Source organism: Rhynchophorus ferrugineus, unplaced genomic scaffold, assembly GCF_030347505.1.
Source record: "Rhynchophorus ferrugineus isolate W39M unplaced genomic scaffold, kcgeb_rfMv2 rfM12, whole genome shotgun sequence".
Lineage (NCBI taxonomy): Eukaryota > Metazoa > Arthropoda > Insecta > Coleoptera > Curculionidae > Rhynchophorus > Rhynchophorus ferrugineus.
Window position 1 is genome coordinate 570,317 of NW_027472591.1, and position 141,633 is coordinate 711,949.

At 43.1% G+C, this 141,633-nt stretch overlaps 21 protein-coding genes and 23 pseudogenes across 21 annotated transcripts; 20 read left to right on the forward strand and 24 right to left on the reverse strand.

The window, feature by feature from the left end:
* Positions 1-13,469: 13,469 nt before the first annotated feature.
* On the reverse strand, positions 13,470-13,847 carry LOC143205424 (histone H2A-like; annotated as a pseudogene).
* Positions 13,848-14,099: 252 nt separating this feature from the next.
* On the forward strand, positions 14,100-14,471 carry LOC143205608 (histone H2B-like; annotated as a pseudogene).
* A 425-nt stretch (positions 14,472-14,896) lies between these two features.
* LOC143205607 (histone H3-like) lies at positions 14,897-15,303 on the reverse strand (annotated as a pseudogene).
* A 272-nt stretch (positions 15,304-15,575) lies between these two features.
* LOC143205609 (histone H4-like) lies at positions 15,576-15,818 on the forward strand. Its single transcript, XM_076418739.1, has one exon. It carries the CDS (start codon positions 15,576-15,578, stop codon positions 15,816-15,818), a length of 243 nt encoding a protein of 80 aa, XP_076274854.1.
* Positions 15,819-16,841: 1,023 nt separating this feature from the next.
* LOC143205536 (histone H2B-like) lies at positions 16,842-17,245 on the reverse strand. The gene has a single exon (XM_076418696.1). It carries the CDS (start codon positions 17,243-17,245, stop codon positions 16,874-16,876), a length of 372 nt encoding a protein of 123 aa, XP_076274811.1. The 3' UTR covers positions 16,842-16,873.
* Positions 17,246-17,458: 213 nt separating this feature from the next.
* Positions 17,459-17,875, forward strand: LOC143205561 (histone H2A-like; the record flags this gene model as incomplete). Its single annotated transcript, XM_076418713.1, has 1 exon — positions 17,459-17,875. A coding segment is annotated over one exon (417 nt), but the record flags the coding sequence as incomplete, so codon positions are not given.
* Positions 17,876-18,510: 635 nt separating this feature from the next.
* On the reverse strand, positions 18,511-18,822 carry LOC143205532 (histone H4-like). The gene has a single exon (XM_076418692.1). It carries the CDS (start codon positions 18,820-18,822, stop codon positions 18,511-18,513), a length of 312 nt encoding a protein of 103 aa, XP_076274807.1.
* A 272-nt stretch (positions 18,823-19,094) lies between these two features.
* Positions 19,095-19,493, forward strand: LOC143205617 (histone H3-like; annotated as a pseudogene).
* A 189-nt stretch (positions 19,494-19,682) lies between these two features.
* LOC143205562 (histone H2B-like) lies at positions 19,683-19,949 on the reverse strand. The gene has a single exon (XM_076418714.1). The coding sequence runs from the start codon at positions 19,947-19,949 to the stop codon at positions 19,683-19,685; it is 267 nt and encodes an 88-aa protein (XP_076274829.1).
* A 253-nt stretch (positions 19,950-20,202) lies between these two features.
* Positions 20,203-20,580, forward strand: LOC143205419 (histone H2A-like; annotated as a pseudogene).
* Positions 20,581-25,790: 5,210 nt separating this feature from the next.
* LOC143205563 (uncharacterized) lies at positions 25,791-26,326 on the reverse strand. Its single transcript, XM_076418716.1, has 3 exons — positions 26,239-26,326; positions 26,157-26,194; positions 25,791-26,114 (listed from the first exon to the last, which is right to left on the reverse strand). The coding sequence occupies exons 1-3, from the start codon at positions 26,324-26,326 to the stop codon at positions 25,791-25,793; spliced, it is 450 nt and encodes a 149-aa protein (XP_076274831.1).
* Positions 26,327-27,398: 1,072 nt separating this feature from the next.
* LOC143205612 (histone H2B-like) lies at positions 27,399-27,804 on the reverse strand (annotated as a pseudogene).
* Positions 27,805-28,056: 252 nt separating this feature from the next.
* LOC143205475 (histone H2A-like) lies at positions 28,057-28,460 on the forward strand. The gene has a single exon (XM_076418653.1). The coding sequence runs from the start codon at positions 28,057-28,059 to the stop codon at positions 28,432-28,434; it is 378 nt and encodes a 125-aa protein (XP_076274768.1). The 3' UTR covers positions 28,435-28,460.
* A 2,573-nt stretch (positions 28,461-31,033) lies between these two features.
* LOC143205466 (histone H4-like) lies at positions 31,034-31,345 on the reverse strand (annotated as a pseudogene).
* Positions 31,346-31,624: 279 nt separating this feature from the next.
* LOC143205602 (histone H3-like) lies at positions 31,625-32,047 on the forward strand (annotated as a pseudogene).
* A 419-nt stretch (positions 32,048-32,466) lies between these two features.
* On the reverse strand, positions 32,467-32,915 carry LOC143205564 (histone H2B-like). Its single transcript, XM_076418717.1, has one exon. The coding sequence runs from the start codon at positions 32,887-32,889 to the stop codon at positions 32,467-32,469; it is 423 nt and encodes a 140-aa protein (XP_076274832.1). The 5' UTR covers positions 32,890-32,915.
* Positions 32,916-35,539: 2,624 nt separating this feature from the next.
* On the reverse strand, positions 35,540-35,911 carry LOC143205467 (histone H2B-like). The gene has a single exon (XM_076418647.1). It carries the CDS (start codon positions 35,909-35,911, stop codon positions 35,540-35,542), a length of 372 nt encoding a protein of 123 aa, XP_076274762.1.
* Positions 35,912-36,164: 253 nt separating this feature from the next.
* Positions 36,165-36,740, forward strand: LOC143205565 (histone H2A-like). Its single transcript, XM_076418718.1, has one exon. It carries the CDS (start codon positions 36,165-36,167, stop codon positions 36,738-36,740), a length of 576 nt encoding a protein of 191 aa, XP_076274833.1.
* Positions 36,741-67,859: 31,119 nt separating this feature from the next.
* On the forward strand, positions 67,860-68,231 carry LOC143205464 (histone H2B-like). Its single transcript, XM_076418645.1, has one exon. It carries the CDS (start codon positions 67,860-67,862, stop codon positions 68,229-68,231), a length of 372 nt encoding a protein of 123 aa, XP_076274760.1.
* Positions 68,232-68,634: 403 nt separating this feature from the next.
* LOC143205567 (histone H3-like) lies at positions 68,635-69,063 on the reverse strand (annotated as a pseudogene).
* Positions 69,064-69,304: 241 nt separating this feature from the next.
* Positions 69,305-69,647, forward strand: LOC143205502 (histone H4-like). Its single transcript, XM_076418669.1, has one exon. The coding sequence runs from the start codon at positions 69,336-69,338 to the stop codon at positions 69,645-69,647; it is 312 nt and encodes a 103-aa protein (XP_076274784.1). The 5' UTR covers positions 69,305-69,335.
* A 643-nt stretch (positions 69,648-70,290) lies between these two features.
* On the reverse strand, positions 70,291-70,703 carry LOC143205568 (histone H2A-like; annotated as a pseudogene).
* A 212-nt stretch (positions 70,704-70,915) lies between these two features.
* On the forward strand, positions 70,916-71,341 carry LOC143205569 (histone H2B-like; annotated as a pseudogene).
* A 420-nt stretch (positions 71,342-71,761) lies between these two features.
* Positions 71,762-72,161, reverse strand: LOC143205541 (histone H3-like; annotated as a pseudogene).
* A 280-nt stretch (positions 72,162-72,441) lies between these two features.
* On the forward strand, positions 72,442-72,782 carry LOC143205495 (histone H4-like; annotated as a pseudogene).
* A 2,462-nt stretch (positions 72,783-75,244) lies between these two features.
* On the forward strand, positions 75,245-75,650 carry LOC143205627 (histone H2B-like; annotated as a pseudogene).
* Positions 75,651-87,091: 11,441 nt separating this feature from the next.
* LOC143205472 (histone H3-like) lies at positions 87,092-87,405 on the reverse strand (annotated as a pseudogene).
* Positions 87,406-89,421: 2,016 nt separating this feature from the next.
* LOC143205625 (histone H2B-like) lies at positions 89,422-89,827 on the forward strand (annotated as a pseudogene).
* A 7,802-nt stretch (positions 89,828-97,629) lies between these two features.
* LOC143205480 (histone H2B-like) lies at positions 97,630-98,001 on the forward strand. The gene has a single exon (XM_076418656.1). It carries the CDS (start codon positions 97,630-97,632, stop codon positions 97,999-98,001), a length of 372 nt encoding a protein of 123 aa, XP_076274771.1.
* A 433-nt stretch (positions 98,002-98,434) lies between these two features.
* On the reverse strand, positions 98,435-98,833 carry LOC143205486 (histone H3-like; annotated as a pseudogene).
* Positions 98,834-99,081: 248 nt separating this feature from the next.
* Positions 99,082-99,360, forward strand: LOC143205497 (histone H4-like). The gene has a single exon (XM_076418666.1). It carries the CDS (start codon positions 99,103-99,105, stop codon positions 99,358-99,360), a length of 258 nt encoding a protein of 85 aa, XP_076274781.1. The 5' UTR covers positions 99,082-99,102.
* Positions 99,361-110,149: 10,789 nt separating this feature from the next.
* On the reverse strand, positions 110,150-110,461 carry LOC143205479 (histone H4-like). Its single transcript, XM_076418655.1, has one exon. The coding sequence runs from the start codon at positions 110,459-110,461 to the stop codon at positions 110,150-110,152; it is 312 nt and encodes a 103-aa protein (XP_076274770.1).
* A 280-nt stretch (positions 110,462-110,741) lies between these two features.
* Positions 110,742-111,154, forward strand: LOC143205619 (histone H3-like; annotated as a pseudogene).
* A 117-nt stretch (positions 111,155-111,271) lies between these two features.
* LOC143205571 (histone H2B-like) lies at positions 111,272-111,697 on the reverse strand. The gene has a single exon (XM_076418719.1). It carries the CDS (start codon positions 111,695-111,697, stop codon positions 111,272-111,274), a length of 426 nt encoding a protein of 141 aa, XP_076274834.1.
* Positions 111,698-112,928: 1,231 nt separating this feature from the next.
* On the reverse strand, positions 112,929-113,272 carry LOC143205488 (histone H4-like). The gene has a single exon (XM_076418660.1). The coding sequence runs from the start codon at positions 113,270-113,272 to the stop codon at positions 112,961-112,963; it is 312 nt and encodes a 103-aa protein (XP_076274775.1). The 3' UTR covers positions 112,929-112,960.
* Positions 113,273-114,371: 1,099 nt separating this feature from the next.
* On the reverse strand, positions 114,372-114,756 carry LOC143205481 (histone H2B-like; annotated as a pseudogene).
* Positions 114,757-115,009: 253 nt separating this feature from the next.
* LOC143205572 (histone H2A-like) lies at positions 115,010-115,387 on the forward strand (annotated as a pseudogene).
* Positions 115,388-120,046: 4,659 nt separating this feature from the next.
* On the reverse strand, positions 120,047-120,999 carry LOC143205573 (uncharacterized). Its single transcript, XM_076418720.1, has 2 exons — positions 120,512-120,999; positions 120,047-120,470 (listed from the first exon to the last, which is right to left on the reverse strand). Exons 1-2 carry the CDS (start codon positions 120,997-120,999, stop codon positions 120,047-120,049), a joined length of 912 nt encoding a protein of 303 aa, XP_076274835.1.
* Positions 121,000-121,118: 119 nt separating this feature from the next.
* On the reverse strand, positions 121,119-121,494 carry LOC143205477 (histone H2B-like; annotated as a pseudogene).
* Positions 121,495-123,145: 1,651 nt separating this feature from the next.
* On the reverse strand, positions 123,146-123,457 carry LOC143205528 (histone H4-like). Its single transcript, XM_076418690.1, has one exon. The coding sequence runs from the start codon at positions 123,455-123,457 to the stop codon at positions 123,146-123,148; it is 312 nt and encodes a 103-aa protein (XP_076274805.1).
* Positions 123,458-123,700: 243 nt separating this feature from the next.
* LOC143205538 (histone H3-like) lies at positions 123,701-124,151 on the forward strand. Its single transcript, XM_076418697.1, has one exon. The coding sequence runs from the start codon at positions 123,738-123,740 to the stop codon at positions 124,149-124,151; it is 414 nt and encodes a 137-aa protein (XP_076274812.1). The 5' UTR covers positions 123,701-123,737.
* A 1,758-nt stretch (positions 124,152-125,909) lies between these two features.
* LOC143205516 (histone H4-like) lies at positions 125,910-126,312 on the reverse strand (annotated as a pseudogene).
* Positions 126,313-126,526: 214 nt separating this feature from the next.
* Positions 126,527-126,962, forward strand: LOC143205574 (histone H3-like; annotated as a pseudogene).
* Positions 126,963-127,365: 403 nt separating this feature from the next.
* On the reverse strand, positions 127,366-129,164 carry LOC143205575 (histone H2B-like). The gene is made up of 4 exons (XM_076418722.1): positions 129,071-129,164; positions 128,978-128,991; positions 128,695-128,875; positions 127,366-127,784 (listed from the first exon to the last, which is right to left on the reverse strand). Exons 1-4 carry the CDS (start codon positions 129,162-129,164, stop codon positions 127,366-127,368), a joined length of 708 nt encoding a protein of 235 aa, XP_076274837.1.
* Positions 129,165-141,633: the final 12,469 nt, after the last annotated feature.

Consider the following 141,633-nt stretch of genomic DNA (forward strand, 5'->3'; position numbering starts at 1 on the left):
AGGTAAAATAGTTAAATGTGCGAACCACTTTATCCCCGAAGAATCGTCCTCTGTTATATAACAAGACGAACAGTTAAACGTGGTACGTATTCGTGGTACGCCCTCTGCACTTGAAAGGTCGTAATCCGGTATTCAATAGGGCGAACAGTTAAATGGGGTATGTATTTGTGTCACGTCCTCGATTCCCGAAGTGTCGTCATTCCGTATACAATAGGCAGAACTTTTAAACGTGGGGCGTATTTGCGTCACGTCCTCGGTCCCCGAAGTGTCATCATCAACAATAGGCATAACGTTTAAAAGTGGGGCGTAATTGCGGCTTGTACTCTATCACCAATGGGTCGTCATCCGATATACAATATGCAGAACTTTTAAAAGTGGGGCGTAATTGCGACACCCCCTCTATAATCGAAGTGTCGCCATCCGGTATACAATAATCAGAATCGTTAAACATGGGGCGTATTTGCGGCACGCACTCTATCACCGAACGGTCGTTTTCCGGTATACAATATGGAGAACCGTTAAACGTGGGGCGTATTTACGGCACGTCCTCTATCCCTGAAGGGTCGCCATCAGGTATACAATAGGCCGAATCGTTAAATTTGGGGCGTATTTGTGACACGTCCTCGGTCCCCGAAGTGTCGTCATCCGGTATACAATAGGCAGAAATTTTAAACATGGGGCGCAATTGTGGCACGCAATTGTGTCCTCCGGTATACAATATTTAGAACTTTTAAACATGGGGCGTATTTGCATCCCGTCCTCGGGCCCGGAAATGTCGTCATCCGGTTTACAGTAAGCAGAACTTTTAAACATGGGGCATAATTGCGGCACGTCCTCTCTCTCCGATGTGCTGTCATCCGGATTACATTAGGCTAAACAATTAAACGTGGGGCTTGTTTGCGACACGCACTCTATACCCGGAGGGTCGTCATCTGGTATACAATAGGCCGAACCCATAAACGTGGTGCGTATTTGCGTCACGTACTCGATCCCTGAAATGCCGTCATTCGATATAAAATAGGCAGACATTTTATACGAGTGGCGTAATCTCAGCACGTCCTCTATCACCCACGGGTGGTCATACGGTATTCAATAGGCAGAACGTTTAAACCTGGGGTGTATTGACAGCACCCATTGTAACCCCGAAGGGTCGTCATCCGATATACAATAGGCCGAACTGTTAAACGTGGGGCGCGTTTGCGACACGCGCTCTATCCCCGAAGGGTCGTCGTCTGGTATACAATAGGCAGAACCTTTAAACGTGGGGCGTATTTGCGGCAGTTCTTCTATCACCGAAGGGACGTAAGCCGGTATAAAAGAGACCGAATAATTAAACGTTAGGCGTACTTGCCCCACGCCCTCTCTCACCGATGTGTCGTCATCCGGGATACAATAGGCCGAACCGTTTAACGCGGGGCCTATTTGCGTCACTAAATCTATACCCGAAGGGTCGTCATCCGGTATACAATAAGGCGAACAGTTAAGCCTGGGGCGCACTGGCGACACACTAACTGACTCTATCCCCAAAGGGTCGTCATCCGGTGTACATTAGGCCAAACATTTAAACGTGGGGCATATTTGCGTCACGTCCTCGATCCGCGAAGTGTCGTCATCCGTTATACAATAGGAGGAACCGTTAAACGTTGGGGGCATTTGCGACACACGCTCAATCCCCGAAATGTCGTTATCTGGTATACAATAGACAGAATCTTTACATGTGGCGCGTATTTGGGGCACGTCCTCTACCACCGAACGGTCGTTATCCGGTATTCAATAGGCCTAACCGTTAAATGAGAGGCGTATTTCTGTCACGCACTCTATCCCCGAATGGCCGTCATCCGGTGTAAAATAGGCAGAACCGTTATACGTTGGGCTTATTTGTTGCATGCTTTCAATCTCTGAACGGTCGTTTTCCGGCATACAATAGGCCGAAACGTTAAACGTGGGGCGTATTTGCGCCACTAACTCTGAACCCGAAATGTCGTCATCGGGTATACAATAGGCCAAACAGTTAAACGTAGGGGCATATTTGCGACAAGCAATCTATTCCTGAAGGGTCGTCATCCGTTATACAATAGGCCGAACAGTTAAACCTGGGGCGTATTTGGGTCACGCACTCTATCCCCGTAGGGTCGTCATCCGGTGTTCAATGTGCCGAATCGTTAAACGTGGGAAATATTTACGTCACATCCTCGATCCCCGAACTGCCGTAATCCGGTATAAAATAGCCATAACCTTTAAACGTGGGGCGTAACTGCGGCACGTCCTCTATCCCTGAAGGGTCGTCATCCGGTATACAATGGGCCAAATCGTTAAGTTTGGGGCGTATTTGCGACACGCACTCTATCCCTGAAGAATCGTCATATGGTTTAAAGTAGGTAAAATAGTTAAACGTGGAGTATATTTGCGACACGCACTCTATCCTCGAAGAATCGTCATCTGGTATACAATAGAGCAAACAGTAAAACTTGGGGCGTATTTGCTGCACGTCCTTTATCCCTGGAGTGTCGTCATCAGGTATACAATAGGCATAATTTTTAAACGTTGGGCGTAATTATGGCACGTCCTCTATCAAATATAGGGCGTCATTCGTTATACAATAGGCCGAATCGTTAATTTTGGGGCGTATTTGCGACATGAACTCTCTCCCCGAAGAGTCGTCATCTAGTTTACATAGGTAAAATTGTTAAACGTGTGGCATATTTGGGACCCGCACTCTAACTCCGAAGAGTCGTCATCTGGTATACAATAGGGGTAACACGTGAGGTTTATTTGCATCACGTTCTCGATTCCCGAAGTGTCGTCATCCGGGATGCTATAGGTAGAACTTTTGAACGAGGGGTGTAATTGCGGCACGTCCTATAAAACCGATGGGTTTTCATCCGGTATACAATAGGCAGAACGTTTAAGCGTAGGGCGTATTTGTGTTACGTCCTCGGTCCCCGAAGTGCAGTCATCCGGTATAAAATAGGCAGAACTTATAAACATGGGGGTAATTGAGGCACGTCCTCTCTCCCCGATGTACCGTCATCCGGATAACATTAGGCCAAACAGTTAAACGTGGTTCATGTTTGCGATACGCACTCTATACCCGGAGGGTCGTCATCTGGTATACAATAAGCCGAACCCATAAACGTGGGACATATTTGCGTTCCGTCCTCGATCCACGAAATGCAGTCATTCGATATACAAAAGGCAGAAATTTTATACGTGGGGCGTAATTGCGGCACGTCCTCTATCACTCATGGGTCGTCATACGGTATACAATAGGCAGAACGTCTAAATGTGGGGCGTATTGACAGCACTCATTCTAACCCCAAAGTGTTGTCATCTGGTATACAATAGACCGAACGTTTAAACGTGGCGCGTATTTGCGGCATGTCCTCTATCCCCGAACGGTCATTATCCGGTATACAATAGGCCGAACGTTTAAACGTAGCGCGTATTTGTGACACGTCCTCTATCCCCGAAAGGTCGTCATCTGATATAAAATAGGCAGAAAATTTAAACGTGGGGGGTATTTTTGTCACGTCCTCTATCCCCGAAGGGTCGCCATCCGGTATACAATAGGCCAACCAGTTAAACGTAGGGGCATATTTGCGACACGCATTCCAACCCTAAGAATCGTCATCTGCTATACAATAGGCCGAACCGTTAAACCTGGGGCGTATTTGGGTCCGCACTCGATCCCCGTAGGTTCGTCATCCGGTATTCAATAGCCCGAATCGTTAAAGGTGCGTCGTATTTGTGGCACGTCCTCACTCCCCGATGTGCCGTCATCCGGTATACTAAATGCATAACCTTTAAACGTGCGGCATATTTGTGGCACGTCCTATCGCCGATGGGTCGTCTTCCGGTATAAAATAGGCAGAACTTTTAAGTGTGGGGCGTATTTGCGATACGTCCTCTATCACCAAAGTGTCGTATTCCCTTATACAATAGGACGAAACCCTAAACAGGGGCCATATATGCGGCACGCCATCTATCACGGAATGGTTGTCATCTGGTATACAATAGGCAGAACCTTTAAATGTGTGGCGTATTTGCGGCACGTCCTCTACCCTCGAAAGATCGTCCTCTGGTATACAAATATTTAAAGGTAGTGCGTAATTGCGGCACGTCCTCTACCCCTGATGTGTCGTCATCCGGTAGACAATAGGCAGAACATTTAAACGTGGGGCGTAATTGCGGCACGTCCTCTGTCATCGATGGGTCGTCATCAGGTTTAAAATAGGAAGAACCTTTAAACGTGGGGCCTATTTGCGGTACGTCCTCAATCGATGTTGGGTCGTCATCCGGTAAACAATAGGCAGAACTTTAAACGTGGGGCGTTTTTGCGGCTCGTCCTCTATCCCCGATGGGTCGTCATCCGGTAGACAATAGGTAAAATAGTTAAACGTGGGGCATATTTGCGACACGCACGTCATCCTCGAACAGTCGTCATCTGGTATACAATAGGACAAACAGTTAAACGTGGGGCGTAATTGCGTCACGCACTCTATCCCAGAAGGATCATCATGCGGTATACAATAGGCCGAACCGTTATACATTTGGCGTATTTGCGCCACGCACTCTATCCCCGAAGTGTCGTCATTCGGTATACAATAATCAGAACTGTTAAACATGGGGCGTATTTGCGGAAGGGTCGTCATCAGGTATACAACAAGCCGAATTGTTAATTTTGGGGCGTATTTGAGACACGCACTCTATACCCGAAGAGTCGTCAGCTGGTATACAGTACGTAAAATAGTTAAAGGTGGGGCATATTTTCGACACGCAATTTATCCCCGAACGGTCGTCATCTGGTATAAAATAGGACAAACAGTTAATCGTGGGGCGTATTTCCGCCACGTCATCTATTCCCGAAGTTTGCTCATGCGGTATACCAAAGTCAGAACATTCAAACGTGGGGCGTATTTGCGTCCCGTCCTCGGTGCACGAAGTGTCGTAATCCGGTATACAATAGGCAGAACATTTAAACGTGGGGCGTAATTGCGGCTCGTCCTCTATCACCGTTGAGTCGTCATCAGGTATACAATAGGCAGAACCTTTAAACGTGGGGCGTGTTTGCATCACGTCCTCGGTCCCCGAAGTGTCGTCATCCGCCATAAAATATGCAGAACTTTTAAATGTTTGGTTTAATTGCGGCACGCCCTCTATCACGGAATGGTCGTCATTTGATATAAAATATGCAGAAACTTTAAACGTGGGGCGTAATTGCGACTCTTCCTCCATCATCGATCGGTCGTCATCCGGTATATAATAGGCAGAACATTTAAACATGGGGCGTATTTTCAGCACGCATCCTATTCCCGAAGTGTCGCCATCCGGTATAAAATAGGTCGATCCGTTAAAGGTAGGGCGTATTTGCGGGACATCCTCTATCCCTGAAGGGTCGTCATCCTGTATACAATAGGTGGAGCCTTTAAACTTGGGAGCATTTGCGGCACGCACTGTATCATCGAAAGGTCGTCATCCGGTATAGAATAGGCAGAACCGTTAAAGGGGCGTTTTTGCGGCACGCACTCTATCCCCGAAGTATCGTCATCCGGTATACAGTAGGCCGAACATTAAACGTGGGGCTTATTTGCGGCACGTAATCTCTTATCGAAAGGTCGTCATCCGGTATACAATGGGTAGTACCGCTAAACGTGTGGCATATTTGCGACATGCATTCTATCCCCGAAGGGTATACAATCCATCCGGTATACAATAGGCCGAACCGTTGAACGTGTTTCGTATTTGCGGCACACATTCTATCACGGAAGGATCGTCTTCAGGTATACAATAGGGAGAATCTTCAAACGTGGGACGTATTTGTGGTACGACTTTTATCCCCGATGTGTCGTCATCCGGTATTCTATAGGCAGAACTTTTGAACATGGGGTTTAATTGCGACACGTCCTCTATAATCGATGGGTCGTCATCCAGTTTATATTAGGCCAAACAGTTAAACGTGGGGCATATTTGCGACACGCCCTCTATATCCGGAGGGTCGTCATCTGGTATACAATAGGCCGAAACGTTAAACGTGAGGAGTATTTGCGTTACATCCTCTATACAAGAATTTTCGTCATCCGGTATAAAATTTTCAGAACCTTTAAACGTGGGGCGCATTTGCGACACACGCTCTATACCCGAAGGGTCTTCGTCTGGTATACAATAGGCAGAACCTTTAAACGTGGGGCGTATTTGCGGCAGTTCTTCTGCCACCGAAACGTCGTAAGCCGGTATAAAAGAGACCGAATAATTAAACATTAGGCGTACTTGCCCCACGCCCTCTCTAACCGATGTGTCGTCATCCGGGATACAATAGGCCGAACCGTTTAACGTGGGGCATATTTGCGTCACGCACTCAATCCCCGAAGTGTCGTCATCCGGTATAAATTAGGCTGAACCGTTGAACGCGGGGCCTATTTGCGTCACTAAATCTAAACCCGAAGGGTCGTCATCCGGTATACAATAAGGCGAACAGTTAAGACTGGGGCGCACTGGTGACACACTAACTGACTCTATCCCCAAAGGTTCGTCATCCGGTATACATTAGGCCAAACAATTAAACGTAGGGGCATATTGGCGACACGCATTCTATCCCCTAAGGGTCGTCATCTGCTATACAATAGGCTAAACCGTTAAACGTGGGGCATATTGGCATATTTGCGTCACGTCCTCGATCCGCGAAGTGTCGTCATCCGTTATACAATAGGAAGAACCATTAAACGTGGGGCGCATTTGCGACACTCGCTCTATCCCCAAAATGTCATTATCTGGTATACAATAGACAGAATATTTACACGTGGCGCGTATTTGCGGCACGTCCTCTATAACCGAACGGTCGTTATCCGGTATTCAAGAAACCTAACCGTTAAATGTGAGGCGAATTTGTGTCACGCACTCTATCCCCGAATGGTCGTCATCCGGTGTAAAATAGGCAGAACCGTTATACATGGGGCTTATTTGTTGCATGCCTTCAATCTCTGAACAGTCGTTATCCGGCATACAATAGGCCGAACCGTTAAAGGTGGGGCGTATTTGCGTCACTAACTCTGAACCCGAATTGTCGTCATCGGGTATACAATAGGCCAAACATTTAAACGTAATGGCATATTTGCGACAAGCAATCTATTCCTGAAGGGTCGTCATCCGTTATACAACAGTTAAACCTGGGGCGTATTTGGGTCACGCAGTCTATCCCCGTAGGGTAGTCATCCGGTATTCAATGGGCCGAATCGTTAAACGTGGGGAATATTTACGTCACATCCTCGATCCCCGAACTGCCGTAATCCGGTATAAAATAGGCATAACCTTTAAACGTGGGGCGTAACTGCGGCACGTCCTCTAATACCCATGGGTCGTCATCCGTTATACAATAGGAAGAACCATTAAACGTGGGGCGCATTTGCGACACTCGCTCTATACCCAAAATGTCATTATCTGGTATACAATAGACAGAATATTTACACGTGGAGCGTATTTGCGGCACGTCCTCTATAACCGAACGGTCGTTATCCGGTATTCAAGAAACCTAACCGTTAAATGTGAGGCGAATTTGTGTCACGCACTCTATCCCCGAATGGTCGTCATCCGGTGTAAAATAGGCAGAACCGTTATACATGGGGCTTATTTGTTGCATGCCTTCAATCTCTGAACAGTCGTTATCCGGCATACAATAGGCCGAACCGTTAAAGGTGGGGCGTATTTGCGTCACTAACTCTGAACCCGAATTGTCGTCATCGGGTATACAATAGGCCAAACATTTAAACGTAATGGCATATTTGCGACAAGCAATCTATTCCTGAAGGGTCGTCATCCGTTATACAACAGTTAAACCTGGGGCGTATTTGGGTCACGCAGTCTATCCCCGTAGGGTAGTCATCCGGTATTCAATGGGCCGAATCGTTAAACGTGGGGAATATTTACGTCACATCCTCGATCCCCGAACTGCCGTAATCCGGTATAAAATAGGCATAACCTTTAAACGTGGGGCGTAACTGCGGCACGTCCTCTAATACCCATGGGTCGTCATCCGGTATACAATGGGCCAAATCGTTAATTTTGGGGCGTATTTGCGACATGAATTCTCTCCCCGAAGAGTCGTCATCTAGTTTACATAGGTAAAATAATTAAACGTGGGGTATATTTGCGACACACACCCTATCCTCGAAGAATCATCATCTGGTATACAATAGAGTAAACAGTAAAACTTGGGGCATATTTGCTGCACGTCCTCTATCCCTGGAGTGTCGTCATCAGGTATACAATAGGCATAACTTTTAAACGTGGGGCGTAATTGTGGCTCGTCCTCTATCAAAGATAGGGCGTCATTCGGTATACAATAGGCCGAATCGTTAATTTTGGGGCATATTTGCGACATGAATTCTCTCCCCGAAGAGTCGTCATCTGGTATACAATAGGGGTAACACGTGAGGTGTACTTGCATCGCGTCCTCGATTCCCGAAGTGTCGTCATCCGGGATGCAATAGGCAGAACATTTGAACGAGTGGTGTAATTGCCGCACGTCCTCTATAACCGATGGGTTTTCATCCGGTATACAATAGGCAGAACGTTTAAGCGTGGGTCGTATTTGCGACATTCATTCTATCCCCGAAGGGTATACAATCCATCCGGTATACAATAGGCCGAACCGTTAAACGTGTTTCGTATTTGCGGCACACCCTCTATCACGGAAGGATAGTCTTCAGGTATACAATAGGGAGAATCTTCAAACGTGGGACGTATTTGCGGTACGACCTCTATCCCCGATGTGTCGTCATCCGGTATTCTATAGGCAGAACTTTTGAACATGGGGTTTAATTGCGGCACGTCCTCTATAATCGATGGGTTGTCATCCGGTTTATATTATGCCAAACAGTTAAGCGTGGGGCATATTTGCGACACCCCCTCTATACCCGGAGGGTCGTCATCTGGTATACAAAAGGCCGAAACGTTAAACGTGAGGCGTATTTGCGTTACATCCTCTATACAAGAATTTTCGTCATCCGGTATAAAATTTTCAGAACCTTTAAACGTGGGGCGTATTTGCGTCACGTCCTCGGTCAACGAAGTGTCGTCATCCCGTATACTATAGACAGAGCATTTAAACGTCGGGCGTAATTGCGGCTCTTCCTCTATCATCGATGAGTCGTCATCCATTATACAATAATCAGAACCTTTAAACGTGGCGCGTATTTGCGTCACGTCCTCGGCCCCGAAGTGCCTTCATCCGTCATAAAATAAGTAGAACTTTTAAACGTGGGGCGTAATTGCGGCACGCCTTCTATCACGGAATGGTTTTCATCTGATATAAAATAGAGAGAAAGTTTAAGCGTGGGGCATATTTGCGGCACGTCCTCTATCCCCGAAGGATGGTCGTCTTGTATACAATAGGCAGGACCTTTAAACGTGGGGCATATTTGCGGCACGTCCTCTATCACCGATGGGTCGTCATCCGGTATACAATAGGCAGAACATTTAAACGTGGGGCGTAATTGCGGCTCTTCCTCTATCATCGATGAGTCGTCATCAGGTATAAAATAGGCAGAACCTATAAACGTGAGGCGTATTTGCGTCACGTCCTCGTTCCCCGAAGTGTCGTCATCCGTCATAAAATAAGTAGAACTTTTAAACGTGGGGAGTAATTGCGGCACGCCCTCTATCATCGATGGGTCGCCATCCGGTATAAAACAGGCCGAATCGTTAAACTTGGGGCGTATTTGCGGCTCGCCCTCTATCCCCGAGGTGTCGTCATCCGGTAGACAATAGGTAAAACAGTTAAACGTGGGGCATATTTGCGACCCGCACTCTATCCCCGAAGAGTCGTCATCTGGTATACAATAGAGCGAACAATTAAACGCGTGGTGTATTTGCGTCATGACCTCTACACCCGAAGTTTCGTCATCCGGTATTCAATAGGCAGAACTTTTAAACGTGGGCGTATAGACAGCACACATTCGAACCCAGAAGGGTCGTAATCCGGTATACAATAGGCTGAAACGTTAAACTTGGGGCGTGTTTGCGTCACGTCCTCTACACCCGAAGTTTCATTATCCGGTATAAAATAGGCAGAACTTTTAAACGTGGAGCGTATTGAAAGCACACATTCTAACCCCGAAGGGTCGTCATCCGTTATACAAAAGGACGAACCGTCAAACGTGGGGCGTATTTGCTGCACGTCCTCTACCCCTGAAGGGTCGTCATCTCGTATAAAATAGGCCGAACCGTTAAACGTATGGCGTATTTGTGGCACGTCCTCTATTCCTAAAGGGTCGTCTTCCGTTATATAATAGGGCGAACACTTCCCGAAGTGTCATCATTAGGCATGCAATAGGCAGAACTTTTGAACGTGGGGTTTAATTGCGGCTCGTCCTCTATAACCGGTGGATCGTCATCCGGTATACAGTAGGCAGGTCGCTTATACGTGGGTCATAAATGCGGCACGTCCTCTATCCCCGATGTGTTGTCATCCGGTTTTCATTAGGCCAAACAGTTAAACGTGGGGTATATTTGCGACACGCACTCTATCCTCGGAGGGTCTTCATCTGGTATAAAGTAGGTCGAACCGTTTAACGTGAGGCGCATTTTCGACACGTACTCTATCCCCGAAGGGTCGTCATCCGGTATACAATAGACCGAACTGTTAAACGTGGGGTGTATTTGCGTCACGTCCTCGTTTCCCGAAGTTTGGTCATACGGTATACAACAAGCAGAACTTTTAAACGTGGGGCGTGACTACGGCACGTATTCTATCACCGGTGTTTCGTCATCCGGTATACAATAGGCCGAACCCTTAAACGTAGGGCGTATTTGCGGCTCGTCCTCTATCCCTGAGGGGCCGTCATCCGGTATACAATAGGTCGAGCAGTTAAACGTGGGGCGCATTTGCGACACGCACTCCAACCCGAAGTGTCGTTATCCGGTATACAATAAGCCGAACTATTAAACGTGGGGCGTATTTGCGGCATGCACTCTATCATCGAAAGGTCGTTATCCGGTATACAATGTATAGAACCGCTAAACGTGGGGCATATTTGCGACATGCACTCTATTCCTGAAAGGTATACAATCCATCCGGTATACAATAGGCCGAACCGTTAAACGTAGGCCTTATTTGCTTCACACCCTCTATCACGGAAGGGTTGTTTTCTGGTATACAATAGGCAGAATCGTTAAACATGGGGCGTATTTGTGGCACGTCCTCTGTCCCTGAAATGTCGTCATCCGGTATACAATAGGCAGAACTTTTAAACGTGGGGCTTAATTACGGCACATCCTCTATCACCCATGGGTCGTCATACGTTACACAATAAACAGAGCTTTTAAGCAGAGCATTATATCCCTGAAGGGTCGTCATCTTGTTTTCATTAGGTTAAACTATAAAACGTGGGGCATATTTGCGACACGCACTCTATCCCCTAATATTCGTCATCCGGTATAAAATAGGCCGAAACGTTAAACGTGGGCCATATTTGTGGCACACACTCTATCACGGAAGGGTCGTCATCCGGTACACAATAGGCAGAACTTTTAAATGTGGGGCGTAATTGGGGCACGTCCTCTATCACCGATGGGTCGTCATCCCTTATACAGTAAGCCGCACCGTTAAACGTGCGGCGTATTTGCGACAGGCGCTCTATCCCCGGAGGGTCGTCTTCCGGTTTACAATAGGCTGGACCGTTATATGTGGGGTGTATTTGCGGCACACCCTCTATTCCGGAAATGTCGCCGTCCGGTATACAATAGGCCGAATCGTTAAACGTGGGGTGTTTTTATTACCCATTGTAGTATCAATAGTATAAGTCGTTAATGAAGTTTACCAAAATGACTGAGACGGATTTCGATATTAGGGAATTTCTCGTCTGCCATTGTAAAGTGGAAGACGTTACCGTTCTAAGCTCATCTTCTTCTGTAGACTCTCACGACTAGGACAAACAAACAGCAACGTTACATTTTTCAAAGCACCAGCTACAATTATTATTTTGGTCGAATATATTCCTACACAGTAGAATAAAACATAATTAACACAAGTTGTTACTAAAGCAAATTAAATTAATACATTAAGGAACTAAATTATTGCTTCAAATTAAAACATTATTATTGATATAAAGAGGCGGAGCTAAAGTGCGGTACGAATACACCTGCTTTGTAGCCCTTATAACATATATAGACCTGCATTCTAAAGGTTTACATTTAATACCCATTGTAGTGTCGATAGTAGAAGTCGTTAGTGAAGTTTGCCGTTCTAAGCTCATCTGATTCTGTCGATTCTCATGACCAGGGCAAACGAAAGAGAGGGATACATTTTACGAAGCACCAACTGCAATATTTAGAAGAGTTCAAAATGATCTCTAAATAGGGAATACTAAAAAGGCAAATTTAGCACGACGTTTAAGTGTGTCTGTACTGCGTATCAAGGTCTTGTTTCATAACAGGCGCAGGAAGCGGAAGAAGCTTCAAATCGCCGTCATTTGGGCCTTTCACCAACAGACTCCAGACAGAACTGCTGAGCGATCAACAAAATTCAAGTGTACCTGTGTCTAAAGGTGTTGTCTGCAATCCTGAAAATTCGTCACCAAATGATGAGTTGGCGCAATAGCACAGTAATATGTAAGCAGGGGAGGCACGACATATTATATCATGGTTTTAGCATTAGTGACACTAGTCGGAGGAAATACAAATATGTAGAGCGTGCTACATTCCTGCGGTAGTGTTATCGCAAGTATATTACGCAGGTTTTTCCTTAAATTGTCACTAGGCCGCCAGAAACCGAAAGGTAAAAGGGCACATTTATAGACCACCCTCATCTCTGTCCCTATTTAAATTAGTATGCAAGTGCTCTTGCTTTCTAACACGATTTGTTCGGAAAGTATCCTAACTTTTGGACCACAATGATCTTTAACGTAACCAAATACCGTGCGCGGGTAAGCCGCGGGTCTAACTACGACTGCCTTAATAACCGCAGCGTATGCCCGAACGAGATTCCCACTGTCCCTACTTAAATTGCTGTGCAACGGCTCTTCCTACTTTTTTACGATTTATGTTATGCACTGACTCTGTCGGCGAAGAGCGGAATAACGAGATAGTACGGGTATCAGGCCTAAACACCTCGTACCCATGAAGGGGATCAGCACCGAAATCTCGACGTACATTAAAGGGAACAGTTATTTAGGAAAGCGTTTCTTCCTACTAATTACTCCCATATATTTTATATATATTTTGCTCCGATCCTGTGATTTCGAAGAACAAGACCTTTTAGCAAAGGGCCGATATTTTCACATGGATCCCTGCCAAACCCTAAAACGAAAAATAAAAGTGTAACATTCCTTCTCTCCTGATTCCGACAGAAGTGTTCGATTAAGTGTAGCCTCTATTTTAAATAAAAGGTAAATAAGAATAATATTCTCTTTTTCAACTGCTGTTTTGGTGGTCTTGAAAAGGACCGATATTTGATGATAAAATAGGTTACATTCGTTTTATTTAGTTTTGCTATCTGTCTTTTTAGGTAACAATACAGCTGGGATATTTGGCAGAACACCGCCCTGGGCTATACTAACACCGGATAGGAGTTTGTTCAGTTCTTCGTAATTTATGATGGGCATTTGCTAATGCCTAGGGACAATCCTGGTTTTCTTGTTATCTCTAGCGGGGTTACCTGCTAATTCGAGAACCTCGGCTGCCAGATATTCCATTACGACAGGTAAGTAGATGACAGCACCGGCCCCTGCGCGTTCGGCATAATTTCCTTTCCTTAAAAGTCTGTGAATACGATCGACAGGGAATAATAATCCCGCTCGGTTAGAACGAGGCTTCGCCTTTCCCTTCACTTTTCCGCCTTTACCACGTCCGGACATTTGACTATCGATAGCTTCTAGAACTCGCTCTCCTTAGAGTTAAAATCTGTACTAAAACCGCCAATATACTAGCAACGAATTTTATTCGTAAGCCGATAGCATGATCTCGTACGCGATCAATGAGAGGCTAACTCAGATAATAGGCGGGCTTAGGAGTGTATTTAAGGAGCTTATAAATTCTAGGGTTTCCTGAAATTTATTTTAGTCTATTACTTTTCGTGGTTCATTTAATATCGTAATATTTATTTCCAAATGCCTCCGAAAACAAGCGCTAAGGCGGCCAAAAAGGCCGGTAAGGCTCAGAAAAATATCTCCAAAAGTGATAAGAAAAAGAAACACAAGAGGAACGAAAGCTACGCGATCTACATTTACAAAATTTTAAAGCGAGTTCATCCCGATACGGGTATCTCCAACAAGGAAATGTCGATCATGATTTATTTCGTGAAAGATATATTCGAAAAGATAGCCGCGGAAACGTCCCGTCTTGCTCATTAGAATAAAAGATCTACTATCACAAGCAGAGAAATCCAAACTGCCGTCCGATTATTGCTGCCCGGTGAATTGGCTAAGCACGCCGTTAGTGAAGGTACCAAAGCCGTCACTAAATATACCAGTTCTAAGTAAACCATAAGCCTTGAATATCATAAAGGAGAAAACGGTTCTTTTCAGAGCCACAATTTAGATAAATAAAAAAACAAATAATCTTTAAAAAAATCCAGTATATTGTAATATCCAATATTGAAATACAAATGTTGTTATCAGCGGTATATTGTTATTCTTTGGTTATTAGTCATTACATTATTTTTTCTTTAGTTTTTAAAAACAAAGCGTATAACTACACCGACTTATTAATTACTAACATGTAGTCGAATATAATTCTGAAATAAAAATCTGTAACTTTTAGTGAAGTGTTTATTTAAATATAGATAAAAGAATATTAATTGAAATATCTTCTTTTTCTTTAATTAAATTTAGGTGGTTATGAAAAAAACCGTTTTTTTTTTTTGTTGAAATATACGAATACAATTAGTGTATTATAAATGATAGAAAATAAAGTTTAGGCACGTTCGCCTCTGATACGTCTGGCTAGCTGAATATCCTTGGGCTTGATGGTTACTCGCTTTGCATGTATCGCAGATTAATTAGTATCCTCAAAAAGACCGACTAAATAAGCTTCGCTGGCCTCTTGTAAAGCCATCACCGAAGAATTTTGAAAAGGTAAATCGGCCTTGAAGTCTTGAGCGATTTCGGGAACCAATCGTTGGAAAGGTAATTTCCTAATCAATAATTCGGTGCTCTTTTGATAACGACGAATCTCCCGCAAAGCGACCGTCACGGGTCGGTAGCGATGTGGTTTTTTAACGCCACCGGTAGCTGGAGCGCTTTTCCTGGCCGCTTGTTTCCTAGGAGCTTTACCTCCTGTTGATCTTCGCGCAGTTTGCTTGGTACGAGCCATATTTTTAAATTAGAGATAATGAGAATAATTATCAAACGCAATCGACGGCGACCCCTTTCGAACTGATTTGATCATAAAATCAGAGAGTCCTTTTTATAACGTGTTATCTAATCTGATTGGTCCGTTTTGTGCTAGTGGGCGGAACTCAATACCAAGTCTACAAAACCGGGCTGATTGAAAACAATCGACAACAGTTGTCCGTAGCACTCGTATTGTTGGCGCGCTACTTATTCGAAATCATTTAATTTTTTTTGTATTAGGTTCGATAAAATATGACCGGCGGAGGCAAAGGCGGTAAAGGTTTGGGAAAAGGAGGAGCCAAGCGGCATCCTAAAGTGCTTTGTTATAATATCCAAGGTATTACGAAGCCCGCCATCAGAAGATTGGCTAGACGATTCGGCGTAAAACGTATATCTGGTTTGATTTACGTCATCAGAGATGCCGTTACATATACCGAACACGCCAAAAGGAAAACCGTTATCGCAATGGATGTAGTATACGCCCTCAAACGCTAAGGACGAACTCTATACGGATTTTGAGGTTAAACAAAGTATTATATAAGCTGACCAATTAAAACAGAACAACGTATCTATTCAACTAAAGGAAACAAAGGTTCTTTTCAGAGCCACAATTTTACTACCATTAAAAAAAGAAATTTATTATTCGAATATGGACTAAGATGATGCTAAATTTTATAAAATATTTGCTCCATTATTCTAAGATTTACTTGCAAAGTAACAAATATACTGCATTATAATAGACGATCGTAATATAAAAAGATAGGTAAAGTTTAAGATAAGATTTCATATTAAATGTAAATGATAGTGAACAATCGAATACCGAATCTTCTTTCATTCCGAATAATCTTCAGAAGCTCGTTTGGTATGCGGTCTTCCCCTTCTGCCTTTCGGTTTCTCAAGTTCTCTATAACCGATTCGATTTCTCTTTCGGTTATTTCTTCCTCGCCAGTCTCCCTGCCCGGCCATTCCTCGCTCATGACCGCGCTTATGACTTCGCGAGTTTGCTCTGTTTACTCCAGGTCCATTGCTGGGTGGTTTTTCTTCACTCTTCTTCTTCTTCTTCCACGTTTATTCCCCTACTCCACGTGAGGTCCATGTGCCCTGTGCCCCTATTACAATCGAAGCTGGGCACCGTGTAGTCTCCTTCTGCGAGCTCTAGGCCGTGGCTGATTGCCCAGTCTAGAAGTTCCTCACATCTTGGTGAGCTTCTGGAGCTTCCCCGGCGACTATCCATTTGCCTCGGTATCTGTTTATTCCGGCGGTGAGTTCGTCTAAACTTTTCAGTGCCCTCTCGGCTGGTTCCTCGTAGACGTTTGTGATCAAGACGTTGTCTATTGCGATTGTTGTCACATTTTTTTTAGTTGACAACTCCTCTATCAGTAGGAACTGGATTTCTTCTCTGGTCCAGATTTGGGTTTTTCTTCCCGTCATCTTTCTCATGAGTTTCCAACCTTTCCATGCCTGTGTCCTCGGCGTTGGTCCCTGGATTAGTACTACCTCCAATCCATCTCTAGTAGTATATTGAAATACACATAGGTATGTGAATTAATTTACTTAGAACTGGTATATTTGGTGACTGCTTTGGTACCTTCGCTAACGGCATGCTTAGCCAATTCACCGGGTAACAATAACCTAACGGCGGTTTGGATTTCTCTGCTCGTGATGGTCGATTTTTTATTGTAATGGGCGAGGCGCGACGTTTCGGCGGCTATCCTTTTGAATATATCGTGCACGAAAGAATTCATAATCGACATGGCCTTGCTGGAAATAGCCGTATCGGGATGAACCTGCTTTAAAACTTTGTATATGTAAATCGCATAGCTTTCCTTCCTCATGCGCTTCTTTTTTTTGTCGCTCTTAGAGATATTTTTCTGAACTTTTCCGGCTATCTTGGCCGCCTTACCGCTTTTCTTTGGTGGCATTTCGAAATAAAAATCACAACGTCTCACGTACCTCAAAGAATACTTAACTAAAAAAATGCCTTTTATTCTAGAAATTATAACATTCCAAGGAACACTTCTAAGCCCCGCCCACATCCCGAGATAAAGTCTGGTTGGTCGCGTATAATATATCGAGTTTCGCTCGCGAACAAAATTCGAGGCTGATCTGTAAGAAATTTCCTGTACCGTTTTTGATCTAAAGGTGAGCAGTACCTAACAACAATCGAGATTAACATATCCGGACGTGGTAAAGGTGGAAAAGTGAAGGGAAAGGCGAAGTCTCGCTCCAATCGCGCAGGATTACAATTTCCTGTCGGTCGTATTCACCGACTTCTAAGGAAAGGAAATTACCCCGAATGCGAAGGGGCCGGTGCTCCCGTCTACTTAGCTGCCGTAATTGAATATTTGGCGGCCGAAGTTCTCGAGTTGGCAGGTAACGCCGCTAGAGACAACAAGAAAACAAGGATAATCCCTAGACATTTACTATTGGCCATCAGAAATGACGAAGAGCTGAACAAACTCCTCTCCGGTGTTACCATAGCCCAGGGCGGCGTTCTACCAAATATCCAGGCCGTATTGTTACCGAAAAAAGCAGATAGTAAAACCAAATAAGTTACATGAGCCTTAGGGCTTTTGTGTCGTACAGAAACCTTTTAACTATCGGTAATTTTCAGGGCCACCAAGATAACAAAACAAAAAAAGAAATTTAATATTAAAACTCATATTATAACTTGCTTTTACTAATTATTTTAAGTACCCCAATAAACAGTTTAAGTATTTTAAAGATTGTTTTTTTGTGTGTGAAAGATTTTTCTAGCGGTTCTCCTTTAGTAAAATCAACCATATTATGACATCGCGCCTTGTATATAATCTATGTAATTAAAGATGAATTAGTGGGACGGTCGATTAACTAAGCATAGAGTTTTGGAATCCAAACCCTCAAATAATTAGGGCCAAACGGCCATCATCGATATCTCTTCTGTTAATCTCTCGATATTACCCGTTTTATATTTGCCACGTTTACGATACGGAATTACAGCATTAATGCTGTGAATTGTACTTAAATTTTTATTTTAGATAAAACTATGATGATTGTGATGATTATAACATTATATTTAAATCCTAATAGAGCTTCAATTTTTTAAATATTGACAAATTTTTGGTTCTGAAAAGAACAGTTGTTTAATTTTTGTAAAATTAATTTTGAGTGTCACGTTTCACGTTAGTTCGCGAATAAACTATGTGGCTTAACCTCCAAACCCGTATAATGTACGTCCTTGGCGTTTCAAGGTGTATACCACAACCATTGCGGTAACGGTTTTCCTTTTGGCGTGTTCGGTATATGTAACGGCATCTCTGATGACGTTTTCCAAAGACACTTTTATAACACCCCTGGTCTCTTCATAAATCAGACCAGATATACGTTTTACGCCGCCTCGTCTAGCCAATCTTCTGATGGCGGGCTTCGTAATACCTTGGATATTATAACGAAGCACCTTAGGATGCCGCTTGGCTCCTCCTTTTCCCAAACCTTTACCGCCTTTGCCTCCGCCGGTCATATTTTATCGAACCTAATACAAAAAAAATTAAATGATTTCGAATAAGTAGTGCGCCCACAATACGAGTGCTACGGACAACTGTTGTCGATTGTTTTCAATCAGCCCGGTTTTGTAGACTTGGTATTGAGTTCCGCCCACTAGCACAAAACGGACCAATTAGATTAGATAACACGTTATAAAAAGGACTCTCTGATTTTATGATCAAATCAGTTCGAAAGGGGTCGCCGTCGATTGCGTTTGATAATTATTCTCATTATCTCTAATTTAAAAATATGGCTCGTACCAAGCAAACTGCGCGAAGATCAACAGGAGGTAAAGCTCCTAGGAAACAAGCGGCCAGGAAAAGCGCTCCAGCTACCGGTGGCGTTAAAAAACCACATCGCTACCGACCCGTGACGGTCGCTTTGCGGGAGATTCGTCGTTATCAAAAGAGCACCGAATTATTGATTAGGAAATTACCTTTCCAACGATTGGTTCCCGAAATCGCTCAAGACTTCAAGGCCGATTTACCTTTTCAAAATTCTTCGGTGATGGCTTTACAAGAGGCCAGCGAAGCTTATTTAGTCGGTCTTTTTGAGGATACTAATTAATCTGCGATACATGCAAAGCGAGTAACCATCAAGCCCAAGGATATTCAGCTAGCCAGACGTATCAGAGGCGAACGTGCCTAAACTATTTTCTATCATTTATAATACACTAATTATATTCGTATTTTGCAACAGAAAAAAAACGGTTCTTTTCAGAACCTCCTAAATGTAATTAAAGAAAAAGAAGATATTTCAATTAATATTCTTTTATTCATATTTAAATAAACACTTCACTAAAAGCGTTACAGATTTTTATCTCAGAATTATATTCGACTACATGTTACGACTACTTTTATTGTAATGAGCGAGACGGGACGCTTCGGCGGCTATCCTTTCGAATATATCGTTCACGAAATAATTCATGATCGACATGGCCTTGTTGGAGATACCCGTATCGGGATGAACTTGCTTTAAAATTTTGTAAATGTAGATCGCGTAGCTTTCCTTCCTCTTGCGTTTCTTTTTCTTATCACTTTTGGAGATATTTTTCCGAGCCTTACCGGCCTTTTTGGCCGCTTTACCGCTTGTTTTCGGAGGCATTTGGAAGTAAATATTACGGTATTAAATGATCCACGAAAAGTAATAGACTAAAATAAATTTCAAGAAACCCTAGGATTTATAAGCTCCTTAAAAACACTCCTAAGCCCCGCCAATTATCTGAGTTAGCCCCTCATTGATCGCGTACGATATCATCCGTTCGGCTTATGAATAAAATTCGTTGCTAGTATGTTGGCGGTTTTAATACCCATTTTAACTCTAAGGGGAGCGAGTTCTAGAAGCCATCGATAGTGAAATGTCCGGACGTGGTAAAGGCGGAAAAGTGAAGGGAAAGGCGAAGTCTCGTTCTAACCGAGCGGGATTAGTATTCCCTGTCGGTCGTATTCTCAGACTTTTAAGGAAAGGAAATTATGCCGAACGCGCAGGGGCCGGTGCTGTCATCTACTTACCTGTCGTAATGGAATATCTGGCAGCCGAGGTTCTCGAATTAGCAGGTAACCCCGCTAGAGATAACAAGAAAACCAGGATTGTCCCTAGGCATTAGCAAATGCCCATCATAAATTACGAAGAACTGAACAAACTCCTATCCGGTGTTAGTATAGCCCAGGGCGGTGTTCTGCCAAATATCCCAGCTGTATTGTTACCTAAAAAGACAGATAGCAAAACTAAATAAAACGAATGTAACCTATTTTATCATCAAATATCGGTCCTTTTCAAGACCACCAAAACAGTGCTGATATGTATACTAATGCTGAATTGGTGGGGTCGCCAAAATGCTGATATTGGCGATTTGAAGCTTCTTCCGCTTCCTGTGCCTGTTCTGAAACAAGACCTTGATACGCAGTACAGACACATTTAAACGTCGTCCTAAATTTGCCTTTTTATTATTCCCTATTTAGAGATCATTTTGAACTCTTCTAAATATTGTAGTTGGTGCTTGGTAAAATGTATCCCTCTCTTTCGTTTGTCCTGGCCATGAGAATCGACAGAATCAGATGAGCTTAGAACGGCAAACTTCACTAACGACTCCTACTATCGACACTACAATGGGTACTAAATGTAAACCTTTAGAATACAGGTCTATATATGTTATAAGGGCTACAAAGCATATTTTATCCAGCATGGTACCGAACCAATCAGGTGTATTCGTACCGCACTTTAGCTCCGCCTCTTTATATCAATAATAATGTTTTAATTTGAAGCAATAATTTAGTTCATTAATGTATTAATTAAATTCGCTTTAGTAACAAATTGTATTAATTATGTTTTATTTAACTGTGTAGGAATATATTCGACCAAAATAATAATTGTAGCTGGTGCTTCGAAAAATGTAAGGTTGCTGTTTCGTTTGTCCTAGTCATTAGAGTCTACAGAAGCAGATGGGCTTGGAACGGTAACGTCTTCCACTTTACAATGGAAGACGAGAAATTCCCTAATATCGAAAACCGTCTCAGTCATTTTGGTAAACTTCATTAACGACTTATACTATTGATACTACAATGGGTAATAAAAACACCCCACGTTTAACGATTCGGCCTATTGTATACCGGACGGCGACATTTCCGGAATAGAGGGTGTGCCGCAAATACACCCCACATATAACGGTCCAGCCTATTGTATAATGGATGACGACCCATCGGTGATAGAGGACGTGCCGCAATAACGCCCCACGTTTAAATGTCCTGCCTATTGTATAACGTATGACGAAACTTCGAAAATCGAGTACGTGACGCAAATATGCCCCACGATTAACTCTTTTATTTATTGTCTACCGGATGACAACACATCGGGGATAAAGGGCGTGATGCAAATACGCCCCACGTTTAAAGTTTCGTCCTATTGTATAATGGATGACGACCCTTCAGGGATAGAGGACGTGCCACAAATACGCCCACGTTTAAAAGTTCTGCCTATTGTATATCGAATGACGGCATACGACCCACGTTTAAGGGTTCGGCCTATTGTAAAGCAGATGACGACACTTAGGGGATAGAATGCGCGTCTCAAATATGCCCATACGTTTAACTGTTTGGCCTAGTGTATACCGGATGACGACCCTTCGGGTATAGAGTTATTGACGCAAATAGGCCCTACGTTTAACGGCTCTGCCTATTGTATAACGGATGACGACACATCTGTGATAGAGGTCGTGGGGCAAGTATGCCCCACGTTTAATTATTCGGCCTATTTTATACCGGATGACGACCCTTCGGGGATAGAGTTCGTAGCCCAAATACGCTCCATGTTTATCGGTTCTGATTATAGTACACCGGATGACGACCCTTCTGTGATAGAGGGTGAGCCGCAAATACGATACACGATTAACGGTTCGGCCTATTGTATAGCAGATGATGAACCTTCTGGGATAGAGTGCGTGACGCAAATAAGCAAAAGTTTAACTGTTTGTCCTATTGTATACCAGATGACGACAGTTCCAGGATAAAGTGCGTGTCGCAAATATGCCCATGTATAACTATTTTACCTATAGTATACCAGATGACGACTTTTCGCGGATAGAGTGTGTGTCGCAAATAAGCCCCACGTTAAAGTGTTTTAATTATTGTATACCTGATGACGACCCTTCAGGGTTAGAGGACGTGCAGCAAATACGCCCCACGTTTAACGCTTCGGCCTATTGTATACCGGATGACGACCTTTCGATCTTAGAGTTCGTGCCGCAAATACGCCTTGCTTTTAATAGTCCCGCCCATTTTATACCGGATAACGACACTTCAGCTTGCAGTGCTTGTGCAAATGCCCCCCACGTTTAACCCATCAGGGATAAAGGACGTGTCGCAAATACGCCCTACGTTTAACGGTTCGGCGTATACCGGATGACGACTCTTCGGGTATAGAATGTGTGCTGCCAATACGACCCACGTTTAAAAGTTCTGCCTATTGTATCCCGGGTGACGACACTATGGGGACATAGGACGTGACGGAAATACGCACCACGTTTGAAGGTTCTGCCTTTTGTATACCGGATGAGCAAACTTCGGGAATCGAGGACGTACGCAAATACGCCCCAACTTTAACGGTTCGGTCTATTGTAGAACAGATGACGATTCTTAGGGGATAGAATGTGTGTTGCAAATATGCCCCTACGTTTAACTGTTTGGCCGAGTGTATACCGGATGACGACCCTTTGGGTATAGAGTTATTGACGCAAATAGGCCCCACGTTTAACGGCTCTGCCTATTGTATAACGGATGACGACACATCTGTGATAGAGGTCGTGGGGCAAGTATGCCCCACGTTTAATTATTCGGCCTATTTTATACCGGATGACGACCCTTCGGGTATAGAAGACGTGCCGCAAATACGACCCACGTTTAAAAGTTCGGTCTATTGTATAGAGATGTCGACACTTCGGGGATAGAGCGGGTGTCGCAAAAGCGACCCACGTTTAACGTTTCGGCCTTTTGTATACCGAATGATGACACAGGGGTGATGGAAGACGTGACGCAAATACGCCCCACGTTTAACCCTTTTGCCTATTGTATATAGAGGGATAGAGGGCTTGCCCCAAATACGCCCCAGGTTTAACGTTATTAATTATATTTCCTATAATCCTAAACGCGATGGCCATATTTATCTTCGACAAGAGGCTGCTATTGCCCATAAGAAAAATAAATTAATTTGCATATAGCCATAAACGTAATAAAAATTAATACACATATTTTCGAAGTCACTCTTGGAATACTTTACCTTATTTTTAAATAACAATCTCGGGCTGTACCATATTTTACCAAACTTATTCCATATTATTAGTAAAATGATTATTTTAACGATACTTACAGATATAGTTACGATATAATAGATTATAATGATATAATATAATTCAATACAATTAATAACTACAATATATATTTCTCAAAATTCTGTTGTTATAAAATGTCAGCTACTGTTTAACATTTAATTTTTTTAAATTTATATTAAATTGTGGTTCTGAAAAGAACCGATTTTGCAGGTAAGTAGTATATTTTGAAATGTAGACCATTTGTCTATGGCTCTGGTGCTTGTTAAAGCTCTGAGCTGGTCTTTCCCTCGTAAGTCTCGGGAACGGTTCACGGACGGTTCTCCGTGCGGCTGTTCAGTACCGTCGCGACGTTATTGCGTATTTTGATCGCTAATTCATTATCGTGTCTTCTCCCTGATCTCTAACTGACCGCTTTATCCTGGGTATAACTTCCCTCATAGTCAATTACCGTATCGGACCACGCGTTGATCTCTGTGATGGTTTCCTTGTTTACTATTCCCTCTGCGTTCCTTAACTGGTAGTTTCCGTCGGCTGTCCGATGCCTGTTTTGGGCCTCTACCCTTTTCCCAATTTCGCATGTCTCCAATATATGCGTCGTGTCTTCTGGACCTGTGCGAAACTCGCAGTCTCCTTTAATCGGTCTCCTTTAATTTAAATCTGTGCAGGTAGGCTTGCATATTTCCGTGTCCTGTCATCAGTTGCACAGCCTTCCTGCTCAGTCCTATATTTTCTCTCCCCACTTGTTGGCAGTATTTGTAGAGGGTTCTCCCTTTAATGGATTGTTCCCAATGCATTTGCCATCTTCATTTTACTTCTCCTTCCTTGATTCTGTTGATGGTTCTGGTGCTGATCCATCCGTGGTTTTTCAGTCCTATTTCTTCGTTTGCAGTGGCTTCTCTCGCGAGTCTGTCTGCGGTTATCATTTCCTTCGTTGTCATTCTCCGGCACCATTTTAGCGATTTTTCACTACCGCTTTTCTGCAAATCTAGCAAGGTTGCTTTGATTTGCATTATGTCCTTATTTCGTGTGTATGCGTGCTCGGCCCACCATATGGACATTCTACTGTCCGTTCGAATGGTGATTGGTCCCGGTAGGCTTCTGTCCCGTACCAGAATTCTGCCTCTCTGGATCTCGATTCGTCTTTTATCCTTAGACTTATCTCTCCTGTCCGAATCACTATTCCTATGCCTGCTTTTCCTTCCTTGGTACTAGCGTCTGTCCATATCTTGGTGTTTCCGACGCTATTTGTACGATTTTCCCACAGTTCCTCCCATGGCCATGGCAATTTCTTTGGTTCTAATACTTTTGGCCCATTGGGGTATCCGTATTTTTCAGCAGCTCACCCCTGGATCTCCGCTTCCAGGTATAGGGTTGGTGTTTCAGCTATTACCTGCAGAGCATCATTCTATGTGGTTCGATAGGCGCCTGTGATTGCTAACAGTGCCGTTATTTGTGCTGCTTGTAGCGCTGTCCTAGCCCTTCCCATCGAGGCCCTTTATCCCCATATTTCTGCGCCGTATAATACTGCGGGTTTTATAACCCTGTCGTATATTTGACTCATGACCTCTGGTGCCCTAGGGTTGCTTCTTCTGCGCAGTGTTCCCCAGAGCCGGCACATCACTGTTTTCTGTTTTTTTTTTCCTCAACAGCTGTATGTGTTGTATATACTGCTGTTTCCTGTCAATTGTCACACCCAGATACTTTATTGTATCTTTGACCTGGATGATATCTTCGCCAAGTTTGACCGTCGGTGGTCTGCTGTTTTTCTTGCTTCAGAAACAGCAAGCATTAGTCTTTTCCTTGTTCTATTCTGCTCCTGCCCCGTAGGCCCATTTTTTGGCAATTTTCCCAACAGTTGTTCCAGGCAAGGTCCAGCCTGTTTCTGATGTATTTTTTGCTAAGGGCAATCACCTGGTCGTCCGCGAATGCCTGAATTCTCATTCCGCAGTCCCCTACTACTGATTCAATGACTTTGCGGAACCAGCTGTTCATGCCCAGCAGCCATAGCGTTGGCCCTAAGCTTGACACTTGCGGACATCCCTTGTCAATTTCCATTGCCACCTGGTTGCTGATGATTTTCCTTCCCGTCAAGAAGCTGGCTATTGTTCTTGCCATTTTCTTATTTATTCCGCTTCTTCGCAGTTCTTCAATATTTCTACCTGGGTTGCTCTGTGGAAAGCGTTTCGGAGGTCCAGCGTCACCATTAGAACCTGTTTCCCTTGTTCTTTTTCGGTGTTGATCCATTTCAGTAGATCACTCACGGCTTGTACGGTTGACCTGTTCTGTCTGAAGCAGTACTGCCTTGAGACATGTAGCTCCATTTTCTCCGCCATTGCCTGTAGTCTCTGATTAAGTACTTTTTCTAGTACTTTTCCTAGCGTTGGTAGAAGGCTGATGGGTCGTTCGCCTCCGTCGCTTTTCTTTAACCAGCACAGTTTGGCCGTTTTCTATATCTTAGGAAAGTATCCCGCGTTGTACAATTCCTGTACAGCGTCAGGAACTCGGGTATTTTCGAGATCCAGACATTCTTGAGGAGCTAGTTTGGTATGCGGTTTTCCCCTTCTGCCTTACGGTTTCTCATGTTCTCTATAACCGATTCCATTTCTCCTTCGGTTATTTCTTCCTCGCCAGTCTCCGTACCCGGCCATTCCTCGCTCATGTCTTCGCGAGTTCGCTTTGTTTCCTCCAGGTCCATTTTTTTTCGGCTGCTTCTCTTGACTCCAGTGTTGCATCCTCAGGCGTTGCTACCACTTCGCCTCTTCTCATGCCCATTCTTCTGATGGCTTCCCAAATACAGTCCCACGAGTTTGTTTCTATCAGGTTGTTAATCGCCTGACTGTCGTGCTCGGTTTTCTTTTCTCGTACCATTTTCCGATACTCTCTCTTCCGTTCGTTGTACTCATTCACTATTTGTTGATTGTCCGTGCTTCTTCTTATTCTCCTCTTCAGTGCAGTTAGTGCTCGTTTATGTTCCGCACACTGCCCGTCCCACCATTCATTGCCATTTTTTACCATGATGGAAGACAGGCCGCTTGCTCCTCAATCACTTCGTGTGTTACTGTTTGTCCGATATTGGTCTCTATTTCTTCCCGTTTCACCCTGACCAGATCCCAATCGGTGCTGGCGAAATCCCATCTTGCCCATTTTCTTGGGTTGGTTTTCCCATTTACGCTCGCCACTCGATTTTCGATATATCTGTATGATCTTTCGTCGCTTAGTGTTTCCTCGTCACCTTTGATTTTCCATTCTTCAACATTTATTCCCCTACTCCACGTGAGGTCCATGTGCCCTGTGCCCCTATTACAATCGAAGCTGGGCACCGTGTAGTCTCCTTCTGCGAGCTATAGACCGTGGCTGATTGTCCAGTCTAGAAGTTCCTCACCTCTGGGTGAGCATCTGGAGTTTCCCCACAACGTGTGTTTTGCGTTGAAGTCCCCGGCGACTATCCATTTGCCTCGGTATCCCTTCATTCCGGCGGTGAGTTCGTCTAAACTTTTCAGTGCCCTCTCGCCTGGTTCCTCATAGACGTTTGTGATCAAGACGTCGTCTATTGGGATTGTTGTCACATTTTTTGTTGACAACTCCTCTATCAGTAGGGTCTGGATTTCTTCTCTGGTCCAGATTTGGGTTTGGCTTCCCTTCATCTTTCTCATGAGTTTCCAACCTTCCCATGCCTGTGTCCTCGGCGTTGGTTCCTGGATTAGTACTATCTCCAATCCATCTCTAGTAGTATATTGAAATACACATAGGTATGTGAATTAATTTACTTAGAACTGGTATATTTGGTGACTGCTTTGGTACCTTCGCTAACGGCGTGCTTAGCCAACTCACCGGGTAACAATAACCTAACGGCGGTTTGGATTTCTCTGCTCGTGATCTGGTCGATCTTTTATTGTAATGGGCGAGGCGCGACACTTCGGCGGCTATCCTTTCGAATATATCGTCTACGAAAGAATTTATGATCGACATGGCCTTGGTGGAGATACCCGTATTGGGATGAACCTGCTTTAAAACTTTGTATATGTAAATCACATAGCTTTCCTTCCTCACGCGCCTCTTTTTCTTATCGCTCTTAGAGATATTTTTCTGGGCTTTTCCAGCTTTCTTGGTCGCCTTACCGTTTGTCTTTGGTGGCATTTCGAAATTAAAATCCGGACGTCTCACGCACCTCAAAGATTACTTAACTAAAAATATGCCTTTAATTCTAGAAATTATAACATTCGAAGGAACACTTCTAAGCCCCGCCCACAGCCCTTGTTAGAGTCCGATTGGTCGCGTATGATATATCGAGTTTGACTGGCGAAAAAAATTCCAGGCCTATCTGTAAGAAATTTCGAGTAACGTTTTTTATTTAAAGGTGAGTTGTATCTAACAACGATCGAGATTAACATGTCCGGACGTGGTAAACGCGGAAAAGTGAAGGGAAATGCGAAATCTCGTTCCAATCGTGCGGGATTACAACTTCCTGTCCGTCGTATTCACCGACTTCTAAGGAAAGGAAATTACGCCGAACGCGTAAGGGCCGGTGCTCCCGTTTACTTAGCTGCCGTAATGGAATATCTGGAGGCCGAAGTTCTCGAGTTGGCGGATAACGCCGCTAGCGACAACAAGAAAACAAGGATTATCCCTAGGCATTTACAATTGGCCATCAGAAACGACGAGGAATTGAATAAACTCTTATCTGGCGTTACTATTGCCCAGGGCGGCGTCTTGCCTAACATTCAAGCAGTATTATTGCCTAAAAAGACAGACTGCAAAACCAAATAGATAACGCAAACCGTTTAAAGTTTTGCATACGCTCTTTAATATCGGTCCTTTTCAGGGCCAACAAAATCGTATAAAAAAGAAGTTAGAATACGCGTTCTTATTAAAGAATAAATATTAACTAGAAAATTTATAAATAATCTGATCTATACTGAATATTCCTTTATTACTGTTTTAAAGTATCGATCGATCGATCGGTTCCCTAATTAGTTACGGCTCTATCTAGAAAATAATCATTTAAGTAATAATAAGATAATAAATAAATTATATAAATATTCTTTCTTTTATACAGTTATATTGTGGTTCCGTTTCTTTTCTATTAAAAAAATACGGTCTTGGATGAATGTATTTTTTAGGGAAGTCTTAGCACGTCCAGGATTTTCGGGATATTTGTAATTTTTAACTCCGTCTCTTCTTGATCTGACGATGAAAAGTGTCGCCTATTTAATATATCGATATACATAGTACTAATAGTTTTATTTCTTTTTCTTTGGTGATACTGGGTTTTTAGTTTTTGCACCTTCGCCAGCGGCAACACGAACAGTTGAGGTAGTCGTCTTAGCACTTTTCGGTTTAGGCGCGTTGGGCTTTTTCGTAGGTCCGGCTTTATTAGATTTTTTCGCTTTGGAAAGCGATTTCGGGAATATTGCGGCTGTGTTGCTTTTTGCTGCATTCGAAGATGAACTATTAGCGGCGGCATTAGAAGCGGACGTTGATTCTTTTCCTGTTTTCTTTTCGACGGCTTTTTTTGGCAGAAGCTTTTTTCTCGGCCGGAGTTGCAGATTCACCTTTCTTACTTTTAGCTTTCTTAGTTGAGACGGCTGCGGTCGTCTTTTTTTCCGTTTTCTCTGAGGTTTTTTTGGCAGACGCTTTTTACCACCGGCTGTCGTATGTCCTGCTTTACGTGCCGAAGCCGCTAATTTAAATGATCCGGAAGGAAGTTCCGCTTTTATCTTTCAATCCTTTAATTGCATTCGTTACCATATCATCGATCGGAGGATGACTAGCTTTCCATTTAGAATTCTTCGCCTTGCTCGGAATGGATTTTTCTTTTTTCCCCCCTGCAGACGAACCTACGCTACTGGCTGTAGCTGATGCGGCTCCCTTAGCGAATACCGAAGATGAATTCGACCCGGCCTGTGTGCCTGTTGACGATGCGTTAACAACGACGGCGGAATTTCCCCCACTCCCTTGATTCGACGAAGGAGAAACCGCTTGTCTGCTAATATCGACGTCCAACATTCTGATATAATTTCTTAATTTTTTTATAAGAACGTTCTAATCACGATTCGTTTGACAAGGTTACGTACGTGCGTATGTTTCACTTTCGCGTATTTTAACTGTCTCACGGCCGCTCTCATTTAATGCATACCCTATATGATATGAGTCGAACGCAGGACTGAACGGTCGAGCGCGAACGACGTTCCATATTTCGGCTTCGTCGAAAAGTTCATCGAGCTTGGAACCGTTTACTGATTTCTCATATTAAATACATAAATCCTTTAGAATATCGTATGATTTATTTTCGAGGCGTTAAAAGATAAAACGTGGTTGAAGTAGCAACCTTTGCCAATAAATTCTACGTTGACTATCGTCTTAAAAGGAAGCACAAAATCAAGCGTTGCTCCCGATTCCGTCGAAACTACCAATTTTCATTCGAGTTATAGACTTTCGGGTATAACTATGAAAATATATCTTTTCAAATCTACGTCTATCGATATATCGTCTTTTGATATAAATGCAATTCCCTACAGATTTAATCATATTATTGGAGAAACGGGACATATTATTTCTAATTGATGCGGTACAGATTGTTCGTTGTCCAAAACGAATCAATATCGAAACGTACCGTTGTCGAATTAACTCGAAGGAAACAATAACATGAAAATTAACCGATCCTATACTAATATACTTTTTATTTACCGGTTTCATAATACCATCCGAACTCTGGGTTACAATCGAACGTATCGAGTGAGCAACGATATCGAGACTTCTATGAAAATATCGTGTCAAACCCTTCTCTATCGGTACAATGCTCATATATATTATAGTATACTCTGCTTCTTTAGTTAAAATCTGTTTTCATAAATAGTTATCTCTTTAAAACTATCAATTTTTATTACATCAATAAATACATAGAACGCGTAGGTAATACGTAGTCAGAGCGTTCATCTCCATACATACATGCGTAAAACTACCGTTCCTTCTTTGAAATCTTAAGGATTCTCAAAGCTCTTCGACGCAAAGTTTATCTCGCAGTATTTTCTCTCTAAAGGAAAATTATATTAAAACTTCAACGAAGATTCGGTATTCAATTGTTCACTATCATTTACATTTAATATTAAATCTTATCTTAAACTTTACCTATCTTTTCATATTACGATCGTCTATTATAATGCAGTATATTTGTTACTTTGCAAGTAAATCTTAGAATAATGGAGCAAATATTTTATAAAATTTAACATCATCTTAGTCCATATTCGAATAATAAATTTAATTTTTTAATTGTAGTAAAATTTTGGCTCTGAAAAGAACCGTTGTTTTCTATAGTTGAATAGATACATTGTTCTCTTTCAATTGGTCAGTATATATAATACTTTATTTAACCGCAAAATCCATATAGAGTTCGTCCTTGGCGTTTGAGGGCGTATACTACATCCATTGCGATAACGGTTTTCCTTTTGGCGTGTTCGGTATATGTAACGGCATCTCTGATGACGTTTTCCAAAAACACTTTTAAAACACCTCTGGTCTCTTCGTAAATCAGACCAGATATACGTTTTACGCCGCCTCGTCTAGCCAATTTTCTGATGGCGGGTTTCGTAATACCTTAGATATTATCAGGAAGCACTTTACGATGCCGCCTAGCGCCTCCTTTTCCCAAACCTTTACCACCTTTACCTCTGCCCGTCATGATTTATTCAATTTAGTATTAAAAAAATCAAATTTATAATCGAATTTTACGGCGTACACCTGGAATACTAAAGATAACTATTTAATTTTCAAACCTTACCATGGGCCTTGTTGAGTTCGAATCGGGTCCCGCCCACAGATGGTAGCCGGACCAATCAGAATATCTTCACACATTATAAAAAGGGAGATTTCTTTAACACCTTCGATCAGTTTCATAAAGTCCGTTGGCGGTTGCTGTTTTAATTCTTCCTACACGTTTAAATTCAGACCCGTTTAGACGATGGCTCGTACCAAGCAAACTGCTCGAAAATCAACATGGGACCTCCCTTGTTCTCCTCCGGAAGGCTCCCGGAAAACAATTGGCTGCTAAAGCAGCCAGGAAAAGCGCTCCCGGTACCGGTGATGTTAAAAAATCGCATCGTTACAGACCCGGTACGGTCGCTCTAAGAGAAATCCGACGCTATCAGAAGAGTAACGAATTATCGATTAGGAAATTGCCTTTCCAACGATTGGTTCGCGAAATCGCTCAGGATTTCAAGACCGATTTGCGGTTCCAAAGTTCGGTAGTGATGGCTTTGCAAGAAGCTATTTGGTTGGTCTCTTTGAAGACACCAATTTGTGTGCGATCCATGCTAAACGAGTAACTTATATCATGCCTAAGAACATTCAATTAGCCAGACGTATTAGAGGCGAACGTGCATAAATGCTATGGCTGTCATATGTTAAAGTCGTTTTCTGTATTTATATAAAAAACGATTCTTTTAAGAACCACCAACTTCTGTTAGAAAACGGAGATTAATATTTTTTCTGTGTATATAACGCTTTAGTTATGATATTTGTGAATTGAATTTAGTACATTATTCTCACAAATATATTGTGAATATTGAGAAATCCTTAGTAAATAAGGTGTAAACACCTGCTGGATTGACTTGAAGTTTATATCACGATAAGAAAGAAGTATGACATATACTGTTATTATACTACCGTAAAGGATTGAATATATAAAATAAATGATTTTTTCTGGGTATTTTAACATTTTTATGAACGATTTCTATATTTTAATTTACTTGACTTCGTATATATCCTTTCTTCTTAACAGTAGTTTATTTCTATTTTTCTTCTTTATACATTTTGAGGCTCTGAAAAGAGTCGTTTTCCACCCTTCATATTATCATGATCATCAGAACTGGTATATTTAGTGACAGCTTTGGTACCTTCACTAACGTGCTTTGCCAATTCACCGGGTAGCAATAACCTAACGGCGGTTTGGATTTCTCTGCTCGTGATGGTCAATTTTTTATTGTAATGCGCGAGGCGCAACGTTTCGGCGGCTATCCTTTTGAATATATCGTGCACGAAAGAATTCATAATCGACATGGCCTTGCTGGAAGTAGCCGTATCGGGATGAAACTGCTTTAAAAGTTTGTATATGTAAATCGCATAGCTTTCCTTCCTCATGCGCGTCTTTTTCTTGTCGCTCTTAGAGATATTTTTCTGGACTTTTCCGGCTTTCTTGGCCGCCTTACCGCTTGTCTTTGGTGGCATTTCGAAATAAAAATCACGACGTCTCACGTACCTCAAAGAATACTTAACTAAAAAAATGCCTTTTATTCTAAAAATTATAACATTCCAAGGAACACTTCTAAGCCCCGCCCACATCCCGAGTTAGAGTCTGGTTGGTCGCGTATAATATATGGAGTTTCGCTCGCGAACAAAATTCGGGGCTGATCTGTAAGAAATTTCCTGTACCGTTTTTGATTTAAAGGTGAGCAGTACCTAACAACGATCGAAATTAACATATCCGGACGTGGTAAAGGTGGAAAAGTGAAGGGAAAGGCGAAGTCTCGTTCCAATCGCGCAAAATTACAATTTCCTGTCGGTCGTATTCACCGACTTCTAAGGAAAGGAAATTACCCCGAACGCGAAGGGGCCGGTGCTCCCGTCTACTTAGCTGCCGTAATGGAATATTTGGCGGCCGAAGTTCTCGAGTTGGCAGGTAACGCAGCTAGAGACAACAAGAAAACAAGGATTATCTCTAAACATTTACAATTGGCAATCAGAAATGACGAAGAGCTGAACAAACTCCTCTCCGGTATTACCATAGCCCAGGGCGGCGTTCTACCAAACAACCAGGCCGTATTGTTATCGGAAAAAGCAGATAGTAAAACCAAATAAGTTACATGAGCCTTAGGGCTTTTGTGTCGTACAAAATCCTTTTATCTATCGGTCATTTTCCGGACCACCAAGATAACAAAACAAAAAAAAAATTTAATATTAAAACTCATATTATAACTTGTTTTTACTAATTATTTTAAGTACCATAATAAACAGTTTAAGTATTTTAAAGATTGTTTTTTTGGGTGTGAAAGATTTTTCTAGCGGTTCTCCTTTAGTAAAATCAACCGTATTATGACATCGCGCCGTGTATATAATATATGTAATTAAAGATGAATTAGTGGGTCGGTCGATTAAGTAAGTATAGAGTTTTGGAATCCAAACCCTCAAATAATTAGGGCCAAAAGGCCATCATCGATATCTCTTCTGTTGATCTCTCGATATTACCCGTTTTATATTTGCCACGTTTACGATACGGAATTACTGCATTAATGCTGTGAATTGTACTTAAATTTATATTATAGATAAAATTATGATGATTGTAATGATTATAAGGTTATACTTAAATCCTAATAGAGCTTAAATTTTTTAAATATTGACAAATTTGAGGTTCTGAAAAGAACCGTTGTTTAATTTTTGTAAAATTAATTTTGAGTGTCACGTTTCACGTTAGTTCGCGAATAAACTATGCGGCTTAACCTCCAAACCCGTATAATGTACGTCCTTGGCGTTTCAAGGTGTATACTACAACCATTGCGGTTACGGTTTTCCTTTTGGCGTGTTCGGTATATGTAACGGTATCTCTGATGACGTCTTCCAAAGACACTTTTATAACACCCCTGGCCTCTTCGTAAATCAGACCAGATATACGTTTTACGCCGCCTCGTCTAGCCAATCTTCTGATGGCAGGCTTCGTAATACCTTGGATATTATAACGAAGCACTTTACCACCTTTACCTCCGCCGGTCATATTTTATCGAACCTAATACAAAAAAAAAATTAAATGATCTCGAATAAGTAGCGCGCCCACAACCCGAGTGCTACGGACAACTGTTGTCGATTTCTTTCAATCAGCCCGGTTTTGTAGACTTGGGATTGAGTTCCGCCCACTAGCACAAAACGGACCAATCAGATTAGATAACACTTTATAAAAAGGACTCTCTGAGTTTATGACCAAATCAGTTACAAAGAGGTCGCCGTCGTTTGCGTTTGATACTTATTCTCATTATCTCTAATTTAAAAATATGGCTCGTACCAAGCAAACTGCGCGAAGATCAACAGGAGATAAAGCTCCTAGGAAACAAGCGGCCTGGAAAAGCGCTCCAACTACCGGTGCCGTTAAAAAACCACATCGCTACCGACCCGTGACGGTCGCTTTGTGGGAGATTCGTCGTAATCAAAAGAGCACCGAATTATTGATTAGGAAATTACCTTTCCAACGATTGGTTCCCGAAATCGCTCAAGACTTTAAGACCGATTTACGTTTTCGTAACAAAATTCGGCGGTGATGGCTTTACAAGAGGCCAGCGAAGCTTATTTAGTCGGTCTTTTTGAGGATACTAATTAATCTGCGATACATGCAAAGCGAGTAACCATCATGTCCAAGGATATTCAGCTAGCCAGACGTATAGAGGCGAACGTGCCTAAACTTTATTTTCTATCATTTATAATACACTAATTATATTCGTATTTTGTAACAAAAAAAAACGGTCCTTTTCAGACCACCTAAATTTAATTAAAGAAAAAGAAGAGATTTCAATTAGTATTCTTTTATCCATATTTAAATAAACACTTCGCTAAAAGTGGTACAGATTTTTATCTCAGAATTATATTCGACTACATGTTAGTAATTAATAACAGTCGGTGTAGTTATACGCATTGTTTTTAAAAACTAAAGAAAAAATAATCTAATGACTAATAACCAAAGAATAACAATATACTGCTGATAACAAAATTTGTATTTCAATATTGGATACTACAATATACTGGAATTTTTTAAAGATTATTTCTTTTTTTATTTATCTAAATTGTGGCTCTGAAAAGAACCGTTTTCTCCTTAACGATATTCAAGGCTTATGGTTTACTTAGAACTGGTATATTTAGCGACGGCTTTGGTACCTTCACTAACGGCGTGCTTAGCCAATTCACCGGGCAGCAATAATGGGCCGGCAGTTTGGATTTCTCTGCTTGTGATTGTAGATCCTTTATTGTAATGAGCGAGACGGGACGCTTCGGCGGCTATCCTTTCGAATATATCGTTCACGAAATAATTCATGATCGACATGGCCTTGTTGGAGATACTCTTATCGGGATGAACTTGCTTTAAAATTTTGTAAATGTAGATCGCGTAGCTTTCCTTCCTCTTGCGTTTCTTTTTCTTATCACTTTTGGAGATATTTTTCTGAGCCTTACCGGCCTTTTTGGCCGCTTTACCGCTTGTTTTCGGAGGCATTTGGAAATAAATATTACGATATTAAATGATCCACGAAAAGTAATAGACTAAAATAAATTTCAAAAAACCCTAGGATTTATAAGCTCCTTAAAAACACTCCTAAGCCCCGCCTAATATCTGAGTTGGCCCCTCATTGATCGCGTACGATATCATCCGTTCGGCTTATGAATAAAATTCGTTGCCAATATGTTGGCGGTTTTAATACCCATTTTAACTCTAAGGGGAGCGAGTTCTAGAAGCCATCGATAGTGAAATGTCCGGACGTGGTAAAGGCGGAAAAGTGAAGGGAAAGGCGAAGCCTCGTTCTAACCGAGCGGGATTATTATTCCCTGTCGATCGTATTCACAGACTTTTAAGGAAAGGAAATTATGCCGAACGCGCAGGGGCCGGTGCTCTCGTTTACTTAGCTGCCGTAGTGGAATATCTGGCAGCCGAGGTTCTCGCATTAGCAGGTAACCCCGCTAGAGATAACAAGAAAACCAGGATTATCCGTAGGCATTTGCAAATGGCCATCAGAAACGACGAAGAACTGAACAAACTCCTATTCGGTGTTAGTATAGCCCAGGGTGGTGTTCTACCAAATATTCAAGCTGTATTGTTACCTAAAAAGACAGATAGCAAAACTAAATTAAACGAATGTAACTTATTTTATCATCAAATATCGGTCCTTTTCAAGACCACCAAAGCGGTTGAAAAAGAGAATATTATTCTTATTTATCTTTTATTTAAAATAGAGGCTACACTTAATCGAACACTTCTGTCGGAATCAGGAGAGAAGGAAAGTTACACTTTTATTTTTCGTTTTAGGGGTTGGCAGGGATCCATTTGAGAATATTAGCCCTTTGTTAAAATGTCTTGTTCTTCGAAATCACAGGATCGGAGCAAAATATCTCCACAATAGGCCAACACAGTCTCTCCTGGGAGTAATTAGCAGGAAGAAACGCTTTCCTAAATAACTGTTCCCTTTAATGTACGTCGAGATTTCGGTGGTGATCCCCTTCCTGGGTACGAGGCGTTTAGGCCTGATAACCGTTCTATCTCCTTATTCCGCTTTTCGTCGACAGAGTCAGTGCATAACCTAAATCCGCCCAGGGGCAGGGCGCGCAAGTGAGGTTGAATTTTGACTCCCGCTTTGTAAAGGTAAAATGTATCCCTCTCTTTCGTTTGTCCTGGCCATGAGAATCGACAGAATCAGATGAGCTTAAAACGGCAAACTTCACTAACGACTTCTACTATCGACACTACAATGGGTACTAAATGTAAACCTTTAGAAAACAGGTCTATATATGTTATAAGGGCAACAAAGCATATTTTATGTAGTATGGTACCGAACCAATCAGGTTTATTCGTAACGCACTTTAGCTCCGCCTCTTTATATCAATAATAATGTTTTAATTTGATTTGATTTTAATATATTAATTAAATTTGCTTTAGTAACAACTTGTGTTAATTATGTTTTATTCTACTGTGTAGGAATATATTCGACCAAAATAATGATTGTAGCTGGTGCTTCGAAAAATGTAACTTTGCTGTTTCGTTTGTCCTAGTCATGAGAGTCTACAGAAGCAGATGAGCTTGGAACGGTAACGTCTTCCACATTACAATGGAAGACGAGAAAATCACTAATATCGAAATCCGTCTCAGTCATTTTGGTAAACTTCATTAACGACTTATACTATTGACACTACAATGGGTAATAAATACACCCCACGTTTAACGATTCGGCCTATTGTATACTGGACGGCGACATTTCTGGAATAGAGGGTGTGCCGCAAATAGACCCCACATATAACGGTCCAGCCTATTGTAAACCGGAAGACGACCCTCCGGGGATAGAACGCCTGTCGCAAATATGCCGCACGTTTAACGGTGCGGCCTATTGTATAAGAGATGACGACCAATTGGTGATAGAGGACGTGCCGCAATAACGCCCCACGATAAATGTTCTGCCTATTGTATAACGGATGACGAAACTTCGAAAATCGAGTACGTGACGCAAATATGCCCCACGGTTAACTATTTTACCTATTGTCTACGGGATGACGACACATCGACGATAGAGGACATGCCGCAAATACGCCGCACGTTTAACAGTGGGGCCTATTGTATAAGGGATGACAACACCTCGGGGATCGAAGACGTGACTCAAATACGCCCCACGTTTAACCCTTTTGCCTATTGTATATAGAGGGATAGAGGGCTTGCCCCAAATACGCCCCGTTTAACTTTATTAAATATATTTCCTGTAATCCTAAACGCGATGACCATATTTAACTTCGACAAGATTCTGCTATTGCTGCAAATTAATACACATATTTTCGAAGTCACTCTTGGAATACTTTACCTTATTTTTAAATAACAATCTCGGGCTGTACCATATTTTACTAAACTTATTCCATATTATTAGTAAAATAATTATTTTAACGATACTTACAGATATAGTTACGATATAACAGATTATAATGATATAATATAATTCTATACAATTAATAACTACAATATATATTTCTCAAAATTCTGTTGTTATAAAATGTCAGCTACTGTTTAACATTTAATTTTTTAAAATTTATATTAAACTAGCTGGCCCGACAGACTTCGTCCTGTCAAAAAGATTTGTAATGTGGCAGTTTTTGTGCCTACGTATTTTAAAAAATTCTCCTGAACAGAACCATCACCCTGGTGATAGGGCGTTGTGAATAAAAAATAATTAAATAAAACATATATAAGGATTGAAAAGTAAGTAATGGCTTTATTGTTAATCATATGAATCATAATTATTATTATTATTATCATTGTAGTGCTTTGTGGTATACGATATTTTTTGTTTGATTACCTGGTGCATAGATAAACAAATCTGATGGTTTTCCAACACGGGAACAGGCAACATACAATTGACCATGTGAGAAACATGGGTTTTCTAGATTAATACCACAAACACTTAATGATTGCCCCTGGGACTTGTTTATAGTCATAGCAAAAGCAAGCCGCACTGGAAACTGTAGTCGTTTAAACTCAAATGGCACATCAGTCGGAATCATTGGGATGCGCGGTATGAGAACATCTTCTCCTTTATACTTTCCTTTGAGTATAGTTGCTTCTATCACATTATTTAGTAATTTTTTTATCGCTAACCGTGTACCGTTGCAAAGACGCGGTTGGTTGATATTTCGCAACATTATAACCACCGATCCAACCTTTAACTGAAGATTGTGAGGTGGCAATCCTGGCAAATCCAGCGAGTTTAAAAATTCCGGTGGATAGTTGACTACAACATCTTGATTAGTAGCCGAATCAACTGATTTATATATCCTCAATTCGCCTGTAATTTGTTCTTGAATTTTGAAATTTAATTCATTTACATCTATGTTTTTTGCAGCCAGTATAGCTCGTTCGCTCAACCAATCATGGTTTCTGTAATTTTGAGAAACATCTGGAAACACCTTCTGAATAAGTTCATCTTTTGATCGAGTTAACTGACAAAAACTTTGAGGAAAGTTAATGCAGCCAGTCAACATGTCTATAGGAAATTTGCCATTACCAATGTCAATGAGTTGTTTAGAGAATATGTTTCCAGATTGGTAATTTTGCAACTCGACACGCATATTCTTGCTTAAATGAAGTACTTTGACATGTTTCCATAAATTGGAGGACTTTAGACATGCATTGAGTTCATCAGCTGGCGTTGATCGTGGAATCACTGGCAATGTTTGACGAAAATCTCCTGCTAATAAAATCATTGCACCACCAAATCGGTTATTATTGCTACGTAGATCTTTTAAGGTTCTATCTAAAGCCTCCAAAGATTTTTTATGTGCCATCGTGCATTCATCCCTAACAATCAATTTACATTGCTGCAAAACCTTTGCCATTGCAGAGTTCTTCGAAACGTTGCAGGTTGGAGTTTCATTGCTTTGCATATTTAATGGCAATTTTAGTGCTGAATGGGCTGTTCGACCACCTTCAAGCAAAGTTGCTGCGATTCCCGACGAAGCGAGTGCAAGTGCAATTTTATTTTGTGAGCGAATTGTTGCTAATATTAATGAAATCAAAAAAGTTTTTCCTGTACCACCAGGTGCATCTAAGACGTAAATCCCCCCTGTTTCATCATTTGTTACTTTCATAAGAGTTTCAAATACATACTTCTGTTGTTCATTTAACAGTGGAAGATTTGTTTGAATTAATTCTTTCAAAGCGTTGAGATCATACAGTCTTTCTCGATGCAACTCTTGGTTAAAAGCGTCATGCATTGGACGATTGGGCGCGGTCAGGCCTAATTGAATTAATAGTTTGTTTGACATTATCAAGCACATGTCCTCAATTGAAATCAATGCTTCATTGTAAATTTCTTCACTGATTTGTATATTTGGATTTCCCATTCTATTCCGTATTTGATACAAAATATCATCACACATATAATCTTTGTACTTGATCCACAAATCTATTGGGTTTGATGGGAAGCATGTAGATATGATTATAGAAAACAATGTTCGTATTTGATGAGCGTGTGATGATATTACAGCATTATTGAGAGTTTGATCCCAATGAGCGTCATTTTCAAGCATTTGCAAACGTTGACAGGCTTCTCTGTAGGATCCACACAATTCACCATCAACAGTTCGTAACTGTTGGAATGATGTTGGGCCACGTACATTGACTAATAGCAGTCGTAAATAAAAACATTCATCATTGCTTGGATGTACTGTATAAATCCGGCCAATCGCATCGGTGGAATATACATCTGTATATCCTGGAACTGGTTTTCCTTGTTTCCGTCGTATAAATCTCCTTGAGGATTGATTCCAGGTATAATATTTTGGCATTTCAGAATATAGCAATGTTTGTGCGAAATCATCGTTTTGGCATGTCTCAAAAAAACTGGTTAATGTAGTAGATGGTGGCTGAGCAGCTCTTTGTACTGCGTTCTGTGCTGTAAAATACACTCTTTGTCCATTTTCTAAATGCACAGCTAAGTGAACAACAGAAGGGTGTCTCTCATGCATAGGAAAAGAAAATATTCGCCAAACTGCTTCATTACTACTGACATAGCGGCCCATTTGGTATTGGGTAACTTCATCATTAGAATTCTCTGCCCAATTCCAATCACAGCCATATCACCCCCTTTGGTTACATATTTGCAAATGTATTTAATCGATTTCACTGAATGGCAAGATTCAACGTTGATGTGTGCTTTGAATGTCTTTGATAAAATGGGTGAATATGGAACAATCCAACGATTATCTATTTCAATATCTTGTTGATTTAATTTGACAATTGTTGATTTTCCATTGTCTGCTGTCGATCTGCGACGATACAATGGATAACCGTCATTACCAGTAATTGTTTCCGATATTAATGTCCGTGGATATCGTTTTGAACATTTACCATCCATCATACACGGTGAATTTTGATTAAGAGTTCCACAGGGACCATGTATCATGTTTTTGATAACTACCTCATGCAATCCAGGATCTACTTGTACATTAGGGATTTCAGCTGATATCACTGCATCAACTTCATTTGGCGTTATCTTTTCAACCAACCAAATCAAAATGTGTGCATGTGGTAATCCTCGTTTCTGCCACTCCACAGAATACATCCAGCAGATTGTCTCACCAAACACATTATGTTTTACGATGAAATTCATTAAAGATTTCAACTTTTGTCTAAAGACTCTGGCTGTAATATCATGACGATCAATGGGTGATTGCCCAGGGAATAACTCCTGCTTAATTTCTATCCATTGCGGATTGCATGTAAATGTGATGAACAAATCTGCTGTACCATAATGACGAACATACGACATGGCATCTTGAGCATATTTGTGCATATGCCGAGGGCTTCCGATGTATGTTGCTGGAAGAATAGTCATCCGACCGACATTCTGTGCATTTCCATCAGTATTAATCGCATCTCGAAGGTGAATATACTCTTCAGATCGGAGTTTGGTTTGATTCAACCTGATGAATGTTAATCTCTCCGTTTCAATTTTAACATACATGTCAACAACATATTTGTGATATAATCGCCGACATTTCAATATGTGATTATCTTCATTTTCCCGAATCATTAGACGGTATGAATAATAGTTCACTGAACTGACTTTTTTGTTGGTTTCAGAACCTGTAAACAGATTTTGTTTTAATAACATTCAAATACATAATATAGTGACTGAGATATTATCGCCATAGCTAAACTAATATTTTAGTTACCTGTAATGGGATTTATCATTTTTATTGATAAATCGTAGCCATCTTCACCTTGCCAAAATATAATGGGATATTGCAGTGCATCATATGAGCGGTGTGTTTCCTTTATATGTTGTAATTGATCATTCCGACGATGTAAAACAATATCACGGGATTCCAAATTTTCTCCAACTACAACGATAGCAACTTCATCAATAGTTGGTGCATTAAAACGTCTTGTATGTTGACCTGCAGGTGTTTTATCAGCTCTGATTACAATTTTGTGATTATCGGATGGCATCAGATCCAGGGCAGTTTTAAACAATATAATCAATTGATTGTGTTGATGAAATAAAGTTTGTAATTGTTCTACAATAGACCTCTTTACTAAATTGTTATGTGCACAACGCAGATCAATTTCTTGTGGTGAATTGCCCATAAAATAAATTTGCAGGAATTTGTTGTCGCTATCTGACACTGGTAACAGTGAACCTGCTCTGTGATATATTTGCCCTTGTATCTGTAAATAAAAAAAATATTATGGTGTGGTATAAATTAATGGATTGTCAGTGATCAAACTTAAATAATATTTGATCTTAAAAAGTATATATTTAGTTTTAACTAATATCTATCAAATATAAAATATAATAAAAGTGTCACTGAAACTGAATCACCATATAATATGATGACTAAGTGATATATTTCGTAATGATTAAGAAATTGAAGATTAGTAACACATCTTAACTTTGGTGACAGAAAATTTTGTTCGCTAAAATAATTATGAGTAACTGCTATAATACATACCTTGAAAGTTGGCATAAAATTTTCCCGAACTGCATTTGTTGCCCCAAATGAAGTCATTTGAAAGCAATTGTTATATTGTTGGATATGTGTCAAAAAGTATATAGAATCTGTTCCTATTCCTGAAACCAATGAGTACAATGATTCTGGTGGTGGATCCAATGGTATCAATTTCACTTTACCATTTGCGCAACACAATCCATTGGCTTCGTTTTTGTATTTTAATGCCTTACAGTGTGAGCAAACCAAGTTCATAGAACCAATAACAACACATTGGTAGTTACTGTAGTCAATTGACACATCGTAACTGAAAGCAGCTCGATTCAAACACTTGCGCGATTATTAGGTGAATGTCGCGCTCGCGCTTCACGCGTTTGTGATATCCGAATTCTTTCACGTTCATTTCCGTCGTCACGTTCTTGTGCAGTACGATTAGATCGGTAATTAGCTTGGTTTATAGCATTTCTGGTTCTTCTACCTAAATTGCTTCGTCTTATAGGAGGCATATCAAATATAAATTATTTTTTCACTAATCACGAACTAAACAAACACTAACTAACTAAACACTCTGCACAAAACACGATATACGAATTTGTTTCGTGTATCAGTTGACAATTCATCTGTCATCTGTCAAAAGTCATCTGTAACAGACAACTTTTTTTTTTAATTTGATATGACTTGAACTCAAATCCTTTTAAGCCGTACGAATTGTTTTATTTATTTAAAATTTGGATATTAAAAATAATAAAACACTGTTGGTAACGTGATTTTTGTTTGACTGATGTAATGACGTGGAAACTGATGCATTTTATCTCGCGTGCCGAAACTAATACAAAAGAAACGCTAGTTTCGGAACGCGACATTAAACTCCTCCAACTATGTATTCTGTGCTCCAACGCACACACGCACATTGTTTTGATAGATATGATCTTTGACGTTAGGAACACACCTACATTGCTTAGACAACAGTGAGTGCTTGTAATTTAATATGAATTTTATACCATAGCAATAAAGCTCAAATTGACTACGTTTTAGTTACAAATCATTAGTATGGGAAAAAGAAAAGGGCTATTTTTAGGGTTTTTCCAGCAATAATTCTAATTTTTCTTGTCGTAAAAACCATCCTTGAACTTCAGCGAACATTTTAAAAAAAGATTTGGCCAAATTGGTCCAGGCATTGTTGAGTTATGCGCTTACCAACACATTTTGCGATTCATTTTTATATATAAGATTGTGGTTTTGAAAAGAACCGATTTTGCAGGTAAGTATTATATTTTGAAATGTAGACCATTTGTCTATAGCTCTGGTGCTTGTTAAAGCTCTGAGCTGGTCTTTCCTACGTAAGTCTCGGGAACGGTTCACGGACGGGTCTCCGAGCGGCTGTTCAGTACAGTCGCGACGTTATTGCGTATTTTGATCGCTAATTCCCTATCGTGTTTTCTCCCTGATCTCTAACTGGCCGCTTTATTGCGCGCCAGCATTCGTCTCCTCTTGGCTGCCATCCTGTGATGGTTTCCTTGTTTACTATTCCCTCTGCATTCCTTAACTGGTAGTTTCCGTAGGCTGTCCGATGCCTGTTTCGGGCCTCTACCCTTTTCCCAATTTCGCATGTCTCCAATATATGCGTCGTGTCTTCTGGGCCTGTGCGACACTCGCGGAGTCCCTCGGTCTCCTTTAATAAAAATCTGTGCAAGTAGGCTTGCATATTTCCGTGTCCTGTCATCAGTTGCACAGCCTTCCTGCTTAGTCCTATATTTTCTCTCCCCACTTGTTGGCAGTATTTGTAGAGGGTTCTCCCTTTAATGGATTGCTCCCAATACATTTACCATCTTCATTTTACTTCTCCTTCCTTGATTCTATTGATGGTTCTGGTGCTGATCCATCCGTGGTTTTCAGTCCTATTTCTTCGTTTGCAGTGGCTTCTCTCGCGAGTCTGTCTGCGGTTATCATTTCCTTCGTTGTCATTCTCCGGCACCATTTTAGCGATATTTCACTACCGCTTTTCTGCAAATCTAGCAAGGTTGCTTTGATTTGTATTATGTCCTTATTTCGTGTGTTTGCGTGCTCGGCCCACCATATGGACATTCCACTGTCCGTTCGAATGGTGATTGGTCCCGGTAGGCTTCTGTCCCGTACCAGAATTCTGCCGATCTGGAGCTCGATTCGTCTTTTATCTTAAGACTTATCTCTTCTGTCCGAATCACAATTCCTATGCCTGCTTTTCCTTCCTTGGCACTAGCGTCTGTCCATATCTTGGTGTTTCCGACGCTATTTGTCCGATTTTCCCACGGTTCCTCCCATGGCCATGGCAATTTCTTTGGTTCTAATCCTTTTGGCCCATTGGGGTATCCGTATTTTTCAGCAGCTCACCCCTGGATCTCGGCTTCCAGGTATAGGGTTGGTGTTCCAACTATTACCTGCAGAGCATTATACTATGTGGTTCGATAGGCGTCTGTGATTGCTAACCGTGCCGTTCTTTGTGTTGCTGCTAGCGCTGTCCTAGCCGTTCCCATCGAGGCCCTGTATCCCCATATTTCTACGCCGTATAATACTGCGGGTTTTATGACCCTGTCGTATATTTGACGCATGATCTCTGGTGCCCTAGGGTTGCTTCTTCTGCACAGTGTTCCCCAGAGCCGGCACATCACTCTTTTCTGTTTTCTTCCTCAACAGCTGTATGTGTTGTATATACGGCTGTTTCCTGTCAATTGTCACACCCAGATACTTTATTGTGTCTTTGACCTGGATGATGTCTTCGCCAAGTTTGACGGTCGGTTGTCTGCTGTTTTTCTTGCTCCAGAAACAGCAAGCCTCAGTCTTTTCCTTGTTCTATTCTGCTCCTGCTCCGTAGGCCCATTTTTTGGCAATTTTCAAAACAGTTGTTCCAGATAAGGTTCAGCCTGTTTCTGATGTATTTATTGCTGAGTGCAATCACCTGGTCGTCCGCGAATGCCTGAATTCTCATTCCGCAGTCCCCTACTTCTGATTCAGAGACTTTGCGGAACCAGCTGTTCATGCCCAGCAGCCATAGCGTTGGCCCTAAGCTTGACACTTGCGGACATCCCTTGTCAATTTCCATTGTCACCTGGTTGCTGATGATTTTCCTTCCCACCAAGAAGCTGGCTATTGATCTTGCCATTTTCTTATTTATTCTGCTTCTTCGCAGTTCTTCCAATATTTCTACCTGGGTTGCTCTGTGGAAAGCGTTTCGGAGGTCCAGCGTCACCATTAGAACGTGTATCCCTTGTTCTTTTTCGGGTGTTGATCCATTTCAATAGATCACTCACGGCTTGTACGGTTGACCTGTTTTTTCTGAAGCCGTACTGCCTTGAGTAGTGTAGTGAGTAGTGTAGCTCCATTTTCTCCGCCAATGCCTGTAGTCTCTGATTAAGTACTTAGTCTAGTACTTTTTCTAGCGTTGGTAGAAGGCTGATGGGTCGTTCGCCCCCGTCGCTTTTCTTTAACCAGCACAGTTTGGCCGTTTTCCATATCTTAGGAAAGTATCGCGCGTTGTAACAGTTCCTGTACAGTGTCAGGAACTCCTGTTTTTTCGAGATCCAGACATTCTTCAGGAGCTCGTTTGGTATGCGGTTTTCCCCTTCTGCCTGTCGGATTCTCATGTTCTCTAAAACCGATTCGATATCTCCTTCGGTTATTTCTTCCTCGCCAGTCTCCGTACCCGGCCATTCCTCGCTCATGACTTCGCGAGTTCGCTCTGTTTCCTCCAGGTCCATTGCTGTGTGGTATTTCTCCACTCTTTGTTTTTCAGCTGCTTCTCTTGCCTACAGTGCTGCGTCTTTAGGCGTTGCTACCACTTCGCCTCTTCTTATGCCCATTCTTCTGATGGCTTCCCAAATACCGTCCCACGAGTTTGTTTCTATCAGGTTGTTAATCGCCTGACTGTCGTGCTCGCTTTTCTTTTCTCGTATCATTTTCCGATAGTCTCTCTTCCGTTCGTTGTACTCATTCACTATTTGTTGATTGTCCGTGCTTCTACTTATTCTCCTCTTCAGTGCAGGTAGTGCTCGTTTATGTTCCGCACACTGCCCGTCCCACCATTCATTGCCATTTTTACCATGATGGTTATTCGTTTCGGGACGTGATGCAAATACGCCCCACGTTTGAAGGTTCGCCCTATTGTATAATGGATGACGATCCTTCAGGGATAGAGGACGTGCCACAAATACGCTCCACGTTGAAAAGTTCTGCCTATTGTATACCGTATGATGACCCATGGGTGATAGAAAGCGTGCCGCAATTACGCCCCTCGTATAAAATTTCTGCCTATTGTATATCGAATGACGGCATACGACCCACGTTTAACGGTTCGGCCTATTGTAAAGCAGATGACGACACTTAGGGGATAGAATGCGCGTCTCAAATATGCCCCTACGTTTAACTGTTTGACCTAATATATACCGGATGACGACCCTTTGGGTATAGATTTAGTGACGCAAATACGCCCCACATTTAACGGTTCTAACTATTGTATACCTGAAGACGACCCCTCAGGGATAGAGGACGAGCCGCAAATACGCCCTGCGTTTAACAGTTCGGCCTATTGTATACCAGACGACGACCCTTCGGGGATAGAGGACGTGCCGCAAATAGAACCCATTTTAACTGTTTGGCCTAATGAAAACCTAATGACGACCCTTCAGCGATAGAATGCGTGCTGCCAATACGCGACACGCTTAAATCTCTGTTTATTGTATACCGTATGACGACCCATGGGTGATAGAGGTGGTGCCGTAATTACGCCCAACGCTTAAAAATTCTGCCTATTGTGTACCGGATGACGACCCTTCCGTGATAGATGGTGTGCCACAAATACGCCCCAAGTTTAACGATTCGGCCTATTGTATAACGGATGATGACGCTTCGGGGTTAGAATGCGTATCTGCAATACGCCCCAGGTTTAAATGTTCTACCTGTTATATACCGTATTACAACCTGTGGGTGATTGATGACGTGTCGCAAATACGCTCCACGTTTAAACGTTCTGTCTATTGTATACCGAATGACGACACTTCGGGGACAGAGGACGTGACAAAAACACACCCCACGTTTAAAGGTTCTGCCTATTTTATACTGGATGACGAATCAACTGTAATAGAGGACGAGCCGCAATTACGCCCCACATTTAAATGTTCTGCCTATTTTATAACGGATGACGACCCTTCAGGGATCGAGGACGAGCCACAAATACGCCCCACGTTTAACGGTTCTGCCTATTCTATACTGGATGACGAATCAACGGTAATAGAGGACGAGCCGCAATTACGCCCCACGTTAAACGGTTCGGGCTTTTTTATACCGGATGACGAACATTCGGGGTTAGAATTAGCTATGTCAATACGCTCCACGTTTACAATTTCTGCCTATTGTATACCGTATGACGACCCATGGGTGATAGAAGACGTGCCGCAATTACGCCCCACGTATAAAATTTCTGCCTATTGTATATCGAATGATGGCATTTTGGGGTTTCGAGGACGCGACGAAAATACGCTCGACGTTTATCGGTTCAGCCTATTGTATAACGGATCACGACCCTTCAGAGATAGAGGAGGTGCCGCAAATACGCCCCATGTTTAACGTTTCGGCCTTTTGTATAGCGGATGGCGACCTTTCGATGATAGAGTGCGTGGCTGAAATACGCCCCACGTTCAAAGTTTCTGCCTATTTTATATCAAATGACGACCATTCTGTGATAGAGGTCGTGTCGCAAATACGGACCACGTTAAAAGGTTCTTCCTATTTTATACCGGATGACGTGACTTCGGGGAGAGAGGACGTGATGCAAATACGCACTACGTTTGAAGGTTCTACCTTTTGTATACCGGATGAGCAAACTTCGGGAATAGAGGACGTGGCGCAAATACACCCCACGTTTAACGGTTCGGCCTATTGTATATCGTATAACAACCGTCCGGGGATAGAGGGCGTGCTACAAATGAGCCCCAAGTTAAACGGTTCGACATATTGTACACCGTAAGACGACACATAGGTGATAGAATGCGTGTCTGCAGTACGCCAGACGCATAAAATTTCAGCCTATTGTATATCGAATGACGGCATTTCGGGCTTCGAGGACATGACGCAAATACGCCCCAACTTTAAATGTTCTGCCTATTGTATACCGGATGACGACACTTCGGGTACCGAGGACGTGACGCAAATACGCACCACGTCTAGTGTTCGCACTATTGTATACCGGATGACGAACCTTCCGGGATAGAATGCGTGCTGTAAATACACCCCACGTTTAAAAGTTCTTCCTCTTGTCCGAATTGTATACCGGATGACGACAGTTCGGGGACCGAGGACGTGACCCAAATACGAACTACGTTTAAAGGTTCTGCCTATTGTATACCGGATGACGAATCGTCGGTAATAGAGGACGAGCCGCAATTATGCATCACGTTTAAATGTTCTTCCTATTGTATACCGTATGATCAAACTTCGGGACCGAGGACGTTAACGCAAACACACCCCACATTTAACTCTTCGCCCTATTGTAAACCGGATCACGACCCTTCAGGTATAGAGGACGTGCCGCAAATACGTCCAACGTTTAACTGTTTGTCCTATTGTATACCGGATGACGACACTTCGGGGACAGAGGACGTGACGCCGATACGCCCCACGTTTAAATTTCTGCCTATTGTATACAAGATGACGACACTTCGGGGATCGAAGACGTGTCGCAACTACGCCCCACGTTTAACTGTTTGTCCTATTGTATACCGGAGGACGACTGTTCGGGGATAAAGTGCGTGTCGCAAATATGCCCCACGTTTAACTATTTTACCTATTGTATACCAGATGACGACACTTCGTAGATAGACTGCGTGTGGCAAATATGCCCCAAAATTAACATTTCGGCCTATTGTATACCCGATGACGACCCTTCCGTGATAGAGGGTGTGCCGCAAATACGACCCACGTTTAACTGTTAGGCCTACTGTATACCGGATGACGATCCTTCTAGGATAGAGTGCGTGCCGCAAGTAGTCACCATAGTTAACGGTTCTGATTATTGAATACCGGATGGCGACCATATGATGATAGAGGAGGTGCTGCAAATACGACCCACATTTAAAGGTTCTGCCTATTGTATATTGGATGACGACTGTTCGAGGATTGTGTGCGTGTCGCTAATATGCCCCACGTTTAAAAGTTATGCCTATTGTATGCCGGATGACGACACTTCGGGGCAGAAGACGTGACGCAAATACGCACCACGTAGGATGGTTCTAAATATTGTATACCGTATGAGCAAACTTCAGGAATCGAGGACGTGACGCAAACACGCCCCACGTTTAGCTGTTTGTCCTCTTATATACCAAATGACGACTGTTCGGGGATAGAGTGCGTGTCGCAAATATGCCCGACGTTTAACTATTTTACCTACTATATACCAGATGACGATTCTTCGGGGATAGAGTGCGTGTCGCAAATATGCCCGACGTTTAACTATTTCACCTACTATATACCAGATGACGATTCTTCGGGGATAAAGTGCGTATCGCAAATATGCCCCACGTTTAACCGTTTTACTTATTTTATACCAGATTACGACACTTCGTAGATAAAGTGTGTGTCGCAAATGCGCCCCAAAATTAACGATCTGCCTATTGTATGCCTGATGACGACCCTTCCGTGTTAGAGGGTGTGCCGCAAACATGGCCCACCTTTTACGGTTCGGCCTATTTTATACCGGATGACGATCCTTCTAGGATAGAGTGCCTGATGCAAATACGCCCCATGTTTAACGGTTCTGATTATTGTATACCGGATGACGACCCTTCGGGGATAGGGTGCGTGGCGCAAATACGCTCCACGTTTATGGGTTCGACCTATTGTATACCGGATCACGACGCTTCAGGGATAGAGGAGGTGCCGCAAATACGCCCCATGTTTAACGGTTCGGCCCTTTGTATACCGAATGGCGACCATTCGATAATAGAGTGCTTGCCGCAAATTCTCCCCACATATATAACTTCGGCCTATTGTATATCGGATGACGATACTTCGGGGATAGAGTGCGTGTCGCAAATGCGCCCCTTGTTTAAACGTTCGACATATTGTAATCCGGATGACGATCCTGCTAGGATAGAGTGCGTGCCGCAAATACGCCCGTTTAACAGTTCCGCCCATTGCATACCAGATAAAGACATTTCGGGTTGGAGTGCGTGTCGCAAATGCGCCCCTCGTTTAACGGTTCGACCCATTGTAAACCGGATGATGACACTTCGGGGATAGAGTGCGTGTCGCAAAAGCGCCCCTCGTTTAAACGTTCGACATATTGTAAACCGGATGACGATCCTGCTAGGATAGAGTGCGTGCCGCAAATACGCCCCACGTTTAAAAGTTCTTTCTCTTGTATAACGGATGACGACAGTTCGGGGATCGAGGATGTGACGCAAATACGCCTCACGTTTAGTGGTTTAGCCTATTTTATACCGGATGACGGCCCTAAGGGGATAGAGTGCGTGACGCAAATACGCCCCACGTTTAACGGTTTGGCCCATCGTATAACGGATGACGACTCTTCGGGGTAGAATTAGTGGCCCAAATAGGCCCCAAGTTTAAGGATTAGGTCTATTTTAAACGGATAACGACCGTTCGGGGATAGAGTGCGTGTGGCAAATATGCCCCACGTTTAACTATTTTACCTATAATCTACCGGATGACGAAACATCGGGGATAGAGTTAGGGGCGTAAATACTCCAAACGTATAACAGTTCGACCTAATGTATACCGGATGACGACATATCGGTGATAGAGGGCGTGGGGAAAGTACGCTCCACGTTTAATTATTCGGCCTATTTTACACCGGATGACGAACCTTCGGTGATAGAATTACTGCCGCAAATACGCCCCACGTTTAAAGATTCTGCCTATTGTATACCAGACGATGACCCTTCGGGATAGAATACGTGCCAGCAAATACGCATCACGTTTGAAGGTTCGGCCTATTGTATACCGGATGACGACTCTTAGGGGATAGATCGTGTGTCGCAAGTCCGCCCCACGTTAAACGGTTCTGCCTTTTTTATACCGGATGGCGACAATTCACGGATCGAATACATGGCGCAAATACGCCCCACATTTAACAATTCGGCCTATTTTATAGCAGGTGACCACTCTCAGGGGATAGAATTTAGGGCGCAAATATTCCCCTACGTTTAACTGTGCCTCCTATTGTATACCAGATGACTCGTGGATCGAGGACGTGTCGCAAATACGCCCCTCGTTTAGTATTTCGGTATATTATATACCGGATAACGACTGTTCGGGGATAGAAGGCATGCCGCAAATAAGCCCCACGTATAACGGTTCTGCCTATTTTATACCGTATGACGACCATTCAGGGATAGAGTGCATGACGCAAATACGCCCCACGTTCAACGGTTCGGCCAATTGTGTACCGGATGACGACCCTACGGGGATAGAATGCGTGACCCAAATACGCCCCAGGTTTAACGGTTCGACCTATTGTATAATGGATTATACCTATTGTATAGCGTAGGACGACCCATGGGTGATGGAGGACGTGCCGCAATTACGCCCCACGTTTAAAAGTTCTGCCTATTGTATACCCGATGACGAACCTTCGTGGATGGAGTGCATGACGAAAATACGCCTCCTATTAAACGGTTCGGCCTATTTTTTACCGGATGATGACCTTTCGGTGTTAGAATGCGTGCCTGCAAACCCTTCAGGAATAGAATGCGTGTCGCAAATATGCCTCACGTGTAACTGTTTGGCCTATTTTATACCGGACGACGACTCTTCGCGGGTCGAGGGCGTGCCGCATTTACGCCCCAGGTTTGAAAATTCTGCCTATTGTATACCGTATGACGACCCATGGGTGATAGAAGACGTGCCGCATTTACCCCCCACATATAAAATTTCGGCCTATGGTATATCGAATAACGGGATTTCGGGGTTCGAGGACGTCACGCAAATACGTTCCACGTTTATCGGTTTGGCCTATTGTATACCGGATAACGACCCTTTGGGGTTAGAATGCGTGCTGCCAATACGCCCCATTCTTAAAAGCTCTGATTATTGTATACCGGATGATGACACTTCGGATATCGAGGACATATCGCAAATAGGCCCCACGATTAACAGTTCGGCCTATTGTATATCGGATGACGATCCTTCGGGGATAGAGTGCGTGTCGAAAATTCCCCTCCCGTTAAACGGTCCGGCCTTTTTTATACCGGAGGACGACAATTCGGGGTTAGAATGCGCGCCTGCAATACGTCCCAGTTTTAATAGTTCTACCTATTGTATAGCGTAAGACGACCCATGGGTGATGGAGGACGTGCCGCAATTACGCCCCACGTTTAAAAGTTCTGCCTATTGTATACCCGATGACGAACCTTCGTGGATGGAGTGCATGACGAAAATACGCCTCCTATTAAACGGTTCGGCCTATTTTTTACCGGATGATGACCTTTCGGTGTTAGAATGCGTGCCTGCAAAACGCCCCACGTTTAAAAGTTCTACCTACTGTATACCGGATGACGACACATCGGCGATAGAGGGCGTGCCGCAATCACGCCGCACCTTTGAAAATTCTGCCTATTGTGTACCGGATGACGACACTTTGGAGACAAACGCAAGACGTGACGCAAATACCCGCCACGTTTGAAAGTTCTGCCTCATCGGGGAGAGAGGACGTGCCGCAATTACGCCCCATTTTTAAAGTTCTGCCTATTGTATACCGGATGACGACCCTTCGGGGTTAGAATGCGTGCTGCCAATACGCCCCACGTTAAAAAGTTCTGCATATAGTATACCTTATGGCGAACCATGGATGATAGAGGACGTGCCGCAATTGTGGCCCACGTTTAAAATTTCTGCCTATTGTATACCGGTTCACGACACTTCGTGGGATGAGGACGTGTTCCAAATACACACCACGTCTAAATGTTCGCCCTATTGTACACCAGATGACGACCCTCCTGGGATAGAGTGCGTGTCGCAAACATGCCTCACGTTTAACTGTTTGGCCTAATGTAAACCGGATTACGGCACATCGGGGAGAGAAGACGTGCCGCAATTACGCCCCATGTTTAAAGTTCTGCCTATTGTATACCGGTTGACGACACTTCTGGGGCCGAGGACGTGTCGCAAATACACACCACGTCTAAGTGTTCGCCCTATTGTATACCAGATGACAACTCTTCGGGGATAGAGTTCGTTGCGCAAATATGCCCCACGCTTAACTATTTTACCTATAGTCTACTGGATGACGACACATCGGGGATAGAGTTCGTGTCGCAAATATGCCCCACGTTTAACTATTTTACCTATTGTCTACCGGATGACGACACATCGGGGATAGAGTTCGTGACGCAAATATGCCCGACGCTTAACTATTTTAGCTATTGTCTACCGGATGACGACACATCGGGGATTGAGTTCGTGTCGCAAATATGCCCCACGCTTAACTATTTCACCTAATGTCTACCGGATGACGACCCATCGGTGATAAAGGACGACACTTCGGGGACCGAGGACGTGAGGCCAATACGCCCCACGTTTAAATGTTCTGCCTATTGTATACCGAATGACGACACTTCGGGAATCGAGGACGTGACGCAAATAAACACCACATTTTATTGTTCGCCCTATTTTATACCGGATGACGATCCTTCAGGGACAGAGGACGTGCCACGAATACGCCCCACGTTTAACTGTTCGCCTTATTATATACCTGATAACGATTCTGCGGGGATAAAGTGCGTGTCGCAAATATGCCCCAAGTTAAACGGTTCGGTCTATTGTATATCGGATGACGACTCTTCGGGGATAAAGTGCGTGTCGCAAGTATGCAACACGTTTAACTATTTTACCTATTGTTTACCGGATGACGAAACATCAGGGATAGAGGTCGTGCAGCAAATACGTCCCACGTTTAAAGATTCTGCCTATTTTATACCAGATGACGACCCTTCCGTGATAGAGGGTGTGCCCCAAAAACGGCCCAAGTTTAACGGTTCAGCCTATTGTATACCGGATGGCCACCCTTCGGGGATAGGGTCCATACCGCAAATATGCCCGACGTTTAACGGTTCTACCGATTTTATACCGGATAACGAACTTTCGATTATAGAATGCGAGCCGCAAATACGCCCCACGTTTAAAAGTTTGGCCTAATGTATACCGGAAGATGACCACTTAGGGGATAGAGGACGTGCCGCAAATAAGCTCCTCGTTTAAGTTTTTGGCCTATTGTATAAGGGATGACGACCCTTCGATGATAGAGGACATGCCGCTAATACGCCACACATTTAAATGTTCTGCCTATTGTATACCGGTTGACGACCCATCGGCGATAGTGGACGACCCGCAATTAAGCACCACGTTCAAACGTTCTACCTATTTTATACCGGATAAAGACACTTCGGGGATCGAGGACGTGTCGCAAATACGCCCCACGTTTAACAGTTCGCCCTATTGATTACCCGATGACGATCCTTCGGGGTTAGAATGCGCGCCTGCAATACGCCCCAAGATTAATAGTTCTACCTATTGTATACCGTAGGACCACCCATGGGTGATAGAGGACGTGCCGCAATTACGCCCCACTTTTAAAAGTTCTGCCTATTGTATACCGAATTACGAAACTTCGGGGATCGAGGACGTGTCGCAAATACGCCCCACGTTTAACAGTTTGGCCTATTGTATACCCGATAACGATCCTTCGGGGATAGAGTGCCTGTCGAAAATGTGCCTCCCGTTAAACGGTTCGGCCTATTTTTTACCGGATGATGACCCTTCGGAGTTAGAAAGCGTACCTGCAATACGCCCCACGGCTAAAAGTTCTACCTATTGTATACCGTATGACGACCCATGGGTGATAGAGAACATGCCGCTATTACGCCCCACATTTAACTCTTCGCCCTATTGTATACCGGATAATGACCCTTCAGGGACATTTGAAATGTAGACCATTTGTCTATAGCTCAAGTGCTTGTAAAAGCTCTAAGCTGGTGTTTCCTACGTAAGTCTCGGGAACGGCTCATGGACTGGTCTCCGAGCGCCTTTTCTACCACGTCGCGATGCTATTGCGCACTTCATTCGCTACTTCCCTATCATATTTCCTCATTGATCTCTAACTGGCCCCTTTCTTGCACGCCAGCATCCTGGGTATAATTTTCCTCATAATCGATCAACGTGTCGGACCACGCGTTGATCTCTGTGACGGTTTCCTTGTTTACTATTCCCTCTGCGTTCCTTAACTGGTAGTTCCCGTCGGCTGTCCGATGCCCATTTCGGGCCTCTACCCATTTCCCAATTTCGCATGTCTCCAATATATTCATCGTGTCTTCTGGACCTGTGCGACACTCGCAGAGTCCATCGGTCTCCTTTAATTTAAATCTGTGCAGGTAGGCTTGCATATTTCCGTGTCCTCTCATCAGTTGTACAGCCTTCCTGCTCAGTCCTATATTTCATCTCCCCACCTTTTGGCAGTATTTGTAGAGGGTTCTTCCTTTAATGGATTTCTCTCAATGCATTTGCCATCTTCTTTTTACTTTTCCTTCCTTGATTCTATTGATGGTTCTGGTGCTGATCCATCCGTGGTTTTCCAGTAATATTCCTTCGTTTGCAGTTGCTTCTCTCGCGAGTCTGTCTGCGGTTATCATTTCCTTGGTTGTCATTCTCCGGGCAATTACGCCCCACATTTAACTCTTCGCCCTATTTTATACCGGATAATGACCCTTCAGGGACAGAGGACGTGCCACAAATACGCCCCAAGTTTAACGATTCGTCCTATTGTGCACCGGATGACGACCCATCGGTGATAGAGGACGTACCGCAAATACGCCCCACGTTTAAAGGTTCTTCCTATTGTAAATCGAATGACGACACTCCTGGGATCAAAAACGTGACGCAAATACGCCCCACGTATAACGGTTTGGCCTTTTGTATATCGGATGACGACCCTTCGGGGTTAGAATGCGTGCTGCCAATACGCCCCACGTTTAAAATTTCTACATATTGTATACCGGATGACGACACTTCGGGTATCAAAGTCGTGACGCAAATACGCCAAACGTTCAACGTTTCGGCCTGTTGTATACCAGATGACGACCCTCCTGATATTGAGGACGTGCTGCCACGTTTCAAAGTTCTGCATACTGTATATCTTATGACGACCCATGGATGATAGAGGACGTGCCGCAATTGCGCCCCATGTTTAAAATTTCTGCCTATTGTATACCGGATGACGACACTTCGGGGACCGAGGACGTGTCGCAAATACACACCACGTCTAAGTGTTCGCCCTATTGTCTACCGGATGACGACACATCGGGGATAGAGTTCGTGTCGCAAATAAGCCCCACATTTAACGGTTCGGCCTATTGTATACCAGAGGATGACACTCCGGGGATAGGATTAGTGACGCAAGTAGGCTTCACGTTTAACTCTTCGCCCTATTGTATACCAGATGACGACCCTTCAGGGATAGAGGACGTGCTGCAAATACGCCCCACCTTTAACGGTTCGGCCTCTTGTATACCAGAGGATGACACTCCGGGGATAGGATTAGTGACGCAAGTAGGCTTCACGTTTAACTGTTCGCCCTATTGTATACCGGATGACGACCCTTCAAGGACAGAGGGCGTGCAACTAATACGCCCCACGTTTAACTGTTCGCCTTGTTGTATGCCAGATGACGATTCTTCGGGGATAAAGTGCGTGTCGCAGATATGCCCCACATTTAACTATTTTACCTATTTTCTACCGTATGTTTACACATCGGGGATAAAAGACGTGCCGCAATTACGCCCTACGCTTAAAAATTCTGCCTAATGTATACCGGATAACGACACTTCGGGGATCGAGGACGTGACGCAAATATGCCCCACGTTTAACTATTTTACCCATTGTATACCGGATGACGAACTTTCGATGGTAGAGTGCGTGCCGCAAATAAGCCCCACGTTTTAAAGTTCGGCCTATTGTATACCGGATGACGACCCTTCGGGAATTGAATGCGTGCTGCCAATACGCCTCACGTTTAAAGGTTCTTTCTATTCTATACCGGATGACGACCCAGCGGCGATAGGGAACGTATCGCAATTACGCCCCACGTTCAAAAGTTTACCTATTTTATACCGGATGACGACACTTTGGGAACCGAGTACGTGACCCAAATACGCCCCACGTTTAAACGTTCTGCCTATTGTATACCGGATGACGACTCATCGGCGATTGAGGACGGGCCGGAATTACGCCCTACGCTTAAAAGTTCTGCCTAATGTATACCGGATAACGATACTTCGGGGATCGAGGACGTGTCGCAAATACGCGCCACGTTTAACAGTTCGGCCTATTGTATGTCGGATGATAACCCTTCAGGAATAGAGTGCGTGTCGCAAATATGCCCCACGTTTAACGTTTCTACCTATTGTACACCGGCTGACGACATTTCGATGGTAGAGTGTGTGCCGCAATTAAGCCCCACTATTAACGGTTCGAACTATTTTAAACCGGATGACGATCGTTCTAGGATAGAGGGCGTGCCGCAAATACGCTCGTTTAAAGCAACGCAAATGCGCCACACGTTTAGCGGCTCGACCTACTCTAAAACAGATGACGAACTTTCGATGGTAGAGTGCGTGCCGCAAATAAGCCCCACGTTTTAAAGTTCGGCCTATTGTATATTGGATGACGATCCTCCTAGGATAGAGTGCGTGCCGCAAATACGCCCGTTTAACTGTTCGGCCTATTATATACCGGATGACGAGCTTTCTGGTGTAGAATGCGTGCTACCAATATGCCCTTCGTTTAATAGTTCTGCCTATTTTATACCGGATGACGAACCTACGGGGATAGAGAGCGTGAGGCAAATACGCCCCACGTTTAACTGTGTGTCCTATTGTATACCGGATGACGACTCTTCGGCGATAGAGTTAGTGGCGCAAATAGGTCCCACGTATAACGGTTCTGCTTATTGTATACCGGATGACAACCATTCGGGGTCTATTGCACACCAGATGACGACACTTTACGCATCGAGGACGTGACGCAAATATGCCCCACGATTAACGGTTTGGCCTATTTAGAGCAGATGACAACTCTTAGGGGATAGAATAGGTGTAGCCGATATGTCCTTACGTATAACTGTTTGGCCTAATGTATACCGGATAACGACCCTTTGGGGATAGTGTTAGTGCCGCAAATACGCCCCACGTTTAACGATTCGGCCTAATTTATACCAAATGACAATCCATCGGTGATAGAGGACATACCGCAAATACTCCCCACGTTTAAAGGTTCTTCCTATTGTATATCGAATGAGGACACTTCAGGGATCAAGCACGTGACGCAAATACGCCCCATGTTTAACGGTTCGGCCACTTGTATACCGGATGACGACACTTCGGGGTTAGAATGCCTGCTGCCAATACGCCCAACGTTTAAAAGTTCTGCATATTGTATACCGGATGATGACACTTCGGGGACAGAAGACGTGACGCAAATACGCACCACGTTTGAAGGTTCCACGTTTTGTATACCGGATTAATAAACTTCGGGCATCGAGGACATGATGTAAATACGCCCCACGTTTAACTGTTTGTCCTATTGTATACCAGATGACGACTGTTCGGGGATAGAGTGCGTGTTACAAATATGCCCCACGTTTAACTATTTTACCTATTGTATAACTGATGACGACGCTTCGGGTATAGAGTGCGTGTCGCAAATACGCCCCAAATTTAACGATTCGGCCTATTGTATACCTGATGAAAACCTTTCAGAGATAGAAGACGTGGCGCAAATACGCCCCACGTTTAACGGTTCTGATTGTTGTATACCGGATGACGAACCTTCGATGGTAGAGCGGGTGCCGCAAATATGCCACACATTTAAAGGTTCTGCCTATTGTTTACCGGATGACGACTCTTTGGAGGCAGAGGACATGACGCTAATACGCACCATCTTTGAAAGTTCTGTCTTTTGTATACCGGATGAGCAAACTTCGAGATTCGAGGACATGACGCAAATACGCCTAAATTTTAACGATACGGCCTATTGTATACCGGATGACGACCCATCGGTGATAGAGGACGTGCCGCAATTACGCCCCACGTTTAAATGTTCTGCCTATTGTATACCGGATGACGACACTTCGGGGACCGAGGACGTGACGCAAATACGCCCCACTTTCAAAGGTTCTGCCTATTATATACCGTATGACGACAGTCCGGGGATCGAGGATGTGACGCAAATATACCCCACGTTCAACTGTTCGGCCTATTGTCTACCGGATAGCGACCCTTCAGGTATAGAATTTGTGTCGCAAATATGCCCCACGTGAAGCTGTTTGGCCTATTTTATACCGGATGACGACCCTTCGGGTAGAGAGTTAGTGAGGCAAATTGGCCCCACGTTTAACGATTCGGCCTATTGTATACCAGATGACAACCCTTCAGGGATAGAGGACGTGCCGCATATACGCCTCACATTTAAAGGTTCCGCCCATTGTATACCGGATGACGACATTTCCGTTTGGAGTGCATGTGGCAAATGCGCCCCACGTTTAACGGCTTGACCTATTGTATACCGGATTATGACACTTCAGAGATAGAGGACGTGCCGCAAATAATCCCTACATTTAACGGTTCGCCGTATACCGGATGACTGCCCTTCGGGTATAGAATGCGTGCTGCCAATTCGCACCACGCTTAATATTTCTGCCTATTGTATACCGGATGACGTCACTTCGGGGACAGAGAACGTGACGCAAATACGCACTACGTTTGAAGGTTCTACCTTTTGTATACCGGATGAGCAAACTTCGGGAATAGAGGACGTGTCGCAAATATGCCCCACGTTTAACTATTTTACCCATTGTATACCGGATGACGACCTTTCGATGATAGAGTGCGTGCCGCAAATAAGCCCCATGTTTTAAAGTTCGGCCTATTGTATACCGGGTGACGACAATTCGGGGATAGAGTGCGTGTCGCAAATGCGCCCCACGTTTAAGGATTCCACCTATTGTAAAGTGGATGTCGATCCTTCTAGGATATAGTGCGTGCCGCAAATACGCCCGTTTAACGGTTTTGCCTATTGTATACCGGATGACGATTTTTCGATTATAGAGGGCGTGCCGCAAATACGCCTCACATTTAAAGATTCCGCCCATTGTATCCCGGATAACGACACTTCGGGTTGGAGTGCGTGTCGCAAATGCGCCCCACGTTTAGCGGCTCGACCTACTCTATACCGGATGACGACTTTTCGATGGTAGAGTGCGTGCCGCAAATAAGCCCCACGTTTAAATGTTCGGCCTATTGTATACCGGATGACGACTTTTGGATGGCAGAGGACGTGCCGCAAATACGGCCGTTTAACGGTTCGGCCTATTGTATAACAGATGACGACCTTTCTGGTATAGAATACGTGCTGCCAATACGCTCCTCGTGTAAAAGTTCTGCCTATTTTATACCGGATGACGACCCTACGGGGATAGAGCGCGTGGGACAAATACGCCCCATGTTTAGCGGTTTAGCCTATTGTATAACGAATAAAGACCCTTCAGGAATAGACTGCGTGTCGCAAATATGCCCCACGTATAACTGTTTGTCCTATTGTACACCGGATGACGACTCTTCGGGGATAGAGGGCGGGCCGCAAATACTCCCCACGTTAAATGGTTCGGTCTATTGTATACCAGATGACGACACTTCGCGGATCGAAGACGTGACGCAAATATGCCCCACATTTAACGGTTCGGCCTATTTTATAGCAGATGACGACTCTTAGGGGATAGAATGCGTGTCGCGAATGTGCCCTTACGTTTAACTGTTTGGCCTAATTTATATCGGATGACCACCCTTTGGGGATAGTTAGTGTCGCAAATACGCCCCTCGATTAAAGTTTCGGTCTATTGTATACCAGATCACGACACTTCGGGGATAGAGCGTATGTCGCCAGTGTGCCCCACGCTTAAGAGTTCTGCCAATTGTATACCGGATGACGATACTTCGGGGACAGAGGACGTGACGCAAATACGCACTACGTTTAAAGGTTCTACCTTTGTATACCGGATGAGCAAACTTCGGGGATCGAGGGCGTGTCGCAAATACGCCCCACGTTTAACAGTTCTGCCTATTGTAAACTGGATGACGACTCATCGGTGATAGAGGACGAGCTGCAATTACGCCCCACGTCTAACTGTTTGCCCTATTGTACACCAGATGACGATGCTTCGGGGATAGAGTGCGTGTCGCAAATATGTCCCACGTTTAACGGTTCTACCCATTGTATACCGGATTACGACCTTTCGATGATAGGATGCGTGCACCAAATAAGCCCCACGTTTAAATGTTCGGTCTATTGTATACCGGATGACGACCCTTCGGGGTTATAATGCGTGCTTGCAATACGCCCCACGTTTAAAAGTTCTACCTATTGTATACCGGCTGACGATATTTCGATGGTAGAGTGCGTGCCGCAAATATGCCCGTTTAACGGTTCTGCCTATTGTATACCGGATGACGACTTTTTGATTATAGAGGGCGTGCCGCAAATGCGCCACACGTTTAGCGGCTCGACCTACACCATAACGGATGACGACCTTTCGATGGTAGAGTGCGTGCGGCAAATAAGCCCCACGTTTAACGGTTCGACCTATTTTATAGCAGATGACGACTCTTAGGGGATAGAATTTATGTCGCAAATATTCCCTTACGTTTAACTGTTCCTCCTATTGTATACCGGGTGACTCGGGGATCGAGGATTTGTCGCAAATATGCCCCTCGTTTAACAGTTCGGCCTATTGTATACCGGATAACGACCGTTCGGGGATAGAAGGCATGCCGCAAATAAGCCCTACGTATAACGGTTCTGCCTATTGTATACCGGATGACGACCATTCAGGGATAGAGTGCATGACGCAAATACGCCCCACGTTCAACGGTTCAGCCTATTGTATAATGGATGGCGACCCTTCAGGAATAGAATGCGTGTCGCAAATATGCCCCACGTGTAACCGTTTGGCCTATTTTATACCGGACGACGACTCTTCACGGATCGAGGACGTGCCGCATTTACGCCCCACTGTTTTAAATTTCGGTCTATTTTATACCAGATGACGACACTTCGGGGATAGAGCGTGTGTCGCCAGTGCGCCCCACGCTTAACTGTTCGCCTTATTGTATACCGGATGACGGCCCTTTGGGAATTTGCGTGTCACAAATATTCCCCTACGTTTAACTGTTTAGCCTGTTGTATACCGGATGACGACTCTTCGCGGATCGTGGACGTGACGCAAATACGCCCCACGTTTAACGGTTCGGCTTATTGTATACCGGATAACGACCATTCGGGGAAAGAGTGGGTGATGCAAATACGCCCCACGTTTAACGGTTCGGCCTATTGTATACCGGATAACGACCGTTCGGAGATAGAAGGCATGCAACAAATAAGCCCCACGTATAACGGTTCTGCCTATTTTACACCGGATGACGACCATTTGGGGATAGAGTGCGTGACATAAATACGCCTCACATTTAACGGTTAGGCCTATTGTATACCGGATAACGACCGTTCGGTGATAGAGGAAGTGCCGCAAATACGCCGCCAAGTGTAAAGGTTCGGTTTATTGTATACCAGATGACGAAATTTCGGGGATAGAGCGTGTGTCGCAAATGCGCCTCACGTTTAACGGTTCTTCCTATTTTATAACGGATTACGACTCTTCAGGGATAGAGGACGTGCCACAAATACGCCCCACGTTAAATGGTTTGTTCTATTGTATACCAGATGACGACACTTCGCGGATCGAGAACGTGACGCAAATATGCCCCTCGTTTAACTGTTCGGCCTATTGTATAGCAGATGACGACTCTTAGCGGATAGAATGCGTGTCGCCAATATGCCCCTACGTTTAACTGTTCGGCCTTTTGTATACCGGATAACGACCCTTCGGATTTAGAATGCGTACTGCCAATATGCCCCACGTTTAAAAGTTCTGCCTGTTGTATACCGGATGACGACTCGTCGGGGACATAGTACGAGACGCAAATTCACACCACATTTGAAGGTTGGACCTATTGTATACCGGATAACGACCGTTCGAGCATAGAGGGAGTGCCACAAATAAGTCCCACGTTAGACTTTTCGGCCTATTATATACCGGATGACAACTCTCCGGGGTTGGAATGCGGGCTGCCAATATGCCCCACGTCTAAAAGTTCTGCCTATTATTACCGGATGACGACCCATCGGTGATAGAAGACGTGTCGCAATTAAGCCCCACGTTTAAATGTTCTGCCTATTGTATACCGAATGACGACACTTCGGGACCGAGGACGTGTCGCAAATTCACACCACGTCTAAGTGTTCGCCCTATTGTATACTAGATGACGACTCTTCGGAGATAGAGTTCGTGCCGCAAATTTGCCCCACGCTTAACCATTTTACCTATTGGACGAAACTTCGGGAATCTTGGACGTGACGTAAGTACACCCCACATTTAACTCTTCGCCCTATTGTATACCGGATGACGACCCTTCAGGGACAGAACGCCCCAAGTTTAACGATTCGGCCTTTTGTATACCGGATGACGACCCTCCGGGGATAGAGTGCGTGTCGCAAATATGCCGCACGTATAACCGTTTGGCCTAATGAAAACCAGATGACAACACATCGGGGATAGAGGACGAGCCGCAATTACGCCCCACTTTTGAAAGTTCTGCCTATTGTAGATGACGACACTTCGGGGACCGAGGCCGTGAAGCCAGTATGCCCCACGTTTAAAGGTTCCGCCCATTGTATACCGGATGAAAACACTTCGGGTTGGACTGCGTGTCGCAAATGAGCCCCACGTTAAACCGCTCGACCTATTGTATACCGGATGACGACTCTTCAAGGAGAGAGGACGTGCCGCAAATAAGCCCTACGTTTAACGGTTCGGCGTATACCGGATGGCGACCCTTCGGATATAAAATGCGTGCTGCCAATACGCCCCACGACTTAAAGTTCTGCATGTTATATACCGGATGACGACTCATCGGTGATAGAGGACGTGCCGCAATCACGCCCCACGTTCAAAATTTCTGCATATTGTATACCGGCTGACGACACTTCGAGGACAGAGGACGTGACGCAAATACGCCACACGTTTAACTGTTTGTCCTATTTTATACCAGATGACGACTTTTCGGGGATAGAGTGCGTGTTGCAAATATGCCCCACGTTTAACTATTTTACCTATTGTATACCTGATGACGATGCTTCGGGTATAGAGTGCGTGTCGCAAATACGCCCCAAATTTAACGATTCGGCCTATTGTATACCTGATGACGACCTATCAGAGATAGAGGACGTGCCGCAAATACACCCCACGTTTAACGGTTCTGATTATTGTATACCGGATGATGACCCTTCGATGATAGAGCGGGTGCCGCAAATATGCCCCACATTTAAAGGTTCTGCGTGTCGTAAATATGCCCATACGTTTAACTGTTTGGCCTATTGTATACCGGATGGCCACCCTTCGGGGATAAAGTCCTTATCGCAAATATGTCCCACGTTTAACGGTTCTACCCATTGTATACCGGATAACGAACTTTCGATGATAGAATGCGTTTCGCAAATATGCCCCTAAGTTTAACTGTTTGGCCTATTGAATACCGGATGACGAACCTTCGGGGATAGAGGACGTGACGAAAATACCTCCCACGTTTAAATTTTCTGAATATTTTTAAAAAATGACGACCATTCGTGGATAGAGGGCGTGCCGCAAATACGACCCACGTTTAAGAGTTCGGCATATTGTATAAGGTATGACGACCCTTCGGGTATAGAGGACGTGCCACAAATACGCGCCACGTTTAAACGTTCGGCCTATTGTATACCAGATGACGACACTTTTGGGTTAGAATGAGTGCTGTCAATACGCCTCACCTTTTAACGTTCTGCCTATTGTATACTGTAGGACGACCCATGAGTGATAGAGGACGTGCCGCAGTTACGCCCCACGTATAGAATTTCTGCCTATTGTATATCGAATGACGATACTTAGGGGATAGAATGCGAGTCGCAACTATGCCCGTACGTTTAACTGTTTGGCCTATTGTATATCAGATGACGACCCTCCGGGTATAGAGTGCGTATCTCAAACATGAACCACGATTAACTGTTTGGCCTAATATTAACCGGATGACGGTACATCGGAGAGAGAGGACGTGCCTCGATTACCACCATGTTTCTGCCTATTGAATACCGGGTGACCGCACTTCGGGGACCGAGGACGCAAGGAATATACGCCCCACGCTTAAACGTTCTGCCTATTGTATACCGGATGACGTGCAATTGTTAGCCTTTTTGTATACCAGATGACGACCCTACTTAGATAGAGTGCGTGAGGCAAATATGCCCCACGTTTAACTGTTTGGCCTATTGTACACCAGATGACGACCCTCCTGGGATAGAGTGCGTGTCGCAAATATGCCTCACGTTTAACTGTTTGGCCTAATGAAAACCGGATGACGGCACATCGAGGAGGGAGGACCTGCCGCAATTACGCCCATGTTTAAAACTCTGCATATTGTATACCTTAAGACGACCCATGGATGATAGAGAACGTGCCGCAATTGTGCCCCACGTTTAAAATCTCTGACTATTGTATACCGGATGACAACACTTCAGGGAACGAGGACGTGTCGCAAAAACACACCACGTCTAAGTGTTCGCCCTATTCTTTACCAGATGACGACTCTTCGGGGATAGAGTTCGTGCCGCAAATATGCGCCACGCTTATCTATTTTACCTATTGTCTACCGGATGACGACCCATCGGTGATAGAGGTAGTGCCGCAATTACGCACCACCTTTAAAGGTTTTGCCTATTTTATACCGGATGACGACTCATCGGTTACGCTCCACGTTCAAAATTTACCTATTTTACCTACCTATTTTATAACGGATTACGACACTTCGGGAACCGAGGACGTGACCCAAATACGCCCCACCTTTAAACGTTCTGCCTATTGTATACCGGATGACGACTCATCGGCCATTGAGGACGAGCCGCAATTACGCCCTACGTTTAAAAGTTCTGCCTATTGTATACCGGATGACGACCTTTCGTGTTGGAATGCGTACCTGCAATACGCCCTACGTTTAAAAGTTCTGCCTATTGTATACCGTATTACGACCCATGGGAGCTAGAGGACGTGCCGCAATTGCGCCCCACGTTCAAAAGTTCTGCCTATTTTATGCCGGTTGACGACACTTTGGAAACCGAGGACGTGACGCAAATACAACCCACGTTTAATTGTTCGCCCTATTGTATAACAGATGACGACTCTTCTTGGATAGAGTGCGTGTCGCAAATATACCCCACGATTAACTATTTTACCTATTGTCTATCGGATGACGACACATCAGGGGTAGAGGACGTGCCGCAATTAGGCACCACCTTTAAAGGTTCTGCCTATTGTATACCGGATGACGACCCATGGGTGATAGGGGACGTACCGCAAATACGCTCCACGATTAAAGGTTCTTCCTATTGTATACCGGATAACGAACCATCGGTGATAGAAGACGTGCCGCATATACGCCTCACGTTTAAAGATCCTGCGTATTGTATACCAGACGACGATCCTTCGGGGATAGAGGGATTCCCTTCACTTTTCCGCCTTTACCACGTCCGGACATTTCACTATCGATTGTTTCTAAAACTCGCTCCCCTTAAAGTTAAAATCGGTATTAAAATCGCCAACATACAAGCAACGAATTTTATTCGTAAACCGAACGCATGATCTCGTACGCTACCAATGAGAGGCTAACTCAGATAATAGGCGGGGCTTAGGAGTTTATTTAAGGGGCTTATAAATTCTAGAGTTTCCTGAAATTTATTTTAGTCTATTTCTTTTCGTGGATCGTCTAATATCGTAATATTTATTCCAAATGCCTCCGAAAATAAGCGGTAAAGCGGCCAAAAAGGCCGGTAAGGCTCAGAAAAATATCTCCAAAAGTGATAAGAAAAAGAAACGCAACAGGAAGGAAAGCTACGCGATCTACATTTACAAAGTTTTAAAGCAATTTCATCCCGATACGGGTATCTCCAACAAGGCCATTTCGATCATGAATTCTTTCGTGAACGATATATTCGAAAGGATTGCCGCCGAAGCGTCCCGTCTCGCTCATTACAATAAAGGATCTACAATCACAAGCAGAGAAAACCAAACTGCCGGCCCATTATTGCTGACCGGTGAATTGGCTAAGCACGCCGTTAGTGAAGGTACCAAAGCCGTCACTAGATATACCAGTTCTAAGTAAACCATAAGCCTTGAATATCATAAAGGAGAAAACGGTTCTTTTCAGAGCCACAATTTAGATAAATAAAAATAGAAATAATCTTTAAAAAATTCCAGTATGTTGTAGTATCCAATATTGAAATACAAATTTTGTTATCAGCAGTATATTGTTATTCTTTGGTTATTAGTCATTACATTATTTTTTCTTTAGTTTTAAAAACAATGCGTATAACTACACCGACTGTTATTAATAACTAACATGTAGTCGAATATAATTCTGAGATAAAAATCTGTAACACCTTTAGTGTAGTGTTTATTTAAATATTGATAAAAGAATATTAATTGAAATATCTTCTTTGTCTTTAATTAAATTTAGGTGGTTCTGAAAAGAACCGTTTTTTTTTTGTTGCAAAATACGAATATAATTAGTGTATTATAAATGATAGAAAATAAAGCTTAGGCACGTTCGCCTTTATACGTCTGGCTAGCTGAATATCCTTGGACATGATGGTTACTCGCTTTGCATGTATCGCAGATTAATTAGTATCCTCAAAAAGTCCGACTAAATAAGCTTCGCTGGCCTCTTGTAAAGCCATCACCGCCGAATTTTGAAAACGTAAATCAATCTTGAAGTCTTGAGCGATTTCGGGAACCAATCGTTGGAAAGGTAATTTCCTAATCAATAATTCGGTGCTCTTTTGATAACGACGAATCTCCCGCAAAGCGACCATCATGGGTCGGTAGCGATGTGGTTTTTTAACGCCACTGGTAGCTGGAGCGCTTTTCCTTGCCGCTTGTTTCCTAGGAGCTTTACCTCCTGTTGATCTTCGCGCAGTTTGCTTGGTACGAGACATATTTTTAAATTAGTGATAATGACAATAAGTATCAAACGCAAACGATGGCGACCTCTTTCGAACTGATTTGGTTATAAAATCTGAGAGTCCTTTTTATAACGTGTTATCTAATCTGATTGGTCCGTTTTGTGCTAGTGGGCGGAACTCAGTCCCAAGTCTACAAATCCGGGCTTATTGAAAGGAATCGACAACAGTTCTCCGTAGCACCCGTGTTGTGGGCGCGCTACTTATTCGAGATCATTTATTTTTTTTTGTATTAGGTTGGATAAAATATGACCGGCGGAGGTAAAGGTGGTAAAGGTTTGGGAAAAGGAGGAGCCAAGGGGCATCGTAAAGTGCCTCGTTATAATATCCAATGTATTACGAAGCCCGCCATCAGAAGATTAGCTAGACGAGGCGGCGTAAAACGTATATCTGGTCTGATTTACGAAGAGACCAGAGGTGTTATAAAAGTGTTTTTGGAAGACGTCATCAGAGATACCGTTACATATACCGAACACGCCAAAAGGAAAACCGTTACCACAATGGTTGTGGTATACACCTTGAAACGCCAAGGACGTACATTATACCGGTTTGGAGGTTAAGCCGCATAGTTTATTCGCGAACTAACGTGAAACGTGACACTCAAAATTAATTTTACAAAAATTATACAACGGCTCTTTTCAGAACCACATATTTGTCAATATTTAAAAAATTGAAGCTCTATTACGATTTAAGTATAACATTATAATCATTATAATCATTACAATCATCATAATTTTATCTAAAATAATAATTTAAGTACAATTCACAGTATTAATGCTGTAATTCCGTATCGTAAACGTGGCAAATATAAAACAGGTAATATCGAGAGATCAACAGAAGAGATATAAATGATGGCCGTTTGGCCCTAATTATTTGAGGGTTTTGATTCCAAAACTCTATACTTACTTAATGGACCGACCCACTAATTTATCTTTAATTACATAGATTATATACAAGGCGAGATGTCATAATACGGCTGATTTTACTAAAGGAGAACCGCTAGAAAAATCTTTCACGCCCATAAAACAATCTTTAAAATACTTAAACTGTTTATTAGGGTAGTTTAAATAATTAGTAAAAGCAAGTTATAATATGAGTTTTAATATTAAATTTCTTTTTTTGTTTTATTATCTTGGTGGTCCTGAAAATGACCGATAGTTAAAAGGTTTTTGTACGACCCAAAAGCCCTAAGGCTCATGTAACTTATTTGGTTTTACTATCTGCTTTTTTCGGTAACAATACGGCCTGGATGTTTGGTAGAACGCCGCCCTGGGCTATGGTAACACCGAAGAGGAGTTTTCCAGTTCTTCATTTCTGATGGCCAATTGTAAATGCCTAGGGATAATTCTTGTTTTCTTGTTGTCTCTAGCGGCGTTACCTGCCAACTCGAGAACTTCGGTCGCCAAATATTCCATTACGGCAGCTAAGTAGACGGGAGCACCGGCCCCTTCGTTTTCGGGGTAATTTCCTTTCCTTAGAAGTCGGTGAATACGACCGACAGGAAATTGTAATCCTGCGCGATTGGAACGAGACTTCGCCTTTCCCTTCACTTTTCCACCTTTAATACCTCCGGATATGTTAATCTCGATCGTTGTTAGGTACTGCTCACCTTTAAATCAAAAACGATACTGGAAATTTCTTACAGATCACCCTCGAATTTTGTTCGCGAGCGAAACTCGGTATATTATACGCGACCAACCAGACTTTAACTCGGGATGTGGGTGGGGCTTAGAAGTGTTCCTTGGAATGTTATAATTTCTAGAATAAAAGGCATTTTTTAGATTAGAATTCTTTGAGGTACGTGAGACGTCGTGATTTTTATTTCGAAATGCCACCAAAGACAAGCGGTAAGGCGGCCAATAAAGCCGGAAAAGTCCAGAAAAATATATCTAAGGGCGACAAGAAAAAGAAACGCACGAGGAAGGAAAGCTGAGCGATTTACATATACAAAGTTTTAAAGCAGGTTCATCCCGATACGGCTATTTCCAGCAAGGCCATGTCGATTATGAATTCTTTCATGCACGATATATTCAAAAGGATAGCCGCCGAAACGTCGCGCCTCGCCCATTACAATAAAAAATCGACCATCACGAGCAGAGAAATCCAAACCGCCGTTAGGTTATTGCTACCCTGTGAATTGGCTAAGCACGCCGTTAGTGAAGGTACCAAAGCTGTCACTAAATATACCAGTTCTGATGATCATAATAATATGAAGGGTGGAAAACGTCTCTTTTCAGAGCCCCAAAATGTTTAAAGAAGAAAAAATGAAATAAACTACTGTTAAGAACAAAGGATATATACAAAGTCAAGTAAATTAAAATATAGTAATCGTTCATAAAAATGTAAAATACCCAGAAAAAAATTAATTTATTTTATATATTCATTCCTTTACGGTAGCATAATAACAGTATATGTGATACTACTTTCTTATCGTGATATAAACTTCAAGTCAATCCAGCAGGTTTTCACACCTTATTTACTAAGGATTTCTCAATATTCACAATATATTTGTGAGAATAATGTACTAAATTCAATTCACAAATATCATAACTAAAAAGTTATATACACAGAAAAAATATGAATCTCCTTTTTCTAACAGAAGTTGGTGTTTCTTAAAAGAACCGTTTTTTATATAAGTACAGAAAACGACTTTAATATATGACAGCCAAAGCATTTATGCAAGTTCGCCTCTAATACGTCTGGCTAATTGAATGTCCTTAGGCATGATACAGGTTACTCGTTTAGCATGGATCGCACACAAATTGGTGTCTTCAAGGAGACCAACCAAATCGACCTCGCTAGCTTCTTGCAAAGCCATGACTGCCAAACTTTGGAACCGCAAATCGGTCTTGAAATCCTGAGCGATTTCGCGAACCAATCGTTGGAAAGGCAATTTCCTAATCGATAATTCGGTACTATTCTGATAGCGTCGGATTTCTCTTAGAGCGACCGTACCGGGTCTGTAACGATGCGATTTTTTAGCCTCACCGGTACCGGGAGCGCTTTTCCTGGCTTTGCTTTCCGGGAGTCTTACCTCCTGTTGATTTTCGAGCAGTTTACTTGGTACAAGCCATCGTCCAAACGGGTCTGACTTCAAACGTGTAGGAAGAATTACAACAGCAACCGCCAACGGACTTTATGAAACTGATCGAAGGTGTCAAGGAAATTTCCCTTTTTATAATGTGTGAAGATATTCTGATTGGTCCGGCTACCATCTGTTGGCGGGACCCGATTCGAACTCAACAAAACCCATGGTAGGGTTTGAAAATTAAATAGCTATCTGTGGTATTCCAGGTGTACGCCGTAAAATTCGATTATAAATTTGACTTTTTTTAATACTAAATTGAATAAATCATGACAGGCAGAGGTAAAGGTGGTAAAGGTTTGGGAAAAGGAGGCGCTAGGCGGCATCGCAAAGTGCTTCCTGATAATATCTAAGGTATTACAAAACCCGCCATCAGAAGATTGGCTAGACGAGGCGGCGTAAAACGTATATCTGGTCTGATTTACGAAGAGACCAGAGGTGTTTTAAAAGTGTTTTTGGAAAACGTCATCAGAGATGCCGTTACATATACCGAACACGCCAAAAGGAAAACCGTTATCGCAATGGATGTAGTATACGCCCTCAAACGCCAAGGACGAACTCTATACGGATTTTGCGGTTGAATAAAGTATTATATATGCTGACCAATTAAAACAGAACAACGTATCTATTCAACTAAAGAAAACAACGGTTCTTTTCAGAGCCACAATTTCACTACCATTAAAAAAAGAAATTTATTATTCGAATATGGACTAAGATGATGTTAAATTTTATAAAATATTTGCTCCATTATTCCAAAATTTACTTGCAAAGTAACAAATATACTGAATTATAATAGACGATCGTAATATAAAAAGATAGGTAAAGTTTAAGATAAGATTTCATATTAAATGTAAATGATAGTGAACAATCGGATACAGAATCTTCGTTGAAGCTTTAATATAGTTGTCCTTTACAGAGAAAATATTCCGAGATAGACTCCGCGTCGAAGAGCTTGGAAAATCCTTAAGATTTGAAAGAAGGAACGGTAGTTTTACGCATGTATGTATGGAGATAAACGCTCTGACTACGTATTACCTACGCCTTTTATGTATTTATTTATGTAATAAAAATTGATAGTTTTAAAGAGATAACTGTTTATGAAAACAGATTTCAACTAAAGAAGCAGAGTATACTATAATATATATGAGCATTGTACCGATAGAGAAGGGTTTGACACGATATTTTCATAGAAGTCTCGATATCGTTGCTCACTGGATACGTTCAATTGTAACCCAGAGTTCGGATGATATTAAGAAACCTTTAAATAAGAAGTATATTAGTATAGGATCGGTTAAATTTCATGTTGCTTCCTTCGAGTTAATTCGACAACGGTACGTTTCGATATAGATTCGTTTTTGACAACGAACAATCTGTACGGCATCAATTAGAAATAATATGTCCCGTTTCTCCATTAATAGCATTAAATCTGTACGGAATTGCATTTATATCAAAAGACGATATATCGGGAGACGTAGATTTGAAAAGATATATTTTCACAGTTATAACCGAAAGTCTATAACTCGAATGAAAATTGGTAGTTTCGACGGAATCGGGAGCAACGCTTGATTTTGTGCTTCCTTTTAAGACGATAGTCAAGGTAGAATTTATTGGCAAAGGTTGCTACTTCTACTACGTTTTATCTTTTAACGCCTCGAACATAAATCGTATGATATTCTAAAGGATTTATGTATTTAATATGAGAAATAAGTAAACGGTTCCAAGCTCGATGAACTTTTCGACGAAGCCGAAATATGGAACGTCGTTCGCGCTCGACCGTTCAGTCCTGCGTTCGGCTCATATCATATAGGGTACGCATTAAATGAGAGCGGCCGTCAGACAGTTAAAATACGCGAAAGTGAAACATACGCACGTACGTAACTTTGTCAAACGAATCGTGATTAGAACGTTCTTATAAGAAAATTAAGAAATTATATCAGAATGTCGGACGTCGATATTAGCGGACAAGCGGTTTCTCCTTCGTCGAATCAAGGGAGTGAAGGAAACTCCGCCGCCGTTGTTAACGCATCGTCAACAGGCACACCGGCCGGGTCGAATTCATCTTCGGTGTCGGCTACGGGAGCCGCATCAGCTACAGCCGGTAGCGCAGGTTCGTCTGCAGGAGGGAAGAAAGAAAAATCCACTTCGAGCAAGGCGAAGAATTCTAAATCGAAAGCTAGTCATCCTCCGATCGCTGATATGGTAACGAATGCAATTAAAGGATTGAAAGATAAAAGCGGAACTTCCTTCCGGATCATTTAAATTAGTGGCTTCGGCACGTAAAGCAGGAGGTACGACAGCCGCAGGTACGAAGAAAATAAAAACGTCCACTGCCAAAACCGGACAGAAAAATAAGCGAAAATCAGTAGGAGGTGCCGCGTCAGCTACGACAGCCGGTGGTAAAAAAGCGTCTGCCAAAAAAACCTCAGATAAAACGGAAAAAAAGACGACCGCAGCCGTCTCAACTAAGAAAGCTAAAAGTAAGAAAGGTGAATCTGCAACTCTGGCCGAGAAAAAAGGTTCTGCCAAAAAAAGCCGTCGAAAAGAAAACAGGAAAAAAATCAACGTCTGCTTCCAACGGTTTTGCTGTCTGTCTTTGTAGGCAATAATACTGCTTGAATGTTAGGCAAGACGCCGCCCTGGGCAATAGTAACGCCAGATAACAGTTTATTCAATTCCTCGTCGTTTCTGATGGCCAATTGTAAATGCCTAGGGATAATCCTTGTTCTCTTGTTGTCGCTAGCGGCGTTATCCGCCAACTAGAAAACTTCGGTATCCAGATATTCCATTACGGCAGCTAAGTAAACGGGAGCACCGGTCCCTACGCGTTCGGCGTAATTTCCTTTCCTTAGAAGTCGGTGAATACGACGGACAAGAAATTGTAATCCCACACTATTGGAACGAGACTTCGCCTTTCCCTTCACTTTTCCGCGTTTACCACGTCCGGATATGTTAATCTCGATCGCTGTTATATACTGCTCACCTTTAAATTAAAAACGGTACCGGAAATTTCTTACAGATCGGCCTGGAATTTTGTTCGCAAGCCAAATTCGATATCCGGATTTTTATTTCGAAATGCCACCAAAGACAAACGGTAAGGCGGCCAAGAAATCTGGAAAAGCCCAGAAAAATAACTCTAAGAGCGATAAGGAAAAGAAGCGCGTGAGGAAGGAAAGCTATGCGATTTACAAATACAAAGTTTTAAAGCAGGTTCATCCAGATACGTGTATCTCCACCAAGGCCATGTCGATCATAAATTCTTTCGTAGACGATACATTCGAAAGGATAGCCGCCGAAGTGTCACGCCTCGCCCATTACAATGAAAGATCGACCAGATCACGAGCAGAGAAATCCAAACCGCCGTTAGGTTATTGTTACCCGGTGAATTGGCTAAGCATGCCGTTAGCGAAGGTACCAAAGCAGTCACCAAATATACCAGTTCTAAGTAAATTAATTCACATACCTATGTGTATTTCAATATACTACTAGAGATGGATTGGAGATAGTACTAATCCAGGAACCAACGCCGAGGACACAGGCATGGGAAGGTTGGAAACTCATGAGAAAGATGACGGGAAGCAATAGCCAAATCTGGACCAGAGAAGAAATCCAGTCCCTACTGATAGAGGTGTTGTCAACAAAAAATGTGACAACAATCGCAATAGAGGACGTCTTGATCACAAAGGTCTACGAGCAACCAGGCGAGAGGACACTGAAAAGTTTAGACGAACTCACCGCCGGAATAAACAGATACCGAGGCAAATGGATAGTCGCCGGGGACTTCAACGCAAAACACAAGTTGTGGGGAAGCTCCAGAAGCTCACCAAGAGGTGAGGAACTTCTAGACTGGGCAATCAGCCACGGCCTAGAGCTCGCAGAAGGAGACTACACGGTGCCCAGCTTCGATTGTAATAGGGGCACAGGGCACATGGACCTCACGTGGAGTAGGAGAATGCACGTGGAAGAATGGAAAATCAAAGGTGACGAGGGAACACTAAGCGACCACAGATACATCGAATATCGAGTGTCGAGCGGAAATGGGAAAAACAACCCAAGAAAAAGGGCAATATGGGATTTCGCCAGCACCGATTGGGATCTGGTCAGGGTGAAACTGGAAGAAATAGAGACCAATATCGGACAAGCAGTAACACACGAAGTGATTGGGGAGCAGGCGGCCAGACTTCAAAAAGCCATACAGGCAGCAGGAAGACTGGTAAAACGAAAAACCATCATTGTAGAAAATGGCAATGAATGGTGGGACGGGCAGTGTGCGGAACATAAACGATCACTAACTGCACTCAAGAGGAGAATAAGAAGAAGCACGGACAATCAACAAATAGTGAATGAGTACAACGAACGGAAGAGAGACTATCGGAAAATGATACGAGAAAAGAAATCCGAGCATGACAGTCAGGCCATTAACAACCTGATAGAAACAAACTCCAGTAGCAACGCCTAAAGACGCAACACTGTAGGCAAGAGAAGCAGCCGAAAAACAAAGAGTGGAGAAATACCACCCGGCAATAGACCTGGAGGAAACAAAGCGAACTTGCGAAGTCATGAGCGAGAAATGGCCGGGTACGGTGACTGGCGAGGAAGAAATAACCGAAGGAGATATCGAACCGGTTATAGAGAACATGAGAATCCGAAAGGCAGAAGGGGAAAACCGCATACCAAACGAGCTCCTGAAGAATGTCTGGATCTCGAAAAAACACGAGTTCCTGACGCTGTACAGGAACTGTTACAACGCGGGATACTTTCCTAAGATATGGAAAACGGCCAAACTGTGCTGGTTAAAGAAAAGCGACGGAGGCGAACGACCCATCAGCCTTCTACCAACGCTAGGAAAAGAACTAGACAAAGTACTTAATCAGAGACTACAGGCAATGGCGGAGAAAATGGAGCTACACGACTCAAGGCAGTACGGCTTCAGAAAAAACAGGTCAACCGTACAAGCCGTGAGTGATCTACTGAAATGGATCAACACCCGAAAAAGAACAAGGGAAACAGGTTCTAATGGTGACGCTGGACCTCCGAAACGCTTTCCATAGAGCAATCCAGGTAGAAATATTGGAAGAACAGCGAAGAAGCAGAAGAAATAAGAAAATGGCAAGATCAATAGCCAGCTTCTTGACGGGAAGGAAAATCATCAGCAACCAGGCGACAATGGAAATTGACAAGGGATGTCCGCAAGTGTCAAGCTTAGGAGCAACGCTATGGCTGCTAGGAATGAACAGCTGGTTCCGCGAAGTCTCTGAATCAGAAGTAGGGGACTGCGGAATGAGAATTCAGGCATTCGCGGACGACCAGGTGATTGCTCTCAGCAATAAAAACATCAGAAACAGGCTGGACCTCGGCTAGAACAACTGCTGGGAAAATTGCCAAATATGGGCCTACGGGGCAGGAGCAGAATACAACAAGGAAAAGACCGAGACTTGCTGCTTCTGGAGCAAGAAAATCGGCAGACCACCGATGGTCAAACTTGGCGAAGACATCATCCAGGTCAAAGATACAATAAAGTATCTGGGCGTAACAATCGATAGAAAACAGCAGTGTATACAACACATACAGCTGTTGAGGAAAAAAGCAGAAAAGGTGATGTGCCGGCTCTGGGGAACACTGCGCAGAAGAAGCAACCCTAGGGCACCAGAGGTCATGCGTCAAATATTCGACAGGGTTATAAAACCCGCAGTATTATACGGCGCATAAATATGGAGATACAGGGCCTCGATAGGAACGGCTAGGACAGCGCTAGCAGCAGCACAAAGAACGGCACGGTTAGCAATCACAGGCGCCTATCGAACCACATCGAACGATGCTCTGCAGGTAATAGCTGGAACACCACCCCTATACCTTGAAGCCAAGATCCAGGGGTGGGCTGCTGAAAAATACGGATACCCCAATGGGCCAAAAGAATTAGAACCAAAGAAATTGCCATGGCCATGGGAGGAACCGTGGGAAAATCGGACAAATAGCGTCGGAAACACGAAGATATGGACAGACGCTAGTGCCAAGGAAGGAAAAGCAGGCATAGGAATAGTGATTCGGACATTTGAAATGTGGACCATTTGTCTATGGCTCTGGTGCTTGTAAAAGCTCTGAGCTGGTCTTTCCTACGTAAAACTCTACGTAAACTCGGGAACGGTTCCTGGTCTGGATGGTCTGGTCTCCGAGCGCCTTTTCTACCACGTCGCGACGCTATTGCGCACTTCATTCGCTACTTCCCTATCATACTTGCTCACTGATCTCTGACTGGCCGCTTTCTTGCACGCCAGCATCCTGGGTATAATTTTCTTCATAATCGATCACCGTGTCGGACCACGCGTTGATCTCTGTGACGGTTTCCTTGTTTACTATTCCCTCTGCGTTCTTTAACTGGTATTTCCCGTCGGCTGTCCGATGCCTGTTTCGGGCCTATACCCTTTTCCTAATTTCGCATGTCTCTAGTATATGCGTCGTGGCTTCCGGACCTGTGCGACACTTGCAGAGTCCATCGGTCTCCTTTAATTTAAATCTGTGCAGGTAGGCTTCCATATTTCCGTGGCCTGTCATCAGTTGCACAGCCTTCCTGCTCAGTGCTGTGTTCCCACATCCTACATTTTGGCAGTATTTGTAAAGGGTTCTTCCTTTGATGGATTCTTCCCAATGCATTTGCCACCTTCTTGTTACTTCTCCTTTCTTGATCCTATTGATGGTTCTGGTGCTGATCCATCCGTAGTTTTCCAGTCCTATTATTTCGTTTTCAGTGGCTTCTCTCGCGAGTCTGTCTGCGGTTACCATTTCCTTAGTTGTCTTTCTCCGGCACCATAATAGCGATATTTCCCTACCGCTTTTCTGCAAATCTAGCAAGGTTGCTTTGATTTGCATTATGTACTTATTTCGTGTGTTAGCGTGATCGGCCCACCATATGGACATTCTACTGTCCGTTCGAATGGTGACTGGTCCCGGTAGGCTTCTGTCCCGAACCAGTTCTATGGCTCTCTGTACTGCCACGAATTCTGCCGCCCTGGAGCTCGATTCGTCTTTTATCCTTAGACTTATCTCTTCCTGGGCGTTTGTTCCTGTCCGAATCACAATTCCTATGCTTGCTTTTCCTTCTTTGGCAGTAGCGTCTGTCCATATCTTTGTGTTTCCGACGCTATTTGTCCGATTTTCCCACGGTTCCTCCCATGGCCATGGCAATTTCTTTGGTTCTAATTCTTTTGGCCCATTGGGGTATCCGTATTTTTCAGCAGCCCACCCCTGGATCTTGGCTTCAAGGTATAGGGGTGGTGTTCCAGCTATTACCTGCAGAGCATCGTTCGATGTGGTTCGATAGGCGCCTGTGATTGCTAACCGTGCCGTTCTTTGTGCTGCTGCTAGCGCTGTCCTAGCCGTTCCTATCGAGGCCCTGTATCTCCATATTTATGCGCCGTATAATACTGCGGGTTTTATAACCCTGTCGAATATTTGACGCATGACCTCTGGTGCCCTAGGGTTGCTTCTTCTGCGCAGTGTTCCCCAGAGCCGGCACATCACCTTTTCTGCTTTTTTCCTCAACAGCTGTATGTGTTGTATACACTGCTGTTTTCTATCGATTGTTACGCCCAGATACTTTATTGTATCTTTGACCTGGATGATGTCTTCGCCAAGTTTGACCATCGGTGGTCTGCCGATTTTCTTGCTCCAGAAGCAGCAAGTCTCGGTCTTTTCCTTGTTGTATTCTGCTCCTGCCCCGTAGGCCCATATTTGGCAATTTTCCCAGCAGTTGTTCTAGCCGAGGTCCAGCCTGTTTCTGATGTTTTTATTGCTGAGAGCAATCACCTGGTCGTCCGCGAATGCCTGAATTCTCATTCCGCAGTCCCCTACTTCCGATTCAGAGACTTTGCGGAACCAGCTGTTCATGCCCAGCAGCCATAGCGTTGGTCCTAAGCTCGACCCTTGCGGACATCCTTTGTCGATTTCCATTGCCACATGGTTGCTGATGATTTTCCTTCCCGTCAAGAAGCTGGCTATTGATCTTGCCATTTTCTTATTTCTTCTGCTTCTTCGCTGTTCTTCCAATATTTCTACCTGGATTGCTCTATGGAAAGCGTTTCGGAGGTCCAGCGTCACCATTAGAACCTGTTTCCCTTGTTCTTTTTCGGGTGTTGATCCATTTCAGTAGATCACTCACGGCTTGTACGGTTGACCTGTTTTTTCTGAAGCCGTACTGCCTTGAGTCGTGTAGCTCCATTTTCTCCGCCATTGCCTGTAGTCTCTGATTAAGTACTTTGTCTAGTACTTTTCCTAGCGTTGGTAGAAGGCTGATAGGTCGTTCGCCTCCGTCGCTTTTCTTTAGCCAGCACAGTTTGGCCGTCTTCCATATCTTAGGAAAGTATCCCGCGTTGTAACAATTCCTGTACAGGGACAGGAACTCGTGTCTTTTCGAGATCCAGACATTCTTCAGGAGCTCGTATGGTATGCGGTCCCTTCTGCCTTTCGGTTTCTCATGTTCTCTATGACCGATTCGATTTTTCCTTTGGTTAATTCTTCCTCGCCAGTCTCCGTGCCTGGCCATTCGTCGCTCATGACCGCGCTTATGACTTCACGAGTTCGCTCTGTCTCCTCCAGGTCCATTATTGGGTGGTACTTATCCACTCTCCGTTTCTCGGCCGCTTCTCTTGCCTCCAGTGTTGCTTCTTCAGGCGTTGCTACCGCATCGCCTTTTCTTATGCCCATTCTTTTGATGGCTTCCCAAATACCGTCCCACGAATTTGTTTCTACCAGGTTGTCGATCGCCTGGCTGTCGTGCTCGGTTTTCTTTTCTCGTATCATTTTCCGATACTCCTTCTTCCGTTCGTTCTACTCAATCACCATCTGTTGATTGTCCGTGCTTCTTCTTATTCTCCTCTTCAGTGCAGTTAGTGCTCGTTTCTTGTCCGCACACTACCCGTCCCACCATTCGTTGCCGCTTTTTACCATAATGGTTTTTCGTTTTACTAGTGTTCCTGCTGCCTGTATGGCTTTCTGAAGACAGGTCGCCTGCTCCTCAATAACTTCGTGTGTTACTGTTTGTCCGATATTGGTCTCTATTTCTTCCAGTTTCACCCTGACCAAATTCCAATCGGTGCTGGCGAAATACCATTTCGCCCTTTTTCTTGGGCTGGTTTTCCCATTTTCGCTTGCCACTCGATAGTCGATATATCTGTGGTCGCTTAGTGTTTGCTCGTCACCTTGGATTTTCCATTCTTCCACGTTTATTCCCTTACTCCACGTGAGGTCCATGTGCCCTGTGCCCTTATTACAATCGAAGCTGGGCACCGTGTAGTCTCCTTCTGCGAGCTCTAGGCCGTGGCTGATTGCCCAGTCTAGAAGTTCCTCACCTCTTGGTGAGATTCTGGAACTTCCCCACAACGTGTGATTTGCGTTGAAGTCTCCGGCGACTATCCATTTGCCTCGATACCTGTTTATTCCGGCGGTAAGCTCGTCTAAACTTTTCAGAGCCCTCTCGCCAGGTTCCTCGTAGACGTTTGTGATTAAAACGTCGTCTACTGCGATTGTTGTCACATTTTTTGTTGACAACTCTTCTATCAGTAGGGACTGGATTTCTTCTCTGGTCCAGATTTGGGTTTTGCTTCCAGTCATCCTTCTCATGAGTTTCCAACCTTCCCATGCCTGTGTCTTCGGCGTTGGTTCCTGGATTAGGACTACCTCCAATCCATCCCTTGCCGCTTTTTCCCTTACCAATGCGGTTGCACTAATTCCTTTACCCACGTTAACTTGTAGGATTTTCATTACCATCCGTAGTTGGTTCTTCTTTTTAATTCTCCCTGCTGTTTTTTATACACTGGGCATTGATAGTCAGTGGCCCTGTGATTGTTTTCCGCCTTTGTACCTGCTTTTGTACAGTTCGTGCAGCTCTTCTTCGTGGCTTTGCACGTCTTTCCTTCATGGTCCCCACCGCATACATAGCATGTGGGTTCCTTTGTCTTGCTATTCTTTGCTGTATGGCCGAACTTGCAGCATCTGTAGCACTGCATTGGTTCATCGTGTTCCATGATCCTGTGTGCCATCATGTCAACCATGATGCGGCCCTGTTTCATGATGGCCTTGAACAGATTTGGGGCGAGTTCAATCACCCACGTGTCCCTCTTGGCTCGGATAAAGGTGCATATTGTCCTTATTCGTCCCTCTTTTGTTTGACCCTGGAGTACTGTTCGGATGCACTCATTCTCTTTGACAATATCAGCGATTAATTCATCGCTTTTCGTTCCTTGTATGATTCCCCTTATTTCGATTCTGGGGTTTCTCGTGGCTCCGTTTTTAATGTTTGTGTTCCCGTTAATTTTTAATTTTTCCGCTACTCTTCTCCTTTGTTCTTCATCATGGCACGACATAATGATGGTGCCATTTTTGAGTGTTCTAATATGTTTAAATCCCCCATGTACCTCGTGGTGGGTCAACGCATTTTTGACCTCTTTCTTCTCCTTTTTCGCCATCTCTTTCGGCGTTGGGTCCAGTTCTTTCCAGGTTTGGCCGCTACGTTGGCATAGCTTAGCGTTTTCTTCGTTTTGTCAGTTGTCGTCTTTTTCGTCGTTCCTTTCATCGCCATGTCGCTCCCCGCCCTCCCCTTTTCACTGCCGGACGTCTTGGTGGGTTTGGCGGTTTCCGCGGGCTCATTTTTCTTGTTTTTGACGTTTTTGGAGGTGGATTTGACATGTTTTTGTTTTGCAATAAGTTTTTCCGGTCTGTCCATCCTATCCTACCACTTCTTATTCATCCTCTCCATCTTTTTCCCGATGGACACTTCTAGGCTTTCCAATCCCTTATTGGCCTCCTCGGATTTTCTTTTGTTGTCCATGGACATTACGAAAATGACCTTTAGTAGTAGGTCAATTTTCTTCCCGACTGTTTTAGCGTCGGCTTTGGTAAAGGCTAATTTCTTAGCCAACGGGTTTTCCCGCGTTATTAATTGTCTCATCCTCTCAGCTTGATTGATAGATTCTTGATAATTAGATTCTATTCTGATTCAAATTTATTAGAAAAGCTCTAATTTCTTTTTAAAATTGATTCACCCTACACTTTCACTACACAAATTCACTTCTCACTTCCACTCAATATCACTTTATTGACCAACCTGAGAGAGCTCTCAGACACGACCGTCCGCTTCGACTGCTCGATGCGGAATTAGTGATTCGGACAGAAGAGTTAAGTCTAAAGATAAAAGACGAATCGAGCTCCAGAGCGGCAGAATTCTGGTACGGGACAGAAGCCTACCGGGACCAATCACCATTCGAACGGACAGTAGAATGTCCATATGGTGGGCCGAGCACGCATACACACGTAATAAGGACATAATGCAAATCAAAACAACCTTGCTAGATTTGCAGAAAAGCGGTAGTGAAATATCGCTAAAATGGTGCCGGAGAATGACAACGAAGGAAATGATAACCGCAGACAGACTCGCGAAAGAAGCCATTGCAAACGAAGAAATAGGACTGAAAAACCACGGATGGATCAGCACCAGAACTATCAATAGAATCAAGGAAGGAGAAGTAAAAGAAGATGGCAAGTGCATTGAGAGCAATCCATTAAAGGGAGAACCCTTTACAAATACTGCCAACAAGTGGGGAGAGAAAATATAGGACTGAGCAGGAAGGCTGTGCAACTGATGACAGGACACGGAAATATGCAAGCCTACCTGCACAGATTTAAATTAAAGGAGACCGACGGACTCTGCGAGTGTCGCACAGGTCCAGAAGACACGACGCATATATTGGAGACATACGAAATTGGGAAAAGGGTAGAGGCCCGAAACAGGCATCGGACAGCCGACAAAAACTACCAGTTAAGGAATGCAGAGGGAATAGTAAACAAGGAAACCATCACAGGATGGCAGCCAAGAGGAGACGAATGCTGGCACGAAATAAAGCGGCCAGTTGGAGATCAGGGAGAAAACACGATAGGGAATTAGCGATCAAAATACGCAATAATGTCGCGACGGTACTGAAGAGCCGCTCGGAGACCCGTCCGTGAACCGTTCTTGAGACTTAGGTAGGAAAGACCAGCTCAGAGCTTTAACAAGCACCAGAGCCATAGACAAATGGCCTACATTTCAAAATATACTACTTACCTGCAAAATCGGTTCTTTTCAGAACCACAATTTAATATAAATTTTAGAAAATTAAATGTTAAACAGTAGCTGACATTTTATAACAACAGAATTTTGAGAAATATATATTGTAGTTATTAATTGTATTGAATTATATTATATCATCATAATCTGTTATATTGTAACTATATCTGTAAGTATCGTTAAAATAATCATTTTACTAATAATACGGAATAAGTTTTGTAAAATATGGTACAGCCCGAGATAGTTATTTAAAAATAAGGTAAAGTATTCCAAGAGTGACTTCGAAAATATGTGTATTAATTTTTATCACGTTTATGGCTATATGCTAATTAATTTATTTTTCCTAAGGGCAATAGCAGCCTCTTGTCGAAGTTAAATATGGTCATCGCGTTTAGGATTATAGGAAATATAATTAATAACGTTAATCCTGGGGCGTATTTGTGGCACGTCCTCTGTCCCTGAAATATCGTCATCCGTTATACAATAGGGCGAACAGTTAAATGTAGAGTGTATTTGCGTCACGCCCTCGATTTCTGAATGGTCGTCATCCGGTGTAGAATAGGCCGAACCTTTACTTTACGTGGGGCATACTTGCCCCACGACATCTATCACAGATGTGTCGTCATCCGTTATACAATAGGCAGAGCCGTTAAACGTGGGGCCTATTTGCGTCAATAACTCTATACCCGAAGGGTCGTCATCCGGTATACACTAGGCCAAACAGTTAAACGTAGGTCCATATTTGCGACACACATTCTATCCCTTAAGTATCGTCATCTGTTCTACAATAGGCCGAACCGTTAAAGTAGGGGCGTATTTGCGTACGTCCTCGATTCCCGAAGTTTGCTCATCCGGTATACAAAAGGCAGAACCTTCAGACGTGGTGCGTATTTCCGTCACGTCGTCTGTCCCCAAAGTGTCATCATCCGGGATACAATAGGCAGAACTTTTAAACGTGGGCCGTATTGGAAGCACACATTCTGTACCCGAAGAGTCACCATCCGGTATACGCCGACCGTTAAACGTAGGGCGTATTTGCGACACGTCCTTTATACCTGAAGGGTCGTCATCCGGTATACAGTAGGTCGAGCCGTTAAACGTGGGGAGCAATTGCGGCACGCACTCTATCATCGAGAGGTCATCATCCGGTATGCAATAGGCAGAATCGTTAAATTGGCGTATTTGCGGCACGCACTCTATCATCGAAAGGTCGTCATCCGGTATACAATGGGTAGTACCGGTAAACGTGGGGCATATTTGCGACATGCACTCTATCCTCGAAGGGAATACAATCCATCCGGTATACAATAGGCAGAAACGTTAAACTTGAGCCGTATTTGCGGAACACCCTATATCATGGAAGGATCGTCATCTGGTATACAATAGGGAGAAATTTTAAACGTGGGGCCTATCTCCGTCACGTCCTCTGTCCCCAAAGTGATCTTATCCGGGATAAAATAGGCAGAACTTTTAAACGTGGATCGTGATTGCGGCACGCCCTCTATCACCGATGGGTCGTCATCCGGTATAATATTTTCAGAAATTTTAAACATGGGGCGTATTTACAGCACGCACTCTATACCCGAAGGGTCGTCATCCGATATACAATAGGTCGAACCGTTAAACGTAGGGCGTATTTGCGAGACGTCCTCTGTCCCAGAAAGGTCGTCATCCGGTATACAATAGGTCGAGCCGTTAAACGTGTGGCGCATTTGCGGCACGCACTCTATCATCGAAAGGTCAACATATGGTATGCAATAGGCAGAATCGTTAAACTGGCGTATTTGCGGCACGCACTTTATCCCCGACGTGTCGTCATCCGGTATACAATAGGCCGAACTTTTAAACGTGTGGCGTATTTGCGGCACGCACTCTATCATCGAAAGGTCGTCATCCGGTATACAATGGGTATATTTGTGACATGCACTCTATCCTCGAAGGGTATTCAATCCATCCGCTATACAATAGGCAGAACCTTTAAACATGGAGCGTATTTGCGCTACGAACTCTATCCCCGAAGGGTCGTCATCCGGTATAAAATAATCAGAACCGTTAAACATGGGGCGTATTTGCGGCACGCACTCTATCCTAGAAGGATCGTCATCCGGTATACAATATGCCGAACTGTTAGACGTGGGCCGAATTTGCGGCACACCCTCTATCACGGAAGGGTCGTCTTCAGGTATACAATAGGCCGAATCTTTAATTTTGGGGCGTACTTGCATCACACCCTCTATCATGGAAGGGTCGTCATCCGGTATAAAATAATCAGAACCGTTAAATATGGAGCGTATTTGAGGCACGCACTCTCTCCTAGAAATATCGCCATCCGGTATACAATAGGCCGAACCGTTAAACGTGGGCCGTATTTGCGGCACACCCTCTATCACGGAAGGGTCGTCATCGGGTATACAATAGGCCGAATCGTTAATTTTGGGGCGTATTTGCGACACGCACTCTATCTACGAAGTGTCGTCATCTGGTATACAATAGGTAAAATAGTTAAACGTGGGGCATATTTGCGACACGCACTTTATCCCCGAACAGTCGTCATCCGGTATACAATAGGACAAACAGTTAAACGTGGGGCGTATTTGTGGCACGTCCTCTATACCCGAAGGTTCATCATCCGTTAAAAAATAGGTCGAGCTTTCAAACGTGGGGCCTATTTGCGTCACGTCCTCTGTCCACGAAGTGTCGTCATCCGGTATACAATAGGCCAAACAGTTAAACGTGGGGCGTAGTTGCGCACATCTTCGATCCCCGAAATGCCGTCATTCGATATACAATAGGCAGAAAGATACAGGCATTGCATGTATCGCAGATTAATTAGTATCCTCAAAAAGACCGACTAAATAAGATTCGCTGGCCTCTTGTAAAGCCATCACCGCCGAATTTTGAAAACGTAAATCGGTCTTGAAGTCTTGAGCGATTTCGGGAACTAATCGTTGGAAAGGTAATTTCCTAATCAATAATTCGGTGCTCTTTTGATAACGGCGAATCTCCCGCAAAGCGACCGTCACGGGTCGGTAGCGATGTGGTTTTTTAACGCCACCGATAGATTGAGCGCTTTTCCTGGCTACTTCCTAGGAGCTTTACCTCCTGTTGATCTTCGCGCAGTTTGCTTGGTACGAGCAATATTTTTAAATTAAAGATAATGAGAATAATTATCAAACGCAAACGACGGCGACCCCTTTCGAACTGATTTAATCATAAAATCAGAGAGTCCTTTTTATAACGTGTTATCTAATCTGATTGGTCCGTTTTGTGCTAGTGGGCGGAACTCAATCCTAAGTCCTCAAAACCGGGCTGATTGAATGCAATCGACAACAGTTGTCCGTAGCACTCGTGTTGTGAGCGCGCTACTTATTCGAGATCATTTAATTTTTTTTGTATTAGGTTCGATAAAATATGACCGGCGGTGGTAAAGATGGTAAAGGTTTGGGAAAAGGAGGAGCCAAGCGGCATCGTAGAGTGCTTGGTTATAATATCCAAGTTATTGCGAAGCCAGCCATCAGAAGATTGGCTAGACGAGGCGGCGTAAAACGTATATCTGGTCTGATATTCGAAGAGACCAGTGGTGTTGTAAAAGTGGCATTTAAATTAGCGGCTTCGGCACGTAAAGGAGGAGGTACGACAGCCGCAGGTACGAAGAAAATAAAAACGGCCACTGCCAAAACCGGACAGAAAAATAAGCGAAAATCAGTAGGAGGTGCCGCGTCAGCTACGACAGCCGGTGGTAAAAAAGCGTCTGCCAAAAAAACCTCAGATAAAATGGAAAAAAAGACGACCGCAGCCGTCATAACTAAGAAAGCTAAAAGTAAGGAAGGTGAATCTGCAACTCTGGCCGAGAAAAAAGCTTCTGCCAAAAAAAGCCGTCGAAAAGAAAACAGGAAAAAAATCAACGTCCGCTTCCAATGCCGCCGCTAATAGTTCATCTTCGAAAGCAGCAAAAAGCAACACAGCCGCAAAATCCCCGAAATCGCCTTCCAAAGCGAAAAAATCTAATAAAGCCGGACCTACGAAAAAGCCCAACGCGCCTAAACCGAAAAGTGCTAAGACGGCTACCTCAACTGTTCGTGTTGCCGCTGGCGAAGATGCAAAATCTAAAAACCCAGTATCACCAAAGAAAAAGAAATAAAACTATTAGTACTATGTATGGCGATATATTAAATAGGCGACACTTTTCATCGTCAGATCAAGAAGAGACGGAGTTAAAAATTACAAATATCCCGACAATCCTGGACGTGCGACGACTTCCCTAAAAAATACATTCGAACTTCAATATAACTGTATAAAAGAAAGAATATTTATATAATTTATTTATTATCTTATTATTACTTAAATGATTATTTTCTAGATAGAGCCGTAACTAATTAGGGAACCGATCGATCGATCGATACTTTAAAACAGTAATAAAGGAATATTCAGTATAGATCAGATTATTTATAAATTTTCTAGTTAATATTTATTCTTTAAGAACGCGTATTCTAACATCTTTTTTATACGATTTTGTTGGCCCTGAAAAGGACCGATATTAAAGAGCGTATGTAAAACTTTAAACGGTTTGCGTTACCTATTTGGTTTTGCTGTCCGTCTTTTTAGGCAATAATACTGCTTAAATGTTAGGCAAGACGCCGCCCTGGGCAATAGTAACGCCAGATAACAGTTTATTCAATTCCTCGTCGTTTCTGATGGCCAATTGTAAATGCCTAGGGATAATCCTTGTTTTCTTGTTGTCGCTAGCGGCGTTATCCGCCAACTCGAGAACTTCGGCTGCCAGATATTCCATTACGGTAGCTAAGTAAACGGGAGCACCGGCCCCTACGCGTAATTTCCTTTCCTTAGAAGTCAGTGAATACGACGGACAGAAAGAGGTAATATCGCACGATTGGAACGAGACTTCGCCTTTCCCTTCACTTTTCCGCGTTTACCACGTCCGGGTATGTTAATCTCGATCCTTGTTAGATACAACTCACCTTTAAATCAAAAACGGTACTGGAAACTTCTTACATACGCGACCAATCAGACTCTAACAAGGGCTGTGGACGGGGCTTAGAACTGTTCCTTCGAATGCTATAATTTCTAGAATTAAAGGCATTTTTTAGTTAAGTAATCTTTGAGGTACGTGAGACGTCCGGATTTTTATTTCGAAATGCCACCAAAGACAAACGGTAAGGCGACCAAGAAAGCTGGAGAAGCCCAGAAAAATATCTCTAAGAGCGATAAGAAAAAGAAGCGCGTGAGGAAGGAAAGCTATGCGATTTACATATACAAAGTTTTAAAGCAGGTTCATCCCAATACGAGTATCTCCACCAAGGCCATGTCGTTCACAAATTCTTTCATAGACGATATATTCGAAAGGAGAGCCGTCGAAGTGTGGCGCCTCGCCCATTACAATAAAAGATCGACCAGATAACGAGCAGAGAAATCCAAACCGCCGTTAGGTTATTGTTACCCGGTGAATTGGCTAAGCATACCGTTAGCGAAGGTACCAAAGCAGTCACCAAATATACCAGTTATAAGTAAATTAATTCACATACCTATGTGTATTTCAATATACTACTAGAGTTGGATTGGAGATAGTACTAATCCAGGAACCAACGCCGAGGATACAGGCATGAGAAGGAAACTCATGAGAAAGATGAAGGGAAGCAAAACCCAAATCTGGACCAGAGAAGAAATCCAGTCCCTACTGATAGAGGAGTTGTCAACAAAAAATGTGACAACAATCGCAATAGATGACGTCTTGATCACAAACGTCTACGAGGATCCAGGCGAGAGGGCACAGAAAAGTTTAGACGAACTCACCGCCGGAATAAATAGATACCGAGGCAAATGGATAGTCGCCGGGGACTTCAACGCAAAACACACGTTGTGGGGAAACTCCAGATGCTCACCCAGAGGTGAGGAACTTCTAGACTGGGCAATCAGCCACGGCCTATAGCTCGCAGAAGGAGACCAGAGGGTGCCCAGCTTCGATTGTAATAGGGGCACATGGACCTCACGTGGAGTAGGGGAATAAACGTGGAAGAATGGAAAATCAAAGGTGACGAGAAAACACTAAGCGACCACAGATATATCGAATATCGAGTGGCGAGCGTAAATGGGAAAACCAACCCAAAAAATAGGGCAAGATGGGATATCGCCAGCACCGATTGGGATCTGGTCAGGGTGAAACGGGAAGAAATAGAGACCAATATCGGACAAACAGTAACACACGAAGTGATTGAGGAGCAAGCGGCCAGTCTTCAGAAAGCCATACAGGCAGCAGGACGACTGGTAAAACGAAAACCATCATGGTAAAAAATGGCAATGAATGGTGGGATGGGCAGTGTGCGGATCAAAAACGAGCGCTAACTGCACTGAAGAGGTGAGTAAGAAGAAGCACGGACAATCAACAAATAGTGAATCAGTACAACGAACGGAAGAGACAGTATCGGAAAATGATACGAGAAATGAAAACCGAGCACGACAGTAAGGCGATTAACAACCTGATAGAAACAGACTCGTAGGACTGTATTTGGGAAGCCATCAGAAGAATGGGCATAAGAAGAGGCGAAGTGGTAGAAACGCCTGAGGACGCAACACTGGAGGCAAGAGAAGCAGCCGAAAAACAAAGAGTGGAGAAATACCACCCAGCAATGGACCTGAAGGAAACAAAGCGAACTCGCGAAATCATGAGCGAGGAATGGCCGAGTACGAAGACTGGCGAGGAAGAAATAACCGAAGGAGAAATCGAATCGGTTATAGAGAACATGAGAAACCGAAAGGCAGAAGGGGAAAACCGCATACCAAACTAGCTCCTCAAGAATGTCTGGATCTCGAAAATACACGAGTTCCTGACGCTGTACAGGAATTGTACAACGCGGGATACTTTCAAAGATATAGAAAACGGCCAAATTGTGCTGGTTAAAGAAAAGCGACGGAGGCGAACGACCCATTAGTCTTCTACCAACGCTAGGAAAAGTACTAGACAAAGTACTTAATCAGAGGAGAAAATGGAGCTACATGATTCGAGGCAGTACGGCATCAGAAAAAACAGGTCAACCGTAAAAGCCGTGAATGATCTACTGAAATGGATCAACACCAAAAAAGAACAAGGGAAACATGTTCTAATGGTGACGCTGGACCTCCGAAACGCTTTCAACAGAGCAACCCAGGTAGAAATATTGGAAGAACTGCGAAGAAGCAGAATAAATAAGAAAATGGCAAGATCAATAGCCAGCTTCTTGACGGGAAGGAAAATCATCAGCAACCAAGTGGCAATGGAAATTGACAAGGGACGTCCGCAAATGTCAAGCTTAGGGCCAACGCTATGGCCGCTGGGCATGAACAGCTGGTCCCGCAAATTCACCGAATCAGAAGTAGGGGACTGCGGAATGAGAATTCAGGCATTCGGGGACGACCAGGTGATTGCTCTCAGCAAAAATACAACAGAAACAGGCTGGATCTTGCCAGGAACAACTGTTAGGAAAATTGTCAAAAATGGGCCTACGGGCAGCAGCAGAATAGAACAAGGAAAAGACTGAGGCTTGCTGTTTCTGAAGCAAGAAAAACAGCAGACCACCGACGGTCAAACTTGGCGAAGACATCATCCAGGTCAAAGATACTATGGGGGTGAGCTGCTGAAAAATACGGATACCCCAATGGGCCAAAAGAATTAGAACCAAAGGAATTGTCATGGCTATGGGAGGAACCGTGGGAAAATCGGACAACTAGCGTCGGAAACACTAAGATATGGACAGGCGCTAGTGCCAAGGAAGGAAAAGCAGGCATAGGAATAGTGATTCGGACAGAAGAGATAAGTCTAAGAATAGAAGACGAATCGAGCTCCAGAGCGGCAGAACTCTGGTACGGAACAGAAGCCTACCGGGACCAATCACCATTCGAACGGACAGTAGAATGTCCATATGGTGGGCCGAGCACGCAAACACACGAAATAAGGACATAATGCAAATCAAAGCAACCTTGCTAGATTTGCAGAAAAGCGGTAGTGAAATATTGCTAAAATGGTGCCGCAGAATGACAACGAAGGAAATGATAACCGCAAACAGACTCGCAAGAGAAGCCACTGCAAACGAAGAAATAGGACTGAAAAACCACGGATGGATCAGCACCAGAACCTTCAATAGAATCAAGGAAGGAGAAGTAAAAAGAAGATGGCAAATACATTGAGAGCAATCCATTAAAGGGAGAACCCTTTACAAATACTGCCAACAAGTGGGGAGAGAAAATATAGGACTGAGCAGGAAGGCCGTGCAACTGATGACAGGACACGGAAATATGCAAGCCTACCTGCACCGATTTAAATTAAAGGAGGCCGATGGACTCTGCGAGTGTCGCACAGGTTCAGAAGACCCGACGCATATATTGGAGACATGCGAAATTGGGAAAAGGGTAGAGGCCCGAAACAGGCATCGGACAGCCGACGGAAACTACAAGTTAAGGAACGCAGAGGGAATAGTAAACAAGGAAACCATCACAGAAATCAACGCGTGGTCCGATACGGTAATTGACTATGAGGGAAGTTATACCCAGGATGGCAGCCAAGAGGAGACGAATGCTGGCGCGCAATAAAGCGGCCAGTTATAGATCAGGGAGAAAACACGATAGGGAATTAGCGATCAAAATACGCAATAACGTCGCAACTACTCAAATATATATTATAGTTATTAATTGTATTGAATTATATTATATCATTATAATCTATTATATCGTAACTATATCTGTAAGTATCGTTAAAATAATCATTTTACTAATAATATGGAATAAGTTTGGTAAAATATGGTACAGCCCGAGATTGTTATTTAAAAATAAGGTAAAGTATTCCAAGAGTGACTTCGAAAATATGTGTATTAATTTTTATTACGTTTATGGCTATATGCTAATTAATTTATTTTTCTTAAGGGCAATAGCAGCCTCTTGTCGAAGTTAAATATGGTCATCGCGTTTAGGATTACAGGAAATATAATTAATAACGTAAAACCTGGGGCGTATTTGGGGCAAGCCCTCTATCCGTCTATATACAATAGGCAAAAGGGTTAAACTTGGGGCGTATTTGCGGCTCACCCTCTATGCCCGATGTGTCGTCATCTAGTAGACAATAGGTAAAATAGTTAAACGTGGGGCATATTTGCGACACACCCTTTATCCTCGAACAGTCGTCATCTGGTGTACAATAGGACAAACAGTTAAACGTGGGGCGTATTTGCGTCACGCACTCTATCCCCGAAAGGTCGTCATCCGGTATACAATAGACCGAACTGTTAAACGTGGTGTGTGTTTGCGTCACGTCCTCGATTCCCGAAGTTTGGTCATACGGTATACAACAAGCAGAACTTTTAAACGTGGGGCGTGATTGCGGCACGTATTCTATCACCGGTGGGTCGTCATCCCGTATATAATAGGCCGAACCGTTAAACGTAGGGCGTATTTGCGGCTCGTCCTCTATCCCTGAGGGGCTGTCATCCGGTATACAATAGGTCGAGCAATTAAACGTGGGGCGCATTTGCGACACGTACTCCAATCCGAAGTGTCGTTATTCGGTATACAATGGGCTGAACCATTAAACGGGTGTGTTTGCTTCACGCACTCTACCTTAGAAGGATTGTCTTCCGGTTTACAATAGGTCGAACCGTTAAACGTGGGGCGCATTTGCGACACGCACTCTATCCCCGAAGTGTCGTTATTCGGTATACAATGGGCTGAACCATTAAACGGGTGTATTTGCTTCACGCACTCTATCTTAGAAGGATTGTCTTCCGGTTTACAATAGGTCGAACCGTTAAACGTGGGGCGTATTTGCGCCACGCACTCTATCATCGAAAGTTCGTCATCCGGTATACAATGTATAGAACCGCTAAACGTTGGGCATATTTGCGACATGCACTCTATTCCTGAAAGGTATACAATCCATCGGATATACAATAGGCCGAACCGTTAGACGTAGGCTTTATTTGCGGCACACCCTCTATCACGGAAGGGTTGTCATCTGGTATACAATATGCAGAATCTTTAAACGTGGGTCGTATGTGCGGAACGACCTCTATCCCCGATGTTTCTTCTTCCGGTAGATACTAGGTCAAATAGTTAAACGTGGGGCATATTTGCGACACGCCCTCTATCCTCGAAGATTCTTCATTCGGTATACAATAGGCCAAACCGTTTTACGTGGGGCGTATTTTAGGTTCGCCCTCCATTCCCGAACGATCGTTAACCGGTATATAATGGGCCGAATCTTTAAAATTGGTGTGCATTTGCGTCACGTCCTCGATTCCCGAAGTGTCGTCATCCGGTATACAATAGGCAGAACAATTAAACGTGGGACGTAATTGCGGCACGTCCTCGATTCTCGAAGTGTCGTCATCCGGTATACAGTATTCAGAACTTTTAAACGTGGGGTGTAATTGCGGCACGCCTTCTCTCCCCGATGTGCCGTCATCCTGTTTACATTAGGCCAAACAGTAAAACGTGGGGCATATTTGCGACACGCACAATATATCCGGAGGGTCGACATCTGGTGTAGAATATTCCGAACCGTTAAAAGTGGGGCGTATTTGCGTCATGTCCTCGATACCCAAGGTATAGTCAACCGGTATACAATAGGCAGAACATTTGAGCGTTGGGCTTATTGGCAGCACACATTCTAACCCCGAAGTGTTGTCATTCGGTATACAATCGGCAGAACATTTAAACGTGGGGTTTAATTGCGGTTCGTCCTCTATCACCGATGGGTCGTCATCCGGTATACAATAGGCAGAACCTTCAAATGTGGGGCGTATTTGCTGCACGTCCTCTATCACATATGGTTCGTCATATGGTATAAAATAGTCAGAACATTTAAGTGTTGGGCTTATTGGCAGCACACATTCTAACCCCGAAGTGTCGTCATTCGGTATACAATAGTCAGAACATTTAAACGTGGGGCCTATTTGCGACAGGCCCCCTATACCCGGAGCTTCGTCATCTGGTATACAAGAGGCCGAAACGTTAAAAGTGAGGCGTATTTGTGTCACGTCCTCTATACCCGAAATTTCGTCATCCGGTACACAATAGGCAGAACTTTTAAATGTGGGGCGTAATTGGGGCACATCCTCTCACGACTAGGACAAACGAAACAGCAACGTTACATTTTTCGAAGCACCAGCTACAATTATTATTTTGGTGGAATATATTCCTACACAGTAGAATAAAACATAATTAACACAAGTTGTTACTAAAGAAAATTAAATTAATACATTAAGGAACTAAATTATTGCTTCAAATTAAAACATTATTATTGACATAAAGAGGCGGAGCGGTTCAGTACCATACTGGATAAAATATGCTTTGTAGCCCTTATAACATACATAGACCTGTATTCTAAAGGTTTACATTTAGTACCCATTGTAGTGTCGATAGTAGAAGTCGTTAGTGAAGTTTGCCGTTCTAAGCTCATCTGATTCTGTCGATTCTCATGGCCAGGACAAACGAAAGAGAGGGATACATTTTACCAAGCACCAACTACAATATTTAGAAGAGCTCAAAACGATCTCTAAATAGGGAATACTAAAAAGGCAAATTTAACACGACGTTTAAGTGTGTCTGTACTGCGTATCAAGGTCTTGTTTCATAACAGGCGCAGGAAGCGGAAGAAGCTTCAAATCGCCGTCATTTGTGCCTTTCACCAACAGACTCCAGACAGAACTGCTGAGCGATCAACAAAATTCAAGTTTACCTGTGTCTAACGGTCTTGTGTGCAATCCTGACAATTTGTCACCAAATGATGAGTTGGCGCAATAGCAATGGCACAGTAATATGTAAGCAGGGGAGGCACGGCATATTACATCATGGTTTTAGCATTAGTGACACTAGTCGGAGGAAATACAAATATGTCGTGCGTGCTACATTCCTGCGGTAGTGTTTTCGCAAGGATATTACGCAGGTTTTTCCTTAAATTGTCACTAGGCCGCCTGAAACCGAAAGGTAAAAGGGCACATTTAGAGGCCACCCTCATCTCTGTCCCTATTTAAATTGGTATGCAAGTGCTCTTGCCTTCTAACACGATTTGTTCCGAAAGTATCCTAACTTTTGGACCACAATGAATTTTAACGTTACCAAATACCGTGCTCGGGTAAGCCGCGGGTCTAACTACGACTGCCTTAAAACCCGCAGCGTATGCCCGAACATATCGGGAAGGCGCATGAATGGATTGACGAGATTCCCACTGTCCCTACTTAAATTGCTGTGCAACGGCTCTTCCTACAAAGCCGTAGTCAAAATTCAACCTCAATTGTGCGCCGTGCCCCTGGGCGGATTTATGTTATGCACTGACTCTGTCGGCGAAGAGCGGAATAACGAGATAGAACGGGTATCAGGCCTAAACACCTCGTACCCAAGAAGGGATCAGCACCGAAATCTCGACGTACATTAAAGGGAACAGTTATTTAGGAAAGCGTTTCTTCCTGCTAATTACTCCCATATATTTTATATATATTTTGCTCCGATCCTGTGATTTCGAAGAACAAGACCATTTACCAAAGGGCCGATATTTTCACATGGATCTCTGCCAAACCCTAAAACGAAAAATAAAAGTGTAACTTTCCTTCTCTCATGATTCCGTCAGAAGTGTTCGATTAAGTGTAGCCTCTATTTTAAATAAAATATAAATAAGAATAATATTTTCTCTTTCAACTGTTTTGGTGGTCTTGAAAAGGACCGATATTTGATGATAAAATAGGTTACATTCGCTTTATTTAGTTTTGCTATCTGTCTTTTTAGGTAAGAATACAGCTTGGATATTTGGCAGAATAAAGCCCTGGGCTATAGTAACACCGGATAGGAATTTGTTCAGTTCTTCGTTGTTTCTGATGGCCATTTGCAAATGCCTAGGGATAATCCTGGTTTTCTTGTTATCTCTAGCGGGGTTACCTGCTAATTCGAGAACTTCGGCTGCCAGATATTCCATTACGGCAGCTAAGTAGATGAGAGCACCGGCCGCTGCGCGTTCGGCATAATTTCCTTTCTTTAAAGTCTGTGAATACGACCGACAGGGAATACTAATCCCGCTCGGTTAGAACGAGACTTCGCCTTTCCCTTCACTTTTCCGCCTTTACCACGTCCGGACATTTGACTATCGATTGCTTCTAGAACTCGCTCTCCTTAGAGTTAAAATCTGTACTAAAACCGCCAACATACTAGCAACGAATTTTATTCGTAAGCCGAACGCACGATCTCGTACGCAATCAATGAGAGGCTAACTCAGATAATAGGCGGGGCTTAGGAGTGTATTTAAGGAGCTTATAAATTCTAGAAATTCCTAAAATTTATTTTAGTCTATTACTTTTCGTGGTTCATTTAATATCGTAATATTTATTTCCAAATGCCTCCGAAAACAAGCGCTAAGGTGGCCAAAAAGGCCGGTAAGGCTCAGAAAAATATCTCCAAAAGTGATAAGAAAAAGAAACGCAAAGGGAAGGAAAGCTACGCGATCTACACTTACAAAATTTTAAAGCAAGTTCATCCCGATACGGGTATCTCCAACAAGGCAATGTCGATCATGATTTATTTCGTGAACGATATATTCGAAAAGATAGCCGCGGAAGCGTCCCGTCTCGCTCATTACAATAAAAGATCTACAATCACAAGCAGAGAAATCCAAACTGCCGTCCGATTATTGCTGCCCGGTGAATTGGCTAAACACGCCGTTAGTGAAGGTACCAAAGCCGTCACTAAATATACCAGTTCTAAGTAAACCATAAGTCTTGAATATCATAAAGGAGAAAACGGTTCTTTTCAGAGCCACAATTTAGATAAATAAAAAAAGAAATAATCTTAAAAAAATTCCAGTATATTGTAGTATCCAATATTGAAATACAAATGTTGTTATCAGCAGTATATTGGTATTCTTTGGTTATTATTCATTATATTATTATTTCTTTAGTTTTTAAAAACAAAGCGTATAACTACACCGACTTATTAATTACTAACATGTAGTCGAATATAATTCTGAAATAAAAATCTGTAACACTTTTAGTGAAGTGTTTATTTAAATATAGATAAAAGAATATTAATTGAAATATCTTCTTTTTCATTAATTAAATTTAGGTGGTTCTGAAAAAAACCGTTTTTTTTCTGTTGAAATATACGAATATAATTAGTGTATTATAAATGATAGAAAATAAAGTTTAGGCACGTTCGCCTCTGATACGTCTGGCTAGCTGAATATCCTTGCGCATGATGGTTACTCGCATTGCATGTATCGCAGATTAATTAGTATCCTCAAAAAGACCGACTAAATAAGCTTCGCTGGCCTCTTGTAAAGCCATCACCGAAGAATTTTGAAAACATAAATCGGTCTTGAAGTCTTGAGCGATTTCGGGAACCAATCGTTGGAAAGGTAATTTCCTAATCAATAATTCGATGCTCTTTTGATAACGACGAATCTCCCGCAAAGCGACCGTCACGGGTCGGTAGCGATGTGGTTTTTTAACGCCACCGGTAGCTGGAGCGCTTTTCCTGGCCGCTTGTTTCCTAGGAGCTTTACCTCCTGTTGATCTTCGCGCAGTTTGCTTGGTACGAGCCATATTTTTAAATTAGAGATAATGAGAATAATTATCAAACGCAAACGCGGCCACCACTTTCGAACTGATTAGGTCATAAAATCAGAGAGTCCTTTTTATAATGTGTTATGTAATCTGATTGGTCCGTTTTGTGCTAGTGGGCGGAACTCAATCCCAAGTCTACAAAACCGGGCTGATTGAAAGCAATCGACAACAGTTGTCCGTAGCACTCGTATTGTGGGCGCGCTACTTATTAGAGATCATTTTTTTTTTTGTATTAGGTTCGTTAAAAGATGACCGGCAGAGGTAAAGGTGGTAAAGGTTTGGGAAAAGGAGAAGCCAAGCGGCATCGTAAAGTGCTTCGTTATAATATCCAAGGTATTACGAAGCCCGCCTTCAGAAGATTGGCTAGACGAGGCGGCGTAAAACGTATATCTGGTCTGATTTACGTCATCAGAGATGCCGTTACATATACCGAACACGCCAAAAGGAAAACCGTTATCGCAATGGATGTAGTATACGCCCTCAAACGCCAAGGACGAACTCTATAGGGATTTTGCGGTTAAATAAAGCATTATATATGCTGACCAATTAAAACAGAGCAACGTATCTATTCAACTAAAGGAAACAACGGTTCTTTTCAGAGCCACAATTTTACTATCATTAAAAAAAGAAATTTATTATTCGAATATGAACTAAGATGATGTTAAATTTTATAAAATATTTGCTCCATTATTCTAAGATTTACTTGCAAAGTAACAAATTTACTGCATTATAATAGACGATCGTAATATAAATGATAGGTAAAGTTTAAGATAAGATTTCATATTAAATGTAAATGATAGTAAACAATCGAATACCGAATCTTCTTTAATACCGAACATTCTTCAGAAGCTCGTTTGGTATGGGGTCTTCCCCTTCTGCCTTTCGGTTTCTCAAGTTCTCTATAACCGATTCGATTTCTCCTTCGGTTATTTCTTCCTCGTCAGTCTCCGTACCCGGCCATTCCTCGCTCATGACCGCGCTTATGACTTCGCGAGTTCGCTCTGTTTCCTCCAGGTCCATTGCTGGGTGGTATTTCTTCACTCTTTGTTTTTCGGCTGCTTCTCTTGCCTCCAGTGTTGCGTCTTCAGGCGTTGTTACCACTTCGCCTCTTCTCATGCCCGTTCTTCTGATGGCTTCCCAAATACCGTCCCACGAATTTGTTTCTATCAGGTTGTTAATCGCCTAACTGTCGTGTTCGGTTTTCTTTTCTCGTATCATTATCCGATACTCTCTCTTCCGTTCGTTGCACTCATTCACTATTTGTTGATTGTCTTTGCGTCTTCTTATTCTCCTCTTCAGTGCAGTTAGTGCTCGTTTATGTTCCGCACACTGCCCGTCCCACCATTCATTGCCATTTTTTACCATGATGGTTTTTCGTTTTACCAGTCTTCCTGCTGCCTATATGGCTTTCTGAAGACTGGCCGCCTGCTCCTCAATCACTTCGTGTGTCACTCTTTGTCCGATATTGGTCTCTATTTCTTCCAGTTTCACCCTGACCAGATCCCAATCGGTGCTGGCGAAATCCCATCTTGTCCTTTTTCTTGGGTTGGTTTTCCCATTTCCGCTCGCCACTCGATATTTGATATATCTGTGGTCGCTTAGTGTTTCCTCGTCACCTTTGCTTTTCCATTCTTCCACGTTTATTCCCTTACTCCACGTGAGGTCCATGTGCCCTGTGCCCTTATTACAATCGAAGCTGGGCACCGTGTAGTCTTCTTCTGCGAGCTCTAGGCCGTGGCTGATCGTCTTTCTCATGAGTTTCCAACCTTCCCATGCCTGAGCCCTCGGCGTTGGTTCCTGGATTAGGACTACCTCCAATCCATCTCTTGCCGCTTATTCCCTTACCAGTGCGTTTGCACTGATTCCTTTTCCCACGTTGACTTGAAGGATTTTCATTACCATCCGTAGTTGGTTCTTCTTTTTAATTATCTCTGTTGTTTTTTATACACTGGGCATTGGTAGTCAGTGGCCCTGTGATTGTTTCCCGCCTTTGTACCTGCTTTTGTACAGTTCGTGCAGCTCTTCTTCGTGGCTTTGCACGTCTTCCCTTCATGATCACCACCGCATACGTAGCAGGTGAGTTCCTTTGTCTTGCAGTTCTTTGATGTATGGCCGAACTTGCAGCATCTGTAGCACTGCATTGGTTCATCGTGTTCCGTGATCTTGTGTGCCATCATGTCAACCATGATGCGGCCTTGTTTCATGATGGCCTTGAACAGATTTGGGGCGCGTTCAATCACCCACGTGTCCCTCTTGGCTCCGTTAAAGGTGCATATTGTCCTTATTCGTCCCTCTTTTGTTTGACCCTGGAGTGCTGTTCGGATGCACTCATTCTCCTTGACAATATCAGCGATTAATTCATCGCTTTTCGTTCCTTGTATGATTCCCCTTATATTGATTCTGGGGTTTCTCGTGGCTCCGTTTTTAATATTTGTGTTCCCGTTGATTTTTAATTTTTCCGCTACACTTCTCCTTCGTTTTTCATCATGGCACGACATAATGATGCTGCCATTTTTGAGTGTTCTAATCTGTTTGAATCCACCCTGTATCTCGTGGTGGGTCAGTGTATTTTTGACCTCTTTCTTTGCCTTTTTCCCTGATTTATTGCTGACTTTGATGATCAGCTGCTTTTTCGCCATCTCTTTCGGCGGGGGTGTCCAGTTCTTTCCTGGCTTATCCGCTACGTTGGCATAGCTGAGCGTTTTCTTCGTTCTGTCAATTGTCGTCTTTTTCGTCGTTCCTTTCGTCGCCATGTCGCTCTCCGCCATCCCCTTTTCATTGCTGGACGTCTTGGTAGGTTTGGCGGCTTTCGCGGGCTCATTTTGTTTGTTTTGTTTGTTTTTATCGTTTGTTGAGGTGGATTCGTCAGGTTTTTGTTTTGCGATGAGTTTTTCCAGTCTGGCCATCCTACCCTCCCACTTCTTGTCCATTCTCTCCATCTTTTTCCCGATGGATTCTTTCAAGCTTTCCAATCCCTTATTGGCCTCATCGGATTTTCTTTTGATGTCCAGCTCCATGGACATTACAAAAATGACCTTTAACAGTAGGTCAATTTTCCTCCCAACTGTTTTAGCGTCGGCTTTAATGAAGGCTAATTTTTTTGCCAACGGGTTTTCCCGCGTGATCAATTGCCTCATCCTTTCGGCCTGCCTCTCCGACAGATCTACCAAGCTTTTAACCGACATACTCTTCAGCTCCTCCAGCTGCTCCTCGTATGTTATATCTTCAGCCGCGTCGTTATTTTCCACGGATTTCCTTTCATCCGTGGTCTGCGACCTCGTTCTTCTTGAGCTGCTTTCTGTTGGCTCTGTTGCCGCCCTTATTTTGGTTAGGGCTGGGTTGTTAAACCAGTCCCCCTCATTAATTGAGGCCGAGGTGGCCTCTGCGGTCGCTTCTTTAGAGGCCATTGTGACCTCCTTGCCGCTAATTATATTAATAACCCAACACCGCCTTTTTTAATTAATTTAATGTTGGGTCACGCCCTTAATTGGTTTTCCCAGGTACAATAATGTAATATACTGTTGATCGTATCCCAATACTGCCCTGTTATAAACTTATTGTTTGCTTACGCACGGTATTGAAATATCCCAGATGCAACAGCAAATTTGGTGGATGTTTATTACACAGAGAATTTATTTTTGATTTGAATGGTTCAGTTATAACCGTAAGGATTAATTAGTTTATTGTTGAGTTTCTGTTAGAATTTAATTAAAATTTTATGTTGAGTTAATAGTGTATATTCATTATTGCTATCCGTAAAGATTAATTTGATTATTATTGAATTTTAATTACAGTTTTATGATGAATTAGCAGTATATGTTTATTATTATTGCTATCTGTATAATAAAACTCCACCCCGACTTTGATGATGGGTCACGCACGTTGTGGAATTTCCCAGAGCTTTAATGAAATTTTGATGCCTGATTGCGTAATTAAGCCGGATAAATTTTGCTGGTTTTTTGTTTAAATCAATTTAGAATTTTGAATAATTTGGAGAATTAAATCCGGGACTGTAATTCCACAGCACTGCGCTACTTTATCCTTATTTTCTACCACTTAACTTTGTTTCCAGCGCTTCGGCCCCCTTTGACTTATCGCCACTTGTTTACCTACCTTTGCACTGGTCACTGATTTGCACACACAGACACTGTGCACACCACTCACTCTTTGTTTGCGGATAGGTTTGCTCTCCTAAAATCTTTTGTTTATCCTCTTCCTCCTCTGTACAGGTTTAATTTTGGCAATCAAACTGCACGATTACACAATAGAACAAAATAGTCCGAATAGTATCTAATAATTAGATTCCATTCTAATTCAAATTTATTAGAAAGCTCTAATTTCTTTTAAATTTGATTCACCCTGCACTTCCACTACACCAATTCACTTCAGAGCTCTCAGACACGACCGCTCGCTTCGACTGCTCGATGCGGAATGAGTAGGTAGGGACATTTGAAATGTAGACCATTTGTCTATTTCTCGGCTTCCAGGTAAAGGGGTGCTTAACGTTTCGGCCTTTTGTATACCGGATGGCGACCTTTCGATGATAGAGGTCGTGTCGCAAATACGGCCCACGTTAAAAGGTTCTTCCTATTTTATACCGGATGACGTCACTTCGGGGACAGAGGACGTGACGCAAATACGCACTAGGTTTGAGGGTTCTACCTTTTGTATACCGGATGAGCAAACTTCGGGAATAGAGGACGTGGCGCAAATACGCCCCACGTTTAACGGTTCGGCCTATTGTATATCGGATAACAACCGTTCGGGGATAGAGGGCGTGCTACAAATAAGCCCCAAGTTAAACGGTTCGGCATATTGTATACCGTATGACGACACATTGTATATCGAATGACGGCATTTCGGGGTTCGAAGACATGGCGCAAATATGCCCCACGTTTAAATGTTCTGCCTATTGTATACCGGATGACGACACTTCGGGTACAGAGGACGTGACGCAAATACGCACCACGTCTAAGTGTTCGCACTATTGTATACCGGATGACGAACCTTCCGGGATAGAATGCGTGCTGCCAATACACCCCACGTTTAAAATTTCTTCCTCTTGTATACCGGATGACCACAGTTCGGGGACCGAGGAGGTGACCCAAGTTCCGCCATTTGTATACCGGATAACGACACTTCGGGTTGGAGTGCGTGTCGCAAATGCGGCCCAAGTTTAACGGCTCGACTTATTGTATACCGGATGGCGACCCTTCAGGGATAAAGGATGTGCCGCAAAAACGCCCCACATTTAAAAGTTCTGCCTATTATACACCGGATGACGACCCATCGGTAATAGAGGACGTGCCGCAATCACCATCCACCTTTAAAAGTTCTGCCTGTTGTATCCCGGATGACGACACTTTGGGGACAGAGGACAGGTTTGAAGGTTCTGCCTTTTGTATACCGGATGAGCAAACTTCGGGAATCGAGGACGTACGCAAATACGCCCCAACTTTAACGGTTCGGCCTATTGTAGAACAGATGACGATTCTTAGGGGATAGAATGTGTGTCGCAAATAAGCCCCTACGTTTAACTATTTGGCCTAGTGTATACCGGATGACGACCCTTCGGGTATAGAGTTATTGACACAAATAGGCCCCACGTTTAAAGGCTCTGCCTATCGATGACGACACATCTGTGATAGAGGTCGTGGGGCAAGTATGCCCCACGTTTAATTATTCGGCCTATTTTATACCGGATGACGACCCTTCGGGTATAGAAGACGTGCCGCGAATACGACCCACGTTTAAAAGTTCGGTCTATTGTATACAGATATCGACACTTCGGGGATAGAGCGCGTGTCGCAAAAGCGACCCACATTTAACGGTTCGGCCTTTTGTATACCGAATGATTACCCTTCGGGGTTCGAATGCCTTCCTGCAATACGCCCACGTTTAAAAGTCCTACCTATTGTATACCGTATGACGACACATGGGTGATGGAAAACGTGACGCAAATACGCCCCACGTTTAACCCTTTTGCCTATTATATATAGAGGGATAGAGGGCTTGTTTCAAATACGCCCCAGGTTTAACGTTATTAATTATATTTCCTATAATCTTAAACGCGATGACCATATTTAACTTCGACAAGAGGCTGCTATTGCCCTTAAGAAAAATAAATTAATTAGCATATAGCCATAAACGTAATAAAAATTAATACACATATTTTCGAAGTCACTCTTAGAATACTTTACCTTATTTTTAAATAACAATCTCGGGCTGTACCATATTTTACCAAACTTATTCCATATTATTAGTTAAATGATTATTTTAACGATACTTACAGATATAGTTACGATATAACAGATTATAATGATATAATATAATTCTATACAATTAATAACTACAATATATATTTCTCAAAATTCTGTTGTTATAAAATGTCAGCTACTGTTTAACATTTAATTTTTTTAAATTTATATTGAATTGTGGTTCTGAAAAGAAACGATTTTGCAGGTAAGTAGTATATTTTGAAATGTAGACCATTTGTCTATGGCTCTGGTGCTTGTTAAAGCTCTGAGCTGGTCTTTCCTACGTAAGTCTCGGGAAGGGTTCACGGACGGGTCTCCGTGCGGCTATTCAGTACCGTCGCGACGTTATTGCGTATTTTGTTCGCTAATTCCCTATCTTGTTTTCTCCCTGGTCTCTAACTGGCCGCTTTATTGCGCGCCAGCATTCGTCTCCACTTGGCTGCCATCCTGGGTATAACTTCCCTCATAGTCAATTACCGTATCGGACCACGCGTTGATCTCTGTGATGGTTTCCTTGTTTACTATTCCCTCTGCGTTCCTTAACTGATAGTTTCCGTCGGCTGTCCGATGCCTGTTTCGGGCCTCTATCCTTTTCCCAATTTCGCATGTCTCCAATATATGCGTCGTGTCTTCTGGATCTGTGCGACACTCGCAGAGTCTATCGGCCTCCTTTAATTTAAATCGGTGCAGGTAGGCTTGCATATTTCCGTGTCCTGTCATCAGTTGCACAGCCTTCCTGCTCAGTCCTATATTTCCTCTACCCACTTGTCGGCAGTATTTGTAGAAGGTTCTTCCTTTAATGGAGTGCTCCCAATGCATTTTCCATCTTCTTTTTACTTCTCCTTCCTTGATTCTTTTGATGGTTCTGGTGCTGATCCATCCGTGGTTTTTCAGTCCTATTTCTTTGTTTGCAGTGGCTTCTCTCGCGAGTCTGTCTGCGGTTATCATTTCCTCCGTTGTCATTCTCCGGCACCATTTTAGCGATATTTCACTACCGCTTTTCTGCATACCTAGCAAGGTTGCTTTGATTTGCATTATGTCCTCATTTCGTGTGCTTGCGTACTCGGCCCACCATATGGACATTCTACTGTCCGTTCGAATGGTGATTGGTCCCGGTAGACTTCTGTCCCATACCAGTTCTATGGCTTTCTGTACTGCCACGAATTCTGCCGCTCTGGAGCTCGATTCGTCTTTTATCCTTAGACTTATCTCTTCTTGGGCGTTTGTTCCTGTCCGAATCACTATTCCTATGCCTGCTTTTCCTTCCTTGGCACTAGCGTCTGTCCATATCTTATTGTTTCCGACGCTATTTGTCCGATTTTCCCACGGTTCCTCCCATGGCCATGGCAATTTCTTTGGTTCTAATCCTTTTGGCCCATTGGGGTATCCGTATTTTTCAGCATCTCACCTCTGGATCTCGGCTTCCAGGTATAGGGTTTTTGTTCCAGCTATTACCTGCAGAGCATCATTCTATGTGGTTCGATAGGCGCCTGTGATTGCTTACAGTGCAGTTCTTTGTGCTGCTGCTAGCGCTGTCCTAGCCCTTCCCACCGAGGCCCTGTATCCCCATATTTCTGCGCCGTATAATACTGCGGGATTTATAACCCTGTCGTATATTTGACGCATGACCTCTGGTGCCCTAGGGTTACTTCTTCTGCGCAGTGTTCCCCAGAGCCGACACATCACTGTTTTCTGTTTCTTTCCTCAACAGCTGTATGTGTTGTATATACTGCTGTTTCCTGTCAGTTGTCACACCCAGATACTTTATTGTATCTTTGACATGGATGATATCTTCGCCAAGTTTGACCGTCGGTGGTCTGCTGTTTTTCTTGCTCCAGAAACAGCAAGCCTCAGTCTTTTCCTTGTTCTATTCTGCTCCTGCCCCGTAGGCCCATTTCTTGGCAATTTTCCCAACAGTTGTTCCAGGCAAGGTCCAGCCTGTTTCTGATGTATTTATTGCTGAGAGCAATCACCTGGTCGTCCGCGAATGCCTGAATTCTCATTCCGCAGTCCCCTACTTCCGATTAAGAGACTTTGCGGAACCAGCTGTTTATGCCCAGCAGCCATAGCGTTGGCATTAAGCTTGACACTTGCGGACATCCCTTGTCAATTTCCATTGCCACCTGGTTGCTGATGATATTCCTTCCCGTCAAGAAGCTGGCTATTGATCTTGCCATTTTCTTATTTATTCTGCTTCTTCGCAGTTCTTCTAATATTTCTACCTGGGTTGCTCTGTGGAAAGCATTTCGGAGGTCCAGCGTCACCATTAGAACGTGTTTCCCTTGTTCTTTTTCGGGTGTTGATCCATTTCAGTAGATCACTCACGGCTTGTACGGTTGACCTGTTTTTTCTGAAGCCGTACTGCCTTGAGTCGTGTAGCTCCATTTTCTCCGCCATTGCCTGTAGTCTCTGATTAAGTACTTTGTCTAGTACTTTTCCTAGCGTTGGTAGAAAGCTGATGGGTCGTTCGCCTCCGTCGCTTTTCTTTAACCAGCACAGTTTGGCCGTTTTCCATATCTTAGGAAAGTATCCCGCGTTGTAACAGTTCCTGTACAGCGTCAGGAACTCGTGTTTTCTCGAGATCCAGACATTCTTCAGGAGCTCGTTTGGTATGCAGTTTTCCCCTTCTGCCTTTCGTATTCTCATGTTCTCTATAACCGATTCGATTTCTCCTTCGGTTATTTCTTCCTGGCCAGTCTCCGTACCCGGCCATTCCTCGCTCATGACTCCGCGAGTTCGCTCTGTTTCCTCCAGGTCCATTGCTGGGTGGTATTTCTCCACTCTTTGTTTTTCGGCTGCTTCTCTTGCCTACAGTGTTGCGTCTTTAGGCGTTGCTACCACTTCGCCTCTTCTTATGCCCATTCTTCTGATGGCTTCCCAAATACCGTCCCACGAGTTTGTTTCTATCAGGTTGTTAATCGCCTGACTGTCGTGCTCGGTTTTCTTTTCTCGTATTATTTTCCGAAACTCTCTCTTCCGTTCGTTGTACTCATTCACTATTTGTTGATTATCCGTGCTTCTTCTTATTCTCCTCTTCAGTGCAGTTACTGTTCGTTTATGTTCCGCACACTGCCCGTCCCACCATTCATTGCCAATTTTTACCATGATGGTTTTTCGTTTTACCAGTCTACCTACTGCCTGTATGGCTTTTTGAAGACTGGCCGCCTGCTCCTCAATCACTTCGTGTGTTACTGCTTGTCCGATATTGGTCTCTATTTCTCCCAGTTTCACCCTGATCAGATCCCAATCGGTGCTGTCGAAATCCCATCTTGCCCTTTTTCTTGGGTTGGTTTTCCCATTTCCGCTCGCCACTCGATATATCTGTGTTCGCTTAGTGTTTCCTCGTCACCTACCTTACCGCTTGTCTTCGGTGGCATTTCGAAATAAAAATCCCGACGTCTCACGTACCTCAAAGAGTACTTAACTAAAAAAATGCTTTTAATTCTAGAACTTATAATAATCTAAGGAATACTTCTAAGCCCCGCCCATAGCCCGAGTTAGAGTCTGATTGGTCGCGTATGATATATCGAGTTTGGCTGGCGAACAAAATTCCAGGCCGATCTGTAAGAAATTTCCAGTACCGTTTTTGATTTAAAGGTGAGCAGTATCTAACAACGATCGAGATTAACATGTCCGGACGTGGTAAACGCGGAAAAGTGAAGGGAAAGGCGAAGTCTCGTTCCAATCGTACGGGATTACAATTTCCTATCCGTCGTATTTATCGACGTCCAACATTCTGATATAATTTCTTAATTTTCTTATAAGAACGTTCTAATCACGATTCGTTTGACAAAGTTTCGCACATTTTAACTGTCGGACGGCCGCTCTCATTTAATGCGTACCCTATATGATATGAGCCGATCGCAGGACTGAACGGTCGATCGCGAACGACGTTCCATATTCCGGCTTCGTCGAAACGTTCATCGAGCTTGGAACCATTTACTTATTTCTCATATCAAATATATAAATCCTTTAGAATATCATACGATTTATGTTCGAGGCGTTAAAAGATAAAACGTAGTAGAAGTAGCAACCTTTGCCAATAAATTCTACGTTGACTATCGTCTTAAAAGCAAGCACAAAATCAAGCGTTGCTCCCGATTCCGTCGAAACTACCAATTTTCATTCGAGTTATAGACTTTCGGTTATAACTATGAAAATATATCTTTTCAAATCTACGTCTCCCGATATATCGTCTTTTGATATAAATGCAATTCCGTACAGATTTAATGCTATTATTGGAGAAACGTGACATATTATTTCTAATTGATGCGGTACAGATTGTTCGTTGTCCAAAACGAATCTATATCGAAACGTACCGTTGTCGAATTAACTCGAAGGAAACAATAACATGAAAATTAACCGATCCTATACTAATATACTTCTTTTTAACGGTTTCTTAATTCCATCCGAACTCTGGGTTACAATCGAACGTATCGAGTGAGCAACGATATATAGACTTCTATGAAAATATCGTGTCCAACCCTTCTCTATTGGTACAATGCTCATATATATTATAGTATACTCTGCTTCTTTAGTTGAAATCTGTTTTCATAAAAGTTATCTCTTTAAAACTATCAATTTTTATTACATCAATAAATACATAGAACGCGTAGGTAATACGTAGGCAGAGCGTTTATCTCCATACATACGTGCGTAAAACTACCGTTCCCTCTTTGAAATCTTAAGGATTCTCCAAGCTCTTCGACGCGAAGTTTATCTCGGAGTATTTCCTCTCTAAAGGAAAACTATATTAAAGCTTCAACGAAGATTCGGTATTCGATTGATCACTATCATTTACATTTAATATGAAATCTTATCGTCTATTATAATGCAGTATATTTGTTACTTTGCAAGTAAATCTTGGAATAATGGAGCAAATATTTTATAAAATTTAACATCATCTTAGTCCATATTCGAATAATAAATTTCTTTTTTTAATTGTAGTAAAATTGTGGCTCTGAAAAGAACCATTGTTTTCTTTAGTTGAATAGATACGTTTTTCTGTTTTAATTGGTCAGTATATATAATACTTTATTTAACCGCAAAATCCATATAGAGTTCGTCCTTGGCGTTTGAGGGCGTATACTACATCCATTGCGATAACGGTTTTCCTTCTGGCGTGTTCGGTATATGTAACGGCATCTCTGATGACGTTTTCCAAAAACACTTTTAAAACACCTCTGGTCTCTTCGTAAATCAGACCAGATATACGTTTTACGCCGCCTCGTCTAGCCAATCTTCTGATGGCGGGTTTCGTAATACATTGGTTATTATCAGGAAGCACTTTACGATGCCGCCTAGCGCCTCCATTTCCCAAACCTTTACCACCTTTACCTCTGCCCGTCATGAGTTATTCAATTTAGTATTTAAAAAAATCAAATTTATAATCGAATTTTACGGCGTACACCTGGAATACTACAGATAACTATTTAATTTTCAAACCTTACCATGGGTTTTGTTGAGTTCAAATCGGGTCCCGCCGACAGATGGTAGCCGGACCAATCAGAATATCTTCAGACACTATAAAAAGTTAGATTTCTTTGACACCTTCGATCAGTTTCATAAAGTCTGTTGGCGGTTGCTGTTGTAATTCTTCCTACACGTTTGAAGTCAGACCCGTTTAGACGATGGCTCGTACCAAGCAAACTGCTCGAAAATCAACCGGAGGTAAGGCTTCCGGAAAACAATTGGCCGCTAAAGCAGCCAGGAAAAGCGCTCCCGGTACCGGTGATGTAAAAAATCGCATCGTTACAGACCCGGTACGGTCGCTCTAAGAGAAATCCGACGCTATCAGAAGAGTACCGAATTATCGATTAGGAAATTGCCTTTCCAACGATCGGTTCGCGAAATCGCTCAGGATTTCAAGACCGATTTGCGGTTCCAAAGTTCGGCAGTGATGGCTTTGCAAGAAGCTAGCGAGGCCTATTTGGTGGGTCTCCTTGAAGACACCAATTTGTGTGCGATCCATGCTAAACGAGCAACCTGTATCATGCCTAAGGACATTCAATTAGCCAGACGTGTTAGAGGCGAACGTGCATAAATGCTATGGCTGTCATATATTAAAGTCGTTTTCAGTATTTATATAAAAAACGGTTTTTAATTTACTTGACATCGTATATATACTTTCTTCTTAACAGTAGTTTTTTTTTTTTCTTCTTTAAACATTTTGGAGCTCTGAAAAGAGCCGTTTTCCCCCCTTCATATTATTATGATCATCAGAACTGGTATATTTAGTGACAGCTTTGGTACCTTCACTAACGGCGTGCTTAGCCAATTCACCGGGTAGCAATAACCTAACGGCGGTTTGGATTTCTCTGCTCGTGATGGTCGATTTTTTATTGTAATGGGCGAGGCGCGACGTTTCGGCGGCTATCCTTTTGAATATATCGTGCACGAAAGAATTCATAATCGACATGGCCTTGCTGGAAATAGCCGTATCGGGATGAACCTGCTTTAAAACTTTGTATATGTAAATCGCATAGCTTTCCTTCCTCATGCGCTTCTTTTTCTGGTCGGTCTTAGAGATATTTTTCTGGACTTTTCCGGCTCTCTTGGCCGCCTTACCGCTTGTCTTTGGTGGCATTTCGAAATAAAAATCAGGACGTCCCACGTACCTCAAAGAATACTTAACTAAAAAAATGCCTTTTATTCTAGAAATTATAACATTTCAAGGAACACTCCTAAGCCCCGCCCATATCCCGAGTTAGAGTCTAGTTGGTCGCGTATAATATATCGAGTTTCGCTCGCGAACAAAATTCGAGGCTGATCTGTAAAAAATTTCCAGTATCGATTTTGATTTAAAGGTGAGCAGTACCTAACAACGATCGAGATTAACATATCCGGACGTGGTAAAGGTGGAAAAGTGAAGGGAAGGGCCATGGACTCGTTCCAATCGCGCAGGATTACAATTTTCTGTCGGTCGTATTCACCGACTTCTAAGGAAAGGAAATTACCCCGAACGCGAAGGGGCTGGTGCTCCCGTCTACTTAGCTGCCGTAATGGAATATTTGGCTGCCGAAGTTCTCGAGTTGGCAGGAAACGCCGCTAGAGACAACAAGAATACAAGGATTATCCCTAGGCATTTAAAATTGGCCATCAGAAATGACGAAGAACTGAACAAACTCCTCTCCTGTGTTACCATAGCCCAGGGCGGCGTTCTACCAAACATCCAGGCCGTATTGTTACCGAAAAAAGCAGATAGTAAAACCAAATAAGTTACATGAGCCTTAGGGCTTTTGTGTCGTACAAAATCCTTTTAACTATCGGTCATTTTCAGGACCACCAAGATAATAAAACAAAAAAAGAAATTTAATATTAAAACTCATATTATAACTTGCTTTTACTAATTATTTAAAATACCCTAATAAACAGTTTAAGTATTTTAAAGATTGTTTTATGGGTGTGAAAGATTTTTCTAGCGGTTCTCCTTTAGTAAAATCAACCGTATTGACATCGCGCCTTGTATATAATATATGTAATTAAAGATGAATTAGTGGGTCGGTCGATTAAGTAAGTATAGAGTTTTGGAATCCAAACCCTCAAATAATTAGGGAAAAACGGCCATCATCGATATCTCTTCTGTTGATCTCTCGATATTACCCGTTTTATATTGGCCACGTTTACGATACGGAATTACAGCATTAATGCTGTGAATTGTACTTAAATTATTATTATAGATAAAACTATGATGATTGTAACGATTATAAGGTTATACTTAAATCCTAATAGAGCTTCAATTTTTTAAATATTGACAAATTTGAGGTTCTGAAAAGAACCGTTGTTTAATTTTTGTAAAATTAATTTTGAGTGTCACGTTTCACGTTAGTTCGCGAATAAACTATGCGGCTTAACCTCCAAACCCGTATAATGTACGTCCTTGGCGTTTCAAGGTGTATACTACAACCATTGCGGTAACGGTTTTCCTTTTGGCGTGTTCGGTATATGTAACGGTATCTCTGATGACGTCTTCCAAAGACACTTTTATAACACCCCTGGTCTCTTCGTAAATCAGACCAGATATACGTTTTACGCCGCCTCGTCTAGCCAATCTTCTGATGGCGGGCTTCGTAATACCTTGGATATTATAACGAAGCACTTTACGATGCCGCTTGGCTCCTCCTTTTCCCAAACTTTTACCACCTTTACCACCGCCGGTCATATTTTATCGAACCTAACACAAAAAAAAAATTAAATGTTCTCGAATAAGTAGCGCGCCCACAACACGAGTGCTGCGGACAACTGGTGTCGATTTCTTTCAATCAGCCCGGTTTTGTAGACATGGGATTGAGTTCCGCCCACTAGCACAAAACGGACCAATCAGATTAGATAACACGTTATAAAAAGGACTCTCTGATTTTATGACCAAATCAGTTCGAAAGAGGTCGCCGTCGTTTGCGTTTGATACTTATTCTCATTATCTCTAATTTAAAAATATGGCTCGTACCAAGCAAACTGCGCGAAGATCAACAGGAGGTAAAGCTCCTAGGAAACAAGCGGCCAGGAAAAGCTCTCCAGCTATCGGTGGCGTTAAAAAACCACATCGCTAACGACCCGTGACGGTCGCTTTGCGGGAGATTCGTCGTTATTAAAAGAGCACCGAATTATTGATTAGGAAATTACCTTTCCAACGATTGGTTCCCGAAATCGCTCAAGACTTCAAGACCGATTTACGTTTTCAAAATTCGGCGGTGATGGCTTTACAAGAGGCCAGCGAAGCTTATTTAGTCAGTCTTTTTGAGGGTACTAATTAATCTGCGATACATGCAAAGCGAGTAACCATCATGTCCAAGGATATTCAGCTAGCCAGACGTATAGAGGCGAACGTGCCTAAACTTTATTTTCTATCATTTATAATACACTAATTATATTCGTATTTTGCAACAGAAAAAAAACGGTTCTTTTCAGACCACCTAAATTTAATTAAAGAAAAAGAAGATATTTCAATTAATATTCTTTTATCCATATTTAAATAAACACTTCACTAAAAGTGTTACAGATTTTTATCTCAGAATTACATTCGACTACATGTTAGTAATTAATAACAGTCGGTGTGGTTATACGCATTGTTTTTAAAAACTAAAGAAAAAATAATGTAATGACTAATAACCAAAGAATAACAATATACTGCTGATAACAAAATTTGTATTTCAATATTGGATACTACAATATACTGGAATTTTTTAAAGATTATTTCTTTTTTTATTTATCTAAATTGGGGCCCTGAAAAGAACCGTTTTCTCCTTTATGATATTCAAGGCTTATGGTTTACTTAGAACTGGTATATTTAGTGACGGCTTTGGTACCTTCACTAACGGCGTGCTTAGCCAATTCACCGGGCAGCAATAATCGGACGGCAGTTTGGATTTCCCTGCTTGTGATTGTAGATCTTTTATTGTAAGGAGCGAGACGGGACGCTTCGGCGGCTATCCTTTCCAATATATCGTTCATAATATTCGAAATAATTCATGATCGACATTGCCGTGTTGGAGATACCCGTATCGGGATGAACTTGCTTTAAAATTTTGTAAATGTAGATCGCGTAGCTTTCCTTCCTCTTGCGTTTCTTTTTCTTATCACTTTTGGAGATATTTTTCCGAGCCTACCGGCCTTTTTGGCCGCTTTACCTCTTGTTTTCGGAGGCATTTGGAAATAAATATTACGATATTAAATAATCCACGGAAAGTAATAGACTAAAATAAATTTCAGGAAACCCTAGAATTTATAATCTCCTTAAATACACTCCTAAGCCCCGCCTATTATCTGAGTTAGCCTCTCATTGGTCGCGTACGAGATCATACATTCGGCTTACGAATAAAATTCGTTGCTAGTATGTTGGCGGTTTTAATACCGATTTTAATTCTAAGGGGAGCGAGTTCTAGGAGCAATCGATAGTGAAATGTCCTGACGTGGTAAAGGCGGAAAAGTGAAGGGAAAGGCGAAGCCTCGTTCTAACCGAGCGGGATTAGTATTCCCTGTCGATCGTATTCACAGACTTTTAAGGAAAGGAAATTATGCCGAACGCGCAGCGGCAGGTGCTCTCGTCTACTTAGCTGCCGTAATGGAATATCTGGCAGCCGAGGTTCTCGAATTAGCAGGTAACCCCGCTAGAGATAACAAGAAAACCAGGATTATCCCTAGACATTTGCAAATGGCCATCAGAAACGACGAAGAACTGAACAAACTCCTATCCGGTGTTAGTATAGCCCAGGGCGGTGTTCTGTCAAATATCCAAGCTGTATTGTTACCTAAAAAGACAGATAGCAGAACTAAATAAAACGAATGTAACCTATTTTATCATCAAATATCGGTCCTTTTCAAGACCACCAAAAGAGTTGAAAAAGAGAATATTATTCTTATTTAACTTTTATTTAAAATAGAGGCTACACTTAATCGAACACTTCTGTCGGAATCAGGAGAGAAGGAATGTTACACTTTTATTTTTCGTTTTAGGGTTTGGCAGGGATCCATGTGAAAATATCGGCCCTTTGGTAAAAGGTCTTGTTCTTCGAAATCACAGGATCGGAGCAAAATATATATAAAATATATGGGAGTAATTAGCAGGAAGAAACGCTTTCCTAAATAACTGTTCCCTTTAATGTACGTCGAGATTTCGGTGTTGATCCCCTTCCTGGGTACGAGGTGTTTAGGCCTGATACCCGTTCTATCTCGTTATTCCGCTCTTAGCCGACAGAGCCAGTGCATAACATAAATCTTAAAAAAGTAGGAAGAGCCGTTGCACAGCAATTTAAGTAGGGACAGTGGGAATCTCGTTCGGGCATACGCTGCGGTTATTAAGGCAGTCGTAGTTAGACCCGCGGCTAACTTAGTTAGAAGGCAAGGGCACTTGCATACCAATTTAAATAGGGACAGAGATGACGGTGGCCTATAAATGTGCCCTTTTACCTTTCGTTTTCAGGCGGCCTAGTGACAATTTAAGGATAAACCTGCGTAATATCCTTGCGATAACACTACCGCAGGAATTTAGCTTGCACGACATATTTGTATTTCCTCTAGACTAGATTAGTGACTAGTGTCACTAATGCTAAAACCATGATGTAATATGTCGTGCCTCCCCTGCTTACATATTACTGTGCCAACTCATCATTTGGTGACAAATTGTCAGGATTGCACACAAGACCGTTAGACACAGGTACACTTGAATTTTGTTGATCGCTCAGCAGTTCTGTCTGGAGTCTGTTGGTGAAAGGCACAAATGAGTGCTGATATGTATACTGATGCTGAATTGGTGGGGTCGCCAAAATGCCGATATTGGCGATTTGAAGCTTCTTCCGCTTCCTGCGCCTGTTCTGAAACAAGACATTGATACGCAGTACAGACACATTTAAACGTCGTCCTAAATTTGCCTTTTTAGTATTCCCTATTTAGAGATCACCTTGAACTCTTCTAAATATTGTAATTGGTGCTTGGTAAAATGTATCCCTCTCTTTCGTTTGTCCTGGCCATGAGAATCGACAGAATCAGATGAGCTTAGAACGGCAAACTTCACTAACGACTTCTACTATCGACACTACAATGGGTACTAAATGTAAACCTTTAGAATACAGGTCTATATATGTTATAAGGGCTACAAAGCAGGTGTATTCGTACCGCACTTTAGCTCCGCCTTTTTATATCAATAATAATGTTTTAATTTGATTTGATTTTAATGTATTAATTAAATTTGCTTTAGTAACAACTTGTGTTAATTATGTTTTATTCTACTGTGTAGGAATATATTCGACCAAAATAATAATTGTAGCTGGTGCTTCGAAAAATGTAACGTTGCTGTTTCGTTTGTCCTAGTCATTAGAGTCTACAGAAGCAGATGGGCTTGGAACGGTAACGTCTTCCACTTTACAATGGAAGACGAGAAATTCCCTAATATCGAAATCCGTCTCAGTCATTTTGGTAAACTTCATTAACGACTTAAACTAGTGACACTACAATGGGTAATAAATACACCCCACGTTTAGCGATTCGGCCTATTGTATACCGGACGGCGACATTTCCGGAATAGAGGGTGTACCGCAAATACACCCCACATATAACGGTCCAGCCTATTGTAAACCGGAAGACGACCCTCCGGGGATAGAGCGCCTGTCGCAAATACGCCTCACGTTTAACGGTGCGGTCTATTGTATAAGGGATGACGACCCATCGGTGATAGAGGACGTGCCGCAATAACACCCCACGTTTAAATGTTCTGCCTATTGTATAACGGATGACGAAATTTCGAAAATCGAGTACGTGACGCAAATATGCCCCACGTTTAACTATTTTACCTATTGTCTACGGGATGACGACACATCGGCAATAGAGGAGGTGCCGCAAATACGCCGCACGTTTAACAGTGCGGCTTATTGTATAAGGGATGACGACACTTCGGGGATCGAAGACTTGACGCAAATACGCCCCACGTTTAATCCTTTTGCCTATTGTATATAGAGGGATAGAGGGCTTGCCCCAAATACCCCCAGGTTTAACGTTATTAATTATATTTCCTATAATCCTAAACGCGATGACCGTATTTAACTTCGACAAGAGGCTGTTATTGCCCTTAGGAAAAATAAATTAATTAGCATATAGCCATAAACGTAATGAAAATTAATACACATATTTTCGAAGTCACTCTTGGAATACTTTACCTTATTTTTAAATAACAATCTCGGGCTGTACCATATTTTACAAAACTTATTCCATATTATTAGTAAAATGATTATTTTAACGATACTTACAGATATAGTTACGATATAACAGATTATAATGACATAATATAATTCAATACATTTAATAACTACAATATATATTTCTCAAAATTCTGTTGTTATAAAATGTCAGCTACTGTTTAACATTTTTTTTTTTAATTTATATTAAATTGTGGTTCTGAAAAGAACCGATTTTGCAGGTAAGTAGTATATTTTGAAATGTAGACCATTTGTCTATGGCTCTGGTGCTTGATAAAGCTCTGAGCTGGCCTTTCTGTTCTGGTTCTGGTGCTGATCCATCCGTGGTTTTTCAGTCCTATTGCTTCGTTTGCAGTGGCTTCTCTCGCGAGTCTGTCTGCGGTTATCATTTCCTCCGTTGTCATTCTCCGGCACCATTTTAGCGATATTTCACTACCGCCTTTCTGCAAATCTAGCAAGGTTGCTTTGATTTGCATTATGTCCTTATTTCGTGTGTTTGCGTGCTCGGCCCACCATATGGACATTCTACTGTCCGTTCGAATGGTGATTGGTCCCGGTAGACTTCTGTCCCGTACCAGTTCTATGGCTTTCTGTACTGCCACGAATTCTGCCGCTCTGGAGCTCGATTCGTCTTTTATCCTTAGACTTATCTCTTCTTGGGTGTTTGTTCCTGTCCGAATCACTATTCCTATGCCTGCTTTTCCTTCCTTGGCGCTAGCGTCTGTCCATATCTTGGTGTTTCCGACGCTATTTTTCCGATTTTCCCACGGTTCCTCCCATGGCCATGGCAATTTCTTTGGTTCTAATCCTTTTGGCCCAGTGGGGTATTCGTATTTTTCAGCAGCTCACCCCTTGATCTCGGCTTCCAGGTATAGGGTTTGTGTTCCAACTATTACCTGCAGAGCATCATACTATGTGGTTCGATAGGCGCCTGTGATTGCTTACAGTGCCGTTCTTTGTGCTGCTGCTAGCGCTGTCCTAGCCCTTCCCACCGAGGCCCTGTATCCCCATATTTCTGCGCCGTATAATACTGCGGGATTTATAACCCTGTCGTATATTTGACGCATGACCTCTGGTGCCCTAGGGTTACTTCTTCTGCGCTGTGTTCCCCAGAGCCGGCACATCACTGTTTTCTGTTTCTTTCCTCAACAGCTGTATGTGTTGTATATACTGCTGTTTCCTGTCAGTTGTCACACCCAGATACTTTATTGTATCTTTGACATGGATGATGTCTTCGCCAAGTTTGACCGTCGGTGGTCTGCTGTTTTTCTTGCTCCAGAAACAGCAAGCCTCAGTCTTTTCCTTGTTCTATTCTGCTCCTGCCCCGTAGGCCCATTTCTTGGCAATTTTCCCAACAGTTGTTCCAGGCAAGGTCCAGCGTGTTTCTGATGTATTTATTGCTGAGAGCAATCACCTGGTCGTCCGCGAATGCCTGAATTCTCATTCCGCAGTCCCCTACTTCCGATTCAGAGACTTTGCGGAACCAGCTGTTCATGCCCAGCAGCCATAGCTTTGGCCCTAAGCTTGACACTTGCGGACATCCCTTGTCAATTTCCATTGCCACCTGGTTGCTGATGATATTCCTTCCCGTCAAGAAGCTGGCTATTGATCTTGCCATTTTCTTATTTATTCTACTTCTTCGCAGTTCTTCCAATATTTCTACATGGGTTGCTCTGTGGAAAGCGTTTCGGAGGTCCAGCGTCACCATTAGAACGTGTTTCCCTTGTTCTTTTTCGGGTGTTGATCCATTTCAGTAGATCACTCACGGCTTGTACGGTTGACCTGTTTTTTCTGAAGCCGTACTGCCTTGAGTCGTGTAGCTCCATTTTCTCCGCCATTGCCTGTAGTCTCTGATTAAGTACTTTGTCTAGTACTTTTCCTAGCGTTGGTAGAAAGCTGATGGGTCGTTCGCCTCCGTCGCTTTTCTTTAACCAGCACAGTTTGGCCATTTTCCATATCTTAGGAAAGTATCCCGCGTTGTAACAGTTCCTGTACAGCGTCAGGAACTCGTGTTTTCTCGAGATCCAGACATTCTTCAGGAGCTCGTTTGGTATGCGGTTTTCCCCTTCTGCCTTTCGTATTCTCATGTTCTCTATAACCGATTCGATTTCTCCTTCGGTTATTTCTTCCTGGCCAGTCTCCGTACCCGGCCATTCCTCGCTCATGACTCCGCGAGTTCGCTCTGTTTCCTCCAGGTCCATTGCTGGGTGGTATTTCTCCACTCTTTGTTTTTCGGCTGCTTCTCTTGCCTACAGTGTTGCGTCTTTAGGCGTTGCTACCACTTCGCCACTTCTTATGCCCATTCTTCTGATGGCTTCCCAAATACCGTCCCACGAGTTTGTTTCTATCAGGTTGTTAATCGCCTGACTGTCGTGCTCGGTTTTCTTTTCTCGTATTATTTTCCGAAACTCTCTCTTCCGTTCGTTGTACTCATTCACTATTTGTTGATTATCCGTGCTTCTTCTTATTCTCCTCTTCAGTGCAGTTACTGTTCGTTTATGTTCCGCACACTGCCCGTCCCACCATTCATTGCCAATTTTTACCATGATGGTTTTTCGTTTTACCAGTCTACCTACTGCCTGTATGGCTTTTTGAAGACTGGCCGCCTGCTCCTCAATCACTTCGTGTGTTACTGCTTGTCCGATATTGGTCTCTATTTCTTCCAGTTTCACCCTGACCAGATCCCAATCGGTGCTGGCGAAATCCCATCTTGCCCTTTTTCTTGGGTTGGTTTTCCCATTTCCGCTCGCCGCTCGATATATCTGTGTTCGCTTAGTGTTTCCTCGTCACCTTTGATTTTCCATTCTTCCACGTTTATTCCCCTACTCCACGTGAGGTCCATGTGCCCTGTGTCCCTATTACAATCGAAGCTGGGCACCGCGTAGTCTCCTTCTGCGAGCTCTAGGCCGTGGCTGATTGCCCAGTATAGAAGTTCTTCACCTCTTGGTGAGCTTCTGGAGCTTCCCCACAACGTGTGTTTTGCGTTGAAGTCCCCGGCGACTATCCATTTGCCTCGGTATCTGTTTATTCCGGCGGTGAGTTCGTCTAAACTTGTCAGTGCCCTCTCGCCTGGTTCCTCGTAGACGTTTGTGATCAAGACGTCCTCTATTGCGATTGTTGTCACATTTTTTGTTGACAACTCCTCTATCAGTAAGGACTGGATTTCTTCTCTGGTCCAGATTTGGGTTTTGCTTCCCGTCATCTTTCTCATGAGTTTCCAGCCTTCCCATGCCTGTGTCCTCGGCGTTGGTTCCTGGATTAGTACTACCTCCAATCCATCTCTAGTTGTATATTGAAATACACATAGGTATGTGAATTAATTTACTTAGAACTGGTATATTTGTTGACTGCTTTGGTACCTTCGCTAACGGCATGCTTAGCCAATTCATCGGGTAACAATAACCTAACGGCTGTTTGGATTTCTCTACTCGTGATCTGGTCGATCTTTTATTGTAATGGGCGAGGCGCGACACTTCGGCGGCTATCCTTTCGAGTATATCGTCTACGAAAGGATTTATGATCGACATGGCCTTGGTGGAGATACCCATATCGGGATGAACCTGCTTTAAAACTTTGTATATGTAAATCGCATAGCTTTCCTTCCTCACGCGCTTCTTTTTCTTATCGCTCTTAGAGATATTTTTCTGAGCTTTTCCAGCTTTCTTGGCTTTACCTTACCGCTTGTCTTCGGTGGCATTTCGAAATAAAAATCCCGACGTCTCACGTACCTCAAAGAGTACTTAACAAAAAAAAGCTTTTAATTCTAGAACTTATAATAATCGAAGGAACACTTCTAAGCCCCGCCCATAGCCCGAGTTAGAGTCTGATTGGTCGCGTATGATATATCGAGTTTGGCTGGCGAACAAAATTCCAGGCCGATCTGTAAGAAATTTCCAGTACCGTTTTTGATTTAAAGGTGAGCAGTATCTAACAACGGTCGAGATTAACATGTCCGGACGTGGTAAACGCGGAAAAGTGAAGGGAAAGGCGAAGTCTCGTTCCAATCGTGCGGGATTACAATTTCCTGTCCGTCGTATTTATCGACGTCCAACATTCTTTTATAATTTCTTAATTTTCTTATAAGAACGTTCTAATCGCGATTCGTTTGACAAAGTTTCGCCTATTTTAACTGTCTGACGGCCGCTCTCATTTAATGCGTACCCTATATGATATGAGCCGATCGCAGGACTGAACGGTCGAGCGCGAACGACGTTCCATATTCCGGCTTCGTCGAAACGTCGAGCTTGGAACCGTTTACTTATTTCTCATATCAAATATATAAATCCTTTAGAATATCATACGATTTATGTTCGAGGCGTTAAAAGATAAAACGTAGTAGAAGTAGCAACCTTTGCCAATAAATTCTACCTTGACTATCGTCTTAAAAGGAAGCACAAAATCAAGCGTTGCTCCCGATTCCGTCGAAACTACCAATTTTCATTCGAGTTATAGACTTTCGGTTATAACTATGAAAATATATCTTTTCAAATCTACGTCTCCCGATATATCGTCTTTTGATATAAATGCAATTCCGTACAGATTTAATGCTATTATTGGAGAAACGTGACATATTATTTCTAATTGATGCGGTACAGATTGTTCGTTGTCCAAAACGAATCTATATCGAAACGTACCGTTGTCGAATTAACTCGAGGGAAACAATAACATTAAAATTAACCGATCCTATACTAATATACTTCTTTTTAACGGTTTCCGGTTCCGAACTCTGGGTTACAATCGAACGTATCGAGTGAGCAACGATATCGAGTCTTCTATGAAAATATCGTGTCCAACCCTTCTCTATCGGTACAATGCTCATATATATTTTAGTATACTCTGCTTCTTTAGTTGAAATCTGTTTTCATAAAAGTTATCTCTTTAAAACTATCAATTTTTATTACATCAATAAATACATAGAACGCGTAGGTAATACGTAGGCAGAGCGTTTATCTCCATACATACGTGTGTAAAACTACCTTTCCCTCTTTGAAATCTTAAGGATTCTCCAAGCTCTTCGACGCGAAGTTTATCTCGGAGTATTTCCTCTCTAAAGGAAAACTATATTAAAGCTTCAACGAAGATTCGGTATTCGATTGTTCACTATCATTTACATTTAATATGAAATCTTATCGTCTATTATAATGTAGTATATTTGTTACTTTGCAAGTAAATCTTGGAATAATGGAGCAAATATTTTATAAAATTTAACATCATCTTAGTCCATATTCGAATAATAAATTTCTTTTTTAAATTGTAGTAAAATTGTGGCTCTGAAAAGAACCGTTGTTTTCTTTAGTTGAATAGATACGTTGTTCTGTTTTAATTGGTCAGTATATATAATACTTTATTTAACCGCAAAATCCATATAGAGTTCGTCCTTGGCGTTTGAGGGCGTATACTACATCCATTGCGATAACGGTTTTCCTTCTGGCGTGTTCGGTATATGTAACGGCATCTCTGATGACGTTTTCCAAAAACACTTTTAAAACACCTCTGGTCTCTTCGTAATTCAGACCAGATATACGTTTTACGCCGCCTCGTCTAGCCAATCTTCTGATGGCGGGTTTCGTAATACATTGGTTATTATCAGGAAGCACTTTACGATGCCGCCTAGTGCCTCCTTTTCCCAAACCTTTACCACCTTTACCTCTGCCCGTCATGAGTTATTCAATTTAGTATTTAAAAAAATCAAATTTATAATCGAATTTTACGGCGTACACCTGGAATACTACAGATAACTATTTAATTTTCAAACCTTACCATGGGTTTTGTTGAGTTCGAATCGGGTCCCGCCGACAGATGGTAGCCGGACCAATCAGAATATCTTCAGACACTATAAAAAGGGAGATTTCTTTGACACCTTCGATCAGTTTCATAAAGTCTGTTGGCGGTTGCTGTTGTAATTCTTCCTACACGTTTGAAGTCAGACCCGTTTAGACGATGGCTCGTACCAAGCAAACTGCTCGAAAATCAACCGGAGGTAAGGCTTCCGGAAAACAATTGGCTGCTAAAGCAGCCAGGAAAAGCGCTCCCGGTACCGGTGATGTTAAAAAATCGCATCGTTACAGACCCGGTACGGTCGCTCTAAGAGAAATCCGACGCTATCAGAAGAGTACCGAATTATCGATTAGGAAATTGCCTTTCCAACGATTGGTTCGCGAAATCGCTCAGGATTTCAAGACCGATTTGCGGTTCCAAAGTTCGGCAGTGATGGCTTTGCAAGAAGCTAGCGAGGCCTATTTGGTGGGTCTCCTTGAAGACACCAATTTGTGTGCGATCCATGCTAAACGAGCAACCTGTATCATGCCTAAGGACATTCAATTAGCCAGACGTGTTAGAGGCGAACGTGCATAAATGCTATGGCTGTCATATATTAAAGTCGTTTTCAGTATTTATATAAAAAACGGTTTTTAATTTACTTGACATCGTATATATACTTTCTTCTTAACAGTAGTTTATTTCTTTTTTTCTTCTTTAAACATTTTGGAGGTCTGAAAAGAGCCGTTTTCCCCCCTTCATATTATTATGATCATCAGATCTGGTATATTTAGTGACAGCTTTAGTACCTTCACTAACGGCGTGCTTAGCCAATTCACCGGGTAGCAATAACCTAACGGCGGTTTGGATTTCTCTGCTCGTGATGGTCGATTTTTTATTGTAATGGGCGAGGCGCGACGTTTCGGCGGCTATCCTTTTGAATATATAGTGCACGAAAGAATTCATAATCGACATGGCCTTGCTGGAAATAGCCTTATCGGGATGAACCTGATTTAAAACTTTGTATATGTAAATCGCATAGCTTTCCTTCCTCATGCGCTTCTTTTTCTTGTCGGTCTTAGAGATATTTTTCTGGACTTTTCCGGCTTTCTTGGCCGCCTTACCGCTTGTCTTTGGTGGCATTTCGAAATAAAAATCAGGACGTCCCACGTACCTCAAAGAATACTTAACTAAAAAAAATGCCTTTTATTCTAGAAATTATAACATTTCAAGGAACACTCCTAAGCCCCGCCCACATCCCGAGTTAGAGTCTGGTTGGTCGCGTATAATATATCGAGTTTCGCTCGCGAACAAAATTTGAGGCTGATCTGTAAAAAATTTCCAGTATCGATTTTGATTTAAAGGTGAGCAGTACCTAACAACGATCGAGATTAACATATCCGGACGTGGTAAAGTGAAGGGAAGGGCCATGGAATCGTTCCAATCGCGCAGGATTACAATTTTCTGTCGGTCGTATTCACCGACTTCTAAGGAAATGAAATTACCCCGAACGCGAAGGGGCTGGTGCTCCCGTCTACTTAGCTGCCGTAATGGAATATTTGGCGGCCGAAATTCTCGAGTTGGCAGGAAACGCCGCTAGAGACAACAAGAAAACAAGAATTATCCCTAGGCATTTACAATTGGCCATCAGAAATGACGAAGAAGTGAACAAACTCCTCTCCGGTGTTACCATAGCCCAGGGCGGCGTTCTACCAAACATCCAGGCCGTATTGTTACCGAAAAAAGCAGATAGTAAAACCAAATAAGTTACATGAGCCTTAGGGCTTTTGTGTCGTACAAAATCCTTTTAACTATCGGTCATTTTCAGGACCACCAAGATAATAAAACAAAAAAAGAAATTTATATTATAACTTGCTTTTACTAATTATTTAAAATACCCTAATAAACAGTTTAAGTATTTTAAAGATTGTTTTATGGGTGTGAAAGATTTTTCTAGCGGTTCTCCTTTAGTAAAATCAACCGTATTATGACATCGCGCCTTGTATATAATATATGTAATTAAAGATGAATTAGTGGGTCGGTCGATTAAGTAAGTATAGAGTTTTGGTATCCAAACCCTCAAATAATTAGGGCCAAACGGCCATCATCGATATCTCTTCTGTTGATCTCTCGATATTACCCGTTTTATATTGGCCACGTTTACGATACGGAATTACAGCATTAATGCTGTGAATTGTACTTAAATTATTATTATAGATAAAACTATGATGATTGTAATGATTATAAGGTTATACTTAAATCCTAATAGAGCTTCAATTTTTTAAATATTGACAAATTTGAGGTTCTGAAAAGAACCGTTGTTTAATTTTTGTAAAATTAATTTTGAGTGTCACGTTTCACGTTAGTTCGCGAATAAACTATGCGGCTTAACCTCCAAACCCGTATAATGTACGTCCTTGGCGTTTCAAGGTGTATACTACAACCATTGCGGTAACGGTTTTCCTTTTGGCGTGTTCGGTATATGTAACGGTATCTCTGATGACGTCTTCCAAAGACACTTTTATAACACCCCTGGTCTCTTCGTAAATCAGACCAGACATACGTTTTACGCCGCCTCGTCTAGCCAATCTTCTGATGGCGGGCTTCGTAATACCTTGGATATTCTAACGAAGCACTTTACGATGCCGCTTGGCTCCTCCTTTTCCCAAACTTTTACCACCTTTACCTCCGCCGGTCATATTTTATCGAACCTAACACAAAAAAAAATTAAATGATCTCGAATAAGTAGCGCGCCCACAACACGAGTGCTGCGGACAACTGTTGTCGATTTCTTTCAATCAGCCCGGTTTTGTAGACTTGGGATTGAGTTCCGCCCACTAGCACAAAACGGACCAATCAGATTAGATAACACGTTATAAAAAGGACTCTCTGATTTTATGACCAAATCAGTTCGAAAGAGGTCGCCGTCGTTTGCGTTTGATACTTATTCTCTTTATCTCTAATTTAAAAATATGGCTCGTACCAAGCAAACTGCGCGAAGATCAACAGGAGGTAAAGCTCCTAATAAACAAGCGCCAGGAAGCCAGGAAAAGCGCTCCAGCTATCGGTGGCGTTAAAAAACCACATCGCTACCGACCCGTGACGGTCGCTTTGCGGGAGATTCGTCGTTATTAAAAGAGCACCGAATTATTGATTAGGAAATTACCTTTCCAACGATTGGTTCCCGAAATCGCTCAAGACTTCAAGACCGATTTACGTTTTCAAAATTCGGCGGTGATGGCTTTACAAGAGGCCAGCGAAGCTTATTTAGTCAGTCTTTTTGAGGGTACTAATTAATCTGCGATACATGCAAAGCGAGTAACCATCATGTCCAAGGATATTCAGCTAGCCAGACGTATAGAGGCGAACGTGCCTAAACTTTATTTTCTATCATTTATAATACACTAATTATATTCGTATTTTGCAACAGAAAAAAAACGGTTCTTTTCAGACCACCTTAATTTAATTAAAGAAAAAGAAGATATTTCAATTTATATTCTTTTATCCATATTTAAATAAACACTTCACTAAAAGTGTTACAGATTTTTATCTCAGAATTATATTCGACTACATGTTAGTAATTAATAACAGTCGGTGTGGTTATACGCATTGTTTTTAAAAACTAAAGAAAAAATAATGTAATGACTAATAACCAAAGAATAACAATATACTGCTGATAACAAAATTTGTATTTCAATATTGGATACTACAATATACTGGAATTTTTTAAACATTATTTCTTTTTTTATTTATCTAAATTGGGGCCCTGAAAAGAACCGTTTTCTCCTTTATGATATTCAAGGCTTATGGTTTACTTAGAACTGGTATATTTAGTGACGGCTTTGATACCTTCACTAACGGCGTGCTTAGCCAATTCACCGGGCAGCAATAATCGGACGGCAGTTTGGATATCTCTGCTTGTGATTGTAGATACTTTATTGTAATGAGCGAGACGGGACGCTTCGGCGGCTATCCTTTCGAATATATCGTTCACGAAATAATTCATGATCGACATGGCCTTGTTGGAGATACCCGTATCGGGATCAACTTGCTTTAAAATTTTGTAAATGTAGATCGCGTAGCTTTCCTTCCTCTTGCGTTTCTTTTTCTTATCACTTTTGGAGATATTTTTCTGAGCCTTACCGGCCTTTTTGGCCGCTTTACCGCTTGTTTTCGGAGGTATTTGGAAATAAATATTACGGTAATAAATGATCCACGAAAAGTAATAGACTAAAATAAATTTCAGGAAATCCTAGAATTTATAAGCTCCTTAAATACACTCCTAAGCCCCGCTTATTATCTGAGTTAGCCTCTCATTGTTCGCGTACGAGATCATGCGTTCGGCTTACGAATAAAATTCGTTGTTAGTATGTTGGCGGTTTTAATACCGATTTTAATTCTAAGGGGAGCGAGTTCTAGGAGCAATCGATAGTGAAATGTCCTGACGTGGTAAAGTCGGAAAAGTAAAGGGAAAGGCGAAGCCTCGTTCTAACCGAGCGGGATTAGTATTCCCTTTCGATCGTATTCACAGACTTTTAAGGAAAGAAATTACGCCGAACGCACAGCGGCCGGTGCTCTCGTCTACTTAGCTGCCGTAATGGAATATCTGGCAGCCGAGGTTCTCGAATTAGCAGGTAACCCCGCTAGAGATAACAAGAAAACCAGGATTATCCCTAGACATTTGCAAATGGCCATCAGAAACGACGAAGAACTGAACAAACTCCTATCCGGTGTTAGTATAGCCCAGGGCGGTGTTCTGTCAAATATCCAAGCTGTATTGTTACCTAAAAAGACAGATAGCAAAACTAAATAAAACGAATGTAACCTATTTTATTATCAAATATCGGTCCTTTTCAAGACCACCAAAAGAGTTGAAAAAGAGAATATTATTCTTATTTATCTTTTATTTAAAATAGAGGCTACACTTAATCGAACACTTCTGTCGGAATCAGGAGACAAGGAAAGTTACAATTTTATTTTTCGTTTTAGTGGTTGGCAGGGATCCATGTGAAAATATCGGCCCTTTGGTAAAATGTCTTGTTCTTCGAAATCACAGGATCGGAGCAAAATATATATAAAATATATGGGAGTAATTAGCAGGAAGAAACGCTTTCCTAAATAACTGTTCCCTTTAATGTACGTCGAGATTTCGGTGTTGATCCCCTTCTTGGGTACGAGGTGTTTAGGCCTGATACCCGTTCTATCTCGTTATTCCGCTCTTCGCCGACAGAGTCAGTGCATAACATAAATCGTAAAAAGGTAGGAAGAGCCGTTGCACAGCAATTTAAGTAGGGACAGTGGGAATCTCGTTCGGGCATACGCTGCGGTTATTAAGGCAGTCGTAGTTAGACCCGCGGCTTACCCGCGCACAGAACATTTATTTGGTTACGTTAAAAATCATTATGGTCCAAAAGTTAGGATACTTTCGGAGCAAATCCTGTTAGAAGGCAAGGGCACTTGCATACCAATTTAAATAGGGACAGAGATGAAGGTGGCCTATAAATGTGCCCTTTTACCTTTCGGTTTCAGGCGGCTTAGTGACAATTTAAGGATAAACCTGCGTAATATCCTTGCGATAACAATACCGCAAGAATTTAGCACGCACGACATATTTGTATTTCCTCTAGACTAGATTAGTGACTAGTGTCACTAATGCTAAAATCATGATGTAGTATGTCGTGCTTCCCCTGCTTACATATTACTGTGCCATTGCTATTGCCCCAACTCATCATTTGGTGACGAATTGCCAGGATTGCACACGAAACCGTTAGACACAGGTACACTTGAATTTTGTAGATCGCTCAGCAGTTCTGTCTGGAGTCTGTTTGTGAAAGGCACAAATGAGTGTTGATATGTATACTGATGCTGAATTGGTGGGGTCGCCAAAATGCCGATATTGGCGATTTAAAGCTTCTTCCGCTTCCTGGGCCTGTTCTGAAACAAGACCTTGATACACAATACAGACACATTTAAACGTCGTCCTAAATTTGCCTTTTTAGTATTCCCTATTTAGAGATCATTTTGAACTCTTCTAAATATTGTAGTTGGTGCTTCGTAAAATGTATTCACGAAAGTACTCTTTCGTTTGTCCTGGCCATGAGAATCGACAGAATCAGATGAGCTTAGAACGGCAAACTTCACTAACGACTTCTACTATCGACACTACAATGGGTACTAAACGTAAACCTTTAGAATACAGGTCTATATTTGTTATAAGGGCTACAAAGCATATTTTATCCAGTATATCCAATAATAATGTTTTAATTTGATTTGATCTTAATGTATTAATTAAATTTGCTTTAGTATCAACTTGTGTTAATTATGTTTTATTCTACTGTGTAGGAATATATTCGACCAAAAGAATAATTGTAGCTGGTGCTTCGAAAAATATAACGTTGCTGTTTCGTTTGTCCTAGTCGTGAGAGTCTACAGAAGCAGATGATGACGGGAAATTCCCTAATATCGAAATCCGTCTCAGTCATTTTGGTAAACTTCATTAACGACTTATACTATTGACACTACAATGGGTAATAAATACACCCCACGTTTAACGATTCGGCCTATTGTACACCGGACGGCGGCATTTCCGGAATAGAGGGTGTGCCGCAAATACACCCCACATATAACGGTCCAGCCTATTGTAAACCGGAAGACGACCCTCCGGGGATAGAGCGCCTTTGGCAAATACGCCGCATGTTTAACGGTGCGGCCTATTGTATAAGGGATGACGACCCATCGGTGATAGGGGACGTGCCGCAATAACGCCCCACGTTTAAATGTTCTGCCTATTGTATACTGGATGACGACTCAACGGTAATAGAGAACGAGACGCAATTACGCCCCACGTTTAAATGTTCTGCCTATTGTATACCAGATGATGACACTTCGGGGACCGAGGACGTGACAAAAATACGCCCCACGTTTAAAGGTTCTGCCTATTTTATACTCAATGACGACTCAACGGTAATAGAGGACGAGCCGCAATTACGCCGCACGTTTAACGGTGCGGCCTATTGTATAAGGGATGACGACCCATCGGTGATAGAGGACGTGCCGCAATAACGCCCCACGTTTAAATGTTCTGCCTATTGTATACTGGATGACGACTCAACGGTAATAGATAACGAGCCGCAATTACGCCTCACGTTTAAATGTTCTGCCTATTGTATACCGGATGACGACACTTCGGGGACCTAGGACCTGACCCAAATACGCCCCACGTTTAAAAGTTCTGCCTATTGTATACTGAATGACGACTCAACGGTAATAGAGGACGAGCCGCAATTACGCCTCACGTTTAAATGTTCTGCCTATTGTATACCGGATGACGACACTTCGGGGACCTAGGACCTGACCCAAATACGCCCCACGTTTAAAAGTTCGGCCTATTGTATACTGAATGACGACCCATCGGTTATGGAAGACGTTCCGCAAATACGCCAAACGTTTAAAGGTCTTGCCTATTGTATACCGGATGACGATTCTTCGGGGATAGAGTGCGTGTCGCAAATATGCCTCACGTTTAACTATTCGGCCTAATAAAAACCCGAAGAAAACACATCGGAGATAGAGGGCGCGCCGCAATTATGCCCCAGGTATAAGCGATCTACCTATTGTATACCGGAACACGACTCATCGGTGATGGAGGACGAGCCGCAATTACGGCTCACGTTTAAATATTCTGCCTATTGTATACCGGATGACGACTCATCAGTGATATAGGACGTGCCGCAATTACGCCCCACGTTTAAATGTTCTGTCTATTGTATACCGGATGACGACTCATCAGTGATATAGGACGTGCCGCAATTACGCCCCACGTTTAAATGTTCTGTCTATTGTATACCGGATGACGACTCATCAGTGATATAGGACGTGCCGCAATTACGCCCCACGTTTAAATGTTCTGTCTATTGTATACCGGATGACGACTCATCGGTGAGAGAGGACGAGCCGCAATTACGCCCCACGTTTAAACGATCTGTCTATTGTATACCGGATGACGACTCATCGGTGATAGAGGACGAGCCGCAATTACGCCCCACATTTAAATGTTCTGCCTATTGTAAACCGGATGACGACTCATCAGTGATAGAGGACATGGCTCAATTACGACCCACGTTTAAATGTTCTGTCTATTGTATACCGGATGACGACTCATCGGTGTTAGAGGACGAGTCGCAATTACGCCCCACGTTTAAATGTTCTGTCTATTATATATAGGATGACGACACTTCGGGGACCTAGGACTGACTCAAATACGCCCCACGTTTAAAGGTTCTGCCCATTGTATACTGGATGACGAAACAACTGTAATAGAGGACGAGCCGCAATTACGCCCCACATTTAAATATTCTGCCTATTGTAAACCGGATGACGACTCATCAGTGATAGAGGACGAGCCGCAATTACGCCCCCCGTTTAAATGTTCTCTCTATTGTATATAGGATGACGACACTTCGGGGACCGAGGACGTGGCAAAAATACGCCCCACGTTTAAAGGTTCTGCCTATTGTATACTAGATGACGACTCAACGGTAATAAAGAACGAGTCGCAATTACGCCCCACGTTTAAATGTTCTGCCTATTGTATACAGGATGACGACACTTCGAGGACCTAGGACTGACCCAAATACGCCCCACGTTTAAAGGTTCTGCCTATTGTATATTGGATGACGATTCTTCGGGGATAGATTGCGTGTCGCAAATATGCCTCACGTTTAACTATTTGGCCTAATAAAAACTGGATGACAACACATCGGGGATAGAGGGTGTGCCGCAATTACGCCCCACGTTTAAGCGATCTACCTATTGTATATCGGATGACGATCCGTCCGTGAAAAGGTAAGTGACGCAAATATGCCCAAGTTTAAAGTTCTGCCTATTGTATACCGGATGGCGACACTTCGGGAATCGAGTATGTGACGCAAATACACCCCACATTTAACGGTTCAACCTATTGTATAACGGATGACGACCCTGCAGGGATCGAGGACAAGCCACAAATACGCCCCACGTTTAGCGGTTCGTCCTTTTTTATACCGGATGACGAACATTCGGGGTTAAAATGAGCGATGCCAATACGACCCACGTTTACAATTTCTGCCTATTGTATACCGTATGACGACCCATGGGTGATAGAAGACGTGTCGCAATTACGCCCCACGTATAAAATTTCTGCCTATTGTATATCGAATGACTGCATTTCGGGTTTCGAGGACGTGACGAAAATACGCTCCACGTTTATCGGTTCGGCCTATTGTATACAGGATCACGACCCTTGAGGGATAGAGGAGGTGCCGCAGAAACGCCCCATGTTTAACGTTTCAGCCTTTTGTATACCGAATGGCGAACTCTCCATGATAAAGTGAGCGCCTCAAATACGCCCCACGTTTAAAGTTTCTGCCTATATTATATCAGATGCCGACCATTCTGTGATAGAGGTCGTGTCGCAAATACGGCCCACGTTAAAAGGTTTTTCCTATTTTATACCGGATGACGTCACTTCGGTGACTGAGGGCGTTACGCGCGTTTTTGTATATCGGATGAGAAACCTTCGGAAATAGACGACGTGACGCAAATACGCCACAGGTTTAACTGTTTGTCCTATTGTATACCTGATGACGACTGTTCGGGGATAGAGTCCGTGTCGCAAATGCGCCCCACGTTTAACGGTTTGCCCTATTGTATAACGGATGACAACCCTTTGGGGATAGGGTGCTTGTCACAAATACACCCCACGTTTAAATGTTCTGCCTATTTTATACCGAATGACGATGCATCGGTGATAGAGGACGTGTCACATATACGCCCCGAGTTTAATGATTCGGCCTATTGTATAATGGATGACGACCCATCGGTGATAGAGGACGTGACGCAATTATGCCCCACCTTTAAGGTTCTGCCTATTGTATATCGAATGACAACGCTTCAGAGATCAAGAACGTGACGTAAATACGCCCCACGTTTAACAGTTCGGCCTATTGTATATCGGATAACAACCGTTCGGGGATAGAGGGCGTGCTACAAATAAGCCCCAAGTTAAACAGTTCGGCCTATTGTATACCGTATGACGACATATCAGTGATAGAATGCTTGTCTGCAGTACGCCCCACGTTTAAATGTTCTGCCTATTGTATACCGGATGACAACACTTCGGGAATCGAGGACGTGATGCAAATACACCCCACATTTAACTCTTCACAATATTGTATAACGGATGACGACACTTCGGGGTTAGAATGTGTGCTTTCAATACGCCACACGTTTAAAATTTCTGCCTATTGTATACCCTATGACGACCCATGGGTCATAGAAGACGTGCCACAATTATGCCCCACGTATAAATTTTCAGCCTATTGTATATCGAATGACGGCATTTCGGGGTTCGAAAACATGACGCAAATACGCCCCACGTTTAAATGTTCTGCCTATTGTATACCGGATGACGACACTTCAGGTACCGAGGACGTGACGCAAATACGCACCACGTCTAAGTGTTCGCACTATTGTATACCGGATGACGAACCTTCCGGGATAGAATACGTGCTGCCAATACATCAAACGTTTAAAAATTCTTCCTCTTGTATACCGGATTACGCAAATACGCCGCACGTTTAAAGTTTCTGCCTATTTTATATCAGAGGACCACCATTCCGCGATAGAGGGGGTGCCGCAATTACGCCCCACGTTTAAATGTTCTGCCTATTGTATACCGGATGACGACTCATCGGTAATAGAGGACGAGCCGCTATGACGCCCCACGTTTAAATGTTCTGCCTATTGTATACAGGATGACGACACTTCGGGAATCGAGGACGTGACCCAAATACGAACCACATTTAAAGGTTCTGCCTATTTTATACCGGATGACGAATCATCGGTAATAGAGGACGAGCCGCAATTACGCCCCACGTTTATATGTTCTTCCTATTGTATACCTCATGACCAAACTTCGGGGACCGAGGGCGTTACGCAAATACGCCCCCACGTTTAAAGGTTCTGCCTATTGTATATCGTATGACCAAACTTCGGGAATGGAGGACCTGACGCAAACAAACCGCACATTTAACTCTACGCCCTATTGTAAACCGGATGACGACTCTTCAGGTATAGAGGACGTGCCGCAAATACGTCCTACGTTTAACAGTTCGGCGTATACCGGATGACCCCCTTTCTGGAATAGAGTGCGTACCGCAAATACGCCCCATGTTTAACGGTTCTGAGTGTTGTATACCGTGTGACCACATTTTGAAGACCTATTGTATACCGGATAACGACCCATCGGCGATAGTGGATGTGCCGCAATCTCGCCCCACGTTTAAAACTTCTGCCTATTCTATACCGGATGACGACATTTTGGAGACAGAGTACGTGACGCAAATACGTACCACGTGTGAAGGTTCTACCTTTTGTATACCGTTTGAGCAAACTTCGGGAATCGAGGACGTCCCGCAAATACGCTCGTTTAACGGTTCTGCCTATTGAATACCATATGACGACTTCTCGATGATAGAGGTTGTGCCGCAAATACGCCTTACTTTTAAAAGTTCTGCCCATTATATACCGGATAGCGGCACTTCGTATTTGAGTGCGTGTCGCAAATGCGCCCCAAGTTTAACGGTTCTGATTGTTGTATACCGGATGACGACCAATCGGCGATAGAAGACATGCCTCATTCACGCCACACGTTTAAAAGTTCTGCCTATTGTATACCGGATGACGACACTTCGGGGACCGAGGACTTGACCCAAATACGCCTCACGTTTAAAGGATCTGCCTATTGTATACTGAATGACGACTCAACGGTAATAGAGGACGAGCCGCAATTACGCCTCACGTTTAAATGTTCTGCCTATTGTATACCGGATGACGACACTTCGGGGACCTAGGACCTGACCCAAATACGCCCCACGTTTAAAAGTTCTGCCTATTGTATACTGAATGACGACTCAACGGTAATAGAGGACGAGCCGCAATTACGCCTCACGTTTAAATGTTCTGCCTATTGTATACCGGATGACGACACTTCGGGGACCTAGGACCTGACCCAAATACGCCCCACGTTTAAAAGTTCGGCCTATTGTATACTGAATGACGACCCATCGGTTATGGAAGACGTTCCGCAAATACGCCAAACGTTTAAAGGTCTTGCCTATTGTATACCGGATGACGATTCTTCGGGGATAGAGTGCGTGTCGCAAATATGCCTCACGTTTAACTATTCGGCCTAATAAAAACCCGAAGAAAACACATCGGAGATAGAGGGCGCGCCGCAATTATGCCCCAGGTATAAGCGATCTACCTATTGTATACCGGAACACGACTCATCGGTGATGGAGGACGAGCCGCAATTACGGCTCACGTTTAAATATTCTGCCTATTGTATACCGGATGACGACTCATCAGTGATATAGGACGTGCCGCAATTACGCCCCACGTTTAAATGTTCTGTCTATTGTATACCGGATGACGACTCATCAGTGATATAGGACGTGCCGCAATTACGCCCCACGTTTAAATGTTCTGTCTATTGTATACCGGATGACGACTCATCAGTGATATAGGACGTGCCGCAATTACGCCCCACGTTTAAATGTTCTGTCTATTGTATACCGGATGACGACTCATCGGTGAGAGAGGACGAGCCGCAATTACGCCCCACGTTTAAACGATCTGTCTATTGTATACCGGATGACGACTCATCGGTGATAGAGGACGAGCCGCAATTACGCCCCACATTTAAATGTTCTGCCTATTGTAAACCGGATGACGACTCATCAGTGATAGAGGACATGGCTCAATTACGACCCACGTTTAAATGTTCTGTCTATTGTATACCGGATGACGACTCATCGGTGTTAGAGGACGAGTCGCAATTACGCCCCACGTTTAAATGTTCAGTCTATTATATATAGGATGACGACATTTCGGGGACCTAGGACTGACTCAAATACGCCCCACGTTTAAAGGTTCTGCAAATTGTATACTGGATGACGAAACAACTGTAATAGAGGACGAGCCGCAATTACGCCCCACATTTAAATATTCTGCCTATTGTAAACCGGATGACGACTCATCAGTGATAGAGGACGAGCCGCAATTACGCCCCCCGTTTAAATGTTCTCTCTATTGTATATAGGATGACGACACTTCGGGGACCGAGGACGTGGCAAAAATACGCCCCACGTTTAAAGGTTCTGCCTATTGTATACTAGATGACGACTCAACGGTAATAAAGAACGAGTCGCAATTACGCCCCACGTTTAAATGTTCTGCCTATTGTATACAGGATGACGACACTTCGAGGACCTAGGACTGACCCAAATACGCCCCACGTTTAAAGGTTCTGCCTATTGTATATTGGATGACGATTCTTCGGGGATAGATTGCGTGTCGCAAATATGCCTCACGTTTAACTATTTGGCCTAATAAAAACTGGATGACAACACATCGGGGATAGAGGGTGTGCCGCAATTACGCCCCACGTTTAAGCGATCTACCTATTGTATATCGGATGACGATCCGTCCGTGAAAAGGTAAGTGACGCAAATATGCCCAAGTTTAAAGTTCTGCCTATTGTATACCGGATGGCGACACTTCGGGAATCGAGTATGTGACGCAAATACACCCCACATTTAACGGTTCAACCTATTGTATAACGGATGACGACCCTGCAGGGATCGAGGACAAGCCACAAATACGCCCCACGTTTAGCGGTTCGTCCTTTTTTATACCGGATGACGAACATTCGGGGTTAAAATGAGCGATGCCAATACGACCCACGTTTACAATTTCTGCCTATTGTATATCGAATGACTGCATTTCGGGTTTCGAGGACGTGACGAAAATACGCTCCACGTTTATCGGTTCGGCCTATTGTATACAGGATCACGACCCTTGAGGGATAGAGGAGGTGCCGCAGAAACGCCCCATGTTTAACGTTTCAGCCTTTTGTATACCGAATGGCGAACTCTCCATGATAAAGTGAGCGCCTCAAATACGCCCCACGTTTAAAGTTTCTGCCTATATTATATCAGATGCCGACCATTCTGTGATAGAGGTCGTGTCGCAAATACGGCCCACGTTAAAAGGTTTTTCCTATTTTATACCGGATGACGTCACTTCGGTGACTGAGGGCGTTACGCGCGTTTTTGTATATCGGATGAGAAACCTTCGGAAATAGACGACGTGACGCAAATACGCCACAGGTTTAACTGTTTGTCCTATTGTATACCTGATGACGACTGTTCGGGGATAGAGTCCGTGTCGCAAATGCGCCCCACGTTTAACGGTTTGCCCTATTGTATAACGGATGACAACCCTTTGGGGATAGGGTGCTTGTCACAAATACACCCCACGTTTAAATGTTCTGCCTATTTTATACCGAATGACGATGCATCGGTGATAGAGGACGTGTCACATATACGCCCCGAGTTTAATGATTCGGCCTATTGTATAATGGATGACGACCCATCGGTGATAGAGGACGTGACGCAATTATGCCCCACCTTTAAGGTTCTGCCTATTGTATATCGAATGACAACGCTTCAGAGATCAAGAACGTGACGTAAATACGCCCCACGTTTAACAGTTCGGCCTATTGTATATCGGATAACAACCGTTCGGGGATAGAGGGCGTGCTACAAATAAGCCCCAAGTTAAACAGTTCGGCCTATTGTATACCGTATGACGACATATCAGTGATAGAATGCTTGTCTGCAGTACGCCCCACGTTTAAATGTTCTGCCTATTGTATACCGGATGACAACACTTCGGGAATCGAGGACGTGATGCAAATACACCCCACATTTAACTCTTCACAATATTGTATAACGGATGACGACACTTCGGGGTTAGAATGTGTGCTTTCAATACGCCACACGTTTAAAATTTCTGCCTATTGTATACCCTATGACGACCCATGGGTCATAGAAGACGTGCCACAATTATGCCCCACGTATAAATTTTCAGCCTATTGTATATCGAATGACGGCATTTCGGGGTTCGAAAACATGACGCAAATACGCCCCACGTTTAAATGTTCTGCCTATTGTATACCGGATGACGACACTTCAGGTACCGAGGACGTGACGCAAATACGCACCACGTCTAAGTGTTCGCACTATTGTATACCGGATGACGAACCTTCCGGGATAGAATACGTGCTGCCAATACATCAAACGTTTAAAAATTCTTCCTCTTGTATACCGGATTACGCAAATACGCCGCACGTTTAAAGTTTCTGCCTATTTTATATCAGAGGACCACCATTCCGCGATAGAGGGGGTGCCGCAATTACGCCCCACGTTTAAATGTTCTGCCTATTGTATACCGGATGACGACTCATCGGTAATAGAGGACGAGCCGCTATGACGCCCCACGTTTAAATGTTCTGCCTATTGTATACAGGATGACGACACTTCGGGAATCGAGGACGTGACCCAAATACGAACCACATTTAAAGGTTCTGCCTATTTTATACCGGATGACGAATCATCGGTAATAGAGGACGAGCCGCAATTACGCCCCACGTTTATATGTTCTTCCTATTGTATACCTCATGACCAAACTTCGGGGACCGAGGGCGTTACGCAAATACGCCCCCACGTTTAAAGGTTCTGCCTATTGTATATCGTATGACCAAACTTCGGGAATCGAGGACCTGACGCAAACAAACCGCACATTTAACTCTACGCCCTACTGTAAACCGGATGACGACTCTTCAGGTATAGAGGACGTGCCGCAAATACGTCCTACGTTTAACAGTTCGGCGTATACCGGATGACCCCCTTTCTGGAATAGAGTGCGTACCGCAAATACGCCCCATGTTTAACGGTTCTGAGTGTTGTATACCGTGTGACCACATTTTGAAGACCTATTGTATACCGGATAACGACCCATCGGCGATAGTGGATGTGCCGCAATCTCGCCCCACGTTTAAAACTTCTGCCTATTCTATACCGGATGACGACATTTTGGAGACAGAGTACGTGACGCAAATACGTACCACGTGTGAAGGTTCTACCTTTTGTATACCGTTTGAGCAAACTTCGGGAATCGAGGACGTCCCGCAAATACGCTCGTTTAACGGTTCTGCCTATTGAATACCATATGACGACTTCTCGATGATAGAGGTTGTGCCGCAAATACGCCTTACTTTTAAAAGTTCTGCCCATTATATACCGGATAGCGGCACTTCGTATTTGAGTGCGTGTCGCAAATGCGCCCCAAGTTTAACGGTTCTGATTGTTGTATACCGGATGACGACCAATCGGCGATAGAAGACATGCCTCATTCACGCCACACGTTTAAAAGTTCTGCCTATTGTATACCGGATGACGACACTTCGGGGACCGAGGACTTGACCCAAATACGCCTCACGTTTAAAGGATCTGCCTATTGTATACTGGATGAAGACACAACGGTAATAGAGGACCAGCCGCAATTACGCCCCACGTTTAAAACTTCTGCCTATTATATACCGGATGACATCACATCGGGGATAAAAGACGTGCCGCAAATATGCCACAAGTTTAAGGATTCGGCCTATTGTATACCGGATGAAGACTCTTCGGCGATAGAGCGCGTGTCGCAAATATGCCCCACGTTAAACTATTTTACCTATTTTCTATCGGATGACGTCACATCGGGGATAAAGGACGTGCCGCAAATTTGCCCCAAGTTGAAGGATTCGGCCAATTGTATACCGGATGAAGACTCTTCGGGGATAGTGTGCGTGCAGCAAATAAGCCCGTTTAACGTTTCTGCCTATTGCATACCGGATAACGACATTTCGGGGATCCAGGACGTGTCGCAAATACGCCCCACGTTTAACAGTTCGGCCTATTTTATACCGGATGGTGATCCTTCGGGGATAGAGTGCGTGTCGAAATTGCGCCTAACGTTAAATGATTCGATCTATTGTATATCAGAAGACGACTCTTCGGGGATAGAGTGCCTGTTGCAAATATGCCCCACGTTTAAAGTTTCTGCCTATTTTAAATCAGATGACGATTATTCCGTTATAGAGGGCGTGCTGCAAATGCGGCCCACGTTTAAGTGTTCGGCCGATTGTATAAGGGATAACGGCCCTTCGGTAATAGAGTACGTGCCGCAAATACGCTCCACGTTTAAGGTTTCGGCCTATTGAATAAGGGATGACGACCCTTGGGAGATAGAGGACGTGCCGCAATTACGCCCTACGTTCAAAATTCTACATATTTTATACCGGATGACGACACTTCGGAGACCGAGGACGTGACCCAAATATGCCCCATATTTAAAGGTTCTGCTTATTGTATACCGGATGACGACTCATCGGTAATAGAGGACGAGCCGCAATTACGCCCCACGTTTAAATGTTCTGCCTATTGTATACCGGAAGACGACACTTCGGGAATCGAGGACGTGACACAAATACACCCCATATTTAACTGTTCACCCTTTTGTATAACGGATGACGACCCTTCAGAGATAGAGGACGTGCCACAAATACGCCCCACGTTTAACGGTTCAGCTTTTTTTATACCGGATGGCGAACCTTCGGTGTTAGAATAAGTGCTGTCAATAGGTCCCACGTTTAAAAGTTCTGCCTAGTGTATACCGTATGACGACACTTCAGGGATAGAGGCCATGCCGCAAATACGCCCTGCGTATTAATGTTCGGCCTATTGTATATCGGATGACGACACTTCTAGGATAGAGTGCGTGTCGCAAATGTGCCCCTCGTTTTCCAGTTCGACCTATTTTAAACCGGATAACGATCCTTCTAGGATAGAGTGCGTGCCGCAAATACGACCGTTTAACGGTTCTGCCTATTATATACCGGATGACGGCTTTTCGATGATAGAGGGCGTGCCGCAAAAACGCCTCACATTTCAAGGTTCCGCCCATTGTATACCGGATAACGGCATTTCGTGTTTTAGCGCATGTCGCAAATACGCCCCACGTTTAACGGTTCGACCTATTGTATATCGGATTATGACACGTCAGAGATAGAGGACGTGCAGCAAATAATCCCTACGTTTAACGGTTCGGCGTATACCGGATGACGGCCCTTCGGGTATAGAATGCGTGC

Bases quoted from the DNA above. Each gene is read 5' to 3' on its own strand.
- LOC143205609 (XM_076418739.1), top strand. From the start codon at position 15,576: ATGACCGGCGGAGGCAAAGGCGGTAAAGGTTTGGGAAAAGGAGGAGCC.
- LOC143205536 (XM_076418696.1), bottom strand. From the start codon at position 17,245: ATGCCACCAAAGAAAAGCGGTAAGGCGGCCAAGATAGCCGGAAAAGTT.
- LOC143205532 (XM_076418692.1), bottom strand. From the start codon at position 18,822: ATGACCGGCGGAGGCAAAGGCGGTAAAGGTTTGGGAAAAGGAGGAGCC.
- LOC143205562 (XM_076418714.1), bottom strand. From the start codon at position 19,949: ATGCCTCCGAAAACAAGCGGTAAAGCGGCCAAAAAGGCCGGTAAGGCT.
- LOC143205563 (XM_076418716.1), bottom strand. From the start codon at position 26,326: ATGAGCGAGGAATGGCCGGGTACGGAGACTGGCGAGGAAGAAATAACC. The intron at 26,195-26,238 runs GTAAGGCAGAAG...TAGCTCCTCAAG, and splicing joins TATAGAGAACATGAGAAACC to AATGTCTGGATCTCGAAAAT. The intron at 26,115-26,156 runs GTACAGGAATTG...CCTAAGATATAG, and splicing joins ATACCCGAGTTCCTGACGCT to AAAACGGCCAAACTGTGCTG.
- LOC143205475 (XM_076418653.1), top strand. From the start codon at position 28,057: ATGTCCGGACGTGGTAAACGCGGAAAAGTGAAGGGAAATGCGAAATCT.
- LOC143205564 (XM_076418717.1), bottom strand. From the start codon at position 32,889: ATGCCACCAAAGACAAGCGGTAAGGCGGCCAAGAAAGCCGGAAAAGTC.
- LOC143205467 (XM_076418647.1), bottom strand. From the start codon at position 35,911: ATGCCTCCGAAAACAAGCGGTAAAGCGGCCAAAAAGGCCGGTAAGGCT.
- LOC143205565 (XM_076418718.1), top strand. From the start codon at position 36,165: ATGTCCGGACGTGGTAAAGGCGGAAAAGTGAAGGGAAAGGCGAAGCCT.
- LOC143205464 (XM_076418645.1), top strand. From the start codon at position 67,860: ATGCCTCCGAAAATAAGCGGTAAAGCGGCCAAAAAGGCCGGTAAGGCT.
- LOC143205502 (XM_076418669.1), top strand. From the start codon at position 69,336: ATGACCGGCGGAGGTAAAGGTGGTAAAGGTTTGGGAAAAGGAGGAGCC.
- LOC143205480 (XM_076418656.1), top strand. From the start codon at position 97,630: ATGCCTCCGAAAACAAGCGCTAAGGTGGCCAAAAAGGCCGGTAAGGCT.
- LOC143205497 (XM_076418666.1), top strand. From the start codon at position 99,103: ATGACCGGCAGAGGTAAAGGTGGTAAAGGTTTGGGAAAAGGAGAAGCC.
- LOC143205479 (XM_076418655.1), bottom strand. From the start codon at position 110,461: ATGACGGGCAGAGGTAAAGGTGGTAAAGGTTTGGGAAATGGAGGCGCT.
- LOC143205571 (XM_076418719.1), bottom strand. From the start codon at position 111,697: ATGCCACCAAAGACAAGCGGTAAGGCGGCCAAGAGAGCCGGAAAAGTC.
- LOC143205488 (XM_076418660.1), bottom strand. From the start codon at position 113,272: ATGACCGGCGGTGGTAAAGGTGGTAAAAGTTTGGGAAAAGGAGGAGCC.
- LOC143205573 (XM_076418720.1), bottom strand. From the start codon at position 120,999: ATGACGGGAAGCAAAACCCAAATCTGGACCAGAGAAGAAATCCAGTCC. The intron at 120,471-120,511 runs GCAAGATGGGAT...GGATCTGGTCAG, and splicing joins AAACCAACCCAAGAAAAAGG to GGTGAAACTGGAAGAAATAG.
- LOC143205528 (XM_076418690.1), bottom strand. From the start codon at position 123,457: ATGACGGGCAGAGGTAAAGGTGGTAAAGGTTTGGGAAAAGGAGGCACT.
- LOC143205538 (XM_076418697.1), top strand. From the start codon at position 123,738: ATGGCTCGTACCAAGCAAACTGCTCGAAAATCAACCGGAGGTAAGGCT.
- LOC143205575 (XM_076418722.1), bottom strand. From the start codon at position 129,164: ATGTCGTGCGTGCTAAATTCTTGCGGTATTGTTATCGCAAGGATATTA. The intron at 127,785-128,694 runs GTACATTAAAGG...AATTTATTTTAG, and splicing joins ATCAACACCGAAATCTCGAC to TCTATTACTTTTCGTGGATC.